Source organism: Aedes aegypti, chromosome 1 (genome assembly GCF_002204515.2).
Source record: "Aedes aegypti strain LVP_AGWG chromosome 1, AaegL5.0 Primary Assembly, whole genome shotgun sequence".
Lineage (NCBI taxonomy): Eukaryota > Metazoa > Arthropoda > Insecta > Diptera > Culicidae > Aedes > Aedes aegypti.
In genome coordinates, this window is record NC_035107.1 from 158,132,722 (window position 1) to 158,276,900 (window position 144,179).

General features: G+C 37.9%; 3 protein-coding genes across 9 annotated transcripts in view; all 3 read right to left on the reverse strand.

Annotated features, from left to right (window-relative positions):
- Nucleotides 1-21,667: 21,667 nt before the first annotated feature.
- On the reverse strand, nt 21,668-95,944 carry LOC110678773. Of its 2 annotated transcripts, XM_021852112.1 has the most exons (9): nt 95,332-95,944; nt 66,100-66,463; nt 65,892-66,033; nt 50,432-50,489; nt 39,581-39,716; nt 37,647-38,245; nt 32,121-32,411; nt 31,870-32,060; nt 21,668-23,538 (listed from the first exon to the last, which is right to left on the reverse strand). In XM_021852112.1, the coding sequence occupies exons 1-9, from the start codon at nt 95,342-95,344 to the stop codon at nt 21,847-21,849; spliced, it is 3,486 nt and encodes a 1,161-aa protein (XP_021707804.1). In that variant the 5' UTR covers nt 95,345-95,944; the 3' UTR covers nt 21,668-21,846. The 2 variants fall into 2 exon arrangements, with proteins under 2 accessions (XP_021707804.1, XP_021707812.1); XM_021852120.1 differs by lacking the exons at nt 50,432-50,489; nt 65,892-66,033; nt 66,100-66,463; nt 95,332-95,944 and adding an exon at nt 46,518-46,731.
- Nucleotides 95,945-111,730: 15,786 nt separating this feature from the next.
- Nucleotides 111,731-133,378, reverse strand: LOC5578712 (methylthioribose-1-phosphate isomerase). 4 transcript variants are annotated; one of them, XM_021852177.1, is made up of 8 exons: nt 133,359-133,378; nt 125,793-125,911; nt 123,273-123,327; nt 116,590-116,825; nt 116,357-116,512; nt 112,618-112,670; nt 112,005-112,370; nt 111,731-111,945 (listed from the first exon to the last, which is right to left on the reverse strand). In XM_021852177.1, exons 2-8 carry the CDS (start codon nt 125,867-125,869, stop codon nt 111,806-111,808), a joined length of 1,083 nt encoding a protein of 360 aa, XP_021707869.1. In that variant the 5' UTR covers nt 125,870-125,911; nt 133,359-133,378; the 3' UTR covers nt 111,731-111,805. The 4 variants fall into 4 exon arrangements, with proteins under 4 accessions (XP_021707869.1, XP_021707861.1, XP_001664017.2 ...); XM_021852169.1 differs by lacking the exon at nt 133,359-133,378 and adding an exon at nt 127,543-127,686; XM_001663967.2 differs by lacking the exon at nt 133,359-133,378 and adding an exon at nt 127,479-127,686.
- Nucleotides 133,379-141,897: 8,519 nt separating this feature from the next.
- The window catches only part of LOC5578713 (beta-1,3-galactosyltransferase 5), a 19,864-nt gene continuing 17,582 nt past the window's right edge, over nt 141,898-144,179 (reverse strand). For all 3 annotated transcript variants that reach the window (XM_021852142.1, XM_021852131.1, XM_021852140.1), the window contains exon 3: nt 141,898-142,213. In XM_021852142.1, the coding sequence (XP_021707834.1) occupies nt 141,942-142,213 (272 nt within the window). In that variant the 3' untranslated portion in view covers nt 141,898-141,941. The remainder of the gene's footprint in view (nt 142,214-144,179) is intronic.

A 144,179-nucleotide genomic window follows, 5' to 3' on the forward strand; every position in this document is an offset into this window, starting at 1 on the left:
CTAAACCAAGCATGCAAGCATATGACATAAGCTTTAAATTTAGATTAGATCATATGGCAAAATACAAAACTTTTCGGAAACGTCAAAACATAACTTTTTAGCATAGGAAGCATTATGAACTTTGTTGATAATAATTGTTATACACAGCTGGCAAACATGCATTCAAGTTGACTGAAATAGTCAAATACCCGTCAAATAGGCGATTACTTTTCTGTTGAAGTGCATACTTCGCTTAAAGCTAAGTATGCACTTCAACAAAAAAGTAATCGCCTATCTCGATGCGTGGGAAATTTCTTGCAAGAAATGCTCAAGAAAAGGATTTTTCTTTGATCGCAGTACGCAGTTGAAAAGAAATGTCAATTCAAATGGAACTCACTATAGGAAATTTCTTGACCATTTCTTGGGCAGAAATTTTTACTTTTCTTGAGCGGAACAGCATACTTAGCTTAACAGGGTAACAAATTGAGTTTTAGAAGTTCTCCAGGTAAAAAAATGTAAACTAAAAGCTTTATTTCTGCTCTAACGCGTTGACTAGACTTCAACAATCAATGCATTGTCGAAAAAATACTTATAATTACCATGAATTTTGATTTACAGACAAAGAGTTTAAAAAAAGATTTTAAGTTGTTTTTGGAGAAAATAAATTTTGAGTGTTTTCCATAAAATATATTTCTGGTCAAACATATTTCCTAGAGTTCTAGAATGAAATTTATGTCGAAAAAATTTGAATGTCATCGCTTCAAGTTTAGATTTACAAGCAAATTGTATAAACAATGAGGGTTTTCTAAAATTTTTAGCAAAACAAATTTTGAGTGTAATCTGAAATTTTCATTTTACCCCAAACATGTTAACTTCTATAAGCTAATAAATACAGAAAAATATATATGTAATCGCTGTGCATTTTGATTTATAGACTAATGAGTTCAAAATTTAGGTTTCTTGTAGTTTTTTTAAGGCATATTTTTTTTCAGTGTGATCAAAAATTTCTCTTTCTGCTCAAATATAATCACTGTGCTTGTACAATGATATTTATCACTGAGAACTACATGTCATTGCTTCGAAACTCAATTGTTAAGCATACAGTTATACAAATAAGTTTTTTCAATGTTTATTTTTGGTAAAATAAATTTTGAATGTTTTCATAATTTACTATTCCTTTCCAAAGATGGTCACTGAATTTCAACAAGAATGTTCATGACAAAAAAAGATATGTCATTGCTTTATATATTGATTTTTAGACAAAAAGGTTGTGAATCTATGATTTCTCGTAAATTTTTGGTAAAACATGTTTTATGTGTAATTTAAAACAACTATTTCTGCTCAAATATTTTCATTAGGCATGAACAAGCAAATTAATAGCCAAAAAGCTCGATATCATTGCTATGAATTTTGATTTACATGCAAACAGATTGGAAACCTATAGTGTCTCGTAGTTTTCAGAGTAAAACAAATTTTGAGTGTAATCTATAATTTAAATTTTTAAGCGAAGTATGCACTTCAACAGAAAAGTAATCGCCTATCTCGATGCGTGGGAAATTTCTTCCAAGAAATGCTCAAGAAAAGCATTTTTCTTTGATCGCAGTACGCAGTTGAAAAGAAATGTCAATTCAAATGGAGCTCACTGTAGAAAATTTCTTGACCATTTTTTGCGCAGAAATTTCTACTTTTCTTGAGCTGAACAGCATACCTAGCTTTACCTAAAAATGTTCACTGGACTACTTCAGTCAAATTATTGTCAATAAATTCACATGTCATCGTTTTGAATTTTGTTTTATAAGCAAACAGTTTCAAATAAACAGTATTTATTATTGTTTTTCAGTAACATAAATTTTGAGTGTAATCAAAAAATTCTATTTCTGCGAAAACGATTTAATTGCACTTCCACAAAAACTTTTATGTCGAAAAAACTATATAGCCTGATTTGCTGCTGAACAGGAATCGCTAAAGAAATTTCTCGCCGATTTCTTGCAGAAATGTTCTACAGCGACTCCCGTTTGAACTGTCAGTTCTTTTCAACTGCGTACTGCGATCAGAAAAAAGCGCTTCCTTGCAGGAATTTCCCATGCATCAAGATAGGCCAAGAAATTACTTGTCAGCAGCGAATCAGGCTTATGTCATCGCTTTGAATTACGTTTCAATGTTAAATGTAGTTTCCAAAATGCTAGAAGGTGTCTATTGCTAAATAACTTAGGGTAGACGCATTTATTAAGAACCAATAAAAATGGGCGTTGATCTTGCATGATGCCTGGTTCCATTGATGAAAGAATTTTTGAAATCGCTTCGAAAACAAGATATGCTTTGTCAAAGTTGGATATCTGATTTTTTCAGGAGGTTGGATGTGCACAAGTAAGGTACATTTGATCATGCTGAAAAACACGTGGAAAAATTAATTTTACAATTCGACGGAGAAGGCCTAAAAGAATTACTCGAGAAATGTCTGGATGTATTCTTGCAATAATTTTTCAAGTCATTCTTGAAAAAAATGATAGAGTTGAGGAAATTTGTTGCAACATTTATATGTTATTTTAGAATGATTCACTGAACAAATGTATGAGAATTTCCTTGCAGAACCTTGAAAATATGCTCTGTAAATATTCCTGGAGGAATTTAAAATGATAATAGTATGTAAGAGTCTTCGAAAAAAAGTATTGATAGAACTCTGGAACAATTCTGAGAAAAATTCAAGAAAAATGTTCAAAAAATATTAGCACTTTCTACAGAAAGCCCCATAAGAAATGACATTTATTTTCAACAGCGTACTGCGAAATGTGAATTTATTGACCATTTATTGAAAGACATTTTCCACGCATTGAGTTAGGCGATTACTTTTCTTGTCACCAGCAAACCATGGGAAGTATGCACTTCAACAGAAAAGTGAAATCCTAGGGTGTTTTATGTATTTTGGACAGTGCGTTACGCGTTTATAATTTAACCACTTCCATTTGATTTTGCCGTTAATGGCCAAATTATATACGCGTAACGGGTTGTCCAAAATACTGTGATCACCCTATCTCGATGCGTGGGAAATTTCTGTCAAGAAAAGCATTTTTCTTTGATCGCAGTACGCAGTTGAAAAGAAATGTCAATTCAAATGGCGCTTGACACCATTTCTTTCCGTAGAAATTTTCAATTTTCTTGAGCTGAACAGCATACCTAGCTTTATACTGGATAATGCTACTTCTCTCAGAATGCCACTTCCAGAATAAACCGTTTCTCTTGACAGGGACGCAATATGACGGGACAACGAGGACCATCTGCTGACATAAACGGATAATTCGAAAATAGTCCGCATAGGTACCACAATATATATTTTTTAACTGTGACGTTCTGGAGACTTGGCATGTTGAGCAAATTTGTTTATTTTGATTTACAAAGCAATTCTCTCGGAAACGTCAACATTCCACACCCTACTGTTTTTGAGTTATTACCAGTGCTGTTAAATATCACGAATATCACGTGACCTTGACAATTGAATATTGCAAATATCTTCCTTCCCCGTGGAAAAAGTCATCGGAAAATGTTTTTCCCGGTGACCTTTTCCGAATTGCTATCGGCTGGCAAAACATAAACATAAGCATTTTAAATTTTCCAAAATTTTGATATTTAACAGCACTGGTTATTACCAAATAAGACCAAATTAGTGAAAATCCGTTTTTTCTTCACCGAGTTTGGCATTTTCCTTAACAATCATATCAGATTTTTTATTTTATGTTAAATACATAACAAACACAAACTCTAGTAGAGAAAACTAAATAATGTGACGCATAGAAATTAAGAAATAACAAAAAAGAACTTGAAAAACAGTGCAATTGTTTAACTTTAATTTCAAAAGTGCAAAAAATTGCACGCTTTATTTTCCAGGCAACATAAAACAATACTAGATGAAACAGATTTAAAAAATTCAGAGAGATTTATTTTGGTGGTTTTGAGATTTTTCTTTTTGTTACTGTAGTTAATTGAAAGGCGATGTTATCTTGCCAATGGTTCACTTCATAACGGTTGTCGTTTTGTCATTTTGTCTTGTCAAAGCCTACTTAATTATGGAAACATTCACCACAGCCTACTACAACTCGGCCATCCTGACATTCTAGATGTCCTCATCGAGACAATCACCATTTGAGCTATCATCATCAATCCATTTCCTCAAATTTTGTGGGTAACATACCGTGGGTAAAGGAACACTTGAAATCTGAAACCCTTCAATATCAATTACAGGGTATCGATCGTTTGGCAAAATTTTGGAAACTTTATAAGGACCTTCAAATTTTGGAAACAAATTTTTGAGAGTCAATAGTTTTTATTACATTAAAACTCTCCTCTTTATAACTTGTTGTATTTGTTCTCTTTCATTCAGTTATTTTTATGTTATAAATTACACAGATAAAAATATTTAAATTTCAATGTAGCGTAAACACAAGAGTGTAGTAAAAGTAAATCAAATTCAGCTATTATTACAGCATCACGTTTAATTTTCAACTAAAGATGCCTGAATTTTACATGATCGTGTAAATTTAAAGTGCATTCGATTGAAAAATAAGCGATTTGTCGTTGACATTTCAGTTTATTTTGAAGCTCCAAATATGTGCATGAAAATGAATTGAAATTCACAACATATTTTTAGCTGTGTTGTATTTTTGAATTGTTTACCGTATTTCTAAAATATGTTCGTATTCACTCGATGTTTTTCGATTGTAAACAAAATATTCTAAATTGCATGATTCTAAATTAAAATTATCATTAGAGTAAAGCGGGGCAAAAGTTCGACCTTAGTGAAGTAATCAATATTTTCAGAAAAGCTAAAAAATTTGAAACAAATGAAAACCACTCAGTGAATTTTGACGTACAAACAAGACGTTTCTCGCATGATCAAGCATATTTTAATATATGACTCGAACTTTTGTCCCACTATGGGCCAAAGTAGGTTTACAAGTATTTATGCAAAAATTGACACATCTAAAAGCATCTTTATGATAGGCCTACCAACGCCCTTGTTTTGTTCCATGCGATGAAAGTTCGACCGAAAATTACCAATTTCACGTCTGAAAACGACAAATGGTCATAACTTTACCACATCTCAATCGATTTCTATAATATTTTTTGTAAAAGACTCTTACTTGAATAGCATACCAACCACCATGACATTTATAACATTTGTTCTGAATTGAGCTCGATTTTTTTAATAATTTAATAATTCTATTTTGTAATTGACCAAACAATTAAATACTAGGTGTCGAATGCTCAGTGGTTGTGACACGAAATTTAACGGCTTTTTCACCTTCCCACACAGGTAAGTTCTTCAGGTAAGTTCTTCTCACACAATTAAGAAATTTCCGTTTAGGTTAACTAATTCACTAATTTATTGTTATCTACTCGCACTACTCTAATTCAACTTTATTACTTAATTCTACTATTTACAGTTCATAATTGGGTAATTCACACTAATTCAAATAATAATTCAATAACTTGAGCACTAGATGTCCAAATTTAGGAGTTACAATCCACTCGCCGAAACTGATTTGGACTCCACCTGTCGGTTCGATCGATGACACAGAAAAAGAGAATTACATACGCTATGGAGGTCCCTTTTATACTTGTCAGTTGACGGAAGAAGGAACAAGCGGAAATCAGAAAACGTCAAAAAACGCAAGCTGTCTCTCTGTCGTCGAATCGGTAATCGTTGAACGAGGGAATGACCGCTGGATATCGATGATCTGCGCTGACTCATAGGTGTCGCTTCTCGCATATGCGAACATCCTGGCCCCTTCGAGGATCGGATTCTGACAGTTGCGTCGATGTTCAACGTGATGATGTTATTCTCTGCTCGATGGTTGATTATCTCGATGTTATGGTGAAAACGTCAATTGATATTACTCGACGAATGAATTGCGAAAACTGGAATCAAAACATAAGACCCGGTAGCGAGTTCAAGGGCGGCATAACTAATAGGACAGGTTCTTACCTTGTCCTTTTGGTTAAAAGGACCTTGTATTTCTTTATTTTTAGGTGTTCTTTGCTGGAAACATTGAAGAGATGCCAAGGCTGATGATATTCTGTGGACCGGCTTACTGGTTGTTTTCATCGGATGCTGCAACTGGAAGAATGCAGATTTTCGAAACCGGTCGCTTGTATTCTCCTGTTGATGTTTTTATTGTGACGACACGAGTGATGCCATCGGTTCCTGGATGCAAATCCACTACCCGTGCTGTAGGCCAATGCAGCGGTGGTGCGTTCTCCTCCTTCAATACGACGAGCTGGCCCCGTTGGATATTTACGGGATGGTTGATCCATTTGGTTCGAGACTGAAGCGTACATAAGTACTCGGTGTGCCACCTCTGCCAAATATGTTGAAGTAGCTTCTGGATTTGCTGATAATTGCTCAGTCGATTCATTGGACTAGTGGTGACATTTACGTCAGGAACAGCCTTCAAGGACGAACCTGTCAAGAAGTGTCCTGGACTGAGAGGCTCGAAGTCGGAAGGGTCGTCACTTAGCGGAACGATCGGCCTGGAGTTCAGGCAACATTCGATCTGGGTGAGAAGTGTCTGCATATCTTCTATGCACAATGTTTGAGTCCCCAGAGCTCGAACAAAGTGTTTTTGGGCAGATTGGATTGCGGCTTCCCATAGTCCTCCAAAATGAGAGGCCTTAGGAGGATTAAAGCGCCAACGTATGCCATTTGACGCACATTCTTCGATGATTGCTTGCTGATGCTGATTACTTTGGATCATTTGTCGAAGTTCGTTTGCAGCACCAATGAAGTTTCTGCCATTGTCGCTGAAAATTTCCGCGCACAACCCTCGGCGAGCGACGAAACGTCGTAGAGCCTGAATGAATTTGGCAGTGCTCAGGTCTCCAACCAACTCGAGATGTACAGCTTTCGTTGTGAAGCAAACGAAAACTGCTACATAAGCCTTACCGGGTGCTGCTCGACGATGGATTGGTTTGAGGGAAATGGGACCCCAATAATCGATCCCAGTTATTGTGAATGGACGAGTCGCTGTTACTCTTTCGACTGGGAGTTCGGCCATAAACTGCTGGACGAGTTTGGGTCGGGCTCTTACGCAGACTACACAGTGTTGGGTGATCTTTCTAGCCAAACTTCTGGCTCCGGTAATCCAATACTTCAGACGAAGAATGTTGAGCAGCAATTGAGGTGCGGCATGTAAATGGGTTTCATGTAGAGAGCGAATGAGGAGTGTGGAGATTGAGTGGGTGGATGGCAGAAGAATTTGGTGCTTAGTCTCGAAGGGTTGTTGTGTTTGCTTTAGCCTTCCACCAATGCGAATCAGTTGATCGGATGAAAGGAAAGGATGAAACCAACGAATGCGTGATTTAGACGAGACTGGCATAGATTGATGCAGCTGTTTCCATTCAGCGGCGAATGTTTGTTGTTGAACTAGGCGGATTAGTGTCGTTTCTGCTCCTGTCATTTCTTCGCTGGTAATGATTGTTGTGCTTGGCCGTGAATTGCGCTGACAGTGTAGAATGAAACGGCGACAGTAGGCAGTAATTCGCAACATTTTGTTGTAGCTGGAGTATTTGCTGACAAACAAATCAATGAATGATGGTTCTGCGGTAGCCGTTATTGCTGTTGTGGGTGGTTTTCGTGCTTCTGGGATGCTGTTGTACTCGGAGTCGTTCATAGGTTGCTGGAGAGGCCAAAATTCCTTGTCAAGTGACAACCATGGTGGACCCTTCCACCAGAGATCGTTGTTGAGGAGATTTTCTGCAGGCAGTCCTCGGGAAATATGGTCAGCTGGGTTTTGATGTCCCGAAACATGGTTCCAAAGGCAATTTTGGGTAGACAATTGTATTTTGGAAACGCGGTTTGCCACGAAGGTGGTCCATGCTGATGGTGTAGAGCTGAGCCAGCAAATGACTATGGTTGAGTCTACCCAGAAATAAGTTTCGGTAGTGATTTTCAGGGAAGCTGCTACCTTTTCATACAGTTCAGCTGCGAGTAGAGCTCCACAGAGCTCGAGTCGTGGGATGCTTTGTTGCTTCAGGGGGGCGATTTTTGACTTTGCAGTCAGCAGAGCAGTTTTAGTTTCCCCAACGCTATTGCATGACCTTATATAGCAACAGGCCCCATATGCATTTTCCGATGCATCGGAGAAAAAGTGGAGTTGGATTGAAATAGGATTTGAACAGAGGATGCAACGTTCGATACGTAAATCGTTCAAAAGTGGTAGCTCAGAGGTGTAGGCTAGCCAACGTTCCTTGTAGGATGAAGGAAGCTCTTGATCCCAACCCCATGTGTGCCCTTCGTTGGATTTTAGTGTCCACAGGGCTTGCATAAATAGTTTGGCCGATGTTATGACGGGTCCTACTAGACCAAGTGGGTCAAATAGGCGAGCAATTTGGGAGAGAGCAATGCGTTTTGTTAGTGGGGTGTCGTTGATCGGTGGTAGGCCAATTTTGTAGCGAAGATGATCGGTTGCTGGTTCCCAGTGAAGACCAAGACTTTTGATGCATTGATCTCGATCTAAGTCCACTGAAGTTTTGAGAGCTTTATTGTCCAAGGGTACGTCTTCTAAGACAGCATCGACGTTAGAAGCCCACTTTCGTAGTTCGAAACCCCCAGCAGAGAGTAAGGAATCCAGTTGCCTTCGGAGTGCGATGGTTTCCTCTACGGTGTTTCCTCCAGAGAACAAATCGTCCACGTAGAAGTCCATTCGTAGTACTTCAGCGGCTTCCGGGAATCGGTCTTGCTCGTCTTCGGAGAGTTGGCGTAGTACCCTTGTAGCCAGAAAAGGTGCACTTGCTGTTCCATAGGTGACGGTTTTTAATTCGTAGGTACTCATTGGCGCGTCCGACGATGGTCGCCAAACGATTCGCTGCAATGGTGCATCTTGTTCGTCAACTCGGATCTGACGGAACATTTGCTTGATATCGGCGATCAGCATTATGGGGTGAGTTCTGGATCGCATGATTATGGACCGAAGGTCTTCTTGAACAATCGGTCCGACCATTAGGGCGTCGTTTAGGGATGATCCTTCGGGAGTACGACAGGATGCGTCGAAGACCACACGCACTTTGGTGGTCGTGCTGTCTTCACGGATGACTGCGTGATGCGGCAGATGATAGCAACGAGACGGGGGATTTTCGTAGTTATGTACTTGCTGCATGTGCCCCAATTCTTCATATTCTCGCATGAATTCTCGATATTGGGTACCTAGCTCTGGGTTGCGTGACAGGCGATTTTCAACGAGGTGGAAACGGCGAAGCGCAGAACGGCGATTGTCACCGAGGTTCATTAGAGCATCTTGTTTCAAGGGAAGTCGTACAATGTAGCGGCCTTCTGGCGAGCGAGAAACCGTGCGACGGAAGTGAGCTTCACAAGCAGCTTCTTCGACGGAGTAGTGATTTTTGTCGTTGCCTTCTTCGATGGACCAGAAGTTCTCCATTAGACGATGGAGATCAGCGGTTGTGGCTACGTTAGCAGTGACGGATGTTCTCGATTGACAGTTCGACGTAACCCCAGATACGACCCAACCTAGAACGGAATTGACTAGGTTTGGCAGAGACTCTCCGAGTTGAATTCGACCAGAAACCTTGAAGAGGTCGAAAAAGATTTCTGCTCCCAATACAAGTTGGACAGGTCTTGTATCGTAAAATGACGGATCAGCAAGCTGGATTCCGTCCGGAATTTCCCAGGATGAGACGTCTATCGATGTTGATGGTAGGTTAACAGTGACTTTTGGAAGCACCAAGAATTCAACGGCCGTAGAATATCCGCTGACTCGAGAGCGGATGGTGGATTGCAGCTTGTGACGAGCGTAGGTTGAGGACTGTCCGATACCAGTGATCGGAACCTGAATCATGGTGCGTTTAGCCTTTATTTGTTGAGCTAACGATTCAACCATGAAGCAGCATTCGCTGCCGGAGTCTAGGAGCGCCCTAGCAAAGTGTTCGGTTCCATTGTCATCGATCAGTGTGACCACGGCTGTGGCCAGTAGAACACTTTTCCGTTTCTGGCCGGAAGAAGCGCAGCTTACGGGTTCGGAGATGGCAGAAGCGGAGTTTCTTGGTGGATCTTCTACGATTGGGGCAGAAGTAGGTTTCGGTGGGGCAGATTCCACAGTTCTGGAGTTCGCAGAAGCTGGATGGGTTTCCCCGGGACAGAGTTGAGTATGGTGGCGACTTCTGCATTTACGACAGGTGCTTGACGAGGGGCATTCACGAGCTTGATGACCTTTCCGGAGACAGTTGCGGCATAATTGGTGACGTCGAACATCCTTCTCTTTGTCTTCAAGGGTCATTTTTGAAAAGACAACGCACTGGTACAAGGGATGATGGTCGGAGCAGACGAGACACTTGCGATAGTTGGGCTGACTGGCCCCATGGCTGGCGATTGAACGAGAAACTGACTTCTTTGGGGCACCTTGGGACAAAACTTCGGTTGACTTGTTGATTGTTTGCAGAACGTTGACTCTGCGCTGGATGAACGTTGTTAGGTCGTTGAAGCTAACGTTGTCCTTCGATGTTGCATACTCCTCCCAATCACGTCTGGTTGTCGGGTCAAGCCTGCTGCTCAGCATTTTGATCAGGAGTATGCCCCAGAACTCGGTCTTCTCTCCTAGCTGTTTAAGGACTCGGACATTCGCTTCGAATTTTTCAACTAGAGAGTTCCCTTTTAAGCGAAGGGAACTCGAAAAGCGAGTCTACGTAAGACTGCTTCAAAATAGCAGGGTTTTGGTAGTGATCTACCAGTAAGTTCCACGCCACCTGGTAATTGTTGGCACTGATAGCAATGGTTTGGATCAGCTTGAGGGCATCTCCGGAAAGGGAAGACCGCAAATAAAAGAATTTTTGGATGCTCGAAAGTTCATGCGACGAGTGGACGAGCGAGACGAACAAATCATGGAAGTTTAGCCATCCATCAAGATGGCCGGAGAATACGGGCAGCTTAACGTCGGGTAGTCGTACTGACGATGTTGGAGGGACTTGTGCGGTAGTTCGAGAAGCAGACGGTGAGTCTGGGACAGCAGATTTATTAACGGAAAGTAGGAAACCCTTTACGTGGAAAAAGCTGGACTCAAAGTCTGTGCGGACCTTCAGATATTGATCCAGGCTCTCTTCGTCCAGCGTTTCGAGTTCGACTTGAGTGGTGTTCACGTCCTTCCAGAGGGCTACTAGGTGCTCCAGACGAACCGAGACTTGGTGAGCATCCCGGTCTTCCTGGTATTCTTCCACGAATGACTTGATGAGATTGAATGAAGTCAACAAGCTCTTTAGGCGCGTCTTATGGCCTTTGATGCGTCGCTCCGTTGACATCGTGGGGAGATGACGAAGATGACCAGGAAATGAAAGGATCTGGAAGGCGGAAGACCGCGCAGCTCAAACGAGTAGGGATAGGAGGTGTTGGAAAGATAATTACCTTCTCAAGGCAATTCGGATGCCTTGTATTGCAGATTGTTCCAGACGGCTAACCTCTTCAGCACGTGGCGGCGAATATCTGGCGGGTTCGGCGTAGATTCCGGGCTGGCGGACTAGCGGAGTTCACGCTATCCGGTTCGAAGGACCAATGTCGAATGCTCAGTGGTTGTGACACGAAATTTAACGGCTTTTTCACCTTCCCACACAGGTAAGTTCTTCAGGTAAGTTCTTCTCACACAATTAAGAAATTTCCGTTTAGGTTAACTAATTCACTAATTTATTGTTATCTACTCGCACTACTCTAATTCAACTTTATTACTTAATTCTACTATTTACAGTTCATAATTGGGTAATTCACACTAATTCAAATAATAATTCAATAACTTGAGCACTAGATGTCCAAATTTAGGAGTTACAATCCACTCGCCGAAACTGATTTGGACTCCACCTGTCGGTTCGATCGATGACACAGAAAAAGAGAATTACATACGCTATGGAGGTCCCTTTTATACTTGTCAGTTGACGGAAGAAGGAACAAGCGGAAATCAGAAAACGTCAAAAAACGCAAGCTGTCTCTCTGTCGTCGAATCGGTAATCGTTGAACGAGGGAATGACCGCTGGATATCGATGATCTGCGCTGACTCATAGGTGTCGCTTCTCGCATATGCGAACACTAGGATAATTGCAAATTGTTTCTTTTCAATGTGTTATTGAATTTAAATTCTTTTCTAACAGTAGTACGCCTCAACTAATATTAGTTTCATAACTAAGTTTGGCCAACATTGCGCACTGGGAGTGCATTTGGGTTTGCATCTCAAGATTACGCTTTAGGAGTGCATTTTTTCGGGTTGGTGTCTTCGGAGACTTATCTTGGATTTATTTGTTCATTAATTTGATGATAAAAGTTAGTTGGAAATTTCACCGTATAGGTGGCGCAGCGATACAATTATTTTTTATTTCGCGTACTAGAGCTTTCATGTCTTCGGCAAAGTTTTGGAACGTGGAAAAATACGACAAGTTGTGAAGTTCTAGGACTTCAAATAACAAAATTATGATAAAAATTATCATCATAATAGTAGTAAATAAAAATTTAAAAAATAATGACCTAGTGAAAACATATACCGTAAAACGGGGTAACTTTGATAATGCGGGTAACTTTGATAGTGCGAGACATATTAAACAAAATAACGAAGTTTCTGTCAATCAGTTAAGAAAAACAAATGCAAAAGTAAAGAGTATTAGTATGACACTTCATGCCAAAGCTATTTTCGTTGGAATCAAGTGCATTTGAGGATTTTTATGCAAATATTAAAAATTTACATGATTTTAGCATTTTTGCGACGCTTACAAACAATCTGGTCTACGATCACTTTTTGATAAAGTCATAATGAGTTCGTCACTTATCCATGACAGCCTAGTTATAGTAGAACATGAATTCGGTCTCAAATCTCTTAGCGAAAACCATTTTTACAAATTGGGACCATTTTTGTAATCAAAGTCAGAAATTTCCATATAGAGTTAAACGCCTAGAGGTATGCAACGCCCTACAAATGTTACGTAAGTCATTCAAGTTTGTTCGATTTATACTCCATTATCAAAGTTACCCCAAAACAGAAAACCGACTTTAGATTATATGAAAAATAATATATCCATTCAGAATAAATATGTTGGCAATCTATCAAGTGCAATCGATAGCTAGGATGTCAGTACTTGTTTTAAAAATATGAATTGTAATTCTTTGAAACAGAATGCATAAATATTGAAGTTTTCTTCGAAAAAACTATCAAAGTTACCCCGTTTTACGGTACTGAAAAAATCATAAACCAGCATTGCCCTCAAACATTGATATTTTTGCTTGCCACAGAGGTTAATAGTATGTCCCTGAGGCGCATATTTTTTTTTATTTATTTTTTTTTTTTTCAAACGAAACGAACCCAACCACTGTTTTAATTATTTTGGGGATCTCTAGTTTTTATCATTCCCTGTAACTGTTTCAATCTGCAACATTCTGAATTATAATATGAACAGAAAGCAACCGAAAAAGAGTAAAACATTGTGAATGCAACAACGCGTGACCCAAACGCGACGCTTCTCATGCGAACTATCCAAGCGTTTTCAGTTTTTTTTCAGCTGCTCTTCCAGCATAATAAGGTGAAGTAAACGAGGGAAGCACCTTCGGGTAAGGCACGTCTGAATTTCGCCACTGCATTAAACGAAATAGTTTCATACTATCTCGTCGACCCATATGTTCTGGATTGGGAAAAATAATTTCGTGCAATAGTAAAAGGAAAGTCATCACTTGCTTATCAATATAATTTTATAAAAAGCAATTATGTCCAAGAGCTTTTATTGACAACTTTTTGATTTTTTAATGCTTAGTTTTGTTTTCCATTGTGGTTATTTAGAGCTACTTATCATTTTTTGCTAGGAATATTTTAAATTTTCCCAGTGCAAATTTTCAATGTATTATTGCTTTAGGAATAATACAAAGCTCATTTTTATTTTTCCGATCGAAAATGTTCCAAATATTGCTTTTGCTCATTATTTTATTGGCCACTTTTCGATAAAACAGAGAGTTCCCCCCTTCTTTAAATATTTGTTAATTTGGCTGCCGTTCTGAGTTCTATCCTACTTTGCGTGATGCCGCACAACACGTGTGCAACTATTCCACGCCCGTGAGCATGCTTTTTTATCTAGCGACGCATATGGTGCTGCAGACCAGGATAATACACTGGTAGACCATCATCAACTGGAGAAAAGCATATCAGCTACACATTCTTGCTGGTTCAATGGAACGTACCGAAACATAAGGTTTGATATTACTCCAACCTATATCAATGGAGTTGGTGCAGTACCTTTGATTGTGTGTTTTGTTGTAACGAATTATAAAATCAGCAAATTGAATGAAGTACAGTGACCCCACGCAGTTGAATCACCAACAATTTATGAATCAGCTGATTTCAAAAGACAAAATTATTAACAAACGTGTCACAAAACATCACAGAATTATTTTACACATAGTTTCTTATCAGTAAAAATAATTCTGTGATGTTTTGTGACAAGTTTGATAATAATTTTGTCTTTTGAAGTCAGCTGATTCATAAATTGTGGGTGATTCAACTGCGTGGGGTCACTGTACTTAAGTATAATTTGTGGACTTCGTGGCCGTGTGGTTAGTGTTACGAAGCATATAGCCGCATCGAGTCAAGGAGTGTGGGTTCGATTCCCGCTTCAGGCCGAAAAACTTTTCGTCAGGAACGTATTTCGACTGTGCCACTGGGCGTTGCATGCTAGTCCGTTGTCTAGTGTGATGCTTCCTTCAAAGGGCAAATCATCCACTGGAAGCATTACCGTGTCGGTGTCTGTATGTAATGGTGACGTATATGAGATTTCAGGGATAAACCAGCCTCGGGCGTAATTTCCCCATAATAAAGAGTCAATCAACTAAGAGAGTAATTAAAAGCTCACCTAAAAATTCTAGAGATTCTCGATTTTACCACACATAGAGATCGTCGAAAACCGGATGTTGTCGAAAAATGATGAAATAGATAAGCTAAAAGCACCGATTTTGGCCAGCCTATATCAATAAAAATTATATAAGAAGCCGTAGTTATACAACAAATATGTCAAAGGCAAGCTTTCAATCTATATAACATATGTAAAATATTGAAACTGAGGTAAAACCATTATTTCGCTTTGAAAATCTTTTTGGTCAATATAGGCCACCAGAACCAGTTTCGGCCAGAGATTTAACTTCGGTTGCTAAATTGGCCAATCACATTGATTTCTTATGAGAGTGGCCAAATTAGGCGTATGGAAGTTAAAATTATAAGGAAAATTAACTGTTTTTCTTATGTTGTGAATAAATTCGGACGAGTAAATGAATAAGATCTATTAAACACAAAATGTTTCATGCTGATTGACTAAATATCAGGTATCAGAAGGCCGGCTCCAAAGGCACGTTCCCCACCAGTTGGGTGATTTGTGCCATCGCCATATTTAAGCTTGTGGCGCACTCTGCCAACACTGCGTGCACCCCTGAATACCATCCTGGCGTACAAAATCATGTCTGGAATTCTGTTCAACAGATTGAGACCGTATGAGGAGTAGGGCAATTCAAATTTTAAAAATGTTTGAAAATCCAATCCCTCCCTTGGGCTGAAAATGTCCTCCTTTTCCAAAGTAAGCAAATATAATATTTGAAATCCGTCTATGTGTGTTCAATTAATTCAACATTTTTGTTTCAAGCTGTAAAAAAATAGGTATTTAAACATTTTTGTTGTCAAAATATTGTTCAAATAGCTGTTTTTCATAAATTTAATTAATATATTTTCGGCTTTTTATTTATATTTTGATTGATAACAATAGTTTTAAAATATTTTTTTAAGTATTTTAGATATGATTCTATTATTTTACTTCGAACTCTTGCACACCTAACATCATAACCCCTAATGCAATAATCCCCTATACCCTAAAAAATGTCCTTCTTTTTCACAGCCAGTTACACGAAATGTCCTCCTTTCCAAAATTTTCATCTGGTAAGCCTAACCTTACGTGAAATTTATTTCAAACTTAGTTTTATCCAGTTTTATGGTATGGACGCAGACAGACGTTTAAGCAGCAACAAATTTATTCAAAATTCCTGTGTAAATTCTACCGTGGTGCCACCTAGGGAGCAAATTGCTGCAGTACAGTGACAGTTCGTAAAGGCACGTGGCTTCATCTTCTCGCTTACCACCCAGTTCACCACCCACTGAACAAAAATATCAAAACAATCACTTTAAAAATAATTCACACAATTGTGATACTTTCACGCCAATTTCTTTTACATGAGTAACGATCATTCAAGGGTATTATTCTAGCATGAATCTGTGAATAAATTGAATGCCAACTTGTGGTAAAAATTTCAAAGGATTTAGTTAACTTTTACATGAGAAATAAGATGCAAAAGGGAACATCACCCACCCAGCGCAAAAAAGAGGTGCATAGTTTTTAGCGTTGAGCACGTCGGCTGTGGGAGCGGTTGTGTGTCATGCTGTCAACGAAATGTGATCGGGGTGGTGGCGGGACGCATACGCCACTAACGCCATCTGTTAGCTTATTGCCACTTGGCGATTTGTGGCGGCCATGTTTTTACACAAGTGGCTGAGTCTAACTTGAACGTCTGTCTGCGGTATGGATATTCTCTTCATTAATAATGTAATTATACTATGATAAACTACTTGTTTCAAGTCCAGATTCCTTGAAAATTAATTAAATAGGGATACAACATGAAGCAAACTTCATTACAATTTTTTGCTTGTTTCTTTTCTCAGTGAGAACTACAATTTTCCCAGTATTGCAGTGAATGATGCTGATACAAACCGATGCCAAACAATTATTTCTCAAAACGGCTTTAGCATTGTACAATAAGATTTTGATAAATCTTGATCTCTTTTTCAAAGGATTCAAAGAAAATGCATCTTGCCGTATTCTCAATCCGTCGTATCGTTAGGTTTCCAGATTCGTCTCACCACTTACGGCTCACTGTGATATATTGAGTGGTTAAAACACAACATATCAACGCTACAATAAAATGTTTTACTAGAGACAAATTCCATCCAGAATGCGTCGAAAATAGTAAAAATCGTGCTCGATAGTCTTCGATTTCGATTAAATTTTGCACATGTTTTTGGTATGGTAGAATAAGTGTTTTCCATAGAAAAATTGATCTTTTTGACTCAAGTGTAACTTTTGAAAATGGCCTATAAATTTTTGCATGCAACTTATTTGAAAAATTCTAACTCCGAAACTGTTGATTTTAGAGAAAAATGTTCTATGAAGAAGTTGTAGTGAACCTCTTGGACTATAAGAAAAAAATATACACTGAAAAAATATTTTATATATTTTCATAAAAAAAATTCAAAAATAATGGGATTTGAACCCAGGAATCTTTTATGCTAGACGAGCGCTTTACCAACTAAGCTACCGAGCCACCCAATAACTGAGTTGGTTACAAGTTTAGAATTCAACATGAGGAACATGAGATGGATGTAGAGTTTTCAATCCCGGGAACATTTCCCGGGAAATGAGATTTCCCGGGATTCCCGTTTCCCGGGAAATTATTTTCTATTGCCCGGGATTCCCGTATTTCCCGGGAAGCTATGTCTCAATGAAGAATTGAGCATATATATTCAAGTAAACTATCGCACAATTTACTTTTCACATCATACCAACAAATGTCCTCACTAGATTACTAATTATATTTTGATGTTTATTGTTTTTTTTTCGTAATCAAATGGTTATAAATAAATGCATATATTTTTGACGATATGTTTTTCCAAGAAAGTTCATATGCAATACAATATAAAGGAACTTTCGAGGGATTTATTCTATGATTTGAGTAGGTTTATATACTTTTTATGATTTCTATATTTTTGTTGCTTTCTATACGAGCTCGGACCTCGTTGATCCATCTCGCTTACGGTTTCTATCATATGTAACAGTCACAATTTTTAGCGAAAGGCTCTAGTTGGTTTTTATTATAGTGTTTGAAATGATTGATTAGGGGTCTATTTTATAAGTCGAGTCGATCAAAAACGACTTGACTGGAGTCACTGTCGACCAAAAAATTTCACTCAACACGACTCTGTCTCTCGAATTATTCGACAGCTGTCCACTCTATGTGACAGGATTAATATGGTAGTCGATGAGTGACTTCTGAAATATGCATGCCTACTGTGTTCGACAGTTACTGCAGACGAGTCACATAAAATGGTTCGATTTACAAAAATAGACTCCTAAATGTTGGCAAGTATTATTTGAATTTTAGATGATTTGTCTAGCATGACCTGATGAAGGCTTCAACTATCAAAAAACGAAGCCAATAGTTTTTTTGTAGAAACATAGATAAACATAGATAAACAAAGTAAATAGTCGTACTTATTTACTGTTCTAAAATATAGGGGTCTATTTAAAAAATCGAGCAATCTCAAGTGACTCATCTGTAGTCATTGTCGATCAAAGTAAGCATGCATATTTCAGATGTCACACGTCGACTGCCATAGTGATCCGGTCACATAGAATGACAACTGCCAAAAAACTCGAGTGACAGAGCCGTGTCGAGCGAATTTTTTGGTCGGGTCATTTCGATCGACTCGACTTATAAAATAGGGCCCATAATATACATTAAATGTAAAAAAAATCAAAGAACTGCATCAAATTAGCTTAATTTACAGGTTTTGAGGATTTCCCGGGATCCCGGGAATTCCCGGGAAATGACAATTTTATTTCCCGTTTCCCGGGAAGTCAAATCCCGGGAAAATTGAAAACTCTAGATGGATGGATATGGGTTATGAAAGGGGTCCGCGTGGTCTGTAGGGATTTGAATTCTAAACTATTATTAAGATATTAGAGATATTAGAGTATTATTAGAGATATTAGAGTATTAAGATCTACGGGCATCTCCCTCCATTCCTTCAGCATGATGAATTATACTAATTTCCTTTAAAATTCATTGTTCGTCGTCAAAATTCGACACAAACATATGAACACAATTGCTTTTGACCGTACAATTATGGCATTTCCTCACAGTGCAACGTAAGCAACACAATCAAAGGAACCGTATTTTTACGTCGAGCATCGCGCACACATTGATGCGCACAAGCTTTTTTTTTTCTTAGTACGACGGATTGAATTTTGTTTACTTTCTCAATTATATGCGGTGGTTGAAGAAATTTCGTAAAATTTGGTGATTTTTTGAAGTTTTACGGCGTGTGATTGGTATGAAATCCTTCAGTGAAGAATTACGAAGGTTTTCCATAGTGAAAATAAGTGCCCGGCGAAGTAAGTCACCCACGGGGGCGGGAAGAAACTTGTGTTGGAAAGTGGTGTGGCTCAGTCGATCGCTAAACATTTCTCTCAAATCGTGTTCGTCCATGCGATTTCGGTGAAAAAGTGCAAAGTGGATAATTGAACTGGAGTTTAGTTTTGGGAACTTGAGATCAGAAGACACAGTGTGTTTGTTTGACAAATTGAGACATGAATTTGCGAAAAAATACGCGTTCTAGTGAGACTCGAACTCACGACTCCGTGTACGCTAGACCGGCGCTTTAACCAACTAAGCTACAGAAAGCGCTAAGCGGTTAAAGCGCCGGTCTAGCGTACACGGAGTCGTGAGTTCGAGTCTCACTAGAACGCGTATTTTTTCGCAAATTCATGTCTCAATTTGTCAAACAAACACACTGTGTCTTCTGATCTCAAGTTCCCAAAACTATGTTTCGGACATACTAGCAAATCTGGTATATGCCAGTAAAGGGCAAACATTCATTGATGTGAACTGGAGTTATTAAATGAAATAAAGTAATTTTATTGCATTTTTGGTGTACAAGTGCACAAACCATGACAGCTTTCACAAAAATACACTTGGAAAATGAATCTATGTTGCAGGTAAGTTCCGCTGTAGTGGAACATTTTATATTTGATACGACGAATAATAGCGCTTACGACGAAGTAGAACGAAACCCTACACGCTGTGAACTAGACTATCGAAATTCATACATTTTGCCTTATGAAAGGTGGAACGATTATAGCAATACGAACGCTTTCTGTATCTTTTTAGCATCACCTCACATCAAGGCGTCGATAGGCGCGTATATGTACGTATGGTGTACGTATCGATCGCAAGGTCCTTGCTTCGATTCCAGGTTGCCGCGAAAACGTTTTTTGTTTCCAAATTTTGGTTTCATAAGGCAAAGCTATGAATTCCCACCCGATTTATTGTATTGTATTGTATTTATTTTTTAATATGTACTCAAATCTGCAGAACACGACTTCACGTTCAATCTAGTGGCCGTGTGTTTGATCAACGAACTGAACACGAACACGAGAGCAAACAAAGGATCATTTGCGAACGGTCACAGAACATGAGCGTTCAGAATCTCGGGTTTAAAATGATTCTAATAATGGAATTAAAAAAAAGGTTTCCATTAACTGCATTAACCATATAGACCAATCCAGTTACCTGCGTAGTAGTGCAATGTTGACAAAATTTTCTTTGTTTGCTGTGAGAACTGTCACAACATTGCTTTTGTTTGCTGTGAGAATCCAAATATAAACAGAGTTGCTGCAAAACAACCACTTCCTTGTTGGCCTGCCGTTGACCGAAAGCTCAATAACGTCAAACAAACATCGATACATTTTCATTCTGGGGAAATCGACTTGTGTAAGATTGATTGTGCGTTGGTGCTCGTGGCAGTTTGCTTGGGGACCTCTATATAGGAGTAATTGCGCTAATAGTGGACAAACGGGGTTGCGACCAAAATAAAATTGCCGCCATTGTTTTCAGATGAAAGCTAAATTTTACCATCATACGATGTCACTAAGTTTCCTATGTGTTCAGAGAGTAGTATGATACTCATAACGTGAGGAAATACCCATGATTTCTCGAAGACTTATTCAAACAGACTCAAGTCAGAAATGTTAACAAACTTACTTTATTAATCCTACGTGTTTTTCAGACGAAATTCTACATGTTCCGCTCTAAACCAACTCGATTTTTCACTTTTGGAACGTTTAATTTCCGGATTTACAAAACGACAAAAGTAAGATTCTCCACTTTCGCAACCTAACCGCTACTTTCGCCGCTCCGTTGTATGGGAGACAAAATGACTTAACCACGAATCAAAACAAAACACTACTTGAGTCGATTTTACACTGGTACAAAAACGTCGTAAGTAACTGATTGAAACGGCTTATCATTTTGTCATACAATTTTTGTGGGAAGTGATAGGAACTACCTTGAGTTTTAACGCGAGCTGATTGCATGCAAAATTTAAGCTATGTACACGGTAAAAAAATGTTAAAAAGGGGATTCATTTTTAAACAGTTTTAGAAGAAAGGTTGTGATTCTTCTTAATAAATTTTCTCAAAACCGTATGAAACTTACTTACGTCGATTTGAAAAAGTAATCGAGATTTATTAAAAATTGAATTTTTCGCGAACTGTTCAGGGATCGTTCAAATATTACAAAGGGAGGGAGGGAGTCTTACGTAGTGTTACGGTCCATACACAAATTTAAAATTTTCCATACAAAAGCTGTTACATGGGGGAGGTAGGGGTCTGAAATTGGCAAATTTTGCGTTACGTAATATTTGAATGAACTCTCAGCATGCTGGCTCCCTCAAGTTAATCCAAAACGCTACTCCTCTAGTGTTGAGTTACCTGTACTAACTGTACCTGTGCAACCTGAGTAGTAAAAAACACGGAATGTGTAAAAGTTTTTGGATTCTTCAACATCAATTGCGACAAATTACGGAATAAATAATTTTAATGTATTTTACCAGTTTCACTTGTCCAAAAGTAATATTTAGAATGAGTATGAGTATCGAGCACATGTCCTTAAATGAGTATATATACAGACGAGTAATACAACATTAATTCAAACAATACACTAATATAGAGGAATATGATTAAAAACGTAAATCATAGTTATACGTCTTCGATATTAGAAGATTGTTGCTCGTCCGTAGACGCCCTAAACGAACTCAGTGTTGGTCTCGCGTTTTCCAACTGCGAATAGATAATTTCGTGTCGCTGAATCTTGATGTGTTGTACTTGCGTTTCTGATTCTTTGGTTTCATCGATGGGATTCAACGTCGGAGAACACGGAGTATTTACGTAATCATTGTACGGTTCTTGGAACACCGGTATGTTGGAGGGAAATATGGTATAATGCTCGTTGGCCATCGCAGATCCGAAACAAGGACGTTCTTTTTCTTCAACTGGCGTCGGTGTGCCTGCAGGTGTGATCACTGGTCTAGGAGCTGGAGGGATCATATAGTTCTCCATCAAACTTCCTCGATTGTGCTCCTTGTTTCCAAAACCAAATTTACGTTCATCTGAGTCGGAATGTGTTCCGCTATCGCCAACACTAGCACCACTTAGGGTACTCATTCGGCCGGAAGACCCACTGGATATGCTCTGAAGGCTGGTCGAACTGATTGGCCGATGGGAATGAGACGACGGTGCTAGCATGGAAAATTTGATGTCATCACACACATCCGACGGTGTGGTTGCACTGGGATTGACTTTCTTCGATGGTGTATGCTTATTCTTCGAAAACATTTTCTTCATTCTCTCAAACGGTGTTGGTCTCTTTAGTTTTTCTTTCATTTGTTGTTGAATTCGTTCGTATTCCTCTCGCATTCTTTGTAGCTGCTCAGCTTTGTCTTTGAAGCTTTTTTGAACATCGTTTCGTGATTTCCATGAATCAACTAATTGTTCTACTTCCTGAATGGTGAATACATTGTTCTTGAAATCTGTTATTATTTCCAACAGTTCGTCATCGACAGATTTTTTGGAGGTGTTGCTTTCTTGCCTCTTCAAAGTGGCGTTCTTTGGTTTGTAATCGGTTTCTTGGTCTTTCTTTTTAAAACTCAATCTTAGGTGTGAGGTCTCTCTACCAGCCTCTTGATTTACATTTATCTGCTTATTACTAGGATTATTTTGATATTCATTACCAAAATCAAAGTTGCTATACTCGTGAATTGGAATATTCGATGGCTGTACCAAATAATCACTCTCAGACTCTGAGGTTTTCACCGGTAGGTTGGATGGCTGAATCAAATAATCAAAGTCGTTGTTGCAATACACGTTACAGTTTTCTAACAAATTAGAACATTCTTGACTAAAAGCGTCACTTTTGTTAATGTCACTGGACTCAAAATATTCCGGTTCAGTAATACGAAGTTCATTGAACAGAATTTCATGCTCTCTTCCAACACTTTCATCGTGACTACTGTTGAGATTGTTCAAAATTTCCTTATCCTTTTCTGCCTGTTTTTGTGGATCAAATGCTACAAAGTCCACTTCGTCTTGGCCACTTCCACCCGAAGCTTCCACATTTAGATAATTCAAATTGGAAACAGAATTGAAACCTTCGCACTGACTAGATTCAATATCACTGCCGCTGCCATTCATTTCCATATAGCCTTCACTTTGGTGGTGTTGATGACGAGGGGCTCTTCCAGCATGCGGAGATGATTTCACCATTGGCGACCTTTCTTTTGTGTTGTGTGCTGGCGTAGATGATGACGATTTCGGCTCAATCACTACTTTATTTGGGGATGCTTCGCTGATCCCTTTGAAATAGTGATACATGGTGGTGAACTCATGCATTTGCTGCGGAAAGAAAAATTAAGTTGGCTTTATTTTGTATCCATAACGCTAAACCACACAGTGCTTTATTTACAGTTATTATCAAAAACAGTTTATTTTAATTGTTCTGAATCTCTGGACCGATTTGAAAAAAAAAATCGTTAGACAAAATTTTATGATACGCCCTTAAATCCTTTTCAAACGTCGAGATCTATGATTTTAAGTACATTAATAGTGTGTTTCAACACTGAAAATCATTTCTAAATAGTATCAATTACATACAGTAATTAAAACTTGTAAATGCTTACTATAATTAATTGTTCATTTACAAGCTAATACAAGACAATACGGAGCTAATTGAATAGTGGAATTATACATATATGAATACTATTTTAACACATAACCATCCTAATAGATTTAAGAACAAACAGTACTGGACAGAATAAGTATATTTTGAACTTCCTAGACCATTTTCCTGCAAATTTCCCAGTTTAAATCGGAAGACAAACTCAATTCGCATGCCATTTGGAAAGATAGGACTAAGAAAATGTGTTTATTTTATCTGAAATTAATTTAATTTAATCGGTTCATCCATGCAACCGTTACAACACGTTACACAGAGATTGAAGCCGTCAGACATTTTTCAAATCGGTGAACAAAAACTTTTTTCAAATTTCTGGACTAAAAGCGTAGAATTTCTTCGGCTTTCCATTTTCAATCGATTGATTAGACTATGGGCAAGCATATTATACAACCAGTGTTATGGACTTTGTCGCCAAACGTTAAAAAATGCCGGGGGTGCAAACCTGGGAGGGAGAAACCAATACAAAATTTCTGTACGTCATAGTGAGCCGGAATTCCGCTGTCACGAACTGTCACTGTGAGCCCAGATCTCAAACATTGGACTAACATGGAAAAAACGCGTAACTGATTAAAACACATTTTCGCATTTCATCAAAAGTGACAAAAATCGAATGAAAATCAATTCATGCACACAATGCAAGTAATGTCACGTGAGCACCTTTTAATCTGATTGAATATAAAGCATTGAAAAACGCATCGTTTTACTTTTTCCAATGAAAATGAATATTTAGTGCATAGAAAACTGTGGCCCTTTTTCCATGTTTGTCAGGAAAGATCGAAAGTACACAATTAAAGAAAACTAGCGATTTTCCCCAAGCCTGCCTTGATTGTTGTTGGCAAGCTGGAATTATCTTGCAGTTCAAACAAAAGTTGTTCTATATTTCGTGTGTAGTATCTATGCCTCCCTCCCAGGTCCAAACTATATACTTTGAGGGTCCAAAATGTATTGGTGTGTCCAAACCGTTTGGGCATTTTTATTTCGTATAGGAAGTTTTTCCCTACATTTTGACATGTTCTTTGACTTGGTTTTCGTATAACGTGTGGCAGGTACGATGATACTCTATGCCCAGGGAAATCAAGAAAATTTCCACTACGAAAACATCCTGGACCGACCGGGAATCGAACCCAGACACCTTCAGCATAGCTTTGCTTTGTAGCCGCGGACTCTAACCACTCGGCTAAGGAAGGCACCCCCGGCGGTCATTCCTGGGTTATTTCAATGGCCACCAAGAAACAGAAAAAACTAGGAAGATTGAGCCACCAATTGGTGGAAGGCGGAAGCAGCACTTGGACAATGAAGATCGGGACAACGGAGGAAATACCTTCATCAGTACTGCCGACGATGGAAACCAACCAGCCATCAGCCATGTTCTGTTTTCTAGATTGTGCCTATCAGCCGGTGCAGACAAATGGACAGCCTCTCCGGGCCTCTCCATCTTTATGAATGGCATCCTTAAGGTGAATATGCATCGAAGCCTAACCTCAAATTTTCAAGAGCGGAAATCTAGAGAACCAGAGAACCAGAGAACACGCTGGTGGTGACCAATCGATTAAGTTTTCAGCTTGAACGGATGTATTTGTGCTCTTGAAAATTTGAGGTTTGGCTTCGATGCATCTTCACCTTAAGGATGCCATTCATAAAGATGGAGAGGCCCGGAGAGGCTGTCGATTTGTCTGCACCGGCTGATAGGCACAATCTAGAAAACAGAACAGCTACCGAAGGAGCGGAAGGAAGGGGTAATATACCCCATCTACAAGAAAGGCGACAAGTTAGATTGTGAGAACTTTCGAGCGATCACCATTCAAAATGCGGTCTACAAAGTATTATCCCAGATCATCTTCCGTTGTCTGTCACCTGTAGTAAACGAGTGCGAGCCTGCTTCGTTGACGGCCGATCGACAACCAGATCCAACGCATAACCTTTTCATCGATTTCAAGGCGGCATACGATATTATCGACCGCGTGGAGCTATGGAAAATCATGGACGAGAACAGCCTTTCCGGGAAGTTCACGAGACTGATAAAAGCAACGATGGAAAGTGTGCAAAATTGTGTGAAGGTTTCAGGCGAACATTCGTTTGGGTCCCGCCGGGAACATGGTGATGGACTTTTGTACCTGTTGTTCAATATTGCGAAGAACTGGGCTTAACAGCCGGGGTATGATTTTTACGAGATTCAGTCAATTTGTTTGCATCGCGGATGATATGGACATTATCAGTCGAACATTTGAAAAGGTGACAGACTTGTATACCCGCCTGAAACGCGAGGCTGCGAAAGTTGGTGGTGAATGCGGCCAAGACAAAGTATTGCTGTTTGCATTTGAGATGCAAATCTTTACTAAACGTCCTCCAAATGCGGTAACACAAAACAATCAATGGACGCCTGGCAATGATTATATAAATCACCGCCGCCCTAGTAAGAAAAATCCATCTTTGGCGGCACAAATTACGTAACGCTCGAAGGGGGGAGGGGGTAAGCTCAAGCGTTACGACTCATACACAATTTTTAAAATTTCCATACGAAAAGCGTGACGGAGAGGGGAGAGGGGTCGAAAATTTACAATTTTAGCGTTACGTAATAAATGGATGCCACCTTTGACACCGCATTTCTTGTGAAAAATCTTACCGCGTATTCCTTGCGACCCACTTATGGGAAGTGTGCACTTCAACAGAAAAGTAATCGCCTATCTCGATGCGTGGAAAATTTCTTGCAAGAAATGGTCAAGAAAAGCATTTTTCTTTGATCGCAGTCCGCAGTTGAAAAGAAATGTCATTTCAAATGGAGCTCACTGTAGAAAATTTCTTGACCATTTCTTCCACAGAAATTTTTACTTTTCTTGAGCGGAACAGCATACTTAGCTTTAGGAAAAAAAACTGAGGTCACTTATTACTTTGTTGGGAATGGGATTTGATCATAAGACAAAATTGATATTGACATGCACTATGCTTGATTAGAAAAATATTCATTTTTTTTAACTCGCAACTGTTTGTTACAATATGAAAATATTAACATATAAAACTCTCATATCCACACTAAGAATTGTTTAAATGTCTCGACAGCTATCAAAATTCAATATAGAACTAATTACATTCTTGAAAAACATTCCGATTAACCCTTTAATACCCAACCCCGCCTTTAGACGGGGTACACTTTGGAATTTTGTGTATTTTTTCGTAGCTTGGAAATCAAAATGATTTTACTTTTGGCTTAAACCTTGACTCATTACACGCATATAAGAAAAGTTTTTTATGACTTTTGAAACTTTTTTGTATTTTTGAAAATTGTTTGAAAAATTGTATTCTTATGTAGCCTACAAATGCATGGGGTTTATTTAACGTGTAATATAATAATCGTACCTTTTATATTTTTCTACTATCAACCTATCATAGAAAAACAGCTTGGTGGTATTAAAATAATTTCAAATCTGTTTTTTCGTTAATTACACGGGAAATAAAAATATTTCCAGAAAAATATTAAAAATTTAATATTTTTTAAAGTACCGAAAAAACTTGAATTTTTATCATTGTCAAAAATCAGTAACTAGAAGGGGCTTCAAGAAAAATTGAAAAAGGATAGGGATGTTCAAAAATAAAAATTTTAAAAATCCAAAACCAAAATTCATAGATTTGAGAATGAAAATAAATTATTGCCCAAAACGTGTTTAAAACGATTTTAGGTAACTAAAAATGATAGTTAGATCGAAAATAAAAATTTGGGTATTAGAGGGTTAAGTCAAAACTCCATGAATCGATATTCCATTAATCAATATTGACACACGGAACCACACAAGATAAATATTTCGATTATAATCGAAGTTACATGTACCTCAGATATTTTTCGACCCAGAAAGTTTGAAAATATTCTGTCGGAGAAAACTGAATATATTCAGATTTAAGCTAGGTATGCTGTTCTGCTCAAGAAAAGTAAAAAATTCTGCCCAAGAAATGGTCAAGAAATCTTCTACAGTGAGCTCTATTTGAATTGACGTTTCTTTTCAACTGCGTACTTGCGATCAAAGAAAAAATGCTTTTCTTGAACATTTCTTGCAAGAAATTTCCCACGCATCGAGATAGGCGATTACTTTTCTGTTGAATTGCATACTTTCCTTTAAAGGTTGTTTTACATATTTAGTCCAAGAAAAGCCAATTTTGCAACTAAACTGTGTCATACAAAATGTTTAGGAACTTTTCTCCGACAGAATATTGTTTATCCTTTTAACCGTAAAATCTTTTAACACAAATGCTTAAAGTTTTCGCTGAAATATCGTTCAAAATCACACTAAAATTCATAATCCCACGATAATCCTTTCATCTCATGAAAAGTTCGAACAACGACGAACAAAAGATCTCCATGTTCCTTGCAGTTGCCTAAAATTTTATGGCACATAAGATAGTAGAGTATAATCTAGAATGCCATAAAAAGTGTACTGCGATCTGTCAAACTGGAGTACCATTTTGTCTCAATTTCCGAACATGACTCATATTCCGAACACTAGACTTTTTATAGTCGTTTTTCAAGAAAAACACTCACATTTTTCACAGGATGATCAATTCTTCTATGATGCTTGTCCTTTGCATTTAAAAAATGTTAAATTATCAATTTTTATCTATGAGATCACCACTGTTCGGAATATGAATCATGTTCGGAATTTGAGACAAAATGGTACCTTTTGCAGTACCAAGAGACCACTACTAGTATCCATTTTAAACCCGACTACTACGTCTCTATTCGCTATGATTCGACTGTGGAATGAGTATGGTTTATTTAGAAGGAACGATTAAAGAAGGCTTTTAGTGGTTCTATTGTTGATGACCCTTTCTTTAATAATTATTTAAATATTTTAGCCTTAGATCTTAGGCTTGGAATAGTATTGATAGAGCCAACTGACCCAATGCCTGATCACTGGAAAAAAAATCGTTTAAGTGGTTAAGTAAGAGTATGATGAATAAGTTCCAACCAGTGGCCAAAGTTTTAGGAAACATAAACATTGGAAAATTAATTCATATTTAAGATTTTTCACGACCCACCAAAGACTGTCTCACGACCCCCCAGGGGGTCGCGACCCACAGTTTGGGAAATTATGCCATACAGTATCGTTCAATATTTACACTACCCACCATATGTATGGAACCGCAACACATAGTATTGCAACACTTCATTTGAATATTGCAGCATCTACAGAGTTGAGGTCTTCGGCAAAGTTGTTCACAAGCTAGAAAGCAATCTGAGGCAGCATTGTTTGGTTAGCAATTTTGCCGCTTCGTGGCGCTAGTTTTCATGTATTCATGCCACCCACCGTAAATATCTAATCGCTCCATAAAGTATTGCAACACTTCAATTGAATATTTTGAATACTATTAACACTGAAGCATCACCAGGAAGATTGTTTACGATGAAATATTTCAAAACCTTTATATTTTGCAAAGTTCTGTTTTTCAACAAACTTAACTAGAAATGTTCAATGGATCAAAAAGTATCATGTATAATTTTGCCGCTTTTCAAGCTGTTTCATTTTATGATCCTTACCATCTAGATCTAGAAGTAAGCAAACCAAAGCTGCGCTATTGGGTTTAAAATTATAGTACTAGCAAGAATGAAGTTAACTTTATTTGATTTTTATACAGAATGGTCAAGTTTGGAGACCTGCATCACAGCTTCCTGATTAATAATTTGAGCTGCTTGTCAGAAATAATTTGAAGTTTAACGTATGAAATACTATTGCCGAGCTTGTTGCTACTTCTTTTGACATGTTCTCCCGAGCAGACGGGTGCGGACTTACTCACACCTAGCCAGTTCCCGAGTCTGTGATGTTTGTTATGCGTTGTTATGCACTCGTGAGCTGCTTCGTGATGCGAACTTTTCCAGCACTGCACGCAGCGAACTGAACTATCGAATTTCATACATTTTGCCTTATGAAAGGTGGAACGATTACACTGCGGAACACGTTTTTGTCTCCAGCACCAAAATACCGCTATTCACTTAATTAAGGGTTGCTGAATCCATTGCCGTTTTCAGAAATATCATAGCACGTCCAGTTTTTGAGATATTGACTGTTGAAAATGCAAAAAATGACTATTTCAGCCAACTTGCATGCAAGTTTGCCAGCTTGTAAGGTAACATATTGGCTTAATTTGCCACTGAATTCAAACTTTATGTGTATAACAATACTTATCATCAAAGTTTGTATTATTTTCGATACGGAAAAATTATTTTTTGATGGTTTAGAGAATTGTTGTATTTTGCCATATAGAAGAAACGAAGAATTTTGTATGGAGACTGCAAGCATGTTGAAAAAATAGGTTTAATCGAAATTTAATCGCGCAATTTCAATCAAATTATGTCTGAAATGAAAGTTCATGTTCTATTTTGCATGTTTGGTGGATTTGATTACAAAAAAGTATGATAAATTGTACTTTAAATTTCATGTAAACATTAATAAAAGCAGTGTTTTGTACAATTTTGGCGACCTGTAGCTAAAAATTGTGACGTGCTGGAACATTTCTGAGAACGGCATCAGATTCAGCAGCCCCAAATCTACTAGAGACACATAATTTGGTTCTTGAGACACGCAAACATGTCATTTTTGTTACGCTGTGTTATTGCAATACGAGCGCTTTATGTATCGTTTTAGCATCACTCCACATCAAGGCGTCGATAGGCGCGTTGTGTACGCTCGGGCCTATCGATCGCAAGGTTCTTGGTTCGATTCCAGATTGCCGCGTAAACGTTTTTTGTTTTCAAATTCTGGTTTCATAAGGCAAATTTATGAATTTCAACCCGATTTCTTGTGGCGAATTTTCATAAGGGGTTCCTATGTTTATCGATAGTCCATTTGCCTGAGTGTATGAACCCTACTAGTTTAACAATGGCCACAATACATTTTGCAATAATTTCTCTGAAGATAAACACTATTGCCTAGTTCTTCACACATGCATGATAAAAGTGTTTATATTGACAGTGAGTGCAGAAGAATGGATCGAAGTGATTTTTTTTATTGTAACTTTCTTGATCTTAGTGCTAAATCGTAGTTTGAATAGTAATGACTCTACAGCAACAAAATAATGAAAAATTTAAGTTGAATATCTTTTAATTACTTAGTAATGGTAACAGATGGTAAATGTTAATAACAGTGAATTTATATGAAAATAATGTGATGTATTTTTGATGAAAATTTGTAGCTGTGATAGTGAAAAGTGATATAATGGAAAATATTTCTGAAGTATATTACGAAAGTTGATGAGTGATAATCGGTGATATACGTGATAGTGATAGTGATAGTGGGTGATGAAATGAAATGGGGAATGAGGACCTTTTAATAAAACTATTTCGTTCTTCACTTTAACCACTCTAGTAGCATTTCAGGCCTTATCATAGTTTGATAGTAGTCTGAACTACTAGACTGCAAAACTACGGCAAGGGCTGGTTGCTGCTAGCGTACACAGTGACCATTTGAGCAACATTGCTTAGGAAAGTCTGTGTGATGAACGCAATAGAGGCTTATAAAAGCAAATGCTGGGAAGGAGCTTAGGGCAGTTTAAGAGTGCTAGTACTACCCCTATCGCTACTGACAAAAAAAAAAAAAAGAAATACTATTGAAATTATATTCTACAATTTTAAAATTGTTAAAATATATCATTTTGATAGAAACAAAATATTCGAAGTGAAATATTTTAGAGTACAAATATATAGAAGAAGGTATTTTTTTACAAGTGTCAGATTATTAGTTCGAAGAACGTTGTGCAGAATTGCTTTAGGCCGAAGTATGTTGAGCCGAATGGGTTATTAGGCCGAAATACGTTTGGACGAATGTGTCATAAGGCCGAAACTAATAAAAATTAAGGGAAAAACAATGTTTAATGATTTTTACGGTTACGTCCTCAAAATGCCATGCCTCAAAAATCGGCTGGCGTTTAAAGCTTTACAACTTTTTTGATAACAGTAAATGAAGCACCGTGTAGCGTCCCCCCCCCTTTATTTAATAATTATTTCATACCGAGAAATTCTTGAAGTTGTTTGCTAATTTGAAGTGGCCTCCTATTTCAGCCAAATCGGCAGGCGTGCGTCCTGAAATATTTCTCATCTCGCAAGCAACGTCTCCTCCGGGGCAATCCATGAGCTGCAGGCATAACTTCTCAAGCCCCCAATAAGCGGCAAAGTGTAGCAAAGTAGGATATTCCTCTGGATCTGAAGGATAAGTCTATGGTTTAGATGGTTAGAAATATTTAACACAATTAAACGACTCACTTGTTTCCCGATGCGTTTTAAGGCCATCACCAGTGGCTTCGGCGTTCAGCAGGTGGAAATTGGGTGGGATATTGCGCTGGAACGAGTGCAACAGGTATGTGTCTAGTTTATCGCGATCCGATACGGCGATGCCAATCGACTGGCACAGAAAGTCCATCGGGGCGTCCTGGGATTTCAGTATCTGCTCCAGCTCTCGTAATCGGCTTTCACATTTAAGCGGCCGGCATCCCAAGTCTACATTGTTTTTCTCCAGCCGAATTCCAATCATCATGGAAATTTCCATACAGGTCTCTGTGAATGGAATGAATGGAGTGATTTCTATTTATTTAATTTATAGAATTTCAGTAGAAATTTTTATGCTTTCTTAGGCTTAAATATTTTGGATATTGGATTTGGGATATGGAATTTGTGATTTTGGATTTTGTAATTTGAATTTAATATTTGGGATATAGGATATCTTCTTCTTCATTACGTCCTCACTGGGACAAAGCCTGCTTCTCAGCTTAGAGCAGTTATTAATTGAGAGCTTCCTTTGACAAAGTTGCGATTTTCGCATTCGTATACCGTGTGGTAAGTACGATGATACTCTATGCATGGCTTTGCTTTGTAACCGCGTACTCTAACCACTTGGCGAAGGAAGGCCGAAATCCAAAATCCAAAATAAATACCAACTCCCAAATCCAAATCCCATATCTAAAATCCAATGAATTTTGAATTTTGAATTTTGAATTTTGAATTTTGAATTTTGAATTTTGAATTTTGAATTTATTTTGAATTTTGAATTTTGAATTTTGAATTTGATTGAATTTAATTTTGAATTTTGAATTTTGAATTTTGAATTTGATTTGAATTTTGAATTTTGAATTTTGAATTTTGAATTTTGAATTTTGAATTTTGAATTTTGAATTTTGAATTTTGAATTTTGAATTTGAATTTGAATTTTGAATTTTGAATTTTGAATTTTGAATTTTGAATTTTGAATTTTGAATTTGATTTGAATTTTGAATTTTGAATTTTGAATTTGAATTTTGAATTTTGAATTTTGAATTTTGAATTTTGAATTTTGAATTTTGAATTTTGAATTTTGAATTTTGAATTTTGAATTTGAATTTTGAATTTTGAATTTTGAATTTTGAATTTGAATTTTGAATTTTGAATTTGAATTTTGAATTTTGAATTTTGAATTTTGAATTTTGAATTTTGAATTTTGAATTTTGAATTTTGAATTTTGAATTTTGAATTTGAATTTTTGAATTTTGAATTTTGAATTTTGAATTTTATTTTGAATTTTGAATTTTGAATTTTGAATTTTGAATTTTGAATTTTGAATTTTGAATTTTGAATTTTGAATTTTGAATTTTGAATTTTGAATTTTGAATTTTGAATTTTGAATTTTGAATTTTGAATTTTGAATTTTGAATTTTGAATTTTGAATTTTGAATTTTGAATTTTGAATTTTGAATTTTGAATTTGAATTTTGAATTTTGAATTTTGAATTTTGAATTTTGAATTTTGAATTTTGAATTTTGAATTTTGAATTTTGAATTTTGAATTTTGAATTTTGAATTTTGAATTTGAATTTTGAATTTTGAATTTTGAATTTTTGAATTTTGAATTTTGAATTTTGAATTTGAATTTTGAATTTTGAATTTTGAATTTTGAATTTTGAATTTTGAATTTTGAATTTTGAATTTTGAATTTTGAATTTTGAATTTTGAATTTTGAATTTTGAATTTTGAATTTTGAATTTGAATTTTGAATTTTGAATTTTGAATTTGAATTTTGAATTTTGAATTTTGAATTTTGAATTTTGAATTTTGAATTTTGAATTTTGAATTTTGAATTTTGAATTTTGAATTTTGAATTTTGAATTTTGAATTTTGAATTTTGAATTTTGAATTTTGAATTTTGAATTTGAATTTTGAATTTTGAATTTTGAATTTTGAATTTTGAATTTTGAATTTTGAATTTTGAATTTTGAATTTGAATTTTGAATTTTGAATTTTGAATTTTGAATTTTGAATTTTGAATTTTGAATTTTGAATTTTGAATTTTGAATTTTGAATTTTGAATTTTGAATTTTGAATTTTGAATTTGAATTTTGAATTTTGAATTTTGAATTTTGAATTTTGAATTTTGAATTTTGAATTTTGAATTTTGAATTTTGAATTTTGAATTTTGAATTTTGAATTTTGAATTTTGAATTTTGAATTTTGAATTTTGAATTTGAATTTTGAATTTGAATTTTGAATTTTGAATTTTGAATTTTGAATTTTGAATTTTGAATTTTGAATTTTGAATTTTGAATTTTGAATTTTGAATTTTGAATTTTGAATTTTGAATTTTTGAATTTTGAATTTTGAATTTTGAATTTTGAATTTTGAATTTTGAATTTTGAATTTTGAATTTTGAATTTTGAATTTTGAATTTTGAATTTGAATTTTGAATTTTGAATTTTGAATTTTGAATTTTGAATTTGAATTTTGAATTTTGGAATTTTGAATTTTGAATTTTGAATTTGAATTTTGAATTTTGAATTTTGAATTTTGAATTTTGAATTTTGAATTTTGAATTTTGAATTTTGAATTTTGAATTTTGAATTTTGAATTTTGAATTTTGAATTTGAATTTGAATTTTGAATTTTGAATTTTGAATTTTGAATTTTGAATTTTGAATTTTGAATTTTGAATTTTGAATTTTGAATTTTGAATTTTGAATTTTGAATTTTGAATTTTGAATTTTGAATTTTGAATTTTGAATTTTGAATTTTGAATTTTGAATTTGAATTTTGAATTTTGAATTTTGAATTTTGAATTTTGAATTTTGAATTTTGAATTTTGAATTTTGAATTTTGAATTTTGAATTTTTTGAATTTTGAATTTTTGATTTTGAATTTTGAATTTGAATTTGAATTTTGAATTTTGAATTTTGAATTTTGAATTTTGAATTTTTGAATTTTGAATTTTGAATTTTGAATTTTGAATTTTGAATTTTGAATTTTGAATTTGAATTTTGAATTTTGAATTTTTGAATTTTGAATTTGAATTTTGAATTTTGAATTTTGAATTTTGAATTTTGAATTTTGAATTTTGAATTTTGAATTTTGAATTTTGAATTTTGAATTTTGAATTTTGAATTTTGAATTTTTGAATTTTGAATTTTGAATTTTGAATTTGAATTTTGAATTTTGAATTTTTGAATTTGAATTTTGAATTTTGAATTTTTTGAATTTTGAATTTTGAATTTTGGAATTTTGAATTTTGAATTTTGAATTTTTGAATTTTGAATTTTGAATTTTGAATTTTGAATTTTGAATTTTGAATTTTGAATTTTGAATTTTGAATTTTGAATTTTGAATTTTGAATTTTGAATTTTGAATTTGAATTTTGAATTTTGAATTTTGGATTTTGGATTTTGGATTTTGGATTTTGGATTTTGGATTTTGGATTTTGGATTTTGGATTTTGGATTTTGGATTTTGGATTTTGGATTTTGGATTTTGGATTTTGGATTTTGGATTTTGGATTTTGGATTTTGGATTTTGGATTTTGGATTTTGGATTTTGGATTTTGGATTTTGGATTTTGGATTTTGGATTTTGGATTTTGGATTTTGGATTTTGGATTTTAGATTTTAGATTTTAGATTTTAGATTTTAGATTTTAGATTTTAGATTTTAGATTTTAGATTTTAGATTTTAGATTTTAGATTTTAGATTTTAGATTTTAGATTTAGATTTTAGATTTTAGATTTTAGATTTTAGATATTAGATTTTAGATTTTGGGTTTTGGGTGTTATATTTTGGATTTTAAATTTTGGGTTTTGGATTTTGGATTTTGAGTTTTGGATTTTGGATTTTAAATTTTGGGTTTTGGATTTTGGATTTTAAATTTTGGGTTTTGGATTTTGGATTTTGGATTTTGGATTTTGGATTTTGGATTTTGGATTTTGGATTTTGGATTTTGGATTTTGGATTTTGGATTTTGGATTTTGGATTTTGGATTTTGGATTTTGGATTTTGGATTTTGGATTTTGGATTTTGGATTTTGGATTTTGGATTTTGGATTTTGGATTTTGGATTTTGGATTTTGGATTTTGGATTTTGGATTTTGGATTTTGGATTTTGGATTTTGGATTTTGGATTTTGGATTTTGGATTTTGGATTTTGGATTTTAGATTTTGGATTTTGGATTCTGGATCCTGGATTCTGGATCCTGGATTCTGGATTTTAAATTTTGTATTTGGTTTTTGGATTTTGAATTTCTGATTTTGGGTTTTGAATTTTGTATTTCACACATTTTGACATTTTTGAAGGAAAGTGCAAACTTTTGAGCTTTTAATGTAGTTGATTCTGTAATTCACAAAATACATTTCTATAGTTTACAACAAGTTGTAAGATTTTTGAAACTTATTTCAGATTCAGTGACCCGATTTTTTTTCTAAACAACAACCTAAAATTAAAGCCACCGAGAGGATAAGTCACTTTTTCGCAAATTTCAGTTCAATTTTTCTATTTATTCCAATTACAAACTACATGTAATGACTAGATTTTCGGTACTGGTTAAAACTTTTATTCGGCTGCTTAGTAATCATATTTAACAGGTCGGACTCGATTATCCGGTGACACGATTATCCGAGATTCGATTATCCGGAATTTTAGACTCGATTATCCGGAATTTGTTTTTCGACTCGTATGCATAAATCTGAGATAATTTGGTATTGCAATACACAATATGAATGGTTTTGCAATTTTGAACGTATTTAAGAAAAGGGGGGTTTGAAAAAGTGTTTTTTTTTTCTTGTAGAGACCCCTATTGATCCTGAAAATAATTTCTGGCTATGCCACCGCATCATATGAATAAAACAACGAAAATAGATAATATTTAAGTTCTTTTATCGAAGATTTCAATTTTTTAATAGTGATTCGATTATCCGGAGGATTCGATTATCCGGAGTGAAAAAAAAATCGATACTCCGGATAATCCAGTCCGACCTGTATTCTAAGCATGAACTTTGATAAGTATATGAACACACTGTGGTTGAAATGTGTGAAAAAAGTTTCAATTTTGTCTTCCAGTGTAATCCTAGCCACCGCAATGCCAATGCCAATACCAAAACATTTTAACACTTCGAAATATTCAAGCTTTCCTTGTCCCTCTATCTGTAAATGTGAGACAAATCGAATCAGATGAAAAGTATGCAAAAACTGATTTCGAACAATTCAGCCCATTTACAACATTGTTTGTTAAAGCATTTTATAAAACTTTTTTTTATTTGTAAAAAAATAGGCGATCAAATTCGTGGGAAAGAAAGGGTTAAATAAATGCATTTCAACTATTTGAAACATCATGACTTATATGTCGCCGACTAATTGTACACCCAAACGAATTCTATACTTTACTCTATTGCTATTATCACTTGTTGCAAGCCTTTTATGAATAGCCTAATATTTCATCCTTTTCTCTAATTCATTTTAACGTGCTTTTATTTTCTACTACATCCAATTGAACAACTCGAAACAGCACTTACCAGGTATGTTGAACTGAATAGTGTACGGGTTCCTCCTCTTGATATTAGTAATTTCGATTATCTCGTTAGCCTTTTCAATTTTGATCTTAATCCAATCGTCCTTTATCAATGGCTCGTTGAGAATGGCAATAATTTTACTTTGTCCTACTTTCACCTTTCTGGGAAACAAAGTAAATGCCTCTTGATGTCCTGCCGTTGAATGGGAGGCTGCCGTTGTCGTTTTTGGCGATGAAACCACGTTGGTTACTTCTGTATTTAGCATCGGTTGCTGTCGCAAGGCGCGTCCCAGAATATCCGTCGCGATACCGAGTAGTTCACTAACGAAGGATTGTTCATGATCGCCCACGACACACGTTCGCCATTTATTATAGGCTGGGAATGTGGCCTTGTGGATTTCCCACACACGTGTTTCGGTTACATCCAACAGCATGCCTAAAACCCTCTCCGGTTTCAGTAGCAGCTTCATATTGGACTGTAAAAACTGGGACGACAGCGAGAGCAGCGTTGGGCATACAATCACAATCTGCAGCTTTGTGTACTGGCAGCGGTGGGTTAATTGCTGGGTTATTTGATCCTCGTCAATTTTTACGTGGAGGAAACTGAAAAAGAACGTCATCAGATTATTTTCGTAAACATAAAAGACTTAAAACCAATATTAAGAATAATAACCCGTATTAATTAGTGTGTCTTCATGAGCAATGTGAACTCAACAGTTATATGAGACATTATTATTAACTTTAAAAACAAAACTGCGCTGTTCAAACATTAATGATTGTCTACTAAACAAAAGCTAACAATTCCCAATCATTATGTTCATGAGGTAATTGTAATTATAGCATAAATGTTATGCGTATTAAGTTTGTTATAAATGGGATGTAAACGAATAGCAAATGAGTTTTAAATCGGTTGGAAATGGATTGTAAATCTGTTTCAAATGGGTTGTAAATGATTTAATAATATTTCTGACCAGGATAGATAAAATAGTTAGAAGGATATCCGTATCTTGTGTCAAAATATCGAAATCTATTAACCTATTTTTTATTATTATTACAGTAATACCCCATGCTGCATTTACGGTTGAAAAAATCGGGAAAGAGCTAAAATCGGTTAAAAAATTTTAGACTGGTTTCAGTTTTATTTTAACTTAAGGACTTATGATTTTGTTAATATAAACAAGGTAATAATTAACTTTATGCACCCAATATTGCCAGTATAGACGTGCTTAAAATATATATACAGTGAAACTCATGGAAATATCGAGTCATGGAACAGCAATCCTTTGGAAACCAGCTTCTAGGGGTCATCATAGTAACCATGAAATTTCGTGTTTAGTGTGGTTCCATGAGTCCATATCGAGTCATGGAACATCGACTCATGGAGGTATCACTGTATGTATATTAATTTAGGGCTGACAAAATCGGGCAAAAAAGGATCGGGGTAGACAAAATCGGGTCAAAAAGCGTGCCAAAATCGGGGGCTGACAAAATCGAGTCATATCTGTACTACAAAAAAATTATCTTAGGATGTTGTTCAATTATTAAAAAAATCGCTCAGAGGTAAGGAATGTCTACTCAAAAAAAAACTTTGAACCAAGCTTTGATGCTGTAACTCATTTTATAATGACTGTTAATGAAACATCATTTGAATGTGTTAACTTATACCATCAAAAGGGCGTAACTTCAATTTAACGAATTGTTTTTCAAGTTTTGTCATGTTTTATCCTTATGGAATCAAGTATGTAATGAAAACATTCATGTTCGATTCAAGTTTATAATAGCGGAGGAGTGCCTACAATTTGAACTGCTACCGAAAAACCACACAGTACAGAGAAACCTTTCCTGATGAAATAATTAATCTGCCCCTGCTTATCCTATTATACTGAACTTCCGTTTTACCGAACGCCTACACCTTCTTGCCCTACTCATCATACTCACTTGAATGGCAATCGGCCACGCTGTTTTGTTATTTTATCGAAGCACGTCTTCAAATGATTCACCCACATCATGGCTTGCTCATTGTGCCGCGATGTGACAAACAGGATATCATCCACAGCGCTCATAGGACTTTCACCTGGATGAATGAGAGAGAGAGAGTAAAAGAACAATAATCAAGTTAATTATCTTACTCATCTTATGAGTTGCGTTGAAGGTGCGAACAAATCTATTTGTACTTGTGTATCTCCGTATACAGGAATGTATGACAATTGCAGTGCTAACGTTTTCCCCTCTGGAGTTCAACTGACAGTGTTTTTTTCATTTCTTGATTCTGTTCAAACGCACCATATGGTCACAAGATCTTATCTGTCTTATGTTTATTCACGAAAGAAAAATCAACATAAGAAATTATCCTTTCGTTGTTATTGTAAAGGATGAGATGTCAAAAAGGTGTCAATAAATTATACTAATCAGCAGTTTATCATGCTCTTCGATTCAATGTGTTAACTGTAGAAGAAAATTTGTTAAACTACCAGACTTTTGTTTACAGAAAACAATAATTAAAAATAAGCATTAAATTTACCCCAGGGGTGTGCCAGATGTAATGGCATGCGAGAAACACTATTTTATTAATGGTTTCACACACTGCCTATATTCACATAGTCGACGTATGCGCCAATATAATCAAAATGCAATTTTTCATTGCCATGCATTCTTTACCTGATAATACACTCGTTGGACATGCGAACGGCGCTTATTTGTTTAAAAATATTTTAGTTATAAGAAGAAATCAGATTGACGTGAGCTCATACACCAACTTATTCAAACAAAAAAAATCGTTTTGTTCGAATAGTTTAGCGTATAAACCAGGTTGCTATGAGAGTGACCAAGTGTTTACGTCAATTAATCCATATAATCGTTCATCAAACACACTGTTTCTACAGATAAAATTATTTATGCGTTTTCAGTTGACAAAAGTATGGCATGACACCAAAAATCTTCCAAAGCCAAATTTTGAATTTCAATCTTTAATCAATGCACAGATTATTTGATTGAAATTGATAACACATGCAAAAATGTAGCTGGGAACACAAAACACATTTTTCCAGCAATGATAGTGCTGGTGGTTACGTCAAACATGGGAACATGGTCAGCATAACAGTGAACATTGTTTTTTTTGTGACATTACACGTTTTTACAATTGCTCTAAGAGTGAGGATTATGCATATGTTGTGATCTATCTATCTTCTCTATAATTAAAAATAATGTGATGTTTGTATGTCACGAAATGGCTTGAGAACGTGATAGTGCGATGAAAATGTTTGGGAAAGTCTCCGAAATAATTGGGAAAACGCGAGAAGAAAATGTGTCATTTTGTATGGGGGATTACATGACGTTTTACAATGGCCTACTTAATGGCAATGCGAAGTTTGCTGGGGCCACTAGTCTTCTACCTTCTATCTTCTACATAATTAAAAATGGAGTGGTGTTTGTATGTCCTGAAATGGCTTGAGAATGGATGAACGGATTGACGTAGGTTTTTCAAACAAGGGATGCGACGTGATAGTGCGAAGAAAAAGTTTGGGCAAATTTCCGGAATCATCGGGGATACGGGAGAAACCTCATGTGTCATTTTGTATTAGGGAGGACAAGTCGTTTTACTACAGCCTACTTGATGGCAAGACGAAGTTTTCTGGGCCCACTACTGCCCATAACTGCATATTTGTCACATTCGACATTTTTGACTATTTCGAGTTAACACCGGGAAGATTAATCAAATGATAAATACTTTCGATCAACTTACTGAAATATGTGAGATTGTTCTAGAAAATTCGAAAAAAAAAAAATACCAAGTTGTTTTGTCACATTGGCAATTGTAACCGCATAACAGTCACATTGAGATTGTATATGAGCTCCATAATGTAATAGCAATGAAATTTCTATCAGAATTATTTTCTATTCACCCGATATGCGATATGAGTTGTACAAAATTTCAGCCTCAAATAAGCACTTTTGAGTTCTTAGTGATTTTTATAAATTTTAGTTTCCTCCCATACTGCAATAAAAAGCATATATGGTATCCCATTTACTCAATGCCTATTTTTGTCCAATGTTACAAATATGCAGTTATCGGCAGACTAGTCTATATATAAAAATTGACGCCCAACTTTTACTGCATAACTGCATTATGTAGGAAGGAGGCCTTTCCATGAAAGATATGCGTGATGGACAACAACCTATTTCGATGAGAAATTGCAAAAAAAGTTGTTTACGCAACAAGTTGCAGAATGATGAAGTTACACAAGTCGTACATTTGTCCAACGATGCTTGCGTACAACATTTTTTTGCAATTTCGTAGAAGACCAGTTCAGAGCCTCAGACATCATATCGGGATACATTCATTATTATCTTGCACTTTCTGAAAATTGTTGTGTAAGAATTCATTACATATCTCAAAATTGTAAAAGCGAAACGTAATAGTCATTATGATAACTGATTTCATTTGTGTAATGACTATTACGACTATTTTAAAATTTCAAAAAGTATCTATCAAATATGTCAGAGCAGAAATGCAGTTCACTGGCGACTCAACTATTACATCAAAGACAAATTAAAGACCTCCATGTCCTTTGCAGTTGCTCAAAATTTTATGGCTCATAAGGTAATCTAGAATGCCGAAATAAAAGTTCAAGTCGTATTTTACATGCTTGGTGGGTAAGATCACTAAAAAGTTCGATAAATCATACTCTGAAATTCATGTAAACATCAATGAAACCAGTGCTTACACAACCTTGGCGACAAAATTGTGACACACTGGAATATTTCTGAAAATGGCATCAGATTCAGCAGCCCTAAATCTATTAAGGCCTGTACCCGAAAAAAATGCACAACTTTTATTCGTGTGTAGCTTTTTCGTCCGTGGGTGAAAATTGTTGAAAAACTGGGTATAACTAGATTGGAGTGTATTGTTTCCATGTGCAAAATTTCATAACAATCGGTTCAGTAATTAATGAAATGGTATCGAAACAAGAAGAGAATCGCCGGAGAATTTTGTGCACCGTCATGGAAAATCCGACTGCGAGCATGAGATGGATCGGAAGTAGAGTGTCCATCCCGGGACATCCCGGTATAAAAATCCCGGGATTGGACAATTTTCGGGATTTCCCGTTTCCCGGGATATAGGTTCTGACATCCCGGGAATCCCGGGATTCCCGAAATGTATGTAAAATTTGATAAAAACCACTAAATTTCAATAAAAATAAATGATTTTTTTCCTCATCATCAAGCATCATTTGATAAAAAAGAAAAGCATAATGAAAAAGAGAATAATCGAGTAATTATTTTCATGAAAAGACCAATTTACCAATTAGGAAACACATATTTTTATTTGTCTAATGGCAAAATTTTAATGCTCCTCTCCTCCACATTAAACTAAATATGCTGTTTCGCTCAAGAAAAGTAAAGAAATTCCTTGACTGAATGGGTCAAGAAATTTCCTACAGAGAGCCCCATTTGAAATGACATTTCTTCTCAACTGCGTACTGCGATCAGAAAAATGCGATTTTCTTTGGGATTTTTGGGAAGAAATGTTCCACGCTGAGAGAGACTAGCGAAGAGGAAAAATATCAACGTCATATGCAGCCCGATTCCGCTGTCACAAAACGTCAAATGCAGCCCGTCGTTTTTACGGCTGAAAAAGTGAAAAGTATTGTATTCTAAATAAACTATTATTAAAAATCTCAGCCAGCGGAGCAGTTTTTCCGAGGATGTTGATGAATCTAAACACAAGACAAGTTATTTATAATGTCTGCTACGTTTGCTGACATGAAATTTCACTCAAAATGCCGTTTATGCTTCGGTGTGATGCAAACGCAATAGTTTTTTGATAAGTTGGCCATGTGAGAGCTTGAATGGCTTGCGCAAGATTGGTGTAAACACTGAATGGAATAAGAAAAAAAACTCAGCAATCGCAGAAAAAGAAGACTGTCTCCGCGAGTCTCGTCTCAGGTTCCACGCATCGAGATAGGCGATTCCTTTTCTTGTCAGAAGCAGCCTTTAGCCGTTTTTATAAGCCTAGGCTAAGAAAAAAAAATTGAAAGTACACCTGAACTTTTCAGTAATTAACTTTTAGCATGATATTCTACAATACTTTTAATGATCTTTAATCGTTTCTTTTGTTCTCTAAAGTTTTGATGACTTTTCAAATGTCTTAAGCAATTGCTTTAATATTATGACTTAATTTTTTGCCATTCTTCCATTCATATGTGTTATAGAGAATTTGAAAAAAAATCCTAGCAAACTTGTAATCAATCAAACTATGTTTTGATTATTATCTAAGTTACTTCATCAGACTAAGAAAGTCATATATGAAATGTTATATGTTATAAGTAACATATTATAATAGAAACATACATTATCTGTATATTTAAAAAAAAAAACATTAACAACTATCGAAAAACTAAACATTACATACCTATATTTTGCAGTTGGATTAAATTGACAAATTGATGTGAAATTTGCGAATGCGATTCTCAGTGAGAATCGAACTCACGACTCCCTGTTCCCCGAGTTTGATTCTCACTGAAAAGACGTGAAACTTTTTCGCAAATTTCACAGCAATTTATCCATTTAATCCAATTGCAAAATATTGGTATGTAATGTTTAGTTTTTCGGTAGTTGTTAAACTTCCGGTTAGCCGTAAACCACGAGTCATAGTTAATTAAACAAGTATCATTGTATTGTTGAATTTGTACTTCCATTTCAAACAAAACAGTAGTTTTACTAAAAAAATTTAGAAATCCCGGGACAAGCTTAGATTTTTGTCCCGAATCCCGGGACGACCAAAACGTCCGGGAAATGGACACTCTAATCGGAAGACAACTAGGAATCACCTATACAACTGTCTCTCGGATGGTATAATCTTTTAAGGAATCCCAAACGACTGAGCGGCGGGCTTGAAGTAGAAGAAAATCGGTCAGCTGACCCTGTGAAGGCCCGGCAGGTGTTGGATTGTTTCAAGCGTAATTCGAACCTTTCGATTCGTGACGCGGCTCTGAAGGCCAAGTGTTCCGCCTGGTTCGTTTAGCAAACCATGAAACGAGCTTGGTTTCGTGTTTTCACGGTCCAGAAGGCACCGAACCGGCGTGATCAACAAAACACGGCGGCCGAATTCCGCGCAAGTAAGCTGTATCGAGAGTGGTTAACGAAACCGAAATGTGTGGTTATGGATGACGAAACCTACATCAAGGCCCAGGGACGAAAATACTCAATCGAAACCCTCGCCTATATTGACACTTGCTGGATAGAACCTTCGTTGATTTTTATTTATTTTTATCCTCATCTTGACAACACAACAGAGATTGGCAAAGCGCTTGCCGCAAGATTGTCTGTTTCTTTTTAACCTGCTGATACTCAATCGCTTAGTGATCATCACTGCATATTTTTTTAAATTAATTTGAATTTCATTGATCTTTAATTTTCTAAAACTGACACTCTTATGCTTCTGATGATCAAAAACACCAACGACAAACGGGCATCGTTGTATGTTTTCTTTATCATCTTTTGTGCCTTCTTCATTGGTACAATCATATTGGTGGCGGTGTGGTTACTTTGATGGTGGCATAAATGTCAATGAATCGAGTATAGTGAGCATGTTTTTTTTCGTACGGAGTCATGCACAAATTACGTCACGCTCCGAGGGGGGAGGTCGAACCAAGTGTGACAAGCCTTACAAATATTTCGGAAGACTCATACAAAAAACGTGACAAAGGGGGGGGGGTCAAAAAAGTTGAAATTTAGCTAGACATAATTTGTGTACCATCCCTACCTTGAATCAAGGCAGACGCACAGCAAATACCGGGGCTGGAGATTTTAGCCGGATCTGGCACCATGGCTTTACGCGCGATCGACGTTGGATTTGTACAGAGAAAATGTGTTTGAAAACGAGCTGGAATTGAAGAAAGCATGGATGAAAGTGACCAAAAAGGTTGGCTCCACCATTGCACAAAATGCAATAAGGGGTGCGGGCTTTCAGCGAAGGAAGGGACATTTAATAAAGTAATTATGCCGAAACATAATCCATATGTATCAATCAGTTCATTCCCTGAAATTTTCAAAAAAATCCGGCTTGAAATAAATTTTTGGCGAACACTTTTGTCTGGTGCATTTTTTTTCTAGTGCAGGCCTTAAGACACATAATTTGATTCTAGAGACACGCAAAAATGTCATTTTTGTTACGCTGTGAAATCTATCGCGGGTCATTTTCCGCAATGAATTTTCTGTAAAATTAACCCAAAAATAGATAATACTCTGAAATAAGCTCTAGAAACATAATAAAATCGAAGTTGTACCTAACCCTTTGGTAAAACATTTTCGTTTAAGCATCGTATGAAATCGGAAAGCTGTTTGTTGGTGAGTGTTTTAGACATACTTTTTTTTAGGAAATATCTTCCATAGAAACCGTGTGAATATATTGTATTATTCAATGCTATTTAAAATTCATTCATGTGATTTCTCCAATTAATTTTATGTTTGTTCACTAATTACTGTTTTCAACTAAAATACTTTTCTCGGTTAAATAAATAACATTGCATTCTCACAAAAAAAGGTCTTTTATAATCACCAACTTCCTAAACAAGTAAACAGTTTTCCAACGATGAAATCGCTAAAATTAACTCAATTTAAATGAAACAAAATAAAATACAAGCGCACAGTTCCATTTATCATGTAACGATTCAGACATGAGCAAGCTAAGCTTGACAACATGTTTTTTACGATCACAAAGAATCCCCCACTATCAGCTTTACTAATTGACACATCCGGTATATTACTTCACCACAATAACTTCACAATCCAACGCCGGTGTACGATTAAAACACAAAATATCCTTCGAACAAGATGCACTTCTGTGCTATAATTAGCTTCATCACCCAATCACCTGTAAGATCAAGATGATCGCTCTCCATCATGCACTTTGGGCGACCACACGTAACAGAAGGCGCGACTAAACTATCGGATCTACTTAGACGATATCGCGCGATCGCGACCGAGATTATGCGAAAGAACAATACAAGTATCAACCAAGCAGGCGATGCTTCTTAACGTTGCAGCGATCGGAAGCAAAATAGAAACGTTCAATTTTCACCAACATTTCAAACGATAGATTTCTTTTTACTGGACAGTTCCTGCCTTGCCCGTCGCCATCGAAGTAGGCGTCGTTAACGAGAATGTCGATGTGCAAGGCTTGCTGAGAAGTAAAAAAAACGCAATAATAATATTCTTCTTCGCGCCATACAAGCAAAACGTTGGAGACATAAATGGCCGTTGAAGTTTATTCTTTCTTCCTGTTGTCTGTTTTGAAACGGTGCAATCAAAATCCAAAATGCTAAGCGAACCATTGATGGCAGCATTGAATAATTGATTAATCGGACGTATGTACAAGGCTCTAATTTATTCTACGCACGTTGTCTTATGAAAGTAAGGATAATCTATTATGTGTTTTGTACTGGAGTGTATTCAAATCTTTTTCCATGGATCACCCTTTCGTTATATAAATACCAAGCAGACAAACAACAAGCACTGTACAAACTTCCGTAGAAGCCAAAGCTTGCACAAAACAAAATCAAAAAGATTTTATTTTCCTTCGTCGAAAAATGACACAAAGTGCATTATCTCGTAACTCGAAGGCCGGCTAATCTTATCCCATTCAGACAGATCCACATTCGGTGGCTGTCCACAATTTTCTACTTATCTCAATTGGTGACATCAAAGTAGGCAATGAAACAAACGATTATGCCTTCTACCTACTTGTCCCTAGTGGTTCTGAAATTATGGTTTATGCAATAAACTGTGCCTTGCTTGATATTGAAGGGACCTTCGTAAGAGATTAATATCTAGTGCAAGTGTGGTAAGATCGGAATATCAATCATTAAATTTTACAAACAGAGATGAAGTAAATGGACAACAATATTACAGAAAAATATTGATTAGTTTGAATTTACTTATTTTAAGCAGCTGGTACCTATAGATACCTATACATTACTTTGAAATGTTTATCATAATGTAATGACCAACACAAAAAAAAGATTACATTTTTGCCGTGAAGAGAATAATCTCTTGCCAGCAAGATAAAAGACAAATGCGATTGACCAATCGATCAAGTTTTCAGTTTAAAAGGATGTCTAGTTCTCCAGATTCGTGCTGCTGAAAATGATGCTAAGGCTTTGATTTATCCCTACTTTAAAAGTTCCTTGTGAACTTTCAGAACACATTTCAAGAGATTTGAACTATAAGGATTCCTTATTCTTGAGAAACTCCCAGTTTTCTCTAACATTTCTCTCCTTTCCAGAATGTTGACAAAAAATCCTTAACATAATTTTAATTTACCATGTTATTTAAACAGTAACCAAAAATTATTTATGAGTTGAAGAACAATTGCTTGCCATTTTCCTTGCAATAAATTTTCCACTGGTGCGGCAAGTGTTCGATTCTAGTGTGGGACAAAAGCTCGCTGGATTTTTCCCCGCTAATTGCCACCCTGTGGGTCAAACATGATTTACAAACATTTATGCAAAAAATATAACACCTCAAACTATCATTATGATAGGTCTAAAAACGCGCTTATGAAAAAATCGAATAAAGTTTTATTTTTATTTTGTTCCATGATATTACAATTTTCACGTCCACTTTTCTAAATATCATTCGATTTCTATAATATTTGGAGTGAAAGTCTCTCTTTTGAATAGCATTCAAACCACCATGAGATGTATCACATTTGTTTAAAGAAATCTTCAAACGAAACTCTTGCCGCACTCGAACTTTTGCCCCACTTTACTCTAATTGACAATTCAACAACAACATTTCAAAGGAGCACACCAAGGTACTTTCGTGACTAATAGTAGTTTACGGAACAAGTTGCAGAATGATGATTTTTACAGCACGAGTCGTAATTTATCCTACGAGGCTTGCCGAGTAGGATAATTACGACGAGTGCTGTAAAAATCGAGTTCTGCAACGAGTTACGTACAACATTTTTTGCAATTTCGTAGAAGACCACTTGAGGGTATGAGAAATTATGTCGGAATGCATTCACCACTATATTACAATTTCTTAAACATTGTTGTGTGATGATTCATTACGCAACTCAAAACAGTTGCGTAATGAGAAAGCGTTGCGTAATGAATCATTACAGCACTGGTTTCAGTTAGGTAATGACTATTACCGCACTGCATACTTCAGTGCAGGAAAGTAGGCCGTTTCATGACAGATTGGCGTGATAAGCACACCAAGGTACTTTCGTGACTAATAGTAGTTTACGGAACAAGTTGCAGAATGATGATTTTTACAGCACAAGTCGTAAATTTATCCTACGAGGCTTGCCGAGTTCCGCAACGAGTTGCGTATAATATTATTTGCAATTTCGTAGAAGACCACTTGAGGGTATCAGAAATTATATCCGAATGCATTCACCATCATTTCACAATTTCTGAAAAATTGTTGTGTAATGATTCATAACGAAATTCAAAACAGTTGCGTAATGAGAAAGCGTTGCGTAATGAATTATTACAGCACTGATTTCAGTAGCGTAATTACTATTCCCGCACTGCATACTTCAGTGCAGGAGAGTAGGCCGTTTCATGACAGATTGACGTGATGAAAAACAGCCTATTACGATGAGAAATTGCAAAAAATCTGTTAAAGCTGCTCTGGAGCGTATTCATGTCTACTTATAAATACTCTTTACGATAGTAGCATTGGGTTTTATGGAAGAAGGAACGCACAAATTCAAAGTAAAGTGCTGCTTTTTAAAGCAGTTTCGTAATTTTTAAATGTAATTATCGAATTTGTAGCTACAGTTATAACCTTTATAAATCGATTTTTTTATTGACAGAGCTTCACATTAACGTATGTGAAGTTGACTAGCGGAGAACAAACAAAACTAATTACTTACTACGAACAAAAGAAAACAAGCTATCGTTTGAGCACTAGTTTGCAGTTGGTCTATAACGGAATTGATTTCCAAACCGGAAGACGGTGAGAGACCGTAAAAGAAATAAACTTTAGCACCAAACACTCGAGGCATCATGCTGGAAGAGAATTTGAATAAATAACTGATCGACATGACCGGATGCGTTTCATTTTAGCTGCTGCTCCTAAATATGGCACGGAGCTCTTGGATCAAGACAGCGTCCCGCGCTAACCGTAGTCGATAAATGAATAGCATAACGGTTTACCATTAGCCTAGTATTTTGATTACATGTTGGTGATAAGGCGAACTAAATTTGGAAAAGGCAAAGTCTTATAAATTTATTGACTGTTCATTTTCATAGCTTGAAATGTATATTAGTATTAGTGTAAGATTAGCGAACATTACTCGCACATATTTTAGTATTCTTGCAGAAACAATCGGCGAGTGATCCACATTAATTTCTTTGATAGTTTTTCGTTCATGTCTTGGAGAAAATCAGTCCCGAGTTGACGAATTGACATACACTACTCTGGAATAGTACTGAATTCGGTTTTCATTTATTTATAGGTATTAATCAACGGAATAGCTCCACCAAGTATTGGAATACCCAATTATAATATTTCAACATCCCAAACAGTAAAATCTACGGTAAGCATTAGTTGCTGTTGTGTTGTAACAATTGGTCACGCTATTCCATACTTTTGGCAGGCAGTGTATGTCAGTTGAGAATTTTTAATTTCTTCCACACGCTACACATCCCCAGATGTTTGAACGAAGCATCTGCGGATGAATAGTTTTATCAAGTATAGCAACACGAATTCAGCTTCACAATTCACGAAACATGAATCTGCTAGAAATTCAAAAATCATGAAATCACTACTTACCATGTCTTTGGATGCTTTTAGAAGCGGTAGGAGCCTTGGGAGCCAGCATTTTAGGAACCTGTAAGTAATATATAAAAAAAAATATTATTAAATATAACAAGGGAGCAACGTGGCGTAGTTGATAACATATTAGCTTTAAGAGCGGAGTTTCAATAAAAAAAACATTTTCGCTACTTTAACACTTCAGTCGTCGCGCTGTTGTATTTTGTACAACACTGTTGAAAAAACCTCGCTTTTTGTTCACAACAGCAGCGCGGTGACTAGAAGGTTAAACATATCTAAGGCCATTTCAAACAGTGATTTAATTTCAATCGCGATAATTTGATTTCAAAATTGAACTGTCAGAAAATGGTACCAAAAATGTGCGTTTCACAGATTCCTGAACAGTCATTACTCTAAAACTTGTCATTCGCTTTTCAGTTTTCTTTTAGCAACTTACTTACAAAGCTCAACTAATAATATTCCCACATAAACCAATAGCTCTTTATTTGAAACCTTCAAGTTTTCACGATGATAGGGGTACCAATAAATTGGTTAGATGAAGTTAAGTATCCAAGGCTCATGCTAGATAAAAAAATAACTTTCAAAATCACATTGAAGGCATTAAAGCCAAATGTAACAAAAATGTAAAATGTCTCTATCCCCTGATTATTTGTGGGCTTCATGGCCGTGCGATTAGTGTTACCAAGCATTCAGCTGCATCGAGTCTAGGAGTGTGGGTTCGATTCCCGCTTGAGTCCGGAAAATGTTTCGCCAGGAATGTATTTCGACTGTGCCACTGGGCGATGCATACTAGTTCGTTGTCTAGTGTGGTGCTTCCTTCAAAGGAAAATCATCCACTGGAAGCATTAATGTGTCGTGTCTTTTAATCAATAGAAAATCAAAACTTTATCTTAAGAACAAACTTTCGATATTCAAACAAATTGTCAGGCCAGCCATGTTGTATGCTGTACCAATATGGACTAGCTGTTGTAATACCAGGAAGAAAGCTCTGCAGAGGATTCAAAATAAAATTTTGAAAATGATCCTGAAGCTCCCTTCCTGATAAAGTACTAAATGAGTTACAAAGAATATCAAATACTGAAACATTAGAATGAATGTCGAATCAAATTATTAATAATGTTTGACAAAACTCGTTGCAATCTTCTATTGCCACGATGAATGCGTTATACATCTAGGTTAAGTTAGGTTAAGTCATTTGCGGGGCTGTTATAACTGTCGGGGCTGTTATAACTGTCGGGGCTGTAAAATGGTGAGTCGACAACTAGGAAGGTGCGTCAACACAGCTTTGGTCCTCACAAGTTCCTACCTCACGCTTCCTTATTGTTGGCGTAGGCCCAATAAGCCACCCGTAAACAACCTTATTGCGAATAACATAGGAGATAATACGACCCGGAACAATCGGCAAAGACCCACGCGACGAAACAAGGATTACGGTTGGAAACTTGGAACATGGAACTGCAAGTACCTTGGTTTCGCAGGTTGCGACAGGATAATCTATGACGAACTACATCCCCGTAACTTCGATATCGTAGCGCTGCAGGAACTTTGTTGGACTGGACAGAAGGTGTGGAAAAGCGGGCATCGAGCGGCTACCTTCTACAAAAGCTGTGACACCACAAATGAGCTAGGAACTGGCTTCATAGTGTTGGGCAAGATGAGACAACGCGTTATCGAGTGGCAGCCGATCAACGCAAGGATGTGCAAGATGAGGATAAAAGGCCGTTTCTTCAACTACAGCATCATCAACGTACACTGCCCACACGAAGGGAGACCCGACGACGAGAAGGAGACGTTTTACGCGCAGCTGGAGCAGATTTATGACGGATGCTCGCCGCGTGACGTGAAAATCGTTGTTGGCGACATGAACACACAGGTAGGACGAGAGGAGATATACAGACCGGTGATCGGGCGGAACCGTCTGCACGCCATATCTGACGACAACGGCCAACGCTGCGTCAACTTTGCAGCCTCTCGTGCCCGAAGCACCTTCACCTTCTTCCCCCGCAAAGATATCCTTATGGATAAGACCACCTGGAGATCACCCGATAACCTAACCGAGAACCAAATCGACCACGTTCTAGATCGAGAACAGCTATGGCAGATTATGCACGAATACGGTTTCCCGGACAAACTGATTAGATTGATCAAGGCGACGATGGAGCGAGTGATGTGCGTAGTCCGAGTATCAGTGACACTCTCGAGTCCCTTCGAATCTCGCAGAGGATTACGGCACGGTGATGGCCTTTCGTGTTACTGTTCAACATTGCTTTAGAGGGTGTGATAAGAAGAGCGGGGATAAACACGAGTGGCACGATCTTCAGAAAGTCCGTTCAGTTACTTGGTTTTGCCGACGACATTGATATTGTTGCACGCAACTTTGAGACGATGGCGGATACGTACATCCGACTAAGGGCTGAAGCTAGGCGAATCGGACTGAACATCAATTTGTCGAAGACGAAGTACATGATAGCGAGGGGCTCAAGAGAAGACACGGCACGCCCCCCACCTCGAGTTCATATTGATGGTGATGAAATCGAGGTTTTCGAAGAATTCGTGTACTTGGGCTCACATGTGACCGCCGACAACACCAGCAGAGAAATCCAGAGACGCATCGTTGCTGGAAATCGTGCCTACTTTGGACTCCGCATAAAGTTTCGATCGAGCAAAGTTCGCCATCGCACGAAGTCGACCATCTACAATACGCTGATTAGACCGGTACTCCTCTATGGGCACGAAACATGGACCTTACGTGCAGAGGATCAACGCGCCCTTGGTGTTTTCGAACGGAAGGTGTTGCGAACCATCTACGGCGGAGTGCAGATGGAATACGGCACGTGAAGAAGGCGGATGAACCATGAATTGCACCAGCTGCTGGGAGAACCAACCATTGTCCACCTCGCAAAAATTGGGAGGCTGCGGTGGGCCGGGCATGTCACCAGAATGTCGGAAACCAACCCGGTGAAAATGGTTCTCGAAAACAATCCGACCGGCACAAGACGACGTGGTGCGCAGCGAGCAAGATGGGTCGATCAAGTTGAGGACGATATGTGGACCCTTCGCAGAATGCGTGGCAACTGGCAGCCATGGACCGAGTCGAATGGAGACGTCTCCTACGTACAGCAGAGGCCACCCAGGCCTCAGCCTGACTGGTAAATAAGCCTCTTCATGTGGATCAACATGTTTACCAATCTGGAAAGTACACTGTGACTCTTTTACACAAAGTTGTATATGATATCGAGAAAGTATCGCTCAGAAGCAATCCTGCTTGGGTGTTTTCTTGGATATTGAGGGTGCTTTTGATAACGTGTCTCTCGATGCCATATTGGAAGCCGCACAAAACCATGGGCTACCTACAATGATAACCTTGGATTCATCAAATGCTCAAAAACCGAAATCTCTTCTCGACATTGCGGCAAGCAGCGATTCGAAAATTCAAGGGGGAGTCTTGTCACCACTTTTGTGGAATCTCGTAGCAGAAACGCTATTGAGGCAACTCAATAATAGCGGTTTTCCAACTTATGGATTTGCCGACGACTATCTAGCTTTGATAGTTGGTATCTGCATAAGCACCCTATTCGACCTGATGCAAAGCGCTCTTAAGGTAGTCGAGAGTTGGTGTCGCCAATATGGTCTTTCGGTTAACCCGAATAAGACATCTATTGTTCTTTTTACGGAAAGACGAAACCGCGATGGAATTCGACTTTTATGTCTTTTTGGCACTGAGATTAATGTAACTGATCAGGTAAAGTGTGTCGGAGTCGTTCTAGATTCCAGACTTTCTTGGACACCTCACATTGATTTCAGAGTCAAAAAAGCTTGCATGGCCTTCGGTCAATGTCGGCGAACCTTTGGTAAAATTTGGGGCCTCAAACCCAAGTATATCAAATGGATTTACACAACAGTTGTTCGACCAATATTGGCATATGGATGTCTTGTGTGGTGGCAAAAGGGCGAAGTGAGAGTATCTACACACACTTCGTTGTTTCCACTTTTGGTGAATTGGGACAAAATTGTCCTTGCTCCAAGTGATCTCACAAATGCTTGTCACTTTCCTTACAGGACATTTACCACACAATTCCCTTCACGGGAAGAGTGGACGTCTGGCTATTTGGAAAGAAGTATATCAAACAATATAGTATGTTACACTGATGGCTCCCTTCTTGAAAGTAGAGCTAGTTCTAGTGTATAATCTCGTGAGTTGAGGCTGAATCAGTTTTACTCACTTGGTAGAAACTGCACCGTTTTTCAGGTGGAAATATTTGCTCTTATGTGTGGAATGCACTTCAACAGCGCGTAATGGGTTAAGTCATATACTTCTGTTCAGATAGTCAGGCTGCCATAGAAGCTCTTGCTTCGGCCAAGCTTGTAATCGCATGTAGAACTCAAATTGAGGAACTGAATTCAGTCAACTCTTTATTTCTTTTCTATTATTATTTTCTATTATTATTTTCTATTTCTATTTTCTGCGAAAAAAAAACATTATGCTCAAATGAAAATTAAATTTTAGGGTCGTGGCCGTGCGGCCTTCCTTAGCCGAGTGGTTAGAGTCCGCGGCTACAAAACAAAGCCATGCTGAAGGTGTTTGGGTTCGAATCCCGGTCAGTCCAGGATCTTTTCGTAATGGAAATTTCCTTGAGTTCCCTGGACATAAAGTACTCATTGTACCTGCCACACGATATACGAATGCGAAAATGGTTTTTTTTATCAAAGAAAGCTCTCAGTTAATAACTGTGGAAGTGCTCATTGAACATTAAGCTGAGAAGCAGGCTTTGTCCCAGCGAGGACGTAATGCCAAAAAGAAGAAGAAGAAGATGTAAATTGTATTTTTTTTTAATAAAATGAGTTTCGGAATACTATTAACTACCCAGGTAACAATTTGAAGCTGCTCAAACGCTTTTATAGCTTATTCAATTCAGCCTTTGTTTGAACAAAAGCTGTTCGTAGCCTGCATTCACTGTTGTTCAGCTGTTAAACATCTAATTCTGGCGATTTTATTCAGCCTTAAGCTTAATTGAAGCTATATAGAAGGCTGAATAAAGGTCTAGCATGCGCTTATTCAGGCCTCTTTCAATAATCATAATTCTATTTTTAGAACAGATGGCAAGCTTCGAAAGCATAACAATCGCTTATTCATCCATTATTCAACAATTAACCAAAAAAAATAAAGAGTATTTACAGGTTTATAGTTTTGGGTTTTATGAACGCAACTAACAATTCCAAACACATAGTGTGGAAAAGTGCTGGAATTTAAAGATGAAGATTAGTAAATATGTGCCATTGAGATTTGAACTGGGATTCGCTGATTTATAACCACTTACCTTGACATCTGCTCCACATGAGACTGTGTGAACATCATCAACAGCAAGGGACTAACATATTGTTTAGTCTGAATAAGGGCTATTTTAAAGGCTGCCTTGAGGCTGAAGAAGTGATAAAAGCGCTATGCAAAAACACTTGAGTTAGCTGTCAAAGTGTGTTGTGATTTTTGTTTCAAAATAGAATCATCGGTAATTTTTAATTTATGCTATTCAATTGTTGTCAACGCAAGTTGGTAATGATTTCGATTTCATACAGTTAATTAAACATGTTACGAAGAAATCTGCGTCATCGAGTGTAGTGTTCTATCTTGTTGTTACACAAAGTCATCGATGCCGGATTCAGGATTTTTTCCGACAAATGATTGGCCCGTGTGCGTTTGTCTGTCTGTTTCGGGATGTGAAAAAATTGTTGTTCGATGAAACAGTTTTATAATAATTAATTTAGTGTTCGACCCAATGTAGGTATATATTTCGGTATGTATATTTTTATCAACATACAGGTGAACAATTTTTCGACAATGGTTGTTGATTTGATTAGAGCTTTAAATAACCTTAAATCAATATCATTCAGGTTGGCTGAACAAAAGCTAAAACTCCAGGATCTCGAATACGAATTTTATAATGAGTATTTTTATTTGGAAAACTTCTTTGAAGTAGTTACCAAGGAATCCTAAAAAAATCGATGAATCCACTAAGCATTTTTCTAGCAATTCCACTACTCACACATCTAACAATTTATGAGCAGATCTCTTCATTCCTTCCAATGATTTTTCACCAATCCATACAAGATTGTTTTCCAAACTTCATCGCGCTATCCTCAGATATTTCTCCATACGTTACTCATGGTAATTTTTCTAGGACTCTACCATATATTCCATGAATTCTAACCAAGACTTCTCCATTGCATTGCTCTATTTTCTGTGATATTTCTTTAGAGATTAGTTATGAAATGCACCTAAACATTTCTCAAAAGTTCTTTACGAGATATCTAAAAAAACCCCAAAAATTCCTCAATAATTTTCTTCACAAATCCTTTTGGGTATATCTTCTGAGAGGCCAAGAATTTCTCTTAGGTCACCAAAAATTCTACGGTGATTCATATTAAAATATCTCCAGAGATTTCTTTAGAAACTCCAAAAAATGGCATTATTCTTGCATTATTCCTCTGGAGCTCTTCTTTTTTCGAAGAACTCTCGACACTCATTCAAAATATCTTTTTATTCATGTTCCTGAAAATTCTTTGAAAATTCATCCTGAAGCTTTTGACTACAATTCCAGGAAAAATGTATTGACTTTTTTACCTCATAAACGTCATTTACATAAAAGTTAAGCGTGTGGAGCAGTAGGGCGGTTCGAAATTTAAATATGTTTGAAAAATCAGTCTTCCATATCTTGCTTATAATCCTTACTATAAAAAATGTATCAAAATTAACACTCGAAGGAATGGGGCCCAGATAGCCGTAGCGGTAAACGCGCAGCTATTCAGCATAACCATGCTGAAGGTCGTGGGTTCGAATCCCACTAGTCGAGGATCTTTTCGTAAAGGAAATTTTCTCGATTCCCAGGGCATAGAGTATCTTCGTACCTGCCACACGATATACACATACAAAAATGGTCAATCGGCAAAGAAAGCTCTCAGTTAATAACTGTGGAAGTGCTCATAAGGACACTAATCTGAGAAGCAGGCTTTGTCCCAGTTGGGACGTAACGCCAGAAAGAAGAAGAAGGAATGCCTGAAAAAACACTTCTGGTTAATTTCCTGGATTATATTCCAAGATATTTCTTATGAACTTTGAAAGACGTCCTCAAAAGTACGCAAGGGAGAATTCGTAGACTAAATTTCAGGAAAAATCTCCATTGCAATCTCATAGAATTGCCCAAAGATATTCCTGCAGCTATCGCTGTAGGACTAGTCAGATAATGTCTGGAAAAATTCACTTTTCATAAATAATTTTGAAGAGAATTATGCTAAATACTTTTTTTTAGAAAATAACAAAGTTATGAAGTTATTTACTGAAGTTCATATTTTATAATCTGAAAATTCACCTTTGACAAACTTTGAGGATTCTTTTTTTTGTGATTTGAACTCAGAAAGCACACGAATTTTTGTTCTGCCTAATATTCATAGTGAAATTCCATGTCGAATTCTTAAAAACCTCGTGAGATTATTCCTGTACGAATCTTTCCATAAACTTAGCAATGTTGTAAGGATTCCATGAGGGAAACTAGAAGAATTTCTGAAGCAATCTCTATAAACGTTCTTGGAGGAGTTCGCAGTGGAATCGAAACAATGATTTTTTGAGTCCTACCCAAGTAACAATGAAAGCTGAAAAGCAAGTGTATTTGCTTAATATTGGCTGATCAGTGGTGTACAAGGCTGAACACCGTGACTGCTGAACAATAATTTGAAGAAAAGCTTATTAAACACTCTTATTCAGCAGTATACTCAAAGCTGAATATTGAGTTGAACAAACTATTTTTCATCTACAGTTTTAACTTTTGTTCAGCCAACCTGAATGATATTGATTTAAGGTTATTTAAAGCTCTAATCAAATCAACAACCATTGTCGAAAAATTGTTCACCTGTATGTTGATAAAAATATACATACCGAAATATATACCTACATTGGGTCGAACACTAAATTAATTATTATAAAACTGTTTCATCGAACAACAATTTTTTCACATCCCGAAACAGACAGACAAACGCACACGGGCCAATCATTTGTCGAAAAAAATCCTGAATCCGGCATCGATGACTTTGTGTAACAACAAGATAGAACACTACACTCGATGACGCAGATTTCTTCGTAACATGTTTAATTAACTGTATGAAATCGAAATCATTACCAACTTGCGTTGACAACAATTGAATAGCATAAATTAAAAATTACCGATGATTCTATTTTGAAACAAAAATCACAACACACTTAGACAGCTAACTCAAGTGTTTTTGCATAGCGCTATTATCACTTCTTCAGCCTCAAGGCAGCCTTTAAAATAGCCCTTATTCAGACTAAACAATATGTTAGTCCCTTGCTGTTGATGATGTTCACACAGTCTCATGTGGAGCAGATGTCAAGGTAAGTGGTTATAAATCAGCGAATCCCAGTTCAAATCTCAATGGCACATATTTACTAATCTTCATCTTTAAATTCCAGCACTTTTCCACACTATGTGTTTGGAATTGTTAGTTGCGTTCATAAAACCCAAAACTATAAACCTGTAAATACTCTTTATTTTTTTTGGTTAATTGTTGAATAATGGATGAATAAGCGATTGTTATGCTTTCGAAGCTTGCCATCTGTTCTAAAAATAGAATTATGGTTATTGAAAGAGGCCTGAATAAGCGCATGCTAGACCTTTATTCAGCCTTCTATATAGCTTCAATTAAGCTTAAGGCTGAATAAAATCGCCAGAATTAGATGTTTAACAGCTGAACAACAGTGAATGCAGGCTACGAACAGCTTTTGTTCAAACAAAGGCTGAATTGAATAAGCTATAAAAGCGTTTGAGCAGCTTCAAATTGTTACCTGGGTAGTCCCAGTCCAGGCATTTCTTCAAAAAAATTCTGAGAAAATTCGAAGAGATTTTACGAAGCATCCTTTGAAAAGTTTAAGTTATTCATGGCAGAGTCCCAGAAGAAGACCAATTTCAAAAGAAATATTTTGAGAAATTACCAGCCCTGTCGTCCTCTTTAGTCGCGCTTAGTCGACGACTAAGAAGCTTTTCTCAGATTTTTCTCTTAACGCCCTTTGGGACATCAGTTGAAAATTCAAGCTGTATCGTCGATCTGAATTTATTTAACTTTGTTGCATGTAGACCAGGTGCAACTAAACGCCCTGTGTAAAATCAATCGAAATTGTCAAGCTGTATCAACGCCCTGGAATAATTTGACCCTGTCTTATTTAGATCAGTTGCATTTAATGCCCTGTAGGATATCATTTAATAATTACAAGCTATATTAACGCCCTGGAGTAGTTTGACTTAATTCTATGTAGATCAGATGCATTTTATCGGTCTGAAGACATCAATTCCTAGTTGTATCAACGCCCTGGAGTATTTTGACTTTGCTCTATGTAGATCAGGTGCAACTCAACGCCCTGTATGACATCAATCGATCAAGCTGTATCAACGCCCTGGAATAGTTTGACGTTATTCCACACAGATCTTTGCGAGGTTGAAAGCATCTTTAAGCCCTGTAGAAAATCAATCGCAATTTCTTATCTGTATCAACGCCCTGTAGTTATTTGACCTTAATATGTATATCCGGCGCATCTTGACGCTCTGTAGGACATCAATCGAAATTTTCAAATTGTTTCAACGCCCGTATGGCTTCATTCCATACAAATTTTCACGAGATCTAGAGCATCTGGATGCTCTGTAGAAAATCAAACGAAACCTATGTGCTCCAGGGCGTTGATAGCAACCTTGGAGCAATTTGAGCTTATTCCATGTATATCAGATACAACTTAACGCCCTGTAAGACATTTATTGTAAACTCTAAGCTGGATCAACGCCCTGCATTAATTTGACCTTTTTTCATGTATATCAGCCCTTTAGGACTTAATTTGATAATTCCAAGCTATATCAACGCCCTGGAGTAAGAATCCACAAAGATCTTGACGAGATCTGAAGCATCTTTACGCCTTATATCAAATCAATCGATTTTTTCTTGCTGTATCAAACGGTTACACAGCGTAACAAAAATGACATTTTTGCGTGTCTCAAGGATCAAATTATGTGTCTCTAGTAGATTTGGGGTTGCTTAATCTGGTGCCATTCTCAGAAATGTTCCAGCACGTCACAATTTTTAGCTACAGGTCGCCAAAGTTGTATAAAACACTGGTTTTATTAATGTTTACATGAAATTTAAAGTACAATTTATCAAACTTTTTTATAATCTAATCCACCAAACATGCAAAATAGAACTTGAACTTTCATTTCAGACACAATTTGATTGAAATTGCGCGATTAAATTTCGATTAAACCGATTGTTTCAACATGCTTGCAGTCTCCATACAAAATACTTCGTTTCTTCTATATGGCAAAATATAACAATTCTCTAAACCATCAAAAAATAACTTTTCCGCGTCGAAAGTATTACAAACTTTGATGATAAGTATTGTTATACATATAAAGTTTGAATTCTGTGGCAAATTAAGCCAATATATTACCTTACAAGCTGGCAAACTTGCATGCAAGTTGGCTGAACTAGTCATTTTTTGCATTTTCAACAGTCAATATCTCAAAAACTAGACGTGCTATGATATTTCTGAAAACGGCAATGGATTCAGCAACCCTTAATTAAGTGAATAGCGGTATTTTGGTGCTGGAGACAAAAACGTGTTCCGCAGTGATTATTTGACTTTATCCTATACAGATCATGCGCACCAAATAGCCCTGTATAAAATCAATCGAGATTGTCAAGTTGTATCAAGGCTCTGGAGTAATTTGATTTTGCCTCAAATAGATGAGCTGTATCTTAACGCACTGTAGGACATCATTTAAAATTTATTGCTGTATCAACGCCCTGGAGTAATTTGTCCTTATCCTTTGTCGATTAGGTACATCTTAATGCCCTGTAGAACGTCAATTGTAAATTACAGGATGTATCAACACCCAGGAGAAATTTGACAGTATTCCAAATAGATCAGGTGAACGTCCTGTATCAAATTAAAATTGGTCATACATCAATTACAATTGGTAAGCTATATCAACGCCCTGGAGTAATTTGACTTTATTTCACCTATATCTTTGCAAGATCTGGAGGATCTTTGGAAAATCAATCGAAATTTCCATGCTGCTTCAACACACTGATTTTTTTTAACCTTGTGTTATGTGGATCAGCTGAATCTTAACGCCCTGATTAAGATCAATTGCAAATTCTAAGAAGTACCTACGACAAATTTAACCTTATCCTATGTAGATAAAGTGCGCTTTAACGCTCTAAATCAATTAAAAATTCCAAGTTGTATCGGCGCCCTGGAGTAATTTGACCTTATTTCAAGAAGATTGGATTGCACTTCTAAAGCGCATTAGAGAAGTCTGATATTGTCTTATGTAGACATTTGCATCTTAACACTCTGTATGATTTGAAAATTTGAAGCTGAATCGAAGCCCTGGAGTAATGTGACTTTATCCTACATAGCTCAGCTGCATATTAACGCCCTTTATGGCATCAATCAAAATTGTTAAGCTTCATTAACGTCAAGAAGTTTGAACATGTCTCATTTAGGTCAGACCTGTAGGACATCAGCTGAAAATTCCGAGCAGTACCACCGTTCTGGAGTAATATGACTTTATTATTGTGTTCAGAATAATAGTAGTGAAAGCCGGTTTTCATACAAAATGCTCAACTTTGGCATGCTGTAACTTTGTCTCCATATGAGCAATCGGCATGAAATTTTGGCAGTGAACTACAAATATACTCAATTTTATTATCACAAGATTTGAAAATTTTCACACTACCGGCTAAAAAGTTAAGCAGCAGGTGAAATCGCTCAAAATAATAGAAGTTTTAATAATTTAAATATCTGCTGTTTTTTAATTTTTCTTTATTCATCGTTTCAACCATTTCCACCCAAGCCATAAATGTATGAACTAGCCATTTATTTATAAAATTGTTGCTGAACAAAATTCACAAAAGAAAAACTACTATTATTTTGAGCGATTTCACCTGGTGCTTAAATTTTTAGCCGGTGTGAAATTTTTCAAATTTTGTGATAATGAAATTGAGTATATTTGTAGTTCACTGCCAAAATTTTATGCGGATTGCTCATATGGAAACAAAGTTACAGCATGCTAAAGTTGCGCATTTTGTATGAAAATCAGCTTCCCTACTATTATTCTGAACACAACTGTAGATCGGCTGCATCTCATCGTCCTAAGAAGCGGTTGGTGGTCTAATGGCTACCGCTTCTGCTTCATAAGCAGAAGATCATGGGTTCAATCCCAGGCCCGTCCCTTTCCTCGTACTTTTTAGTTGTATCTTTCACTTGCTTCTATCTCTCACTCTTAATATATCTATCACAGTTTATAGCATTTGCTAGAACCCGAGACGGACAGAAAAAACCGTTTCCCTACGATTCCATTCTTAGCTAGCAGTTTGAAGAGAAGCTCATTTTTTGATACATTTAAGGTATTCCTTCACGTATCTTTTTTTTTCATATATCCTAAAACACAAATTAAACTGAGTATGTAGCTTTCATATGCAATAATTTTGGTCATCTTGAATTTTATCAGAAAAAAAATCACCATAAGTGCACCATTCGTTTTTAATTTTGTGGTCACCATCAAAAAGCTAACTAAGGGGTCACCCAAAAATGACATCCATCATTTGAGGGAAGATAGTGGTCTACGAAAGTGTGACAGTGCATGTATTAGGTATTGGAAAAAGCGTTACAGAGGGGGATGGGAGGTCCAGAAATCCCGAAAATTGATGGACGTCATATTTGAAACTTCCCTAAGAAAAAACTGAGTTTGAACAGCTGTAAATACTAGGTGAGCAATGGTATTAGCCGTTTGAAATGAACGATTTTCTAAATTTATGAAAACAACATATTTTGTACTGGTTGCCATATTGTATTATGACGCCATCTTAATTTTAAGCAAAAGTATGAATTATTTAGAATGATGATACTTATCATGTAGAAATGAAATAAAAATTGAGTTGAAAAAAAGGCTCTCAATTTTGAGAATCTGTGTGAAAACGCCTGGGAGTACAACCGCCCTCTGGGCTATAGCAACGCCCTCCTCAAAAGGGGATGACTAAGAAGCTCAAATTTTACGACGACAGGGCTGGAAATTACTAAACAGAACTCTAGATGAACTCAACAAGGTATAAGAGAAGACAGCTATGAAAGAAATTCCTTAAGAAGAAATTCTCGAAGCAGTTTGTAGTATGTGATGGAACTTTTGGAATAATTCTTATAGGCAATCCCAAAACACCTTAAATCATATCATATATAAACACTGAGCTCATATTTGCCCACAAAATGTGTCATATTAAAGTGCTTCTTACTGCAAAATTTCAGGCAATCGTGTCGAGAAAAACCCACAATGCCAAAGTGAACCACGGAAGTGCCAAAGTAGCTCTACAACCTTTGTAGTTCTGTGAAGAAAATCTTAGCTCGATTGCTTAAAAGGTAAAAATCCTTTTCATTTGCATAACAGATTTGTGGCAAATGCCTCTCATAATCCAATGTGGACTATTGATAAAACATTCGCATAATTGCTCATAATTTTTTTTTAGAAGCCTGCGTTTTGTTTTTGGACTCTAATATGTCTCCTATACATCTGAGATCGCAGCAAGCCATGCGCGCGGGCGGCTGCGTTTTGAACTTTGTGTCACGTTTACCTTGTTCAGCGTTAATTTTTTGGTCAATTCGGCAGGTGAAAATTATATTCGGCGGATGGTGTTACCAAAGACACATTAAAGACCTCCATGTCTCTTGCAGTTGCCCAAAATTGTTTGGCTCATAAGGTAATCTAGAATGCTGTGCAAAGTGTACTGCGAGTGTCAAACTTGGGTACCTTTTGCACTACCGAGGGACCAAATGCAGTACTAGAAGTGGTACTAAATCTGAGCCCGAGTTTCACGTTTACCTCAATCAGCGTTTTTTTTTTTTTTTTCAATTCGGCTGGTGAAAATTATATTCGGCGGATGGTGTTACGGCACGTGCAAATGTTCTGTGAGAACATGTTTTTCAAAATGATAAGTGCTTCTTTTTTTCAGAGATTGTACCTGAAGCTGATTTGTAGTATTTTGTTTTACTTTTCGATTGACTTGCATTTTGCTCGAGAGTGCTCTGTGATGGCTTCAGCAATGGAATTATGGTTCGTGGATGCTTTTCGGTCTGGATCATGCACAACAGTTTTTTGTCGATTTATCGTGCGGTGTGTGTATTTTAAGGCCCAAGTAAAAATGGAGCAAATGTCAAAAGTGAAAAAGCAGTTTTCGTCGGTAAAATCGACAAATCGAAAAAAAAAAATAAAAACACACAGCTGTTTTATTTGCAAAATAAAAAGGCTGTGTGATTCTATTTTATTCGATTTGTTGATTTCAAGGCCGAAAACTGCTTTTTCATTTTTGGCATTTGCTTCATTTTTTCTTGCACCTTAAAGGGCAGTTCTAAGTTATGGATCACGCTATTTAGGAGCGACGGATTGCAGAAGAGTTTCAAAAAAGAAATTTGGTTAGTTTGTTCTAATCAGCAGGGCATCATCACAATGTGTAAATATTTTGTCGGCCAGAACGTCTACCAAGCGTATCCTATGGCACTACCCTTTCCATCAACATTCCACAACATCCCGTAACACCTATGAGAGGTCGTAGAGTTCTCTGCATCTTTCTTAAGTAGGTGTTCAATCAATCATCCTTTCCCATTCCCCAGCAAAGACGTGGCCCGGACAGCTCTCGACTATTGGAAGATGCGTCAATCTTGTCTAAGAGTAAGAGGTTAGTCCCAAATTTCTGACTTTGGTAACGGACGGGAAGGAGGCAACCCTCATACAATGGTCTAGGACGGTACCGGAATCCAAAGATGGTCGTCACAATGGCCGACTTGTACCCCTACTCACGTTTTCAAAGGCACTAAACTGGAGAAATTGTTGGCAGACGTATTTGATCTTTTTATTTTAAGCTTTCTGGTAGAGCACAAAGCCAAAAAAAAAGTTAACTGTCGTTGGATGCTTTCTTCGCGAGATTTGTGCCTTTGAAGTTTCAGTGCAATCTTAGAAGTTGATTCCAAACTGTGTCACCTTGATGCTAATGGCCATATTTCTCCTATACATCTATCACGACGCATTTGTTTTATATGTACATATGAGTGCTGAAGACAATGATTGATAAATTTGAATACAAGATCAATTACGATTGTAAAATTATTTCCATCGTACAGGGCTAAAAATGCAAGTTTCCTATTATGGTTGCTTTCTGGACAACATTTTGTTTAACTGTATATAAAATTCAAATTATTAAACGATTGGACCGTCGAAATCGTTTACATTAGAATTTATGTTGTTGACAATCAACTTATCTGTACCCCCATCGCCATTCGGTGTCACCACCTATTCGACAACGGTATGCTTTGCTACCTTTTATCCATTTACCCTGATTCAATTATCATGTTACATACCTCATCAGAAATTGATCCGGTTCGCATGTGCTCTTTCATCATGAACGTTCCGATAGAATGACGCCTTGTTTCACTGGATGTTGCTTCCTCGCTACGAAGATGCTCTCTCCGCCCTTGTAATAAACTGCTGCACTTGGAGTCACTGAAGAGAAAATAATATATTGTAAACAATAGGTAATTTTAGCGCATCCAGAGGTAAATGACTCACATGGAATTCGAATAGAACACATCATCATTGGCACTGTTTTCCGAAAATGAATCATTATAGGAATCCCAACGGTCACGGATGCTGTCGGCTCCATGGTTCCGGTAATCTAGCGTGTTATGCTTCCTGGTATTCGTATCTGCTGTTCTCACCGGAGGCGATGTTGTACTATTGCTACGGGAGCGTAATAATCCTTTTAAACTTCCACGACGTTTTTGTGCTCCCGGGTTAAGATCAATGTTTATGGAAACGGGCTTTGATGTTACCAGTTTACCCGAGGAATGCCGTTTTTTGAACAGAAAGAAACTTTTGCTGTTTGTTTCGTTGCTCTTGGTGGCCACCTCTTCGTCGAAGTAGTTCGGGTTGTCTGTAATTGAAAAGATAATCTGGTAATTGAAAACGCCAAAGCACAAATAAATTCTTAGGGGAAAGGGTGATAAAATGAACACCTTAAGGATATTATTTTGTTTCTGATAGAAAAACGAGAAATTTGTATAGTTATATCGCACAGCATCAAAAATAGGGATGTTATGTATAGCAGCAACACGAATTCAGAATGAAATACAGTGAAACCTACATGAGTCGATGTTCCTTAACTCGATATCGACTCATGGAACTATACTAAAAGCAAAATTTCATGGTTACTATGATGGTCCCCCCAAACAGCTTTCCTAGGCATTTGTTTCCACGACTCGATATTTCCATGAGTCGATGGTCCCTTCAGATATCGACTCATGGAGGTTTGACTGTAGCTAAATTTTCACATAGTTTTATCACTAACAAAAAACGATGTAAATGTTCGTTTTACCTCCACTATGTGGGTAAAATGAACAGCTGTTAACCAATTAGTGGTAAAATGAACATCGTGCAAAAAACGTGAGAAAAACAAATATTTTTGAAAATTTTCATTGCGCTCCCGAAAATATATCCATGAATGATTGTAACCCATTTTAAAATAAATCTAAAGGTATCAGATTTGACATCATATCATAACGATATTCACCTCACTGAAAAGCCTCAAGACTCCCGAGCTAAAAATTACGTCAGTTCTAATTTTCGAACATGGTTTTCTAAAATCTTAGTTTTCGTTGATATTTTCACTTCAATTGATCTCCGTATCAACTTGAACTCTCCGATTTATGCTCTAAATCGACCGTGCGTGATAAAAATTCAATTAAATTTGTTTTTTCTCGGTAAAAGGTACGCTGTTCATTTTTCCACCACATCCCTACATCCTCTTTCGACATATTATCGGCATATTCACTGTGTTTCGCTTGTAGAATAGAATTCAGTGAACAGATTTTCTTTTGAACTTTCATGATTTTAAACGAAAAAAAAAACGCTTTTGAAAATTCTCAAATTGATGACGGATTCTGCCCCCTTAACCCCTCTACCACCCAAGTAACATTGGTAGTTGAATAACAGCTTGTTCGGGTAAAATGCTGTTTATACAGCTTCTTTTCAGCTGAATAAACTCAGAGGATTCAAAATAACATTTTGAAAATGATTCTGAAGCTCCCTCCCTGATATACAGTCGACTCTCCACAACTCGATATTCTATAACTCGATATACTCTATAACTCGATGGATTTTTCGGTCCCTTCAAATTTCCATACATCGTGCTCTCCATAAGTCGATATTTCTATAACTCGATATCTCCACTAGTCGATGTCACGTGAGTGGTAAATTTCTCTCCATAACTCGATATCTATTTTAAAATCTTTCTTTTATGGGGAAACGAGGTCTGAATTATGCTTGGAGGTGAATAAATACTTGCAAGTTGTAATAAAAGTTGAAACACATGCAAATAATAAAAAATATTGTCAGTGTAAATAATGTGGTTTTTCGAGCATTTTGGAAAAAGTTGTCAAATAATAGTTTGTAAAATACTATCAACAAAATATTAATGCTTTCTTACAGGAGTGATCATATATGTATTGGAAATGAAGAAATTTGTTCTTTCGATTTTGTGATTTTTTGTGTCGGTATATTCTATAACTCGATAATTCTATAAGTCGATGGTCCCTTGGATATCGAGTTATGGAGAGTCGACTGTAGTACATATGCTTCATATAACTTATTTTTTATACATATTTAAATTAAATCAACGTGCCATATATTAATATGATACATGATAAATGAAATGGCCTGTATTAGGTTTTTGACAAAATCATATATTTCATGCAAAAAGTGCACAATGGCAGATTTACAAGTTACTCTTCGTACAGATTTTTAAAATTATTCACAGTTTTCAGGAAGAAAAAAATAAATAATTGTAATGATAATTCGATCCTTGTAAATCTTCTAATATGTTGTACCAAACGTGTAATGAAATTAGGGGTCATCCATATACCACGTGGTCATTCATGGGGGGAGGTGGGGGTGTCTGACCAAAGACCACGGTTCAAACAAATTTTGAAATTATTGTATGGACAAATGACCACGATGGGGGAAAAAACTGTTCACGTGGTTAATGGACAGCCCCTTATTAGGATATAACATTTTTAACATAATTGTATCAGCTTTGTTCTTTCATGGCTTTTTGATAATAAACGACAAGAAAAGTTACAAAGTTGGATTTTGTTTAGTGTGTGAAATTGGCAAATCTTCTATCTGGTGCTTTTGTGCACTATTAAATACTGTAACTAATAGCAAATACCTCGAATGATATATTTTTACCATTTTTGTGGCATCAAGCACGATTTTCGGTCTTGATTTTATGCGATCAAACGTGTGATATGATTTTCACTTCCAGCAAACTGATAAAAAAAACAAACTTAAATTCTAGCCAAAATCTTCTGTTTTATACATAAAGTCTATACCGGTGTAATAAATTGAAAGAAGTTTACTCAATGCTACAGAGAACGTCAAATCGGTTGCATGTCAAAGTGTTGCAAGTTCCACCCCTGTTCCAAGCTACCCCGTTTGACAGTACTTAAAAATTATCAAAGATTTGTATCAAAATTCCCTAAGAATTCTGCATGAAAATTTCCTAAAACATACAGCGAGAAAGCTGATGTCCATGGTGCTGTTGTGGATTTTGTTTTCCAAATATATTAAATATCTGCTCTGATGACACCCTGATGCTATGAAAATGTTTTTTAAATATATATTTTTCTGTTTCTATAGCTAGAAGACAATATGCTATGAGTATATTCACAAGCACTTCCTCAACGACAAATTTAAGTTTGATTTGAAACATATATTACATTAGACTGGCTCTTAAACAAAAAAGTTGTAAAACTCAACGGAGCACCCCCTAGATATGAGCCTTAGGGTGAGAAAAACGCTACTGAACAACTTTGCCGAAGACGCCATCTTTCTAAGTGGTCAGGATCCTGAGCTATCCGGAAAACAAAAATTCTATGCTCACTAGCGCCGCCAGGTGGCAAAATCTCGAATCTCTTGGCTAGAATAATGATAGTCCTTGAGGTACTAAACAACTTTGCCGAAGACGCCATCTTTCTAAGTGGTCAGGATCCTGAGATATCCGCAAAACAATAGTTGCATGCACACTTGTACTGCCTGGTGGCGCAATTTCACTTAAGCAGTGTTGCCAACTACGAAAAAAAATTGAACCCTTCATGAAAAACTGGATTACAGTTGAAGGGTATTGCTATGTTGCTAAACATTATATATTTCTGTTCCGCTCAAGTTTGATGGTTTTGATCTTTACTTTATTCTACTTAAACAGTGTTGCCAGTAACATGAACATTTGTGATTCGGCCAACTGTATGGCACGCAACACTGCCTTCAACCTTGGCGAACATTCGGTATCGTTATCTTTAAAAATTTTTGGTATTTGCATATCACACCCCCATAAAATTGGCTCTTTTGATAACAATCGAGCAGTGTTGCCATCTATTATCAAAATATGAAAACTTGAACGGCCATTTTGGAAAGTTCTCAACCCATGCTTCAACTTTGCCGAATATGTCGAATCAGTATTTCCGCATCTAGACGTTGCATTTTTCAAAAACCTAATTATAACCCTGATTTTTTTTACGACCGATTTTTTTTACGACCCCCCGATAACGGTCGTAAAAAGAGGTTGGGGTGTATCAAGGAGCGGCTTATTTTTTGAAAGTTTTCGAAACTAAAAATTCGTGTACTCATCTGAGTTTAAATCACATCAATAAAGAGAAACCTCAAAGTTTGAGCCAAAAATATCTAGCTTTACAGGTGGCGTAAGCGACTTGAAAGTAGGCTTACCAAAAGGATATTCCAGAAAGGAGGACATTTTGCATTATGGGTTTTGAAAAAGGAGTACATTTCAAAATTTTGCAATACCAGAAAAAAATTAAAAGATAGAAAAAAAACACTGAAAAGAATAAACTGACATTGGAATCATTTGCTCAAAAAAAATCAACTAAAAACTATAACCGCACTAAACAAACCTGGACAGACGTATAACCCACGTCAATATCTCAGGCTACAGATTTTTTTCTTGTTTGGTTATTCGCTTATCAAAACAACACTTTGATAAAAAGCGAATTGGTACAACTTTTTTTAAGATATGAGTATAAAGGACTAGAAAAACATTTCTAATAAATTGAATTTAAAAATTTTATATAAGAAATATCGGTCTCCCAAGAAACATTGGAATATCTCCAAAACCAGGTGATCAATGATAAATGATCAAAATTGAAACAGATTCTAAAACTAGTAAAGTTTTTAGGAGCCTGTGAAAAAATGGTGCGAAAATATCAAAAAACAACAAAGTTGCGGCGACTAGAATATTTTTTGTGGTAAAAATTACGCTGTTGGTTGAGGGGTTAATGGAGATAACGATGATAATCGAACAAACCTGCATTTTCTACTTTCTTTGACAAAAAGTTAAGAGCAACCTTAGACGCCAGAGGTCATTTTCGTAGTGAACATTAGGAAAAATAGTAGTTGCTCTGAGAAAGGCAAAGAGCTTCGATCTGTGAGTTTTGGATTGAATGGAACTTTCACTCAATAAGGTAGTTTTTAAACTTATTTTTTAAACAAGTTGAAAGTTTGAACATTTTATAATATCAATTGTTCTAAGATAAAATGGAGGGTACACGTTTGATTGAGACATTTGTCTTAAGGTGACACAGTTTGGAATTAACTTTTAAGTTTGCACTGAAACTTCAAAGGCACAAATCTCGCGAAGAAAGCATCCAACAACAGTGAACTTTTTATTTTGGCTTTTTGCACTAGCAAAAAGCTTAAAATAAGAAGATCATAAACGTTTGCCAACTATTTCTCCAGTTTAGTGCCTTTGGAAACGTGAGTAAGGGCACAAGTCGGCCATTGTGACGGCCATCTTTGGATTCTGAGATGTTTCACCTTAATGTAGGTGAAATAAATATTAAAAAACTTAAGCGTTTTAACCCTCCAATGGTCCCCAGACAGCACGTAAAAGTTTGCTGTGGACTGAACATGCTCAGTAGGATGACGAAACCTAGACAACGAATGTATCCTTTTATAGCTTACAATGCGGAACACTTTTTTGTCTCAAGCACCAAAATATAGCTATTTACCAAATTAAGGGTTGCTGAATTCATTGCCGTTTTCAGAAATATCATAACTTGGTTATTTTCTAACCAATTTCAAAGCTTTAACAACATCGAGTACTACAGAAAGCTCAAGCAAGACGGTTTGTTTTCGGCACGCCGAGAAGTTTCGCGGTTCGCGTTGTGTGAATGCGAAAAGATATTCGTGTTCTGTCGAGGATGGATTACCAACTGGTGAGCTCGTTTCATGCTCATGATTACACATTTTTTCATGACAGCATTACTTCTATGTAATATTATAACAAACTTTGTATGGTTCGTCACTACAAGTGTCGTGTCGACATTATGCCTGTCTTATACAATTTCAATATACGTATATTTTTCTCTTTTTGACATTACTAAAATATACTTTGAATGGTTCGACATTATGGATGTTGACGTATTTTTTAAAACATCTACTAAAAACTTCTCGAGACAAATATGTAAAACTAGCTTTAAGTATAACTCGTATTTTCCCTTCCTATCCATGGTTCGCAGCTCTGATCGAAGGTGACATCCAGATCTTTTCCTCCCTCACCAATAAACACCCTTCTCGTGGTGATTGTAGTGATGCAGAGGAATTCTTGTTCTCTAGAAGCAACTATCAGTACACCCTAACATTCCTTCCCCATCCCAAATAACTATAAGGGCTTGGCCGGCGCAATTATTGATCCATAATATCCATAACTTCGAGAGTAAGCGGAAATCCCCATCCCTTTTTCATTTGGATCGTGGTGTTGGTAAGAATTCCACTTCTGAACATTTACTGAGTAGCAACCATTGACATATACAGTCAGTCTATGCTACGCTATGCTATGCTAATTTCAAGCAATATAAAAATTGAAGGCATGAAAAGTTTGTAGAACATCAATTTTGTTGAAAATAAACACTAGTCAACGTTAAAAGTAGTTTTTCCTCATTTTTTTCATTAGATTAATAGGTCTTCTTGACGTTAGTACACGTGATTTGTGAATATGAGGGGTATTGCTGTTTGCGTTTGACGTGCAAATCAGTTCTAACTGGGCTTCAAATGCGGTAACACAAAGTAATCAAAGGACACTTAGCAACCATAGTCCATATCACCGCCAACCTAGCAATGAAAATCAATCTTTGACTTCGCATAACTTGTTGAAAATCTTACCGCATTTGGTGCTCCCGCATTTGATATTTGCAGTTCAAACGCACACAGCAATATATTTTGTAAATCGAGCAGATGCATATGACTCGGCTGAAGTCACAGTCGATCAAAGTAAGCATAAACATTTCAGATGGCATCCGTCGACTCCCTAGTAATCATAGAGTGACGACTGTCGGAAAACTCGAGTGACAGAGCCGTGTTGAGCGATTTTTTCGGTCGACAGTGACTCTAGTTGATTCATTTTGATCAACTCGACTTATAAAATAGACCCCTTTGTTTTACCCCTCAATTCTTCCCTCTATGTGACTGGATTGATTCTATGACACTACCCCGAACGCCACTACCCCGAATGCCACTACCCCGAACGCCATTACCTCGAAAGCCATTACCCCGAATGGGTCATTACCCCGAACGCCACTACCCCGAATGGGTCACTACCCCGAACGTCATTACACCGAATGCATAACATTTTGAGACTTATTCAAGTTAGAGAGTGGGGAGATAATTGTACGATTCCTTATGAGTATTTAACGAGTTTGGCTCAACAATGTTTTTTTCAAATATTAGAAGACAAAATGCAGCTAGTCCTTCAACAAATAATTTTTGCATACTTAGTTTTGTTTGATCCTCTAACTTTGGTGAGATTCACATAGTCACATTGCAATGCTCTGAAAAACAGCCTATTTTGAAAAGAAGGTTGAATTTATTATGAAAAGTATAGCTATAATGTGCACAAAATTGGGATGCAGTAAATCTCTTATTGGACGTCAATACTCACTTCCTTTACTCATTTGACAATGTTTGATGATTGACAATGTTTGTAGAAAAGTAATTGTGATCGTATTGTATTTAATGACTTTGTTTATAATTGTTACTGACAGTGATTGTAATGTTTATGTAGAAAAGATATGAGGTTTTTACGCCTTTTTGAGCAAGTCGCGAGTTGTTGGTCTACTCAAATCGGCTTTTCCTCATCAAACGCTTCATTAAGCAAAAGCAGATGAAGCTAGAAACCAAATAAACAAACAAACAAATAAACAAACAAACAAATTTTTGTAGGACTACTAACATCAAGATCTTCTTAAAGATTTTGTATCGTAAACGATGGTAATGGAAGATCACCCTGAGATAGTCGCTGCAAGTGTTGTTCTATGGAACCCACTTAAAGACCAATCTGATAGCAAGGAAACGTTAATACACTTGTACATGTTGGAAAAACGGCAGCATCTGATTGCCGCTACAGTGAAAACTTTCGTTGATTTGTGGGATCATTAAATTGAATTTCGATGAGATAACTACAATTTTTTTTTTATTCAAGACAATGAAGAAATGGTGATGGCAGAAAAGTGGTGAGCAAATCCAAAAGAGACCTGTCTGTTTGAATACAAGAAGAAAAAAGTGAATGGGTTTAGGATATATTCCTTTTAAAAAAGCTGTTCTATATGGAAATATTAGTGACTAGCTTATCCAACGAAAACTTGAAAGGACAGCCTATTTAAGAAAGAAGGGCAAATTTCTGGTAAAATGTTTGCAGCTATGACGTAAATGATCACTGTAACAACGTAATGCTATGGCACAACCTATATTCATAAGAAAGTAAAATATTTGTTTAAAATCAAAATTTAAATATGAACACCACCGAGAAGGCCAAATACCGGTGATCACGCAGCTGTTCAGCAGGACCATTTTGAGGATAATGGGTTCGAATTCCTCTGGTATCGGATCTTATGCATTGAACATTTTAATGACGTCCATGAGCATACAGGCACATGTACAAGAATGATAAATTGACAAGGAAAGCTCTCAGTCAATAAATTGCTTATTTTATTAAAAGCCCATTAACAAATTTCGTAACGCTAAAGGGGACAAACAATATTGTGGGTTGTTGTCCTCAAAATGTTACAGCCCATACACAATATGTAGAATTTTAATACCAAAAATAGTACGAGGGTGTGGGTAGGTGTCAAAAATGGCAATTTTTGAATTTATGAAATTTATGATAAACCCTTGAACTGCGAGAGTGCCAACTGAGCTGATAAACAGGCACTGTCTCAGAAAGAATGAGAAGAAGATAGTTGCCAACAAGATATTTCGAAAGAATAGCTGACATATAAAAGAAGGGAAAATATAAGATGTACATTTTACCGACGAATTTTACGTGCCATTAATTACCTATTTTCATTAGAGACGCATTTTTGCCCGCAAAACAAGATACTACACTGTAACTCATATCATTCGGAGTAATGGCTCATTCGGGGTAGTGGCGTTCGGGGTAATGACCCATTCGGGGTAATGGCTTTCGGGGTAGTGACCCATTCGGGGTAGTGGCGTTCGGGGTAATGGCGTTCGGGGTAATGGGATGGAGCCGACTGGATTACTATGGTATTACCATCTGAAATATGCATGCTCACTTTGATCGACATTGACTACAGATTTTGCACAGTCATGCACTCCCTTGTAGTGTTTTATGTCTGAACATACTACAAATATTGTATGAGCTCCATTCGGACGTTAATTATACTTTCTGGGCACCCTCTTAATGATGGCACTTTTGGTAGAAATTAAAGTTTGACCTGATTTAACATAGGTATGAGCTTTTGTTAAATAGTAGTTTTAGGTTTAAATAATTTCATGCTAAGCTAATCCGTACACTTCATTCTGTTCTGACACATGGGAAACGTATTGTTTTTTGAAAAGCTTTCGATCCGAATTGAAAAAAAGGTTTACAAAATAATAATATTTCTGCACGAATAATAGACTTTGTCTGAAAAAGAGAGATTCAAAGTTAGCCACGCCGATTCACGCCGCTGCAAATGAATTCAGCGTGACGCCGGTCGCGCCGCCGCCGGTCGCGCCGCCGCCGATCAAATTTGATTCGGCCCACACCTCTAAATTTACACCGTCTTCAGTCAAAGGCTGCACAGACTGAACAATCACGAACATTAGGCAACGGACAACAAGGAACACTCAGTAGCCCAATGATGATTTTTTCGTTTGACGAAAAGTTTCCACCGACTGGAGCGGGAATCGAACCCACGTTTCGTGGCACTCACAATACGCCTAAACGACTGACGCCGCTAACCGCACGGCCACGAAGCTCACAAATATGCAAGCTTTTCCGAAAAATCTACTTAATTAAGCTGCTAATGTACGCTAAAAAACTGCTAACGAGATTGCTCGGGAATGGATGACATCATGAGTGGGGTACCTATATTGCCCAGAAATGAAAAGTTGTTGAAGAATGAATGTTTCAGTGAATTTCCACTCTTTTTGGTCATTCTATCTTACAATATTCGATCATTGATTCTAGCGTCGCCGTTTCACCATTGGGTGCTTTGATATTGTTGCTATTCGACTCAAGAAAATGCTTAAACAAACCGCGTGAAAAATTGACTCTATGACACTACCCCGAACGCCACTACCTCGAATACCACTACCCCGAACACCATTACCCCGAAAGCCAGTACCCCGAATGCCATTACCCCGAATGCATAACATTTTGAGACTTATTCTAGTTAGAGAGTGGGGAGATAATTGTTGGATTCCTTATAAGTATTTAACGAGTTTAGCTGAAGAATGTGTTTTTCAAGTATTGTATGATAAAAAAGCCGCTGGTTTTTTAACAAATAATTCCTAATACTTAGTTGTTTTTGGATTTGTTCTCTAATTTTGGTGAGATTCACACAGCCACATTGCAATGCTCTGAAGAACAGCCTATTTCGAAAAGAAGGGTGAATTTATTATTAAAAGTGTAGCTATAATATGCACAAAATTAGGATGTAGTAAAGTCTCTGATGATTGGACGTCGGTACTCACTTCCTTTACTCATTTTTGTAGGTGTCGGGCTACTAGCATTAAGATCTTCTTGAAGATTTTGTTTCCTAAACGATGGTAATGGAAGATCATCCTGAGATAGTCGCTGCAAGTGTTGTTCTATGGAACCTGCAAAGACCAATCTGATAGACAACCGTTCCGCTATAGCAAGGAAACGTTAATACAATTGTACATGTTACAAAACCGGCGGCCTTGGATTGATTTTACAGTAAACACTTTCGATGGTTGGTGGGATCATGAATTTGAATTTTAATGAGATAACCACAAAAAAAATGCTATTTATTCAAGACAATGAAGAAATGATGATAGCAGAAAAGTGATGAGCAAATCCATAATGTCTATTTTCATACAAGAATATAAAAGAAAGGGAAAATTTCTTATTTGAATTATTGCAGGATTCACTTGTGTAAATGCCTGTTCTATATGGAAATATTAGTGACTAGCTTAGCCAACGAAAACTTGAAAGAGCATTTTTAAGAAAGAAGGGAGGGCAAATTTCTGGTGAAATGTATGCAGCTATGACGTGAATGATCACTGTAACAACGTGATGCTATGGCACAACATATATTCATAAGAAAGTAAAATATTGATTTTAAAACAGAATTGAAATATGAACACCACCAAGAAGTCCAAATAGTGGTGATCACGCAGCTGTTCAGCAAGACCATATTTAGGGTTATGCATTCAAATTCCTCCGGTGGCGTATCTTATGCATTGAACACTTCCTTGACGTCCCTGGGCATAGAGGCACATGTACAATAATGGTAAATTGACAAGGAAAGCTCTCAGTCAATTAAAGGCTTATTTTATTAAAGGCCCACTCACAAATTTCGTAACGCTGAAGGAGGCAAAAAATGTTGTGGGTGGTTGTCCTCAAAATGTTACAGCCCATACACAACAAGTCGAATTTCCATGCAACAAATGATACGAGCGAGTGGGTAGGTGTCAGAAATGGCAATTTTTGGCGTTATGAAATTTATGAATGAACCCTTGAACTGCGAAAGTGTCCACTGAGCTGATAAACAGGCATTGTCTCAGAAAGAATGAGAAGAAGATAGTTGCCAACAAGATATTTCGAAAGAATGGCTGACATATAAAAGAAGGGAAAACATATGATGAACATTTTACCGACGAATTATACGTGTCATTGATTACCAGTTTTCATTAGAGACGCTTTTTTGCTTGCAAAACAAGATACTGCACTGTATCTCAAACTATTCGGGGTAATGGCTCATTGGGGGTAGTGGCGTTCGGGGTAACATTTGATACTTTGCATTCTCTCTGTTTTGCTGCTCGCTACAACTGTCAAATTTTTATAGTGAGACCGTCTCATGATGAGATATTTATGTTGATATAGACAACGAGCATGCCACTCTGCACCTCTTTAAGGTGACATCTTTATGTTGCGCCTCTCTCTGTTGTAGGTCTTTAGCAACAGCAGCATCATTGCGCATCACGCGCCAAAAGCAAAAGTGAAAGTGAATTCGTAGAGTTAACATCGTTGTTGAATAAAGTTCCGTTTATTTCGTAAATTAATTAAACTCGGCATTTCATTCCGCTGTAACCTCAACTCCAATAGGTTATTGGCCCAGTTAGCGTTGGAAGTGCTTGAGTTTTGAGGACATTTGTAGCGTGGTAGTGGATTTTCGGATCGTTCTTTTCGGATCGGAAGTGTCGTGGTGTGCTTGTGAAAAACAAGATGGCGGACACAAAAGCGACGGTCGAAAGGTTGAACGACGGAAATTACGCGGTGTGGAAATTTAAAATGCGTTTGCTTCTGACGAAGGAAAAGCTGCTGAGTGTGGTCATCGATCCGAAACCGGAAGCTGCTGATGCGACCTGGACCTCGGAAGACGAGAAGGCGCAAGCATTGATCGGTCTGGCTTTGGAGGACACGCAGCTAATCCACGTGATGACGAAGCAAACGGCAAAGGAGATGTGGGATGCGCTGAAGGATTACCACGAGCGCTCATCTCTGTCCAGCATAATCCACGTAGTGCGACAGTTGATTACCATCCGGATGGCAGAAGATGGTAACATGGCGGAACATCTCAAGCAGATGACGGCGTTACGGCTCCGCTTGTCTGCTCTGGGTGAGGAAGTGAAGGACAACTGGTTCGTCGCGTTGATGCTGTCCAGTCTTCCGCGATCGTACGACGGTTTGATTGTGGCACTTGAGAGTCGACCGGATGCAGATCTTACAGTGGACTTTGTGAAGGGTAAGCTGCTTGACGAAGGTCGACGTCGTGTCGAAAGTGACTCAAGTGTTGATAATAAGGCTCTGGTGATAAGTTCGGCTAAAACTAAAAGTATGAGTAAGCCGAAAGTGAATAGGGAGTTGTTGTGCCATTATTGCAAGAAGTCGGGCCATTTCCGGCGTGATTGCCAGAAGCTGGCACAGGACAAGCGTGGGAAGGAGAAGTCCGATGGCCCGAAGGCAAACGTCGCAATCAATTCAGATTCCAGTTTCGAGGTGTGTTTAGCAGCGGGTAGAGTCGGCGGATCCGGTTTCTGGTACCTGGATTCTGGTGCAACGTCTCACATGACCAGTGATGCATCGTTGTTGGTGGATGTGGATAAGTCCAAGGCAACGGCGGTTTGCCTGGCGGACGGAAAATCCATTAAATCATCGGGAAGCGGTACAGGTAAGCTCGTCTCTTACAACGGAGATGGTGCAAAAATGAATGTGCGGCTCGACAACGTTTTTGCACGTCCCGTCTCTTGCTGGTAACCTGCTGTCGGTGAGTAGAATCACAGATTTGGGGTTTCGGGTTCTGTTCGAGCAGAAGGAGTGCCGTATCCTGAAAGGAGAAAAATCAGTTCTAGTTGGACAACGTAAAGGAGGGTTGTACCACTTGAAGCAAGCTCCGGAGAAGGCGTTTCTAGCGAATCCGAAGCATTCCGATTCGTGTAAGCATCTGTGGCACCGGCGTCTCGGGCATCGCGATATGCATGCTGTGGACAAAATAGTGCGAAACAATCTGGGTTACGGGTTGAAGCTTGATCCATGCGAAGTGCGGTCGGTTTGTGGTCCGTGTTGTGAGGGGAAAATGGTTCGTGAATCGTTTCCAAAAGTATCGGACAGTAAATCTTGCGCGGTGGGAGATCTTGTGCACACCGACTTGGGTGGACCGATGGAAGAGGAAACGCCCAGTGGAAATCGGTTTTATATCGTGTTGGTAGACGATTACTCGCGTTACAGTGCAGTGTACCTGTTGCGGCGTAAATCGGACGCTGATGAACGCATTCGGGAATTTTGCAATCTGGTGAAGAATCAGTTTGGGCATTTTCCGAAGAAGATTCGATCCGACGGTGGTGGCGAATATTTGAACGATTCGTTGCGGAAGTATTTCGCGGATTGTGGTATTGTGCACGAAGTGACGGCGCCGTATTCTCCACAGCAGAACGGTGTCGCGGAACGGAAGAATCGTTATCTTGTCGAGATGCTTCGGTGTATGCTTGCGGAGTCGAAGTTGCCTAAACGGTTTTGGGGCGAGACGATTTGCACTGCAAACTATTTGCAGAATCGTCTGCCGTCGTCTGTCGTGACCAAGACACCGTACGAGCTCTGGCATGGGAAGAAGCCCTCGTATGGACATCTGCGGATCTTCGGTTCGGAAGCGTATGTGCATATTCCCAAGGAAAAGCGACGCAAGTTGGACCACAAGGCAGAAAAGATGGTGTTCGTGGGCTACGCTGAAGGTCGGAAAGCGTATCGTTTCTTGAACCCTGAAACGGATATGATTAAGATTAGTAGGGATGCCATATTTCTGGAATTGTGTGACACAGAAGAAACTGTTCGGTGCCGGAATCAGGAAAAAGGAGGAGTACTGGAAGTACCGCTGACGTGGCCATCTAAGGATGAGCGGCGGTGTGAGCCGGAACCGGCTGAGGTAGAGCAATTTGAAGATGCTCAGGAACTTAACGAGACGTTCAACGAAAGTGTTTCGGAAGGCGATGGATCATTCCATGGATTCTCTTCGGACGAAATAGCACGGCGTTCGAATCGAGCTACGAAAGGGGTTGCGCCGCGTCGCTTGATCGAGGAGATTTTCGCTGCGGAATCGCTAGATCCGGACGAGGTTGAACCGAAGACCTTGAAGGAAGCAGTGACCTGTGAAAAACAGGAATTGTGGAAAGCGGCGATGGTTGATGAGCTGAAATCCCACCAGCAAAACGGAACGTGGGAGCTCGTTGACTTACCTGCCGGACGGAAAACAGTTGGTTGTCGCTGGGTGTACAAGCTGAAGAGGAATGCATCCGGCGAGATTACCAAATACAAGGCACGTCTGGTGGCTCAGGGATACTCCCAGAAATACGGTGTCGATTACGACGAAGTTTTCGCACCGGTAACTAGCCACACTACTCTGCGGGTGCTGTTAGCCGTGGCAAGCAAGAGGAAAATGACGTTGAAACATTTTGATGTGAAAACGGCCTACTTGTACGGTGATTTGAACGAGGAAATCTTCATGAGGCAGCCGCCTGGATACGCAGTGAAGGGGCGGGAAAATATGGTGTGTCGCTTGAAAAAGAGCATCTATGGACTCAAACAGTCAGCACGGTGCTGGAATCAGCGACTTCATAGTGTTCTCGTGGAAATGGGTTTCGAACAAAGTGAGGCCGATCCGTGTCTCTATACGAAAGTAGTAGACGGGAAGCGTGTTTACCTACTGGTATATGTGGACGATATTATGATTGGCTGTGAAGATGGGGCTCGAATTGACTCGGTGTACAAAGTGTTAAAGCGGTATTTCGAAGTGACGAATCTCGGAGAACCGAGTGACTTTCTTGGACTGAAGATTGAGAGAATCGACGGGAAATACAGTGTTTCGGTGGAAGGTTACATCGATCGTGTTGCGGATAGATTCGGTCTCCGTGATGCAAAGCGGGCTAAAACGCCAATGGACGAAGGTTTCACTAGTTCTGAGGACAAAAGTGCAAAACTGCCGGATGAGAACGAATATCGTAGTCTCGTCGGCGCGCTGCTCTACATTTCTGTCTGTACTAGGCCAGATGTAGCAGCTAGCGTAGCGATATTGGGCCGGAAAGTGTGTTCGCCGACTGAAGCGGATTGGGTGGCGGCAAAACGTGTTGTCCGTTACCTGAAGGCAACGAAAAAGTGGAAACTGGTGTACGGTGACGAAGGCGGAAAACTGATCGGCTATTCGGATGCTGATTGGGCCGGCGACGCAGGTACAAGAAAGTCCACAACAGGTTTTGTCTTCTACTATGCCGGTGGAGCTGTATCGTGGGTTAGTCGGAGGCAAAGTTGCGTCACTCTGTCTTCGATGGAGTCCGAATATGTGGCGCTGAGTGAAGCTAGTCAGGAGTTGATCTGGCTGCGGAAGCTGTTGGCAGATATGGGCGAGAAGCTTGAAGGTCCTGTCACGGTAATGGAGGACAATCAAAGCTGCATCCAATTCGTAAGCTCGGATCGCAGAAGTCGTCGGTCAAAGCACATTGAAGTGAAGCAGCATTTTGTGAGACAACTGTGTGAGGAAGGAACCATGAAGCTGCAGTACTGTCCAACGGAGGATATGGTGGCTGATGTACTCACTAAACCGGTGGGTGCAGTAAAGATGCAGAAGTTTGCAAGCATGATGGGTTTGTCATAGGCTGGCAATGCTCGTTGAGGAGGAGTGTTGATATAGACAACGAGCATGCCACTCTGCACCTCTTTAAGGTGACATCTTTATGTTGCGCCTCTCTCTGTTGTAGGTCTTTAGCAACAGCAGCATCATTGCGCATCACGCGCCAAAAGCAAAAGTGAAAGTGAATTCGTAGAGTTAACATCGTTGTTGAATAAAGTTCCGTTTATTTCGTAAATTAATTAAACTCGGCATTTCATTCCGCTGTAACCTCAACTCCAATAATTTAATGTCATATATTAATAACATAATAATAGTTAAACTAGATATGATTGCAAAATTTGTTCTTATTTTATCATTAATTTGTTATTCACCTCTATCCGGGTAATAGTTATTATTGTGTTATCAATATCAAAATAAGAACATATTTTGTTATTTACTTTTGACTATATTTTAGTTATTTTTTTGTTTTTACAATGGCAAAATATGATATTATTTAGTTTTTATACCATACAAACTTAGTTAATAATTTTGTTATTTTAACTGGTTTTTTTAAACAAAAAAAAATAACAAATTTTGACATTCAAAAATTCTATTTGAATGGTAAATTTTGTTATTCATTTGCAATTCTCATCTACCCGGGTTTAGTGCTTTATGCAACGTTTTGCAGGGAGCTGTCAAATCAGCACCTTCTCCAGCACCAAATTTTTGGCTTGTACGTGGATGACAGCCGTTTTAGTCTTCTGGCAAATATTTGATAAAACTTTTATGTCGAATGCTAGAAACACTATTGTCATTATTGATACAAAGACAAGGCTTTTTAAATGTTTCTAATACATAGCAATTATTAAAAAAGTCAACGCCTCATTATTGACCATAAACCAAAATTTATAAATTAAAGAAAGGATATGTTTGCTACAACAATCAACTGTTGTCCGCCAGTAATTAAACAATATCAAGTATTGAAATAAATTATAAAATTCTGAAAAAATCAGCTATGCTGGCATTGATGCCTATATACCTATTAAATCCACCAAATTCTCATCACATGCGCTAGATTCTGGCCGCTTGTGAAATTGAGTAAAATGGCTCAGCTCGTTTTCAATCAAACTTATCCGTATCGGTGTAATATGGTCCGACAACCATTCAAACAATGTGAACAATAAAACACGTAACAATCAGTGATCGAATTTCTGTTCCGACCGGATAAGTACCTGCACATAGCCGACTGCAATATAACACCATTACGGACGCTTTTGTAGCTATTTTCGTTCGTCGCAAATGCGGGCGTGCTCTGTAAGAGATCGAAGATTCGACAAGAAAGCGAAGTGGCAATATTTCAAATATTCTCACGTTTTTTGAGAAACAAACTAGAGGCCGACTGCTCGCTAGGTCGCCGTGAAGTGTTTCTTTTCTTCACGCTGCAAGTAGCAAACAAGGGTGCACCGAAGATGTTGCTGTAGGTTGAACAAAATATACCTATCTACATGCAGTATATAGAGGGAACATGATGAAAATCTTTCGAGTGCATTTTATTATGCAGCACATCTGTTTTTTTTATTATTCGTCATGAGGAACCGGAAGCTAGGATTTAGATGCAGCAAGTCAGCAGGGAAGGGTGGAGTACTCATGTTTATTTTCATTCAGAGTGTGCTTCGAATGCTCATAAGGCTTAGTCTCGTGAATGCACCAAGCAGGGAATTATTATGGACAATGAATACATACAATCGTTGTTATGAAACGTTTTATTATTTCCCAATATAGCACAAAAACATTACACTACTGATGCTTTCTATTGTGGTACGCCCAATTGAGCACAGTGAGATTCAATTTTTTCACAAATATTCCAATGCAATGCATTGCAATATGGATTGTTTTAAAATGAAAGAGAAAAAAAATATGACTACTTTTAAAACCTACCAATAAAATTTAAAATAATGTACCACTAGGGCGGTTCAAAATTTAAAAATGTTTGAAAACCCAATCTCTCATATATTCCTTACCATCCTTACCATAAAAATAGTGTTCTGTGAAATTTTCAGCTTTCTAGGTGGCGATTTAAAGGTGGCCCAAAGACAATGTAGGTTTATATGGAAATTACTATGGAGAAATTTTGAGAAATGTTCCAAACACGCTAGTACTGGAATGTAAGTACAAACTTATTATCACATAGTAAAAACTCATTCTTTAAATCATAATAAAGAAATTTGCTGAAGAGATAAATTCAATCCGACAGATAGCAAAGGAGATATTCATGAGATTGTTTGCTACTATTTAGCTTAATATAGGATTATAGCCCAGCAAACATCTACAAAAATCCCAAACAAAATTGACTTAAAAGGGATTTGCAGTAGCGTAGCTAGAAGGGTGCGGTAGGTGCGGTCCGCACCGGACCCCGAGTTCATAGGGGCCACGAAATCGTGGTAGGAGTTTCATTTAGTATTATGAGTTTGATTTCTAGAACACGTTAAAAAGCAAATAAAAATTCAGTTTGAAGGTGACCTTGATCGGCAATGTGTAGGGGCCCCTTGATAAATGGTATTAGTAATTAAGGTAGCATAAATATATCCCCTGTATTTATGCTGATCTCAAAATGATTGAGATAGGCAAAATTTTGCCCTAATTCAAATGCTCATAACTTTTTGAAAAATTGATGAAATTGGATGCATCTGGAAGCATTTGACGGCAAATTTGGTCTAGTTTCAATTGGCCAAGAGTTGGCCTGGCCATGCATATTGGCAACCGGACACCTTAAAAAATATTGAAGTTCGATACCCATATTAATATAATTACGTACAGGTTCGAAATTGGCCACATCCCCCGGGGTACCTCGAACCTACTATAGAGTGGCCATAGAAGATGGTTGTTCTAAGAATGCTTTTGGAAGTATCAGCGTCTAAAATCTTGAGGTTTGTTGCCCACACTGATAAATTTCTGGACATTTTTTGAATTGGCCACATCCCCCAGGGTACTTAGAAACTACTATAGAGTGGTCAGGACAGCCAGTGGTTCTGTATGTGCTTTTGAAAGCATTACGTTCAAAAATCTTAAAATTTGACACCCACATTTATATTGCACCACACATGTTCCTACTTGGCCACTTCCCCCAGGGCACCTAGAACCCACTATAAATTGGTCAAAGCATCTAATGGTTCTGAATACTTTCCCGGAAGCATCATCTCAAAATTTGATGCCCACTTGGATATAGTTCCGGTTGATATATGCATGATTGGAAATACAAACGTGACTGGTCATGTTTTCCGGAACAAGTTTTACGGAAATGGTCATATCTCGGAAGATTTCCAACGAATCTTATTGCGTCCAACTGCATTCAATCTTCGATTAGATCTAGTTTCTTGGAAAAATGTTAACATCCATAGAACGTCACATCGCACAAAATTACAAGCGACAGAAAAAAGGTGTTTTGGACATGACCTCGGAAAATCCGGAACATCTCCGGTGTCCGGTAGCCAATGTGCTTGGCCTTGCAAATTTCTAAAAATAGACCAAATTTGCCATCGAATGGAAGCATCCAATTTCGTCCATTTTTCGAAAAGTTATAAGCATTTGAATTCAAAATTCATTCTCGGTAAGTTGGGGCCCAAATAGCCGTAGCGGTAAACACGCAGCTATTTAGCAAGTTTATTTCAATTGAGGGGGTAGAAGCAAAGGGGTGTAATCGTTAAAAACCTAGTTTCGAGAAAATCGACTTTAAAGTTTTGCAGCACTGTTTCATGCCATACAAAATGTATGGGAGCCAGAAAACAAGCCGATGTACGAATTATGTTATTTTTTCTATTGGTAAGAAAAACCACCTAAAAATATCACTGACATGCCTTGGAATTGTAATATGTTTTGCTATCAATTACATTCCCCCTCCCCTTCAATTATAATTGAAAAAACAATCAGTTACCATCTTCGGGACATGGTTTGTAGCAGACATGGTTGTAGATCTTTTTTAAGAAGCTTAGTCTCTGTTTCAATGCAAGTCTCTATTTTTTAACAGATGGTCTCGAAAATATCTATTTTAAGCAAATAGTCTTAAAAGTCAAATTTCTCGGTTTGCAAGGAAATCCTCCCTCAAGGGGTTCCAGACAGACCTTCAACGACTATTTTTTCAGAGGTTCTTTTCAGATTCTTTAAGGGTAAATTTCAGGAATTCTTCTAGAGATTTCAACAGGTACACTTCTGGGATATCCTTCAGATATTCCTTTATTGATTCTAGCACCATGTCTCTTAAAAAAAAATGACGGTAGTGTTTCAAGGTATGGTTAGAGGAATTTCTTCGCAAATTGCTCCAGGCAATTCATTGCTATTATTCACTATTTGGATTTTCCCAGTTGTATTCCAAAGTTTCCTACATGATTTCTTTTAAGAAAACAGAAATCATTCTACAGTTCTTAAAGTAAAATCGTTTGGGGATTTTTCTCGGAAGATCTACAGAAAAATTCCTTCACAAGTTTCTCCAGTTTGCATTTCAGGAGTTTTTATATGTATCCTTTAAGGATTCATCCACATTTACCCTAGGAATGTCTCTGAAAATCCTCCAGGGATTATCCGAGGAAATAAATTTAATACTCTTTCAGGAATTCCTTTCCAAATTTGATCTGGGATTCCTCATGAAGCTTTTTCAGAAATATCACTTAAGATTTCTCCAACATTTCATGCAAAATAACTTGTTTTGCTGAAATTACTTATTTCTTCCAAACAATTTCTCGTGTATATTTCAAGTGAAATCTTCATGGCTTCTTCAAAAGTTCATCTAATGTTTCACGCCAGCTAATACTACAGTAAATATTCTAGTGATTCCAATCATCTAAGAAATTTACCTTAGAAATCCTGCAAGACTTCCTGAAGAGCCAGAAGTTCTTTCAGAGAACTTTGTAGGAGTTTATCATGAGTTGTTTTCAAACTTCATCAAGTTTCATCAGATATTACTTTAGGATTTCCTTCTGAAATATCTCTCGATTTTTTGAAAAATGTCACCAATAATTTAAGAAACAAAATATTTTCTGGAGATATTTCAGCGAAATGGCTGGGGAAATTCTTTGAAGACATCTCTGCGAAACTTCTAAGGAATTTTAGGAACAATTTCTGGAGTATCCTGAATGAATTCTCTTGTTGAAATTGTGTTTTTACTTAATAACACAAAAGAGCATGTTACTGCAACTACTTTAGCAATTTTTCCCGCTCAAATAACGGCTATATCATGTTTAAGCTTTAATTTAAAAATTGGGTCCATAAATGAACCTTGACACATTCGATCATGTTTGACGTTCGTTTAGTCGACAAAAACACCACAGGGGTTTTAGTTTTTACACTGGGGTTGTTCCAATCTGACATTTCGGAAGAGACACGGAAAATAAAATACACCCAAAATTTGAGTTTAAGCCAAAAGGTGTAACAAAATTTAAAAAAAAACTTAAAAAATGTTTTTTGGACTTAAACCATTGGAAAACATTAGAAAATTGAGTAAACATATTTTTTTGACCTAAACTTAAGCGTTTAGCACTAAAATTGGGATATTGGGCCCTTTATGACCCTATTGTAGAAAAACGTTTGAGAAAATATTATTTGAAATTTTAAAGATGTTGTGTACGGGAATCATAGTGGAAGTTTTGAGGAACGATGGTAAAGATAATCATTGGATACATTCCTGAAGCACATATGATTTTCTTGAAAAAAATCTGAAAGGATCTTTGAAGAAATTCATGCCGGAATCTCTGAGGTTACTTTTATGGTTATCTTAGAAAACTCTACGTTAAATTTTTGAAGGTATCTGAAACAGAAACCTTAGGAAGTAAGCGAAAACCGCAAAATAAACTCCTGAAGAAATTTCTGGAGTTTATTTTGTAATTAATTTGAAGCAAACTGTGGGCAAATTTATTGATTTTTAAGGTATATCTTCATCAATAATTTAGAAAACAATCCCCACTCAAAAATATCAAAATTGCTCTTGAATACTCAATTAAAGCTGTATATGAATCATTGCTTTCCACTTCAATGACAATTCACTGAATGTCCTCTCGATAATTTCAAGTAAACTAATGTATTTCCGAACAAGAATTTAAAAAAACAAGGACTGTAGGCTCATTAATTGACATATTTGCCATTAAATGAATACAACAACAAATCAACATAAGTTCCATCACTTCAGTCATAATTTAACAAAGGCTATTTGGCCATCGTTTATTTCAACAATTGATTTCACATTGACGCCTTCCATTTGAGATGGAGCAGTTGTATCGTTCTCAAGAAACACGTAAGTTCTACAAGAAACTAAATGCATCCCGCAAAGGCTTTGTGCCGCGAGCCGAAATGTGCCGGGATAAGGATGGTGGTATCTTGACGGACGAACGTGAGGTGATTGAAAGGTGGAAGCAGCACTACGATGAACACCTAAACGGCGCAGAGGAGGAAGATCAAGACAGCAGGAGGAATGGCTTCATCAGTACGGCGGATGAGGGAGACGTGCCAACTCCCACAATAGGTGAAGTTAAGGATGCTATCAAACAGCTCAAGAACAACAAAGCAGCTGGAAAGGATGGTATTGGAGCGGAACTTATTAAAATGGGCCCGGACAGGTTGGCCACTTGTCTGCACCGATTGATAGCCAGGATCTGGGATACAGAACAGCTACCGGAGGAGTGGAAGGAGGGAATAATATACCCAATATACAAAAAGGGTGACAAGTTAGAATGTGAGAACTATCGAGCGATCACCATTCTTAATGCAGCCTATAAAGTGCTTTCCCAGATCATCTTCCGCCGTCTATCGCCACTGGCAAGCAGATTTGTTGGAAATTATCAAGCCGGATTTGTGGACGGGCGATCGACGACAGACCAAATCTTCATGTTGCGGCAGATCCTTCAAAAGTGTCGCGAATATCAAGTCCCTACGCATCACCTATTCATCGATTTCAAAGCGGCCTATGATACCATCGACCGCGAAGAGCTATGGAAGATTATGGACGAGAACGGTTTTCCCGGGAAACTGACTAGACTGATCAAAGCTACGATGGATAGTGTACAGTGCTGTGTGAAGATATCGGGTGCTTTATCGGACCCGTTTGAAACACGCAAAGGACTTCGACAAGGCGATGGTCTTTCCTGCCTCCTGTTCAATATTGCGCTAGAAGGTGTTATGAAACGGGCGGGCTTCAACATGCGGGGCACGATCTTCAATAAATCCAGCCAGTTCATTTGTTTCGCTGACGACGTGGACATTGTCGGAAGAACGTTCCAGGTGGTTGCTGAACAGTATACCAGGCTGAAACGTGAAGCAGATCGGGTTGGATTGAAGGTAAATACGTCGAAGACGAAATATCTGCTGGCTGGAGGAACCGAGCGCGATAGAGCTCGCATAGGCAGACGCGTGACGATCGACGGGGATGAGTTCGAGGTGGTGGACGAATTCGTCTATCTCGGATCATTGATAACGTCGGATAACAACTGCAGCAGAGAAATTCGAAGACGTATCATCGCCGGAAGTCGTGCTTACTATGGACTCCACAAGACCTTGCGGTCTGGTAAACTTCACTTCCGTACTAAGTGTACCATGTACAAGACGCTAATAAGACCGGTAGTCCTCTACGGGCATGAGACGTGGACAATGCTTGAAGAGGACCTGCAAGCGCTAGGAGTTTTTGAACGACGTGTGCTTAGGACGATCTTCGGCGGAGTATGTGAGAACGGCGTATGGAGGAGAAGAATGAACCACGAGCTTGCGCAACTCTACGGTGAACCCAGTATCACGAAAGTCGCCAAAGCTGGAAGGGTACGATGGGCGGGACACGTTGTGAGAATGCCGGACAACAATCCCGCAAAAATGGTGTTCAACTCAAATCCGGCCGGTACAAGACGAAGGGGAGCGCAACGAGCTAGGTGGTTTGACCAAGTGGAGCAGGATCTTGGAAGTGTGGGGCGATCGAGGAATTGGAGGTTAGCAGCCATGGACCGAGTTAGTTGGCGTAACATTGTGGCGCAGGTCATGTCTTGAAGGACGTAGCGCCAGCAAAAGTAAAGTAAGTAAGCCTTCCATTTTCACCATAATTTTGAGGGCCTATAAATGGAACTCCGCACCGGGCCTCAAAAACTCTAGCTACGCCACTGGGGTTTTGTTTCTTCAGCACCATCCTTCATTAAGCTTTGAAGAATGAGTTTTCAATATGGAATGATAAGTTTCTACTTACATATATTAAAGTATTATCGTGTTTGGAACATTTCTCAAAATTTATCCATAGTAATTTCCATATAAACCTACATTGACTTTGGGACACCTTTAAATCGCCATCTTACTAACTTACTTATTTGGCTTTACATCAATTATCTTGATAAAGCCTCGCCAACAATATTTCGCCAATTCACTCGGTTCATGGCCGCTTCTCTCCATCCTCGACTGTGAGCCACGCTCTCCAGGTCCTGGTGCACCTGGTCAATCCACCTAGCTCGCTGCGCCCCACGCCTTCTTGTTCCGACGGGATTCGTAGCGAACACCATCTTTACAGGGTTGTTGTCCGGCATTCTTGCAACATGCCCTGCCCAGCGTATCCTTCCAGCTTTAGCTACCTTCACGATACTGGGTTCGCCGTAGAGTTGAGCGAGCTCGTGGTTCATCCTTCGCCGCCACACGCCGTTTTCCTGCACGTCGCCGAAGATCGTCCTTAGCACTCGGCGTTCTAAAACCCCAAAAGCTTACAAGTCCTCCTCGAGCATAGTCCACGCCTCATGCCTGTAGAGGACTACCGGTCTTATGAGCCTTTTGTACATCGTGCATTTGGTGCGGGGGTTGCTGGGTGAATCTTTCTTGACCGCAGTTTTTTCTGGAGCCCATAGTAGGCACGACTTCCACTGATGATACGCCTTCGTATTTTCCGACTAACATTGTTGTCAGCCGTCAGCAAGGATCCGAGGTACACGAACTCGTCCAACACCTGGAAGGTATCTATCGTGACACTACTTCCAGGGCGGGCCCTGTCGCGCTCAGTTTCACCTACCACCATGTACTTTGTTTACGACGCATTCACCATTCGCCTACTCTTGTTGCTTCGCGTTTAAGACGGGTAAACAAATCTGCCACCGTTTCAAATTTTCTCCCAATAATATCCATGTCGTCCGCGAAGCAAAGAAATTGTCCGGATCTCGTGAAAATCGTGCCTCGACTGTTAAGTCCGGCTCTCCTCATGACACCTTCAAGCGCAATATTGAACAACAGGTACGAAAGTCCATCGCCCTGTCGTAGTCCCACTGAGACTCGAACAAACTGGAGTGTTCGCCCGAGATATTCATGCAGTTTTTCACACCGTTCATCGTTGCTCTAATCAATCTTGTGAGCTTCCCGAGAAAGCTGTTCTCGTCCATGATCTTCAATAGCTCTACACGGTCAATACTGTCATATGCCGCCTTGAAATCTATGAACAAATGGTGCGTAGGGACCTGGTACTCACGACATTTCTGGAGGATTTGCCGCACGGAAAAGATCTGGGCCGTTGTCGAGCGGCCATCGATGAAACCTGCTTGATAACTTCCCACGAACTCATTTACTATAGGTGATAGACGACGCCTTCCTTAGCCGAGTGGTTAGAGTCCACGGCTACAAAGCAAAGCCATGCTGAAGGTGTCTGGGTTCGATTCCCGGTCGGTCCAGCATCTTTTCGTAATGGAAGTTTCCTTGACTTCCCTGGGCATAGAGTATCATCGTACCTGCCACACGATATACGAATGCGAAAATGGTAACTTTGGCAAAGAAAGCTCTCAGTTAATAACTGTGGAAGTGCTCATAAGCACACTAAGCTGAGAAGCAGGCTCTGTCCCAGTGAGGACGTTAATGCCAATAAGAAGAAGAAGATAGCCGACCGAAGAGAATATTCATTGTAATACTCAATTGAATTCTTTAATCTTTTATGAGCAGGTATGGATTTAAAAGTTCTACGATAGATAAAAAATATGCTCTTAGATTTTAAGAATCATATCTCACTAATTTCTATGCTGATCCTCCATTGAATTCAATTCCTTCATGAAGTAAACTTCTTTGAATTTCAAAGAGCATGTACTGCATTAATAATTCATCAATATGTCACTTATTACGCACACAGATCTTATGACCAATATTCCAGGAAATCATTGGATGAAAAACAGCGCCCTTTGAACTCAACAAAACACGTCCAGTACACTCAGGACGTGTAACACTTATCAAACAATCAGTTAATACGCTAGTAGATCTTGTAGATCTTATAGGCTGTCTCTCCGGAAGTTCTTGGATGACTTAGAACTTCACTAAGATTTGTAGATAATTTTTTCAAACATTTCTGAGCATGCACCAAATTCAATTTTTTTCAATATGTAACAAATCATGCCCGTTAATTTGAAAAACTTTATTTCAGGAAGTTCTCGAATGATCGTAATTGTTGCCGAACATTTTTTAAAGGAACTCTATTTAGATTTCATGAATTTTACTGCATTGAATCACTAATAGCACATACTGCATCCATAATCGTCCACTATGATGCTTATTACGTATGTAGTTTCTAAGGGTTCCATGTCATTTGGCCGAACGCCATCTGCCTGAAAGGGTCATTCGACCGAATGCCATTTGGCCGGAAATGAAAACAATAGTGAACTACAGTTAACATGCATTTGTAATGAATTTCCAACCTTAACTCCAAAGAACAGCTTCTTTTTATATAAGGAAAAATCATCATTGATTTACAAATAATTAGCTCTTCAGTGGGAAAGTGGTGACCAAAAATCGAAAAATTGACTTGCACTGAATGACGTATCTAGTATCATTTGATAGCCAGCTAGTTCAACCTAGATTCCCAAAATTTCAGCCCTCTGTGATGAAAACTCAGACATCAGACTTGTGAAAATTTATTGTCGCGCGCCCACCAAATCGGAACGCGCGTGTGGGACACGCGACGTGTGACTCGTTCCCGGCATAACTGTCATAATGACATGTGTGGCGCTGCAGTCTTACGATGTTTATAAACACAGCGCACTATTCAATTATTAAGCCCCAAGCACAATGTTAGCGGCAGCACGGTACAACCGCAAAAAGGCAAGCCCATCTTGTGCTACACTCTACTTGTCAAGTCAATGTTGAAAAGGATTTAGTCAACATGGGATTGATAAGTAAAGTGTAGATCAAGATGGGCATGCCGTTTTGCCGTTGTACCGCGTTGCCGTTCACATTGTGCTTGGGGCTTTAGTCGCGACGCTTGAAGATTGAGAAAAAATATATTTAAAAAACAATGTTTGTCGTTATTTCTGTCGGATCCATGATAAAAAAAAAATGTATTTCAAACATATACGATTTTCTCAGCGGATAACGGTCCAATTTTGGGATTTGATACACTATTGGAAAGATAACTGTCTAAACTTTAAAATAGGTATGTTGTTGAGGTTACATGGTTAATTAAAATTAGTAAAAAATGGATAATTATTGAAAAAAAAATGTTTTTTTTGCCCAAGTTGGACTATATCTAACGAGCAGGGCCGAGCAGTCTCAAGAGACCACCCCCACAAATTAGTTTGGAGTCTATACTAGCTACGTAACGAGAATCCAGCTGCGGATGAGCGTCATTTTGGCACAAGGTTGAAAAAAATAGATCTTCTTGTTTTGTGGGGGATTAACCCTCTAATACCCAACTCCGCCTTTAGACGGGGTACACTTTGGAATTTTGTGTATTTTTTCGTAGCTCGGAAATTAAAATTATTTTATTTTTGGCTTAAACCTTGACTCATAACACGCATATAAGAAAAGTTTTTTATGATTTTTGAAACTTTTTTGTATTATTGAAAATTGTTTGAAAAATTGTATTCTTATACAACCTACAAATGCCTGGGATTCATTTAACGTGTATTGTAAAAAATCGTACCTTTTATATTTTTCTACGATCAACCTATCACAGAAGAGGAGCCTGATGATATTGAAATGATTCCAAATCTGTTTTTCCGTTAGTTACACGGAAAATAAAAAATGTTCCAGAAAAAAATTAAAAAAATCATATTTTCAAAAGTATAGTAAAAACTCAAATTTTTATTATTGTCAAAGATCAGTAACCAGAAGAGGCTTCAAGAAAAAATTTGAAAGGATAGGGATGTTCAAAAATAAAAATAATAAAAATCAAAAAGCAAAATTCATAAATTTGCGAAGAAAAATAAATCATTGCCAAAACCGTGTTTAGAATGATTTTAGATAACGAAAAATAATATTTAGATCGAAAACAAAAATTTGGGTATTAGAGGGTTAAGTTTGGTAGACAAATAATTCTCTATAAAAGCAACTGTTCATTTGTCAGTTCCAAATTTTACAAAGGAAACCCACAACTAAACTAATTTTGAAGCATTTCATTTTTATTTTTAAACACGACATCCCTTACACTTTTTTCAATACGATACCAATCAGTTGTAGTGCTGCATTCACTACTGCTCTCCTGAAACACGACGAGATGATTTTACCTAATTTAAGCACAATGTAAATACCAACATGTGTGCAGCATCTTTGCCATGGATCAAATATAGGAAGGCAAGAGACATTACGAATCTACGGGGCTGGGCAAGGCAAAACAATAAAAACGCAAACCTTTTAGTGTATAGATCAATATTTGAACGCAACAATCGGTTCAATTTGAAAACAAACCTTTGCATAAAAATATACACAATTTCTATGAGACAAATTTCAGATACTTAATTAGGAAATATCAAATACCAAATCTAAACTGTGCGGTTTGGTTTTTATTGTAAGCATGTGAATAATTTAGAACATAGTTAAAAACGAATGACAAATAAATGAAATGAAATAATGCTTTGAGCTATGAAATCTACGAGATAATAGAATTCAAAACCTATGAACGCTTCAATGGTTCTTGAGAAACGGCGAAGTACAATCTGACAATGTTATATATGTAACAATGTATCTCGCTCCGACGTAGAAAACTACAAAACTGCTAGAAATTGAACTTTTTTTTTATTTTAAAAATGTAAGGTGTAATTCAGTCTTCTAATAATCTTTCGATTCTCCTATGCAATGCAAATTTATAATGAATCACACATTATTTTGTCAGTTTGTGTAATAAAATGAAAATACGTTTTATCTATTCAAACTCTATAAAATATAATGAATATTTGAACATAAATTTGAATGCAAAACATACCTGAATACATCATGAAAAGCAGCACTCGAAACGTAGATTAAATTGGTAAACAACGATTGAGCAGTACATTAATTATGGCACGCACGACTATTCCTCACACATGAAAACAGTAGCCTTCACTTAATTTTCATCATCCGGATATATGACACACTTTTAATCACTTTGCTCATCGTAAACGATTGCCGTTTCACTAATTCTGCAACTGGCTTGCGCATAACACATTTTGAAAAAGTAGTAGGTTGCGTCATGACGCCATGCGAAACATTCTTATTCACTTGCAGGAATCAACCATATTAACGTGACATTAAATCGTTAAATTGCTGTGTCACTAGTTGAATAAAGAAGCACATTTTAACGCATTATCTCTAAATTGTTCCGACCGTCTTATCCCGCATGGTTCCGACCAACGAATACACTCAATTCTGGATATCGTTAGAACAAACCATACATCGACCGAACCGCCTTAGCAATCTCTCGAGACCGTGTCGTCTCTTTGTATTGCGGTTGCATATGTTCAACACCCGATCGGATCGGGTCTCTTTTTAACTTTGGATAGGGAACTCTGCCAGCAGCACACGTTCGCTGTGTATTACCAGACTTTGAATAATCGGAATTGAGTAGTAGGCTGCGCCGGCGGGATGTACACTGTAGTTAGTTTCCACAACAACCGCACACTACCAGGCATTGCCGCGAGAGAACCAAGCAAGCGTCGTGAATTTTATGTTTTGATTGGTTTCCTTCGTTCTCGGCTCCTTCGTGCGGCACGCGGTGCGGTATGGTTCTCTCTCCAGCGCCTGCTGAGCTCTCAGGCGTATTTGTGGATTTTAGGAAATCGTTATGAATGGACGACATGTGAATGGGGAAAACGACGCGTCACGCTGAAAACACTTCCATAAGCTTGGGCGGAAAATGTTCCAACTCTGCTTCGTTGTCGCTAGATTAGTTTCGTTTAGTATAACCGGCAGTACGAAATATACCGAACAAACGAAACACATACGTGGCTACATATTGGGATCCACGAAAAATTCTACTTTGACTTGAAATGCCACTAAATTTATGTAGCAAAGTTCCTCGTTTCATTCAAATAAAAAAGAATATCAAACACCGCACTGCCCATTTTGCATGGTCAAAGTAACCACCAACACAATCTTTGCTGAGAAAATGCGTTTTTGTGTTCCCAGCTGCATTTTAAAATTTTTCAAAAATTTCGATCGAATATTCTGTGCATTTGCTAGTTTGAAATTCAAAAGGGGGACTTGGGAGAGACTTTTGGACTAATTTCCTACTTTTGTCATCTGCAAACGCATACGTCGTTTTGTCCGTCCAATCAGTGAGTTTGATGAACGATTATATGGGTGAATTGACGTAAACACTAGGTCACTGTCATAGCAATCTGGTTTATACGCTAAACTATCCGAATAAACACTCTGCAAACCGAGTGTTTTTTCGAATAAGTTGGATTATGTGCGCATATCAATCCGTTTTTCCTGTTATATTTCATACACTTCAGAACAAATAAGCGCTGCTCGCATGTCCATCTAGTGTATTAATAATTAAGTAATGAATGCATATCAATGAAAATATGCATTTTGGTCATATTGATTACGTCGACTGGTGGGCCGTTTTATTTCATAGTTTCAAAATATTAAGCTTATAAATAAAATTTTAGCTACTTGATGATAAATTTTAATCATTATTTTAAATGCCTGATTTATCACTGTTTTGAATAACCATCAATCACGATTTCGAATCAATTTTAAATACGTGGAAAAGGCACGAAAGGTCCGTACAGCACTGCGATAAACACCTACATACATCTGTAATCATAGGATAAGTCAATCGGGAGCACCAGAGAGGCTCCCTATCTCAATAATCTCAGGGTCAGCACGTTACCAATACAACTCGCGGTCAGTGAATTCGTGCATTTAAATTAGTTAACAACAGCACTTCATTCTCCAAAATTTATTTGGATGACTATCTTAACTCCCACTTTCACAAACTAATCTAACCTCATGCGGTTCCCCACCTTACTCCTTCAGGAACCCTACAACGACGGCTGTAATTCAGGCGCATTTCATCTTTTCACTTCGCGGGAAGCGTCATTATCACATGTCACAGGTTTCTAAGACAAACAATCTTTTCAACAACTTCAAACATATCGCCATCAACCACTACATCAGAACTAACACCATCAAGCCAAACTCTATCTTCACCTGCAACCATGTATTTTGTGTTGGTAGAATTAATGGTCAAGCCTATCCTCGCTATCTCCTTCTTCAAAAGCTCGAAGGCCTCCTCCATTGACCTGCTATCGACTCCAATAAGGACGATATCGTCCGCAAAGCCAGATAGTATATGCGATCGTGTGATGATAGTACCATTTCTCTGCACACCAGATCTCCTAATAGCAAGTGCAATGTTGAACAGTAAATTAGAAAAAGCGTCTCCCTGCATCAATCCGTCTAACGTCACAAACGACCGCCTAACGTCACCGGAAAACCATGTTCGTGCATTATATACCACACCTCATTTCTTTTCATTGAATCGTGGACCACCTTGAAATCAACAAACATATGATGAGTCTGCAAGTTATACTCCCGGAATTTATCTAGGATCATTCGCAAAACAAACATCTGACCCGTTGTCGAGCGGCCTCACGAAAACCAGCTTGGTATTCGCCGATAAAAGACTCCTCGAGCGGTCCCATTCTGTTAATGTGAAGATGAATCGAAGCCAATCCTCAATATTTGAAGTGCACAAATCTGGAGAACCGAACATCCGTTTAAGCTGAAAACTTAATCGATTGGTCACCACCACCAGCTAGTGACCAATCGATTAAGTTTTCAGCTTAAACGGATGTTCGGTTCTCCAGATTTGTGCACTTCAAAAATTGAGGATTGGCTTCGATTCATCTTCACCTTAAAAAGGCCGATTACTTCTGAAGGTCGAAGAAATGCTCACCGGCTGGTTGGATGGCCTCATACGCCCAATCTTCAAAAAAGGGCACAGATTGGAGTGTACCAATTACCCTGCTGAATTCGGCTGAAAATACTGCGCGCTTTAAGGTGAAGATACATCGAAGCCAAACCTCAAATTTTCAAGAGCACAAATCTGGAGAACCAAACATCCGTTTAATCTGAAAACTTAATCGATTGGTCACTAGCTGGTGGTGACCAATCGATTAAGTTTTCAGTTTAAACGGATGTTCGGTTCTCCAGATTTGTGCACTTAAAAATTTTACGATTAGCTTCGATTCATCTTCACCTTAACGTCTCCTATGGTTTGTGGCTCGCTATTCTCACTACATTTCCATTTAATTTAACCGTTTGACAACTGCTGAAAGTTCTCTTACCACCTCTTACCTCAGCCCCCGCTGTTTTATCGGTCAGCAAATTCCCTTCTCGATCATTGGACATGGCGAGCACTGAGCGGTACAGTAAAGCGCCGCGTGCCATTGACCGTTGCATAAAATCTCCGCATATCGTTCCGATTCATTTCTTCGAGTTGCCTTTTCCTTCTGCGGTGCATTCGCTTTTCTTCGGCTCTCGTTGCTCTGTACCGCTCTCTGTTCTGTCGGGTACCGGCCACAAACATATTTCTTTTGACGACATTCTTCACGTCTGTCACTCTCTCGCACTCTTTATCGAACACGTCGTTTCGTCTTCGCCGTTGACCAGTGCTAATCACTTCCCGCGCCGTTGTGGTCACAGCATCGCGGATAGAGTCCCACAGGCTGTTAACTGATGGCAGATTCCAACTTGGGACAGTGCAATACCTTAAAGTAGACAATGATTTTTATCATGATTTGTTCTAAGTTGTACTTCTGTTTGTCTGTGTGTTGCCCATTAACCAGTACGTGGTCTATTTTGGGAGCATTGCTACTCGGGTGTCACCTCCGCTATAGTAGATGTAACACTTGAATGAAGTGTTGGCGATGGTATTTACCGCTCGGAATTCAAGTTCTCCGGTTTTGGGCCAACGTATTTCCTAGATGCTGCCACGTTCACACCGACATTCTGCAGTTCACGAGCCAGGAGCCCAAAACGCGCGGGATCATTCAAAGTTCTCACGTTCCAAAATCCGACTTTCTAATCGTTGTCCTCTATTCGATTATGGGTCTGTTGTCGTAAAATCAATCCGTTTGCTCTACTTTTGCCTTTCTTGGTTGATGGAAGGTCTTCAGTAGGCCACCTATCCAGGGTTGCGCTACCTACTTCGTACTAGAAAGGATGTCCCTTCGGTGCTGACAGGCGCTACGGTCACAGATATCACAACCATCCACCTTTATCAGGGCTTTGGACCTGTAGCTCCGGTTCTCTAAAGTTTCAAGTTCTCTCGTACATGCGGACCCATCATGCGTTAACGGTGATAACCTGTTGAAATCATAAGTTACACCTAACAACTAACCCCCTTTTTCCTTTGGACCCCTCGAAGCTACTGTGAAAGTTGGAGCGATATCCATCAATTCTAAGGGAAGAGCTAAATAAGATTGAAGTTTGTATGGAAACAATCGAATATATGGACTGCAACAAACCGGAAGACTGTTTGTTAAGAAACAAAAATGTTATACTTAGCGATACTGAAATATTGCTTTTCTAGGGGGTGGGACAACCATAAAAAATCAGTTTTTTTACCACCCCTAACGAAATAAGGACACCTTTTAGCATAAAACGAGTCTATCACTTTTAAATAATGATTCGACTCTGAATGAAATCAGTGCACTTTGTTGAGAATAATGCCAAAAGATTCGAATGGCCCCAACAAAAATAACAAATCTATAACATGGAATCACCTTCATGGCGGCACTTCAAAATCTTAATATTTTGGGTCAAACTTTTAAAACTCTTTTTTATGTAATTTGAATTCAAAACAAAACACAAACTTTTGGCCTTTTTCCTACTGTGTGAGCATTTACATTCGATAAGATTAGCATAGGATAGCACATATTTGAATAAAATAACAAAATAGAAAATTGCTGTATTTTTGTAATTAGAAATTCCTGACTGAAATCTGCTACTATACAAACAAATGTTGGTTCATAATTATTTTATAACATCCCCATATTTTCAACGCTCAAAACTTCCCAGATATGACATGAGAAAATTAAGCGGTGCTGCACATGTGTTGGCGTCCCAGTGTACTAGCTTAAAATAGTTAATTAAATTGTATATACAGAAAATGCGTTGCGAGCATACCAATGAATGGTTGACGTGAGAGAGAGGCGCATCTGTACATATGTCGCGTAGCTACCGAGAACGCTTATTCTAACATACTTGAACAATTTTGAGCAGATTTCAGCGACTTCATCATAACGACGACGACGCGACGAAAAAAAAGACACTTAAAATGCGTCAATACATAAGAGTCGCCGAGAGTAAACAGTTTACATTATTCACTTATTTGTTTCGCAGCTGAAAGCAACGATTTAGACCCAACAGGATGGACCAGAGGAAGGGTTGATGCTACTGAAATGCTCACAATGGTAGGTACATAAAGAAATGATCTGTTTATTACAATGTTTCAGACTCAGATGTGATAAAGGACCTGACCAAATGAAAATAAATATATTGAATAAATGATGCATAATGAGATCTCACAATTTACCATTGGGGAACGTCCATTAATTACATCACGCAATATTTGTTCATTTTATTATTTTTAATTTTTAAAAGCCGTTTTGCATAAAAATGCTATAGCAATTCAGAAAATATTCAAGACATGTCCATCAAGAATTGTTTTCAGTATTTTTAAGTATTGCTACACTGCCCATAACTGCATAACAGTCACATTCGACATTTTTCACAAAATGGAGTTAATACCATGGAGAGTCATCTAATGATAAATACTTTCGATCAACTTAATGAAATCTGTAAGACTGTTCTAGAAAATTCGAAAAAAATACCAAGTTGTTTTGTCACATTGGTAATTATAACCGCATAACAGTCACATTGAGATTATACATGAGCCTCGCAATGTAATAGCAATGAAACTTCCATCAGAATTATTTTCTGACTATTCAGCTAGTATGTGATATATGAGTTATACAAAATATCAGCCTCAAATAAGCACTTTTTAAATTTTATTTTCCTCCCATACTGCAATGAAATGCATACTTGGTATTCCATTTACTCAGTGCCTACTTTTGTCGAATGTTACAAATATGCAGTTATGGGCAGTACAGTAATCCTCGAAAGATTTGACATGAAATTTCACAATGAAATTCTCTAAACAGAGATAAAACAACAGAGATTTATATTTCAAAAGTTTATTTTGTTAAATTTTGTCCAGGGTTTTTTTGAAAAGCAATCCCGTATTTTTCTCAGTAGGGTAGGTGTAACAGTTATGGACATAATGGTTACCTATTTCGCCATACGTGATAATTTGACTATATTCAAATTTTTAATCATTCTGTGTGTTTTAATAGTTTGATATCAAATGAATCTTAGTGTTGAAACATTCAAAAATATTCAAAATGTGAAAGTTTTCGAGAAATCACTTATGGCCAAATAGGGAACCACTATAGCCATAACTGGTACACTTTCCCTAGTTCATTTTCGGCATTTCTTCAAGAACTTTTGTCTTGATTTCTACCAGGGTTTATACCAAAATGATTCCAACACATAATTCAGGGATGTGCTCTTCAGGAACTAGTCAAGCGATTAACATCTTCTTCTAGGCATTAACATCCTCACTGGTACAGAGCCTGTTTCTCAGCTTAGTGTTCTTATGAGCACTTCCACAGTTATTAACTGAGAGCTTTCTTTGCCATTTTTGCATTCGTATTTCGTGTGGCAGTTACAATTATACTCTATGCCCAAGGAAGTCAAGGAAATTTCCATTACGAAAAGATCCTGGACCGACCGGGAATCGAACCCGAACACCTTCAGCATGGCTTTGCTTTGTAGCCGCGGACTCTAACCACTCGGCTAAGGAAGGTCCCCAAGCATTTAACATAATAAATTTAATTGAATGAACTTCTGATAAATTTCTGGAAATAAAGAAATCACAACAGGAGCTTCTGAGTAAGCGACGGAAACAAGATCAATCGTGTTCGGTTCGAGTTTTCCGATTGCGAAAAAAGAATCGCGTCAGTAGTGTGTGGTTTTTGTTTCCTTTGTGTCCGGTTTGCGTTGTGCGAAAAGATATTCATGCTCAATCAAGGATGGATTACCAACTAGTGAGCTCATTTCATGCTTATGATAACACATTTTCGTCGTACAACGTTAAGTTTATGTAATGTTCAAAGAAACTATGTGAGGTTCGTCACTACAAGTGTCGACATAAATTCTTATACCTGTTTCCTATAATTTTAATAAACACATACCTTGATATTTTCGACATTACTAAAAATAACCTTCTCTCGAGCTCGTCAATATGTATGTCGACGAACCTTCTACCAAAATCTACCAATATTTATTCACCAAGAAACAAAAATGTAAAACTAGTTTTAAGTAAGAGTAAGAGTCGTATTTTCTTCCTTATCCATGGAACGCATCACCGACCGAAGGTGACTCCCAGATCTTTTTCCTCCCCCAACACCCTTACCGTGGTGATTGTGAAGATGCAAATGCATTCTCGGTCTCTAGCAGCAACAATCATTACACACTTACATTCTTTCCCAATCCTAATCGCTTGTAAAAACATAGCCGGCGCCGTTATAGATCAAGAATATGAGAACTGCTAAAATGTGCACTTCGAAAGTAAGTGCAAGTCCCATCCCTTTGACATGGGCGTAAATAGCCATCAGACTTGAGGGGGGCCACGGCCCTTTCTCATGAGAGATAAAAATCGTGAAAGATTTAGATAACTTTACAATGTTTGTTTCGATTATATTTGTGAATCGATTATCCAGGTTTTTAAAACCGCTTATGGCTTATCGTTTGATCCCTACCAGAAAGCGAGGCCATTTGCGGCAGCCATTAGCGCTCGTAAAAAGCTGGATAGTGACGCACTTTCATACAGAGCTAGATCAAAACCTAAAAATCAACCAAAATCGATTGATCAACTTTCTTTGACACCAAATGTCACTTTTATGGGACAATAGTAAACGTATTTAAAAATCTATTTTTTTTTTTGTTTTATATTGCCAAGATGACGTATTCAACCCAATCACATATATCTGGAATGAAATACAAAGAGATAAAACCATACTCTAATCACGAAACAAATTTACCTTTCCAATTCGATTTGAACTCGAGTTTAAGCAGAGTCATAAAGCAAGATAAAGTTTTAAATGTATGTGTTCAATTGAGGTTCCAAAACAAATTGAAAATCTAACCTCTTGAAGCCAAAAAGGCAAAAAAACAAGCCTTTGAAGAAAAAAACGCTTGCTAATTTGAAAATTTGAATTATTGTTGCTCTGTAGCGAGCGATTCATTTCTCTAAACCTCTCGAAACCAAAATTTGAATATAGGATTAAATTAAATTACCTTTTTTGTTAGAGTTAAAGACTTCACACCCTAAAACTTCTTTGCTATCACCATATTAAAGGATTGAAAGTTTTTTTTTCTGAAAAAAGCTGTCGTCATCAAATTTGTATGAAAACATTTGTTTGAAGAAAGCAAGATGGAAAGCATTTTGATCAAGGATTTAATAATATCCAACTAGAGTAAGGTAGGACAAAAGCTCGACCTTAGAGGTTTAATCAAAATTTTTATAATTATAATTGCAGTTGAAAATAAATAAATACCACACAGTGAGCCTTCATAATATTTGCTACAATTTTGCCGAACAAACTTGTATCAACATATTTACCCATTTTTATTTATTACAGTTTCAAAATTGATTGTCTTAAACGAGTTTTTGCCCCACCGGGCAAGAGTTCGAATCTAGTATGGGGTAAAAGTTCGCTGGCCGATACACAAAATATCGACACTTTTGCGACAGTTATACTTTATATCAGCCATAAACTAATGTTTACAGAAAAATACACACTACCCCAGTAACACACATGTTATAATTGTGTATTATCAACTGATATATGACCAAAGTTGGTAATGTATAAGTTGATTATACACAATTACAACACGTGTGTTGCTCGGGTAAGTTGTCATCATAAAATTTCCCAAATCAGAGTTAATTGTAATATACCCAAAGAATTTTTTCACAAAATTAAGTAAAAATGTGAAATCTTGGTAACTTTTTTAGTACGATCAGGAAAAATTCGCTAAACTTGAAGATAATATGTGGATTTTGGGCTATTTGTATATTTTTCCGCGAGTTTATGTATTGGTCGAAATTTTGCCACGCTGATCCGAACTTTTGCACCCCTTTGGGCCCAAAATTGATTCCAAGCTTTCATGAAGTAATTAATAGGCCTAAGAACGCCCTTACAAAATAAATAGGAAAAGATTTTATCCTTATTTGTTTGACCAAAAATACAAATTTTCACATCAGAAAGCAACAAATAGTCATATTTTTCCAAATTTTAAACGATTTCTATGATATTCGTAGTGAAAGTATCTTACTTGAATAACATTAAAATCACTATGGTATTTATATGCTTTGATTTGAATTGAGCTAGAAATCTTAAAAAGAATCTCCTGTCTCACTCAAACTTTTGCCCCACTGTACTCAACTGTTCAATTATGGGCTACTAAAAAACGAAAAAGAAATCGTACCATTTTCAAAATATAAATGTAAGACTGAGAAATACATATTTATCGAAAAATACATGAGCTCATTCAATCAGTTTTTATACAGGAGACTAACATAGATGTAAGAAAAGGTCGCCTAACAAACGGTCAAGAGAAATTAAGGAATTTTGTGATTTTACATGCATAAAATTCTAATGTTAGTGTTACATACAGAAAACTGTTTGCAATTAGATTGGTTCAAAATTGCAATAAAAACATAAAAAAGCATTACTCATCACTATCTCGTCATCAATCTAGAAGCAAATATTATCTATTTTTCTTACGCCCAACGTCTTCCAATTACAGAAATTTTACATGAAAAACACATCCGAACAGAATTGATTTGGGGATTAGAACACACGCCGAGAACTTGGGATCGAATCCCATATCACGCCAAAAAAATGTTGCGTAATTAAAATAAATAAAAACTAAAGTCATATTATAAGCGCTTCTAGAAGAGTTATAATCATGTCTAAAAAAATCTTCAGTATGAACAAGGTTTTAGGTTTGATTTACAGAAACAATCAATCTAAAAACTTCAGACAATTGGTGTCAATACAACATTGCAAAAAAAAAAAAAATGTTGCTACATCTACGACTCTACACGATTCGATGTTTTTTACGAATCCACCACTATCTTACTATACGTAAAGGGATTTCAATGTTCACAGTTTTGCTGTCATTTAACTTGCATGTCTAATTAACAATACAACTACAAATGGATCAAACCAGTACTGCTAATTCTAAAACATGCTTCAACAATTTAACTTTTCTTCTCCTTTTTTTTTCGGGGGGCCAAGCTCATGATTCGGGGGGGCCAGGCCCCCCCTGGCCCCTCCCTATTTACGCCAATGCCCTTTGATTAGGATCGAAGCGCATTTCTTACCAGTTCCGATCAATCACGGAATAGCAACATTGACATCTGCAGTCAGTCTATATGCTGCGCTATGCTTAAAATTCCGCCCTTAATTTTTATATTTTGACTAAAAAGAAATTTAAAAAAAAATCCATAAGTAGATGTAAGATTTAATCCTAACAATTTCGTCAGAAATGCTTTCTTTCTTATGTCTTTTGGTTAACCTATGGAGGAATCTTTTAAGTTATGCTTAAAGGAATCCAAAGATGAGCTTACTTACTTTACTTTTGATGGCGCTACGTTCTTCAGGACATGATACCGGGTTCACCGTAGAGTTGCGCAAACTCGTGGTTTACTCTTCTCCTCCATACGCCGTTCTCACATACTCCACCAAAGATCGTCCTAAGCATACATCGTTCAAAAGTTCCTAGGGCTTCCAGGTCCTCTTCGGGCATTGTCCACGACTACCGGTCTTATCAGCGGCTAGTACATGGTACACTTAGTACGGAGGTGAAGTTTATCAGACCGCAAAAGTGTTGTGAACCACTGTTTTGTGTGACATGTATGGTTTTTCGTCGCGATAGTAATTGCTCATAATTCGTGTTAATGATACTATTTCGATTGATGAGGCATACCGTCGGGATCGTTTTAGTTCGCTGCATACGAATATAGTCGAGTTTTACTGTATCTCGGTCATTGGACAATATTAGAGTCGTTTATATTTTCGTGGATTTTACCGCCGCAATAATGACGTCGGTACTGTGCAGTGTTTGCTCACTCCGCATCGCTTCTGAGCACGATCGCGTTTACTGTGCACAAATTTATCATGCTAAATGCTCAGATATGACTTCAGCTGGAATCACCGCTTCGAAGGAAAATATTTCGCTCAAATTACTGTGTTTTGAGTGCCGCAAAAATCAGTTCAGTCTTAACGACTTGCAGAAAAAGTGCTCTGAAATGCTAATGAAAATCACTCAGCTATCTGATTTAATGAATGCCACTGAAGAACGAATGAAGCAAATTATTGCTGATCAACTCGACAATTTGCGGAAATCTCTCCCGCCGCAGTACCTGCCTAACATTTGCGCAAAATCTTATGACCCAGCAACTCAGAATATGTCCGTGCCTGAAAATCCTTCCGTTACTTCCCAAGAAGCTTCCAAAACTAGTGGGACTAGGGAGTCTTACGCTGCTGTTACCCGTACTCGCCTCAGCAAATCGCGAAATCTGGCGCACTCTGTTACTCCTACTGATACCGGCGTACTCAGATCAGGGAAGAGACGTTTTATGCCAACCCCGGAGTTAGTCTATCAGGATCAAGCTGTGACGACCGAAATACCAACCACACCAAAAACCAGTGCAATAAAACGACTTGAAGAAACCGTGCTTTTCAAACCAAAGATTGGACAAAGTGCCGAAGCAACGAAAAAAGATATTCGAGCAAAGCTGAACCCATCGCAGTTTGCTGTAAAAGATATTCGATGCCGCGAAAACGGTGAAGTTGAAGTCCGCTGTGAAAATAGTGCTAATGCATTAAAAATGCAACGGGCCGCTAGCGATAAACTTGCAACCGCATACGACATTAGTCTGCAGGAAGCTCTAAGGCCTAGAGTAAAAATTTCTGGTTTCTCCGAAGACCTCGCGGATACAGAGTTGCTCGATATGTTGAGAAGACAGAATAGAATCCCCAAATCTGCGAAACTAAAAGTGATTCGGTTGAGTAAAAGTGAAAGAGGGAAGATCAGCACAATGTACGCAGTTCTTGAAGTTGACGTAAGTACATTTGACTTGCTTGTGAGGATGCGACGCGTTATTATCGATTGGGACAAATGTCAAGTGACGGAGGCAATCAATGTGAACAGACGCTTTCACTGCTCTGAATACGGTCACATAGCTTCCACCTGCAGTAAACCCGTATGCTGTCCTAAGTGCGCTGAACCGCATGAAGCACACGAATGCATGTCCGACTTTTTGAAATGTGTCAACTGTGATCTGAGAAACCGGGAACTAAAGGTGTCACCTGAGGAACAATTGGATGTATGTCATTCGGCATGGGGTATAAATTGTCCAATATATCAGAAACGATTGCAACGTCTGCGTCAATGGATCGATTATTCTATATAGCAATCAGGTGTACAAGCCGTGGCAGATCATCCATCGTTGGAAAATAGTTTATCAATAGCAGTGGTGAACCCTGCTTTGTCAGGTAAAATAATAAATAGTATATGTCCTGCCGAGGTAGTTGATACTACATAGGACTTAAGTGGATCTGCATTCCAGTACTCCTTAAATCCCGTCGATGAGATGTCAGCCTACTGTTCCAGCTTCGATATGGATCAAGAAACAGTTGGGAACCCTGTTTCGCCAGGTAAAATTAAGAGTATATGCTCTGCCGAAGCGCTCGATATTGCACCGCACTCAAATGAGACCTTCCCCCAGGACCACGTGAACGTTGACGGTATCAGCATTTACTATCAGAATGTACGGGGGCTACGTACAAAGATCGACCATTTCTACACATCTGTCTGCGATTCTGAACAAGACGTCGTGATCCTCACCGAGACATGGCTGAACGACCATTTCCATTCCTTTCAACTGTTTGGGAGCGAATACAGTGTTTATCGTCTTGATCGTGATCCTGTTGCTACGGGCAAGATGCGTGGTGGTGGAGTACTTATAGCAGTCTCTAACCGCTTCAGCTCTTCAGAATTCATTGCCGAGGATAACTGCGGATTGGAACAGCTCTGGGTTAGCCTTAATGGTGGCTCAAGGAAAATTGTTTTTGGCGTTGTATACATTCCTCCAGATGAATCCTGCTCCGTTTCACTCATTGAACACCATGTGAACTGTGTCTGTGAAATTTCAGAGAAACTGCAGCCTCAAGATTTTCTCCTTATGTTCGGCGATTATAATCAACCGGGTTTGCTTTGGAAGACTTCGGATTCCGGTACGGTTTATGTAGATTCCGATGCCTCTACATTCAGTGTGGCAAATACTGCACTTATTGATGGTATGGCGATACTCGATATGACCCGAATGAATAACTTACCTAACCGAATGAATCGTACCTTGGATTTGTGGTTTGTCAATAGTAGCGCACTAAATCAGTGCGACGTTATGCTGGCTGCTGACATGCTAGTCGATGCTGACGAGTTCCATCCTCCTGTTTCGGTCAGTTTGAAATGTCCTCCACTTGTTCGCTTCACAGAAATAGTGGATGTTGAGAAACTTGATTTTCGTCGTACTGATTATGCTGGTCTCAATGAGGCCTTGATTGCTGTCGACTGGTCTTTCTTGGAATTACCCAATGTTAATAGAACTGTGGAACTTTTCAATCAGTGCGTGAATGATCTGCTAGTCCAGTTTGTACCTAAGATTCAAAAGAAACAGAGGCCAGTTTGGTAAAACTCTCGACTGCGATAGCTAAAACGTACAAGGGCTGCAGCTTTAAAAAGATATTGCCACGACCGAAATGAATTGACGAAACGAAATTTTTCAAGAGCCAGCAATCGCTACAGGAATTATAACCGATACCTCTATTCAGAATACGTACGTCGAAAACAGAACGATTTGAAAAGCAATCCGAAACGGTTCTGGTCATTCGTTAACGAGAAACGCAAAGAATCTGGCCTACCTGCTCAAATGGTGTATGGTGAAACGACGTCGTCATCTCTTAGTGAAACATGCAATTTGTTTGCGAAACACTTTTCCAGCGTCTTTACGACTAGCAACCTCAATGATCAGCAGATCGATGAAGCTCTCAAGTGTGTTCCAGTTGGTGTTTGTGACATCAACATTACCAGCTTTTCGCAACAAGAAGTCCAATTAGCTATTAATCAACTTAAACCGTCCAACTCCCCTGGGCCCGATGGAATACCTTCTAGTGTACTTCGAAACTGCGCCAGCTCGTTAGTGAAGCCGTTGCAGACAATCATCAAACAGTCCCTCTTTCAAGGCGTTTTTCCGGAGGGATGGAAACGGTCTGTTATTCTCCCGTATTCAAAAAACCGCAAGTCTTGTTACCAACTATCGTGGAATCACCTCGCTCTGCGCGGGGTCGAAACTTTTTGAGATTCTCATTGGCCAGTCTATGCAGCGTTCAGTTGCGCATTATATTTCAACAGATCAGCACGGATTTTATCCTGGTCGTTCGATCAACACCAACTTAATTGAGTTTAGCTCCTTCTGCTTGCGCCACATGGAGAACGGAGCACAGATCGACACAGATTATACTGACATCAAAGCTGCATTTGATCGCGTCAACCATGCTTTACTATTGGCTAAGCTCAGCCGTTTAGGTGCCTCCGACAAATTTGTGCAATGGTTGGAATCTTACCTTTCCAATCGTTCACTGTCTGTGAAACTTGGGAATGCTGAGTCGTGGAGCTTTTACAGTACCTCTGGACTTCCACAGGGTAGCAACGTTGGACCGCTTCTTTTTTCGATCTTCTTCAATGATGTGTACTTAGTACTTCCTAAAGGATGCAAAATTGTTTATGCTGATAACGTCAAAATCTATTCAGAAGTCCGTACAGCTGATGACTGCAGATACCTACAACAACTTATCGATATTTTCTCCGACTGGTGTACTGCAAACCGACTTGGTGTTAGTGTTTTAAAATGCTCTGTAATCAGTTTCACTAGAAAGAAGTCACCATTAATCTACAGTTACACGTAGTAAGCACGACTTCCGGTATTGATACGTCTTCGAATTTCTCTGCTGCAGTTGTTATCCGACGTTACCAATGATCCGAGGTAGACAAAGTCATCCACCACCTCGAACTCATCTCCGTCGATCATGACGCACCTGCAAATTCGAGCCCTATCGCGCTGTCCCTTCAGCCAGCAGATATTTCGTCTTCGACGTATTTACCTTCAATCCAACCCGATCTGCTTCACGTTTCAGCCTGGTATACTGTTCAGCAACCACCTGGAACGTTCTTCCGGCAATGTCCACGTCGTCAGCGAAACAGATGAACTAGTTGGATTTATTGAAGATCGCCCATTTCATAACACCTTCTAGCGCAATATTAAACAGGAAGCAGGGAAGACCATCGCCTTCGACAAGGTCTTCGACAAGTCCTTTGCGTGTTTCAAACAGGTCCGATAACGCACCCGATATTTTCACAAAACACTGTACACTATCCATCGTTGCCTTGATCAGTCTAGTAAGTTTCCCGGGAAAACCTTTCTCGTCCATAATTTTCATAATTCTTCGCAGTCGATGGTATCATAGGCCGCTTTAAAATCGATGAATAGATGGTGCGTAGGGACATGATATTCGCGATACTTTTGGAGGATCTGCGGCAACAACAAAATTTGGTCTGTTATCGATCACCCGGCCACGTAAGGGATCGTTCAAATATTACGTAACGCAACAGGGGGAGGGAAGGGAAGTGTTATGGTCCATACAAAAATTCAGAATTTTCCATACAAAAGCTGTTATGTGGGGGAGGAAGGGGATCTAAAATTGGCAAATTTTGCGTTACGTAAGATTTGAATGAACCCCAACCGGCTTGATAACTTACCACAAATCTGCTTGCCAGCCGCTATAGATGGCGGAAGATGATCTGGAAAGCACTTTATAACCTGCGTTAAGAATGATGATCGCTCGATAGTTCTCACATTCTAGCTTGTCACCCTTTTTGTATATTGGGTACATCAAATTTTGGTTGAATTGCTCAAGTGGTATACAGAGAGCACAGACATTACCCTTGGCCTCAGACCCTTATCTCCCCGGAACCACCTCACGGTATTTCTTCGGGGAGAGGCCAGTACAGAGGCTCATAGTGTCCCCCAGGTTTAGAGCTTATTTGGAGGGGTTGTACCGTGAACTGCTAAACCCTCCCAAATTTCCAGATAATAAAGGTACTGTCATATTATACTACAAGGATTAGACTTACATGTCTAATATTATGAAATGCTCATGAGCAACAAAATAAACAGTTTATTTCGATAAACATAATAATCTAAATTATAGTTTTCATAGTTTTTGGTTCGTCGATATAATTTGTTCTACCTTCTCCTTTAGTTCAGCTGGCTTGAACACTCCCTTCTCCGTGATGATACCGGTGATTAAATCAGCTGTAGTAACATCGAATGCTGGGTTCCAACATGCAATTCCTACGAGTACAGATGAAACGATATTATGTCAGAATGGCTACTAAATGACAAATACTGACCAGGCGCGGCAATTCTGTGTTCTCCTACATGAGTCATTTCACGATCGGGCCGTTCTTCAATTACAATACGATCGCCGGATGGAATTTTCAAGTCAATCGATGTGAACGGTGCCGCCACATAGAATGGTACATCGTGATACTTGGCAACAACTCCAATCTGGTACGTCCCGATCTTATTGGCCGTATCGCCATTGGCAGCGACTCTATCTGCTCCAACAACTACTGCCGCTACTCGGCGAGACTTGAACAGTGATGCAACCATGTTGTCCAGAATCAACGTTGCGGGTAACTTGTCGTGAACCAGCTCATAGGCCGTCAGCCTAGCACCTTGATTATATGGCCTCGTCTCGGTGCAATAGACATGTTCTGGGAGTTGAAATTTGAAGGGTGTTCGAAAATTATTCTCTAATTCAAAATTACACAAAACAGGGCTGTTTATTGTATAGACCAAGCAATTGCTATAGGTGACCAAAAATTGAGTCGATTTATAGACATTTATCAATTTACCCCAAATATTCATGATTGTCAATTTACCCCAAACATTCAGATTGTCAAACCTTCCGTTCTGGATGCTAGGAGACTCGAAAAAGTCAAGCTCTTAAGGTACACTTACCTAATCGATTCATTTCGTGTAATTTTCTAATTACTCCAAGTGCAGTTCCGTAGCTAAAAATATAAGAGAAAATATGACGATAATCAATAAATGTCTAAATTCTCAGAGACACATAAGTATGAGTCATTTACTTTAACGTTGTTTATAGAGTTGTAAGAAAGTGTTGGATTATTTTATCAATAACTGTAGGCATTCAGACCGAACGACAAACGTAGCAGGCTAGATTTGAATTTGAACAAAAGTTTCCCTCTTCTGTTTCTACCACTGCCAAGAGTAGTTCGTTTTTCTGGCTACTTCTATAGGTTATTGACCCGAATTTTTTTTCAAAAGAAGAATCTCGAAGCAGAAAATGTCTCTCGCGGCGGTGCTGGTTGTTGCCAAGCGGAACAGATTCCGCAAATCTCGTAGCAGGTTTCAAAACCATTCAATCTGGAAAATTCTGGCATCCCCTTCACCGGCAACAGCAACACGAAGCTGCTCCATGAAGTGCAAATCTCATCGGATAAAACGAAGTTCGTTGAAAAAAAAAACAATTCCTCCGAAAACGCAGCCTGCGTAGCCCAAAGGTCCGAGATGCAAGTGTTGCCATAGGTACGGGCATATTGCTAGGGAATGCCAGGTAAAACGCGAGGCGAGGAAGGGGTCAGCATTTATTTATTTATTTATTTATTTATTAGTTGCCATAGTAACGACAATTGGGTTTTCGATTCTGGCGCATCGGACCACTTCACCATGAATAGCACACAGTCATGACAGCCGATAATGGTGTGATGGAAATAGCTGCGACCGGGACCGTCAAACTTTTTCCAAAGTATTGCCCGAAAAATCCACCGATAGTTTTGAACAACATCAGGTTCATTCCAACGATTTCCAGCAATCTGCTCTCGGTAAGTCAAATCGTGCGACGAGGTCATGAGGTAATTGATGAAGGTGATTGATTCGAATGGTGACGTCATTGCAAGCGGTACCCACGATGTGTCGTTCCATTCCCGAGTCTGAGGAACAGAAGGCTCTATCACTCGCAGCAAAGCTAGTCAACTTGGACGTCTGGCATAAGAAAATGGGTCACCTCAACGTACGCAGCTTGAAGCTTCTAAGAACGGCCTTGCTACCGGGGTCGAATTCAAGGAAATAGCGATCGACAACTATTTGGTTTAAGCCATGGATAAGCAAACTCGTCTCCCATTTCCAAGCAACAGGCTTGTTGGAGCTTGTCCATACGGACATTTGCGGATCAATGGAAGAAACCTCGTTAACAACGTATCATTCATGGACAATTGGACGCGGCGTATATTCGTCTACTTTCTGGAGACGAAATCCGAAGCTGAGGTGCTGAACGCATTCGATCAGTTTCGTTCTTTAACGGAGAAGCAAACAGGTGCCAAATTGAAAGCTATCAGGAGCAATAACGGTAAGAAGTATTGTAATAAATCGTTTCAGAAACGCCTTGCCGAAGCCGGAATCATCCACCAAAAATCCACCGAATACACACCGGAGCAAAACGGGTTGGCCGAGTGTGTTAATCGAATTGTTGTCCAACGTGCAAGATGCATGCTCCATGAGGTGAAACTACCGAAGCCTTTCTGGGCGGAAGCGGTAGCAGCTGCAACGCACATGATCAATCGGTCCCCCACCATAGGTCACAATTTAACACCAGATGAGGCATGGTCCGGTCGGAAACCCGATCTTTCCCATGTGCGAATTTTTGGTGCGAAGACGATGGTCCACATTCCCAATACAAAATCGACGGAACTCATCCTGGTCGGTTTCGACGGGCTGACCAAAGCTTACCGGATATACGATCCGGTAAAGAAGAACGTGATCAGGAGCCGAGACGTAGTTTTCCTGAACGAGCTGCCACAAGCCGAGGTGAAGGCTAAACCAGCCATTACGAAGAGCAAGCCAACGTGAGTGCGAACGTTCGATACTTTGGACTTTGATGCCAGTCCGATAGAACCGATTCCGCGAGATGAACCAGTCCGGCCTACACGTGGAGAAGAATCATCCGATGAAGGTGCGTCTGGATCTGACGATCTTTTTTCGCAAGCTGAAACCAGCGGCGGCGAATACTCAGAAGGTGCTGATGGTGACGTGACAATTTCAGCGTCCCCACCGTGACAATCTTCAAATCCACCGGAGTCACAGGTGTTGAGGCGCAGCGGTCGGGAGCGCGCAATTCCGGGCAAGTCTTGAGGCATGTACAATGATTTTGTATTTTCGAAAAAAAAAAAAAGCAGCTCGAACTAGCCAGCCAGAACAAACGGCAACAAGGACTGCAGGCAAGCAAATGTCCGGCGAGCAAGTCAAGACGATCTGCAAACGCGAATGGAGTCGTTGAAACGACGACGCGTCGCAATGGCAATCCACCATGGACGAAATGTTCCGAGCACTGATCGAAACGACACGTGAGAGTTGGTGCAGCTTCCGGGCGACCAGAAGGACATCGACTGCCATTTGCCTCTCAAAACTAAGCAGGACGAGAAGGACAACGTGATTCGCCACAAAGCAAGATTCGTCTCTCAAGGCTTTTCGCAGCGGTCCGACTATGATGAGGTCTTTGCGTCGGTGGCAAAACAAACGACATTCCGGATGTTGTTGACTGTTGCCGGAGAGGTTCCATCGTAAAGCAAATCGACGTAAAACGGCGTACTTGAATGGTGTACTTGAAGAAACCGTCTACAAGCGTCAACCAGAGGGGTACCATGTCGGCGACGAAACGACGGTCTGCCGATTAAGTAGTAGTCTGTACGGCCTGAAGCAGTCAACGCACGAATAAAATCGTAAAGTGGATGCGGTTTTCAAATCCATGGGGTTCAAGCTGACCGAAGCGGATCCTTGTTTGTACGCACGACGTACGAATGGTTTGGTTACGTATTATCTGATATACGTCGATGACATGGTCATCGTAACGCAAACAACGAAGGAGTTCCTGTCCATTCTGAAGGCGCTTCGGGAACAGTTTTTCGTGGCTGACCTTGGAAACGTTAGCCATTTTTTTGGTATGCAAGTTGAGATAAGCGCATCAGGGTACAAACTCAAACAAGCAAATATACTACGGGTTTAAGCTTAATTACAATAATATCCACACCCGCGAAGCAAACAAACTGACCTGATCTCGTGAAAATCCTACCTTAATCGTTAAGCCCAGCTCTCCGCATGCCACCTTTAGGAGCAATTTTGAACAGCAGGCACAAAAGTCCATCATACTGTCGTAGTCCTCAGAAAGATTCGGACAAACTGCAGTGTAAACCCAGTTTGTAGACGCAGTGTAAACGCAGTTTTATAAACCGTTCATCGTTGATTTAATTAATCGTCTGCGCTTCCCGGAAGATTTCATCGGTATCAAGGCCGCCTCACTCCATCCTCGACTGCGACTCAATCGCATCAAACATTGTCAAAATTAATTAAAAATAGCGTATATAGGTGTAGAGTACTTAAATCTGGCGCATCTTTGACGATCTCCGCCTTCAAAACATCCCTAAGTTGGATACACGCGCTACGTAAATCGACCAAGAGAAGCAATATATTAGAAACGTGGGTCTTAAGAGGAACTAGAGACACACAGACCTAAACCGAGTTAAATGGCGCGAATAAGTTCTCTTACCCTACGTTGTACTGTCCTATATTGGTCATTTTTTCAATTCATCAATCGCATAATTGCGCAAGTCCATCCAATATTTTACTTTTTTATGAATCATGAAAAGCTTATATGAAATATATTTTCTTCCAAACAACATACCCTGCAGTCGCCAGTGATCCAGTATTGCAATGCGTCAATATCCTGACCGACCCTCCATTGGGAATATGGGATAGAATTATGTCGGCACCATTTTTACCGATCACCATGTTATCGGCAATATCCTTATCAAGCATGTCTTCAATCGCCTTCAGAAACCTGTTGAAACAAGAGAAAGCTTTATGAACCAGCAGAGAAGTCTACAGAACTACGATCAAACCCAGTCACACCAGTACCTTTCTTTCATAGTATCTACCGAAATAGATTCGTCTTGTGCCAGCGCGTTCGCCAGAGATATCAAATCCTCAGCTGCCAGCTTCATGTTGACTGCCGTTGGTCGGGCGGAAACCAAATAATTCAGTTTGCCTTCCACCTCCTGCTTGAAAGTTTGTTTGGTGTCGAACTTTTCACCGAAAATTTCAACCGCCAGCGATAGGCAGCCAACAATCGCTATCGCAGGGGCGCCTCGTACCTGAAATGTGAGAAGTTCAATATCTTAGGTATGGTATTATAATAGGAGTAGGTACAGATAACGTCGGCGCCAGCACTTTGAGGAAAGCTAAGAAGTGAATATGATAACAACGCAGACCTGATCTAGGTGTGACGGAGAAACTACTGGCGATTTAACTGCCTCTCTGACCCTCAGTCGTCATCTGTCAGCTATAGGAAATGAGTTCGTAACTGGCCGCTCGATAAAGGACAGTACGACAAATCCTCCGAAATCGAATATTGACTGGTGCGGATATGATACACCGCGCGGCTGTTGTAAAATTTCCAAAAACGAGCATTTGCCCAAAATTCCACGCGTCCAATGGTCCAGGCAGGCGAGCATTCTACCACTGAACCACCGATGCCGTGTAGTGTCGGTAGTGGTTGTCTCAACTGGCTAAGAATAACACTACGGATTGCCTGATCCTGTAGTAAAAATCTACTAATCAGGTAACCCCAATCCCAAGGTGTGATGCGACCCGTGCTGATGGATGAATGGTTGAGGGGGTTTAAAATATGCTCAATCGCTAACGGAGCCTGGAGAGCACCAGGGCGAACTCTCCAGCATGTAGCTCTTACTGCATTATGGCGGGGCAATGATGCAGCGGACCGTTATTCCCCAGCGACTCGTGGGAACAAATATGAGTACAAATCAAAACAACAACAATCTTGAAGGTGTCGACTGCCTCTCTCAGTCGGAGCCAATGGTAGTGGAGGACGTGCAGAGCAATACTGAGCTAACCGAAGAGCAGTTACTCGCAAGTTCACAGGAGGATATGCTTACCGATGCAACCGAAGTAAGCAACAAAAAATCAACAAACCATCCGTATCCGGACACCCAACTGGACATGGACGACGATAATAACGATGGTATAAATGTTATCATCAACATCCCAGAATCTCAACCATCAGGATCTGAATCCAAAACGGATCCTTCATGTCATCCGAACAACGCGAATGACCAACAGACGACAAAAATAAACCTCACGAGAGGACAAAGGAAGAAGTTTAAAGCACTGATGCAGAGCGGCGTGAGTCGATCTGAAGCCCTCATTCAACTTGGGAAGGGCAAAGATGAGCTAGCTTCCTCTAAACGTGGCAGGACGGACCTAGACAACTCGGCTACCAGTGAGGACGTCCCCAAGCAGAAACGAACCAAGAAACGCCTGGATCCCAGAGATCGAGCTGAGCAATCCAACCACGATGGCCCAATGGCTCAGCAGTCAAGTGACGGTCACCAAAATAGTGGAGAAAACCAAACGGCTGGTCATAGCTACAGTGACATGACCAATCGTAGGAAGGTCGGAGTTGTTCCGAAACACTTTCCCACATCCCATCTTTCCACGACTCAGCTTGATGCTCTTCAGGAGGCCCTGCTGCTAAAAGTGGAGAAACAGCGTAATGAGCCGATGAAACCAAAATTCTGCAACCTGCTCTACAAGTCTGGATACATGGTTCTTGTCTGCAAGGATCTCGAGACTGCAGACTGGGTAAAAGAAATAACTCCTTCACTCATCCCTTGGGAAGGTGCCGAGTTGGAAGCAATGGACGAGGAGAAAATTCAGCGTCCAGAACCAATTCGTGCGTTCTTTCCACAAAGTGCAAAATACTGTGATGAGCGCATAAAAACGCTCATCGAGAGTCAAAACAAGATCACAACCTCTAGTTGGCGTATTCTCCAAAGAAGCACACCAAACGATATCCATGTCGAGTGGATATTTACGGTTGATGGGCCGTCTATGGCGAACCTAACAAAATCCAACTTTATCCTCAACTATCGCTTTGGCGAAATACAGCTGAGAAAAATAAAGGGCAAAACCACTCAGTCGAACGAAAATTCAACTAATAGGGTGCCCCAAGAGAAATCTAAGGCAGCCTCTAGCAAAAACCCACAATCAAACCCCATTAAAAAGGCCAGTCTGCCTGTCTCTAAAGATTCAAGCTCCAACCAAACTCCTAGCTCTAGCGGTGGCAGATTGGTGCCATCTAAGAGCAGTGGATCTGGTAAAAGATTGAATTCGACTACAGAGACAAAAAAGGCTGGTCTAGGGAAGAAGATTGACAAACACGAACACCCGAAACATCATCCAAAACAAATACAAGATGATCCGCAGCATCCAAAGAAGGACGACCTCCGTCCTGGAAACTGCGGCACACCTAAAAATGACTAAGATCATTCAAGTGAATCTCCATCATGCTCGAAGCGCAACGGATGTGCTTTGCCGGAGATTCACAAAAGAACTGTTCACTGTGGCTCTTATCCAGGAGCCATGGGTCAACCAATCTCGAATACAGGGTATTCATGTAAACTCATGCAAGTTGGTATATGATGACAGCCAGCTCTCTCCAAGAGCAGCTATTCTAATACGCAATGACACTAAATGCTTTCCAATTACAGAATTCATTAAACGCGACATCGTAGCAGTCAGGGTGGAGGTTCCTACCGCTAGAGGGAAGGCTGATATCGTCATGGTCTCGGCTTATTTTCCAGGCGACGCGGAAGATGTTCCTCCTCCAGAGATTGCTGCGCTAACCTCTTACTGTGAAACAAAAAACATTCCCCTTGTCATCGGATGTGACGCGAATGCGCATCACACTGTATGGGGAAGTACAAATATAAATCCTCGAGGTGAGTACCTTTTACAGTTTCTATCCTCAAACAACATAGACATATGTAACACAGGTGACAAGCCTACATATGAAAACGCCATACGACAGGAAGTGCTGGATCTGACTTTATGTAGTCAGTCCATCTCCCACAAAATAACAAACTGGCATGTTTCTGATGAAATATCTATGTCAGACCACAAACACATAGTCTTTGAATGGGAAGGGGGTCTAACTATTGCAAAATCGTTTAAAGATCCTAAGAAGACTGATTGGGAAACCTATTCAGCCACTCTCCGATCCGAAGACTACATCATAAATCCTAATATCAAAACAGTACTAGAGTTAGAAATGGCTTCTGACTCTATAAAAACCAAAATTCTTAATGCATATCAAGAAAGCTGTCCGACTAAAACTGTTAGGTCGAGCAGAGATGTTCCTTGGTGGAACAACCATCTTGAAAAGCTTAGGAAAACTGCACGGAGGGAGTTAAACCGTGCCAAACGCTCTACTGATTGGAGCCTATACCGAAAGGCTCTGACAGACTACAATAAGGAAATAAGGCTAGCTAAGCGGAAATCATGGGTCCTCATGTGTGAAAGCATTGAGAAGACTCCCGTAGCTGCCAGACTTCAAAAAACTCTATCGAAAGACCACTCCAATGGTCTGGGAACTCTCCGAAAGACTGACGGTTCGCTCACTGTGGATCCCACAGAAACACTGAGTGAAATGCTGAGGACTCACTTCCCTGATTCAATCCCTGACGCGATCGTGAACGCTAATGGCAACAGACATGGCGTCTCTGGTCAACAAGAGCTCCTGTCATGGGACTCAAGTACCAAAAGAGACGCATTGAAGGTTGCCAAAGAAGCCTTTACGCGAGAAAGGGTGGAAAGGGCAGTGAGATCCTTTGAGCCATTCAAATCTGCTGGCATGGATGGAATTTTCCCAGCGCTTATCCAGAAAGAGGAGCAAACGCTTATTCCTCCCATGATAGAGATTTTTAAGGCCAGTTTAGTCTTAGGACATATTCCAGATGACTGGCGTCAAGTTCGAGTTGTCTTTATCCCGAAGCCGGGAAAAAAAGACAAAACCAATCCCAAAGCATACAGACCGATAAGTCTGTCGTCAGTGATGCTTAAAATAATGAAAAAGGTCTTAGGAGAGTTCATAAATTCAAAATTTATGGAAGCAATGCCTCTTTCCAAATACCAATTCGCTTACCAAAGTGGAAAATCTACGATCTCAGCACTACACATGCTAGTCAACAAGATCGAGAAAACTTTTCATGCAAAGGAAATCGCCATCGTGGCATTTCTTGACATTGAGGGTGCATTCGATAACGCTTCCTATTCGTCTATAGTGTCAGCAATGCATAGGAGGAAATTTGACCCATGCATTGCTACCTGGGTACATGCTATGCTAGCAAATCGCCGAATCTCATCCGAGTTGAGCGGATCGTGCGCCACTGTCATGGCCACAAAGGGGTGTCCTCAAGGAGGGGTACTTTCACCTTTGCTATGGTCTCTAGTGGTGGATGATCTACTTAATAGCCTGGAAAAAAGAGGATTCGAGGTTGTTGGCTACGCTGATGATGTTGTCATCATTGTACGCGGCAAATTTGAAAGCGTTGTCCTTGCAAGAATGCAATCAGCTCTCGATTACACGCTCTCCTGGTGTCTGAAAGAGAAACTGGGGATAAATCCTTCAAAAACTACGATTGTTCCTTTCACAAAGCGCAGAAAGGTACAGCTGCAACCTCTTTTCCTTAATCAAACACAATTGGTTTACTCAAATGAAGTCAAATACCTTGGCATTACGCTTGATGCTAAACTCAATTGGAACACACATCTTCAAAACATGGTAAATAAAGGTCTCAATTCTCTGTGGGTCTGCTCAAAGACCTGTGGAAAAAAGTGGGGCCTAAAACCTAATATGATCATGTGGATATATAAAACCATCGTTCGGCCTAGAATAGCCTACGCTTCCCTTGTTTGGTGGCCAAAAACAAGCGAGGTTACGGCTAGAGCCAAGCTGAACAAAATCCAACGCGCCGCGTGCGTCGCCATTACTGGTGCAGTTCGCAGCACCCCTTCATTCGCCCTAGATGCATTGCTTAATCTGCCCCGGCTAGATCAATTCATAAAGCTGGATGCTGAGAAAAGCGCTCTGAGGCTAAAACGATCAATAAACCTTCTGCCAGGTGATTTAACCGGTCACCTAAGCATACTAAACGAATTTTCTATAAATCCAATTGTAGAAAAATGCAGTGACTGGATGGAAATGGTTGTGAATTATGACATATCATATACGGTGTTCATTCCTTCTCGCCAAGAGTGGCAAGAAGGTGGACCGAGTATTCCTCCAGGTTCAATCAAATTCTACACTGATGGATCGAGAATGAACAATCTTTCTGGATCTGGAGTGCACGGACCAAGAACCAAAATCTCTGTCCCTCTCGGACAGTGGCCTACAGTTTTTCAGGCTGAAGTGTATGCTATCATTGAATGTGTGCAGAGGAATTACAGAAATGCCACAATCTGTATTTTCTCCGACAGCCAAGCAGCTCTTCATGCTCTGAAAGCTTACACTTTTAACTCAAAATTAGTGTGGGAATGTGCTCTTGCTCTAAAAACCCTAGCCATCCGCAATCGAGTTAAACTATATTGGATCCCCGGGCATACGGGTCTAGAGGGTAATGAAATTGCCGATGAGCTAGCCAGGAATGGATCGGCCAATACATTCATTGGTCCTGAGCCATTCTTTGGCATATCAAACTGCTCACTAAATATTGAACTGAACAGCTGGTTGTCCAGGCAAATTATATCCAATTGGAATACAGTTTCCAATGCGAATCAATCTAAAAGATTCGTCACAATTAATTCGAAACAAACACAAAAACTCATTGGTCTCAACAAAAGGGACCTCAGCACCTACACCGGTCTTATAACTGGACACTGTCCCAGCAGATACCATTTACAAAAGATCGGAGCCATCCAAAGCCCAAATTGCCGTTTCTGTAGTGAAACGTGCGAAACCTCACAACACCTTCTCTGCTCCTGCAGTGCACATATACAACGAAGATCCAAAATATTTGGCAAGCCCTTTTTGGAGCCGGCCGATATTTGGAACGCATCTCCCAGGGAAGTGGTCGGCTTTATCAGGCTGATCGTACCAGATTGGGGGATTCACAATGCTGCAACTTAGGACTTCTGCCCATCAATGGCAGATGGCCAAAAGTTCAGTCACCGCGCAAAGTATTCCGGTGGCGTTCCCGCCACTGAGGGTCTTTGTAAAAGCAAAAGGGTATATCACAATAGTTCTAAAAAAATGGACGCAGTGATCTCACACCCGACAGAAGGAGGAGGAGGAGGAATGGTCCAGGCAAGGAACAACCGTGTTTGATGAAACACCGCAATGTAATCTGCCATAAGAATGAAATAAAAAGGGAGCAAAACCGCGGCCGTTCCTTTCCTCAGGGGAACGCCACGTGTCCTTTTGAGCAAACGCGTCAATACCTACTTTCATTAGAACTTTTTCACGTTGACATCCCAAGTAATCACTAACCCGCTTATTCACCTTTTTGGACTTTTCAGCTAATATTGGGCAGGGCGAATCAGAAGATGTTCCGATAGCGACGCCAGTGGAAAATTACAAAATGGAGGATGCCGAAAATTGACATGAATAGCGAGTGGTATACCACAATAGATCAATTAATGGTCGCAGTGGTTCAAATCCCAACAAAAAAAAAAGTGGTATATGGCAGAGGTATTGCGGGAAAACTACGACAACGTTAGCTGCACGCAATGATGATTATATTTACCTGCATTTTGTTGATTGCTTTCCAGCCATCTTCGACTCCCTTAACATCTATGTACCTAAGTAAATGATAAAAAATGTACAGTTAGTAATCAGATGCTGTTTTCCCATCCAAAATGCCTAAGTTTAGGGGTCTGTTATCTTATTAGCTGAAACTTCCATGGCTGACGAACCGGTTCCGCTTCCCGTTGCCGTTTCGCTATCATTGCGATTGGGCCTTAAAGGTAGGCAATTTCATGGGAATGTCTACATTAGACTGATGCAAATTTTGAAGTTTTTGCTCCCTTATGCTTAAACGATGTCAATTATGATAAAAATAATCCTCCCAAAATTTGAAGAGATTCGGAAGAAATTTGGTTGTGCACACGCTATTTGAATTTTATATGGAAATTACTATGAAAAAGGCAAATCTTTTGTGTTCAGTCCTCTAACTGATCGTCATAATAATCTATCGAAAAGTGAACACACTCATCTTATGTGAAAACTTCCCAGCTACAACTTTGCCGAAGACCACATTTCGATGGGACTAAAGGATAATTTGTTATTACACTGTTCGCAAAAAATGTGACAATGTTGACTACTAAATTATTTGTTGCTATTTTATGTTATTCTGTAATTTTTCTAGGGATATTCTGATGAAAATGAATCTCACGATAAGTAAACTATACTTAATGAGTACCTATAGAAATAAATATTTAGAATTCGCAAATAACAATGTTATCACATTTTTTTACAGACATCGTCTCCTGATAAACCAGCTAGCGCATGTAAGATCACGTACATGTCAGTGTCCAACCTATATAAATTTTGTATTACTGCTAAGAGTTTATTAGACTAACCAGCCCATATAAACATAACAGACACATCAATTTTCCGTAGTCGTATCCTTGTTGAAATCAAATGTTACTGGATTACATTGCTCATTGCTTTATCTAATGGAGCAAATAATCAAATCCTAATCAAGCGTTTTCTTGAACCTATAATAATTATTATATAATGAACCAGATGTGTGAAATAGAAAAAAAGAAGTATTTATATGGTGCACATCCTCACATACTTGCTTAATGATCGTTAACATTCCAAATTCATATACAAAATTGATGCCAATATTCTTCTGAAATAGTGCACATTTCCCTGAAGTCATCCAGTGCCAAAAATATTGATTTGACAAATTCAATGGTTGAATAATTGAATTTCCAAAAATATTGATATTTTGCCTATTACACTTTTTGCGATTAAAAATGACAAATTTTCAAACTTTATCAAAAAATAATCCAAGGGTGCTGCAAATCATTTGAAAACGGCCTCTTTCTACACTTTTCTTGCACATCAAGACCCATATAAACGCGTCCCTGATCCATCCAAAAATTTGCATCACTCTAGTCTACATTCTTTATAGTAGTTCGTTGATGTTGCTCAATTGAATAAATTTATGAAAGATTTAACAACGGAATCATTTTCGACGATGCCATTTTTAGTTACAAGCGTATTTTCGTTGCTCATACCATTTGCAGAACTTATGTGAGACATGGATCTTAGGAAGTGTCATCCATAATGATAAAAATCATTGATTCAAAAAGTTGCCAAAATTACACATGAACTAAACGCAGTTTTTGCAAAGACCTCAAATTTGATGAGCTCTTGAATGTAAGAAAGAGATGCACTATTCATGCTTTGTTCCATCAATAAATGATAATTGGAACTTTTTACGAGAAGGGTCATACCGATCAATGTTACCCCCGGATCGGTTCTGTTTTTGTTGGTGAGAACGTAATGTTGTTCATTTTTTAATATAGTCTGTAGGCTAATAAACGGAATTGCAAAAAAATAGTTTTGTTTGAAACTTTTTACAAAGATTTTTGACATTTTTTTACGGCCTGTACACACTTTATTACGCATTTCATAGATATATTAAAACACGTGTTTTTGCTGAACGCTTCAAACAAATAAATTGGTCGAGTTACAAAACTCGACATACAGAACTGACAAGCATCCTTTTTTCTACGAGCATGTAACTTACTGAGAGGAAACCAGGCCCATGGCACGGGACGACTTTTAGCGTAGTCAACATCTCCATGTGTTTACCCATTTTCGGGTAATTTGAATCGAGAGTACAATTAGAATGCGAAGTTTTGTTTAATGTTTGTGATCCATAATCGAGCAAGATTCACAATCAAATCACTGATTGCTTGCTTGGAGGCTTGCAGGATGCCTTTTAATGTTTGCTCTCCTTCCAAAACCATCGAAATGTTGAATGTGCTTCAACTTTTTGGCACATTATTAGCTGATTTAACAATATCAAAAATTGATAATCAAACCATAGCAAACAATTAAACAAAACAATGGTCTTTATTTTCACAGTTCTTACAACTGACAGTGGGCGATATTCACTTATCGCCCGGGACATCCTGGCTACGAAGAACACTGTGTATCGATATATGGTTGTCATGGGCCTGGAGGAAACAGTAATCACCCTGTAAGAAGAAATTTGATAAACAAAACTGTTATTTATGGCAATACTTACTTGGATTGAGCTGGAAGCAAAAGTTGGTCCAAAATTTCGAGTTTTCCGTTACTGTACTTGATTGCTTTCAGGCTCATTGTTGACGTTTGTTTTACGCTCTAGTCTTGGTCGGAGAGAATCTGAAAGAAATGTGTAAAAATATAATCGAAATCTAGAAAACCTTCAACTTTAAAACCGACTAGATGCAAGGCATCTTAGGCCCTCTACCTATACAACAACCTTGAAGTTTTTAAATACATTCTTGGCAATTCGTTTTACAGAGATCGATGAGTAAATTAACAAAAACAATGGTACAGTCACCCCACAGTTATGGATAGCACACAGATATGGATCAAAGTTGGCTTAAACGGAGAATATCTCATCGAATACTGTTGCAATTACGCAAAACACATTTTATCTACTTGAACCATATGTCTGTACAGCATCGCAATCAATTATAATATGCATAAGCATGTGTTTTCCGTCCGTAGAAAAAAAAAATGTCAAACCTATTCCTAAAAGCGTTGATTCATAACTGTGGGGTATTGAAACCCATACCACAGTTATGAATCAACGATAAGACGATTCCGAAAGAAACGCCGAAACGTATGCTTTCACTATCACACCATTCGTTTACTTCACCGATAAATTGCTTTTATAGTGTTCTGATCCATAATATGAGTCGATTTGATCCATAATAAGGACCCTCCTGTTCCACTGATCCACATCTGTGGGATGGACAACGTTTGAAATTTCTATCGAAATCGACACTTTTTCGTAAATAACCGCGATTTTTTATGTGTGTTCTCTAAAACAACTATATTTGGCATTGCCAGGCGGGTAATTTTGTTTTGTACAAGGTCACCATGATTTATAATTATATTTTATTCTAAAAAATGACCCTTAGCTGATCCATAACTGTGGGGTGACTGTATCATTATTTCATTCATCAATAAATTTTAATGATTTGGATAATCGAAATGCTGAATTGCAATAAATCATTGCGATACTTTCCAAATTTTACACCATAGCGTTCTGGTGCGCTATAAATTGATTTACAACTAACTCGGATTTCAGCTTACAATCATGAAAAATCTTTACAAATTAATCGATCGCGATTTATTAATAAAGGATCTGATTTCTGAGTCATATTTTTTTCGAAAAAATTAGTGATAACAACGAAGAAGACTTTTTAATAACTTTTTGGTATGATCTTTTTGCTGCCCTAATCCAACTTTTTGAAAATCTCTCAAGCCTCTCATCGCTGTAATTATTGGCTGAGTTCATTTTTTACCGAGAATATCGGCTACCGAATTTCAATTACTTTCGCCGAGATCTCATTAAAGAATAGATTTACTGACATCTTGGTAAAGTAATTATCAAAATTCAGTATGTAAAATCCCCGAAGCTGATAGATTTTCAGCTATTCGTTATGTTTAATTCGTTGAAATTAACTGTGTATCTCACTATAGCCTACTTTCCCCTACAGCTATCTACTATAACAATGTCATGATAGATAAGGATTTTGAGCTGCAAACTACCGACTCATTCCTTCTTGGAATTCGACTTAAGGTTTCATTGACTGCGTCGTTTTATGATTACCGATAATAAGCGAACCACTCGTCACAATCACAACATAGATTATTTTGAACTTACGATCTACAACATCCAAAATTTATTAAACCAGAAGGCGACAACCACACATACCTCACAAATTAAATTCTTAAAATAAGATACGGTAATAGTAGAAATATGCCGCACGTGCACTCACTCTGCTATCAAATTTAACACGGAAAGTACTAAAATAACTACGTGATTATCAATAACCAAATGAAGTAACCGGCAAATCTGTACAGCTCTTAAACGTAAGTAAACAAAATTTGACAGATTTATAGAGTATATGTGTAACTTCCCATGAGCCTCTGTACGTGCCATAAATTCTTTTGTTCTCATGACTTTTACTGTGCGCCGTGTGTTGGTGCTGTCTCGCTCTCTCTCACGGGCAACTTGAAAACAGAGCGCACAGTAAAAGTCAAACGTTTTATAGCATTGCACAGGCTCATATTAGGCTGTGTATGGTGCTAAAATGCTTTAGTGTTTTTGACTTTTATTCTGAGTCTGTTTCGGTCTTACTATCTCACTCTTACAAGTAGCTTGAAAACAAAGCTAAAAGTAAGTCAAAAATCACAGATCGCACACAGCCTTATTAAATAGGACGTATGTACACCAGCAATTCTCAAGGGTTGTCATGTCACTATTAGTTTCCATCGCTCCTAAAACATTACGCATAATGAACGCAATGAGCTTAACTAATTAATTTTAAAATTCAAGATTATATTTGAAATTGAAATTTTTCGCTTGAAATCACAGCAACGGCCGTAAAAAAATATCACTGTTGCCCTCCTCGAAATTTAGGTCACAACGTAACCATTTTTATGTATCCATTTTATTTCATTTGAATAGAACAGGCTTTGATTAAATTTTGTGTTTTATTATTACAGAATAATAAATTCTAATTTCTTCACTTTTTCAAATGTTCCAAACATACTGTTGAATGTTGCTTTTGAATGCGAAACAAAATACATAAAGATGTCAAAGATAATTATTGAAATTTATTTTCTTAAATAAAAGTTAATGACAAATGGTTCGCGACCTGTAGTTTGTGAAATCCTAACAAATTCAATCTAATGTAACACACACATATTTGGAATGAGTTTTCTCGTTGCTTCAAATACACCTTTCGTGATGTTTTATGTTAGGGCACCTCCATCTCTCAGGATGTCTACTTGTTTACAGAAATGAAATTCCCTAAGATTTCCAGGTTTAAAAAAATCCAAATTCTGGAAATTTTCCAAAAAACATAAATGGTTGATGAATAGTTCATTTACATGACTAAAAACTTATTTAAAAAAAGTGTTTCAAAGCACTTAAACAAAAAATACTCAAATTTACATAGAACATAAAAGTATTTTTAGTATAGTATAGTCTATTCGAACATAAAAGAAAAAACCTTTCCCTTAAGATGGGATTTTGAATCATGGACATCAGCGATACACCCAATTTCTTTAGAGGGCATTTTGTATTTTTTTTCCAAGATGATATCTTGGGGAAATCAGGTCTGGCAGCGTTTAATAGTCTTAGAAATAAGAATTTTAGATACCTCTCGCATGAAAAAAAAACACAAAGAGAGATGAGACGATTAAGAATATAAAAAAAAAACAACATGAACCACGTCATGAAATTTTGGTTCCTCATTTGAACAGACATTTCTCTAAGAATAATTCTAAGACTTGTCGGAGTCGCTTGACATTATGACAAGTACAGGTCGGACTCGATTATCCGGAGTATCATTTTTTTTCACTCCGGGTAATCGAATCCTCCGGATAATCGAATCACTAAAAAAAACTTAAATCAGCGATTAAAGAACCTAAATATTATATTTTATCGTTGTTTTATTTATACATATGGTGCAGTGGCGTAGCCAAATTTTTTTCTAGGAATGTTAGGGGGCTTAAGAAAAAAAATTTTTTGACCGGCATACACAAAAAAAAAACCTTTTTAAGCCCTCTTTTTCTTACCTACGTCTAAAACTGCAAAACCATTTATATTGTATATTGCAATACCAAATTATCTCAAATTTATGCATAAAAACTGAAAAACATGAATACAGCCAAACCTCTTTTTACGCCCCTAACTGGGGGAGCGCAAAAAGAATCGGAGCGCAAAAAGAATCGGAGCGAAAAAGAAGGGAGAGTAAGTTGGAATTCGGAGCGTAAAAAGTATTAGAGGCGTAATAAAGCTTTTCGTTTTATCTCGACAAGTTTTGCGAAGAGATGGGGTTTATCCGTGGTACTTCTCAAGGGTATCAATAGGGATGACGTAAACCATAGTCTGACGTCATTTTAAAATCCAAGATGGCGACTTCCGGTTTGGGAAAATCACTTGAAACCCACGAAATATGGGTATTTTTGGAACGGGACCGATGGGTAGATGACGAAATTCGATGTCCGACGCCATTTTGAATCCAATATGGCGATTTCCGGTTTGAGAAAATCACTTGAAACCCACTAAATATGGGTATTTTTGGAACGGGACCGATAAGTACATGCCGGAAATCGATGTCTCACGCCATTCTGGAATCCGAGATGGTGACTTCCAGTTTGGTTTTGGAACGGGGAAAATTGATTGAAACCCAGGAAGTCGCCATCTTGGATTCCAAAATGGCGTTAGACATCGATTTCCGCCATCTATGCATCGGTCACGTACCAAAAATACCCATATTGCATGGGTTTTAAGTGATTTTCTCAAACCGGAAGTCGCCATCTTGGATTAAAAATGGCGTCGGACATCGATTTCCGTCATCTACCCATTGGTCCCGTTCCAAAAATACCCATATTTAGTGGGTTTCAAGTGATTTTCCCAAACCGGAAGTCACCATCTTGGATTCAAAATGGCGTCAAACATCGATTTCCGGCATCTACTCATCGGTCCCGTTCCAAAAATACGCTACTAAATTGGTTCTCGTGGGTCGTTATCAGGCAGGAGCGTAAATGGAATTTTTGGAGCGTAAAAAGTGGGAGCGTTATTTGGAATTCAAAGCGTAAAAAGAGGGAGCGTAAGTTGGAATTTGGAGCGTAAATGGAGGGGGCGCAAAAAGAGGGAGCGTAAAAAAAGTGAGCGCAAAAAGAGGTTTGTCTGTATCAAAATCCAAATTTCGGTAATCGAGTCTCCGGATAATTGAGTCCGACCTCTATTACTGCTCGTTTTACCGTGAATTTCTTCCACATATTACTCCGATCTCTTCAGGAGTTTGTTTTGTGATTTTTCAAGAACTTTATAAGAAATTCTTCCAAGGATTTAATGTTTGATACCTTCAAGAAATTCCTGTATTTTTTTCAAATTTTCCAAAGAAATCTAAAAAAAAATTCTAGTCGTTCCTCTAGAGATGTCTCCAGAGAAATGTCAAGGATTTAGAAGGAAATGTTGAGAAAAATCCGCGTGGAATATCTAAAGAAAATGTGTGTGTTAGTTCTAATATGCGTTGATGAATTCTTACGAGGATCTCTGAAATAACTCTTGCATTTTTGATGAAATTCTTTTTAGCTTAACTGAAAAAACCTCGAATCTCTGAATATTGTCCTACAAGACTTTTTAAAGAAATTCGATGAGACTTCCTGAAGAAATATAAGTATGAAAGAAAAACCTGTTAGAATAGCTAACTTATGTGGAAACTTGAATTACGTTTTGAAGAATCCACGGAGTTCGTAAATATTTTTTGGAAAATTATTAAATAAAAGTTTGAACCACCGCAATAACATTTTGATGAAATGCTGGAGATATTCTGAGATAAATTTCTGGAGAAACTTAATGAGGAATTCCAGGTCGAATTTTTTGAGGAATTCTTGGAAAAGTTCATATAAGATTTCATCGGGATAAGGCCTGAGGAAATTTTCGGAGCAATTTCTGAAAGTAATCGTGGGTGATTTTTTAAAGAATCCACGTGAAAAATGAAAAAAAAAAAACGACGTAAGAATTAGTGTAGGATTTCTTGCAAAAATATCGAAACTATGGAATGAAAGTTTGTGTAAAGAAGGAATATGTGGTGAATCTCCTATAACTAACAACTGGAAAAATCGGTGAATGAATCAGTGGAAAAACATTTGGAGGAAATCCTACGATAATCGCTGTCAAATATTTCTTTATATTGAAAACACTACCTCGTGAGCGGTTATTGGAACACTAGGGTCAGGTGGGGCAAGATGAGCACCCTAAGGATAAGCGCGATTTAAGCCTACTTAAACGTTATTATTTTGGTAAAATTGGTAACCATCCTTATCTTTTACATTATTACTTTGACCTCCAACCATTAAAAGTTTTAAAAAGTGATAAATAGTTTTCCAAATAACACTTTAAAAATAGCTTTTTTATCATCGGTCAAAAAAACTGCGGGGCAAGATGGGCACCCCCATAAAAAGATGCAATTTACTAAAGAAAACTATTATTTTTCAATGCTTGCAATATCCCAAGATATTATCTTTAATATCTGATAATATATATCTTCAACTAGCTTAGTTTTCAAAACTTTTATCAGAAAATAAATAACTTTTCATAAATTGCTAAGATTTTACTTAAAAAACGATTAAGTTTGTTGTTTGTTTGTATATTTTTTAGAAAAATTGTTTTGTGCAAAGAAAATACCGTAAGTCAAGCTCACAGCTAAATGTGGTTCTATAATTTCACACTTTTACTTAATTTTGACATGGTGCTCATCTTGCCCCAAGGGTGTAAATTTATTAATATAATCAAAACAATTGAAATATTTTTTAAATTTGATAAAAAGTTTTGCTCCTGATTATCTACAGAAGATTATTCTATAACTATACGGCCAAAAACGTATGAATTAATTTGTTTACGCAACAAAAATATCACTTTTAAATGAACAAATCTTATATGAAAAGGTAAATTTTTGGACTTTTATGTATTTTGGACAATATTTACGTTGTGCTGTTGATTTTTTAGCTGAAATTTATGGCCATCATATCAATTTAATGATATTCATCAGAACCCCAAAGAATGTATTGAAAACAAATCGGTAGGAACGACACAAACTAGGGGTGCCCATCTTGCCCCGGGTGCTCATCTTGCCCCACATTCCCCTATGTATTTTTGTGTGTTCCAATAACCGCTCATGCAAAAAAAATAAACAATATTTTAAATAAATGTCGATTTTAGTATACAGCCTTCTTTATTGCAGTATTAGCTATGGTTCGACCATAACAAAATATCAGGATAAATAACAAAATTTGAAATAATGCATTTTTTAGTAAGTACGTCACAAAATCAGTTTACCGTGAGTGGAAATAGGAACACTTAGATGCACACAAATGCAATTAAAAATTTTTTTATAAAAGTTTTTCAAATTCTTTTTATTTTGCCGCTGATTACCTATAGTTGGAGCTACATTGTGACATGAAAATAGTATTGATCGACACAATAGTTATTTTATAATAAACATTTGAACACATAACTTCCCTAAATGAGCGAAATCTGGTACACTGATGGTACATATATAGAATCATAGTGATACATTTTTCGCATCGAGGGAGTGGTTCTTGGGATTTGCTTCTTGAAATTAATAGGGTGATTATGATGACGTCCCGTGCGGCCTTAAGGAATAAATCAATGCAAAGGGTTAATTAGAAATGAGTATTACATCAACGAAATAGCTTTATGAGTGGATCGCTAGCAAATCTGTTGTAGATTATAGGAAAAATATAAACTAGACTGTACTGCCCATACTCGCAATACAGTCCCATTACGAAAATCATCATGTCGAGAAAAACGCGTCTAAACATAATTGTAAAATTTTTCGTTTCGCCACTGTTGGTAGTAGTCAATCCTGGTAGAATTACTCATCACATTATGATCGAAGTATGCACAAATCTTTAACTACTGAAATAAAGTTGAAGCGGTAGTTTTTTATGTCCAAATCCAAAATACTAGCAAATGGGACTCGATATCCAAGTATTTCGCTCGTCTAACACAAATATACCCGCATATCAGTCCCATTACTTAAGACTCGCTTACCTTGTTATCGTGCTCCTTAACACATTTATTTTCATGTTTACGATGGATTCCGAACCCAATTACTTTTGCAGTTGTTAGTATTCGCATATTTAAAGTGTAGTAATGTCCCTCAATGCTCAAAAAAATAGTGATGACAGTGATAGTGATGTACAATTTCTTGGCTAAGATTTGACTGTTGCACCGGCCAAAATTAAAAGTTCAATGCAATCACCTGCAGCATAACATTTGGATGTCGGTGTAGGATTTGAAACAGACCAAAGTAAAACTTAAAGCAAGGTTTGGCCTACAAGCTGATGGCGGTTCCATTGATTTGAACAATCCTGCTGTGTGTCTAAAACATTCTAATTTCTCGAAATTGCATGGCGCAAACACTCAGTTTTACCATGAAAACCTTGTCAATGATATCAGTGGCGATGTGTGCAGATCTGCGCTGGCCCAAAAAGCCTTCACTTTCCCTCTTTCAATGGAAGATGAGTCTACCGAAGATTAATCTGAAGGACAATAGTAGAACAACGTAAGCATTGGTTCAGGGAAGCGATTATATTCAATACTCTAAGAAGGCTTCATAAGGTTCTAAAACAATTCGCTACAGAAGGCATTCTGGGAAAACTATCATGTAAAATATCAAGTTTTTTTTTAAAGACACTGACTGACACGTTCATGCTTCCAGTGGACGATTTGCCCTTTGAAGGAAGCACCACACTAGACAACGGACTAGCATGCAACGCCCAGTGGCACAGTCGAAATACGTTCCTGACGAAAAGTTTTTCGGCCTGAAGCGGGAATCGAACCCACACTCCTTAACTCGATGCGGCTAAATGCTTGGTAACACTAACCGCACGGCCACGAAGCCCACAAGTCGACTTTTTTGACATTTTACTGTGCCGTTTTCTTTTTCATTAAGATGTGTTTATTCTTTCTAAATACAGCATCTCTGAAACATTAAACAAGTCTACTTGAGGATTACGTGCATTAAATAACAATGCAACGCATTTTGACAACTTCTCAAACCAGCAACTGTGTTTCGTGAGCAGCAACATCGAAAAATTTTGTCAATTTTTTTTTTTTGTTTCAATTATTTACCACTGTTTTCATATTATAGAAACATCTCACTGAAGTACAAATGAGTTGGATCGCTGAGATACCGGGATTATGACGTCAACATCTGCCTGAAATGTCATGATCGTGGAATGTCGCACCGAAATTTAACTATTTGCGAAGGTTTAAAATAATCACTGTTTCAGTACACCTTTGGGGAAACTGAATAGGCTTTATGGCAAGGGGGATGAGACTTTGAAGACAATTTGAGGAAAAAAACAAGAAAATTTATGTAAACTTAACGATAAATGTTGGGTTTACATATGTTTTCGCATAGATCTTGAATTTTTTGGTAGATTCGTTCTTTTAAGTTGGTTTATCATACTTGTGAAACATCTTAGATATTTTTTCATCTTGTTTGCATCGTGTTTCATCAATATTTTTCAGCTGACAATGGTTTTGCAATCATATTCTCAAAAACAAGTTATTTCAATTACAGTGACCCAATGTCACCCCCTCTATGGGGTGAGATTGGGTGAGTTTTCATTCACTAGTGGTGCCGTTGTGAATTAATATTTTTCTTTAATTTTTTGAACAGTTGTTAATGTACCATCAAAGTACATACACACCAAATTTGAAGTTTATCGGAGGTAAATTGCGAAAGTTATTCAATAAATAAATCGTACATATCCCTTTTTGACCCATTCTCACCCTCAACGACGTACAGTGGCCGCATCCCATACAAATGTTGGCCAAAAGTACAATTCTCACTCAAAACGTTCAAAAATGCTAATTACTTGACAAAACACGATTTTTAGACGTAATTTGATGGAAATAGTCGCTGAAACAGAAAATCGATATTTCCGGTACATTTGACAGAATTTGTTTCAAATAGCACATTTTTGTGATCCAATCAATGAAATCTGTATCCAGATCAAAATCAAATGAAACGTCATTATTTTGATGCTAATTTGAAGTTAAATATCGTGGGCAAGCTCGAGGTGGTTTTTGAATCTATTCGGGAGCTTATAAAGTTAAAAAATGCGATTTTTATATCAAGTATGATAGTCTAATTGACTGATTCGTAGTGTAACTAAAAATATTTTTTTCTTATCTTGGCGCAAAAAAGCGCAAGTGAAGCCATAGTACATCGAATACTATGGAATATTTGCCACACATTGAGGGGTAAATGATCATTTTAGAGCGTTTCCCAGATATCTTGCACTACCTTTGAAAAAATGCCTTATTTTTGAAGGAGCTCTATGTTATACACTTCTTGACATTCTCAAATGGTAAACATGTAAAATATGGTTTAAAATATCTTCAAAACAAAGCCTAAGGTATATTCTTTCGAATGAAACCGGTTGAGAAAGGTTTGAATGATGAATAAATCAAGAAAAAATATTCGAGAAAGAATTTGCAAACTTCAATTTTATGACTTTTGGCTAGCTTTGGGCCACTGTGCGACGGTATCACATGAAATAAAGATAAACATTTGTTATGATCTTTTCAATACCGCGGCATTGGTACGTGTGAATTTCGTATAGAGGAAAGCGGGGCAGCTTGGTCACTTCAAGGAAAAGTCGATAGAAGCGCAGAAAATAAATTGGAGTTTTCGGATCTTTACATGATTTTCAACAACTTTCAGATCAATACACTAGATCCGCACGATTTCCGTCATGAACTTTAAGGAATGAATAATTTTTCAAAATCAGTCATTTTTCGTGTCGGTTTTCTCTATCGCTGAGGTGATATGAGCGCCCTGTTTTAGGTTGTGAAATTATCTCATAGAATCTAAAAAAAAATAATTATTTTGTTCACTAAACAGGAAAGTTATTACATTCGACTCTTCACATCTCGATGTCCCTTCATTCTGCATACGACTTCCCTCTCCATATCTTGATGTGTTCCTGTTGATTTTTTGTTCCCAATTTTCTCTCCATATGTTGATATGAACATTATCAAAGGTGACTAGACCAGATTTTAGTGATTCAGAACAATCGGCTTGTTTAAGGGTATCCAGCTTGGTATCCAGTTTTTTACATATTCTGAATCTACGTTGAGAGTTGTGTTTGATCCTTCGACCTTGACGCTTGCTCCTGGGGGGGCTGGCGATGAGGGCAGGATCAAACATGTCGCGCATCGGTCGAGTAAAGTGAAAAAGTGCCGCGTTCGATTAGTTCTCTTTGATCTTTCGACGTTGACGCTTGCTCCTGGGCAGTGCGTCAAGAAAGCCTGAGCAGTCGTCAGTCGTTTTCCCTCTCGGGTCGCACGCTTATTATCTCTGAGTGCTTTTATATAGCCGAGCAAACGAGTAAAGCTGAAAGTGGTTTGTTGCTGCTCAAGGATGACGGATCAATTGGTGAGCTCGTTTCATGCTACTATTTCTAATCTATAAAATATGTATGACTGCAGCTTTAATCGTAACAACAGTGAGACGTAAATATGATTTGTCAACAAACTTTGAAAGGTTCGTCACTGTGAGTGTCGACATAAACTCCACTCAAAATAATCCAAACGTCATTGTTACGTGAAAACATACGTGATTTTTTTCCATCGCACTTTCCACGTAGCTCTTACGTTAATCATAGGTAGCCCAGAATGAACGCATGAACTTTTGAACTTCGTCCATTCCACCGTCGCTAAACGTAAGAGCTACGTGGATTTTTCGGTAGCCTTTACGAAGCGTTTCAATAGGACCTAGATGGTTTTGCATTAAATTTAACTGTAATAAAGACCAATCTTATTTCTAATAGGCTTTGGAAGAAAACTAATTCCCAATTGGAAAATGTAAACAAACTTAAAAGATTGTGGTATTTTTATTGTCAATATGAGCATTTTGAATTCTGTTTCCCCAATTTTGTGAGTTTGGTCTGTCTTGTTGTAGCCTTCGCGTGCTATAATTGATAGAGGTTATAAATCACGTATAAAATACGAAGTAATGCAGGGATTCTTCGGTATTCAAAGCATATTTACCTTGAAATCAATCTTACACAGTGTTTAAAGCAGCAGCAGCTTCTGAAGTTCTTCAAAAATCAAGCGGGCGCCATCTTAGGATTTGAGCTCAACACCGAATGTGCGTACACTATGCAGATGTCAAAATGAACTCAGGCACCTACATGAATTCCACGTAAGCGCGATGGGTAACCTCAGTAAACATTACCGAGTCACTATTTGGTGGTTATGAATGTTTTAGTGATCTTTATCTTAGTCAGGTAAAGTGGAGGTAAAATGAATTTGGAATGATCTACGTGATTTTTCACGTAGCAATGACGTTTGGATTTTTTTGAGTGTCTGATTCATAAATTATTTATGTCTAATTTTTTTTTCAAAACTCTTTTTTCTTTTTACCTTTATTTTTGTAATTAAAAAAACTTTGAATGGTTCGACACTACAAGTGTAGACTAGCGAAAGGTCTACTTTATTCAATAAACTTTGAAAGGTTCGTCACCTCAAGTGTCGGCATATTTTTTCTCTTCATAGATATAGTTCATATCAAATGAAAATATTATATTTACATCTAAGCATGTTTATATCTCACAAATAATTATTTATCATGGTCTAGTCGCTTATCAAAGTGAATCCTGTGACCCAACGATCCTCCCCATTAACAAACATCCCACCCAGTAACCTTTGTGGAGATGCAGAGGCAAACACGGTCTCCAAATAGCAAAGGTTACACACTAACATTCCTTCCCCCAATCCCACCTGACTGCAAGGACGTGGCCGGCGCTGTTATTGACCAGTGGCCGGCACTGAATTATGCACACTGAAGAAGATTATGGCCAATCCCAGCCGAACTTCTAGTTGATTCTTTGTGCATTTTCACTGCCTTCGGTCAATCACGGAATAGCAACCATTGATATGTGTAGTCAGTCTAAGCTAAGCTAAGCTAAGCTATTCTGAATCTACGTTGAAAATTGAACTAGAATCCAAAATTTTACAATTTTCCGTGACCTGGAACAATTTTTAAAACACGTTTGAAATTAGTATGGAAATCACTTTTGAATCACCCCTCGGCAAATTTTACTTCGTGACGAACTGACATTATGTAAATTGAAATGTCATTGAGTCGACGGATTTAAATCTTTTTTAACAATTTAAAATATCAACATTAAGATATTAAAGTGCAATAAAATCGTGTTATACTTAGAAAAATGTGCTCTTTCGATCAAGCTACAAAAAAATGTGAATTTTTATTCACTAAACAAGCGAATTTGGAAACTCGAAATAAAGTTTGTTTATTATTCTACTAGTAACGGAGTGATTTTCAATCTAGTGTTCTCGCATACTCTGAGATAACGCCCTAAAAGCCATTGGTAGCCACGTGTATAGCTCGTTATTTCTGAGCAAAAGAAAGAACAAACATCCAAACCAACATCACGGGCAGGTAGATAACGATCCTTTCTTCCCCATAGCGTTGTTAAATAGCATGAAAATCCATTCAAATGCTCAGAAACAACGAGCTACACACATGGTTACCAATGGTTTTTAGGGCGAGATCATAAGTTATGCGAGTGTTCATTTAAATTCTTTTCGATCTCTCCCTATCTCGATGGTCCCTTCGATATCGAGATGTGGTGAGGCGACTGTAGTATTTAGAACCAAACTGTTCAAAAATATTAAATTGTAAAGAACATTGTAACAGTCAAACATCAACATTCTAGAATGATTAAATTTGTTAAAGCCATCCGGGGAAATACGGGCAGTTTTTTTCGAACATAATTTATTCGTTTTTTATTGAGTTTAGAGCACTGACTTATAACATGGGTTACATGATATTTCAGATGAAATTTCAAGAATTTATGCAGTGCTCAAGGGGTGCTCATTCTTTCTCATTGGTGAAATCGCCCCGACTACCACTATATTTGTATTCTACACTGTTCATACAATGCAAGGAATTCTATTCGCATTAGCACGTGAATCACTCCCCGAAAGTGTCGTAATTTATAGAAGACCCTTATTTGTTATTTTCTCAATAAGATTACAAGGATTGTATAATATTAATAAGAGATGCAATCATTGGTTATGTTAATTGTGCTTCACAATGTGAAGTAAATTTTGTGTGCACAGATATATAAAACAATCCTTTCCATAAAACATGTGGTATATTTTCGGATTTTTTGAATTGTTCACACAACAATTGTTGAGTCTTTGGACAAACTTTTCCTCCCACTAGTTATTTTCTGGACGGCCGTTTCTAATTTCCCTGTAAGTGGGCTTTCCAGATATTCCGCTTTGTACCTGAAACGTATTTATGCATCAAGATACTTTTCATTTTCATTTTCATTTTCATTTTGCAGCGTTTGGTGGGGCAATGAGAGCGCAAGTCAGTCCAAAGCCGGGGTAAGGGATAGGTAATGGCCGTAATAGTCTATGCGGACCACTTGAACACCATCGGAAAGGATAAGAAGGGTTGGGGTAGGGTATAGGGAATGGAGAAGACTTGACACAGTAATGCGATTAATGCTGCAAAATGTAAATGTGCTGAAGGCAATTTAATTTGAGTTTTGAAGTTTGATTTGACTTATTAAAATTCCAAATAGATCGGCCATTGTACAAGTAAGAAAGAATATGCTGATCGCTTTCTAGAAATTTTATAAACAACAAAATAATAACAATATGAGAGTGATGCTAAGGGCTGCTGATGGCACAATGCGACGCTTTAGGAGATTTTGATACTGATTGAACATTACTATACAGAGCGCAATTTAATCGATGGTGATAACTTTACAAACTTTATCTGTTTTTACACTGATTGACGATGCTGATTTATATAAAAATATTTTAAAAATATTTGATATTAGTTCATTTGTTTGTGTGATCTGGAATAATAATTGTTAATAATGGAAAAATTTTACATACCCTTGATGAAATACTTCCCTGACCAGAAATATTATATTTTGAGCGCCTTTTTCGAAGCTATTCTATCCAGGTATCCATGTACTGCTTTCAATCCTGAAATTATTCTTATTGTGCATGCTCATGCATTATATTAGTGATGCTCATAGTCATGCAACAGATAAGAAGGAGAGAAAAAGAGAATATAGGAACAGTGATTAGTAATGAGTTAATTATGTAGTTTTGTTAGAATTATAAACAATTAAACAGCAGTAATGAATAACTTATAAAATTACTTTGCAGCATAGCTGAGCCTTTCGGAACGTAAGACCGATGTATAAAAATAATTTGTTTCGAAATTGTCCGCGTGGTCTTCTAGTGCCCCTATTAGATCAGAATCAGTCATAGACATACATATCGAATGCTCGCCATGACCCTATGACCAACATTTGTATATGTATAGACTTAGCTGATGTGGCTTTTCTAATAGGTAGTTCTTTCACTCATTGATTGTCTTCAAAACCTTGTCAAGTATAGAAAATTGATTTTATTTCATTTATTACTACATTGAAGCTACATTGTACTTATTAAGTATTAGGTATTATTTTATGTTTTTATCACTATTGATATTATCAAGGCCAGAATTCCCAGTGAGTGAAGAATTTTATAGTACTAGAACACCATAGAAGATCGCTTAACATTACCTAATCATGGAACGGCTTTTTGCTCTATTATTTTAGGTAGATGCTATTGATCTCCCTTTGCTCCTATCCGCAACCCGGTGCACGCGCCCTGTTGGTTTTCGAAAACCTCGTAGAAGATTACAAACCGTCAATGGCATTCCCAATTACTACCCCACATTGCACATTCAAGGGTCTGATTGTGCTCCTAACCCACCCTCAGTTCGTAATCTTCTCGCCATCTTGAAATTATATTTTCCCGAAGTGAAAGTAATTTTGATGAGTGATAGCCTAGTGCAGCCCAACTGCATAGTACAGTAGTTTAACCAGAATCTTAAGGTCAGAAGATAAAATCTAAATTTTGTAATAAAAAGGTTGCCATTGCTTTGAAATTTACCCAACATCTAATCAAAACTACTAACAACAGCGATCAATTATCAAAATTCATCGCTCCCTGGAAAATATAATCCCAAGCCCAGGGTATTTATGCATCAAGATACTTTTCAGAGAAATAGACAGATTTGAAGACGAATAAAGCATGTTTAACTTGTTTGTTGTTCAGCGAAGAACAGGGCTCAGAATTAGGGCATTATAAAAAAAAACCGTGTCCTAATTCCGCGCAATACTTTTTGGAATAAAACTCGATAAATATGCTAATATTTGATGAGATTTCATAGAAGCACCATGAAACATATCTGTAGCAAGTAGTTACATGGAATATTGTCCTACAGTCTTAGCACGGACGCTAAGGAAATTATAAAAATGGCTAATAGCTTTTATTTGTGATTTAAACTTATCCTAATATAAAGTAGCATCAAATGGCATAAAAAGTTGCTTCAATGTTAATGTGTGTTTCCATATATGAATAATTTTGTACGAAATGCGCGGAATTAGGCAATGCGCTAAATTAGGGCACTTTACGGTACACTTTCTTCCACGCGGTTCCTGAAAAAAAAACAGTTTAAACTCTAAAACACACGCTTTTTTATAAAATAATTGTTTATTATAAATTATAACTACAGTTTTATTTACATTGTACACTGTTATCAGATAGTTTTTTCCACAGATCATATTGTTCGTTTGTCTTTATCATGTGTATACTGATAGATTTTTTTATGTTACACTGATTAAAAGCAATGCGTCTATTTAAAAACTCTTTTATGTTTATTCTATGGATATTTAGCAATTGTGCTACTATTCCAGTTGTGTATACATCTTCCAGCTTGAGGTAAGTTTGCGATAACGATTTGTTGTATAACTCCACAATGATATCTGATGTCATTAGATAAGCTGGCCCTGGAAATAGAAAATAATAAGTATTAATGGCTTAAATTGTTGTTTCTTATATTTTGTTTTTTGTATGGTATTCAGTTGGAGCTGCCTGACAGCTTTACTTGTCAAGGCTGAACCCTCGGTCTGGCTTTTGCCAAGTTTCTCCTCTACCAGGACCAATACTCAGACGGACTAGGCTATGGTGCCCACATGAACACTATTTTTTTATTAATATTGTGATGTGGTAGTTTTTGAAAAATACCCTTATTCCCTTGCATCTGAGAAAAGGAAGCATTGTGAAAATCAGCAACTCCATTAGAATTTCTTTGAAATGTAGTGTCATTACCATACTTTCTAGTCGAAATGATTTTGAATAATTTGTCATTTAAGTGTCCTTTTCAGTCATGTTATTGTGATTGCTCCTGTCTTTTACGTAGATCTTAAATATTAATTATCGTCAAGTCTTCACAAAATTAGGTTGTTTAGTCTTAGTTTTAGTTCATTTCGTTATTCTTGTTGTTGAAAGTATGTATTGGACATTGCGTTCATATGTCATTGAGAAATGAGTCATTTTCCTTGTCTGTTCAACAATTTCACGCTTCGGTGTATAACGCCAAAAAAAATTAGATTCGTGATACAGTGGGATTCCGTTTTTGGCAACAAAGTCGAAATTTGCCAAAAACGGAACCGTGCCAAAATCGGAACCCATTTTTTTATTTTCAAAAAATATCATTTTGACGTTGTTCCATCATAATTATGGAACCAAATGATGGCCAGACTTCCGAACGGTCCATTTCGAAGTAGATTTCCGTAGGATAGGACTATGAAGAATGAAGAAGATCCGTCATATTTATTTTGATACGCGTTCTACACACTTTTTATAGCTGAAATATCTTCAATGATGTTTTGTAAACTTTATGTATACTATTTGTATACCTAGTTCATGTAAAAACAATAAGGTACCGTGGGGCAAGTGGGTAATGAAATTCGCATAGTTGAGATTCTTCAAGTTCTAGAGACTTCAAATTGAAACAAATGAGGTCGTGTATATTTTTTAGCTTGACTCCCACAAAATATAAGCAGTATGCTGAAATTGATTTATATGAAAAATTAAAGAAAAAAATAAAGAAAAAGTTTTTGAAATATGTCTCTTTACTTTTCACTTGTCCCAAAAGTGGGGCAAGTGAAAAGTTTACCGTTTTGAATAATTAATTCAAAAATAAACAGTTATATCCACGATTTCTATAAGCTTTAACATTTGTTAAGGCTTCCCAATGAACAATAACATAAGTAAAATGTAAACAAAGAAAATGTTATTCTTTTCACTTGAATTTTCTTCTGTTCAGTTATGTTAGTTGAAATGATTCGACAACATTATAACTGCAACATTTCCAATGTTAGTTCTTACATTATAGGACAGCAATTGCATTTCTGCTCTGTATAATTCCCACCGCTCGTTATTTGTTTTTGAGAAAATCGGATATGACGTCGGATAACTCTTCGGGAGAAATCAAACGGAATCCTTCAATAACGTATTTAGAATCTTTTTTATGTGGATAGACCTATATCCCATTTTTATGTTTTGAACTAGCTTTACATAGACATTCCACGAGATTTCCGTGTGTTCTCTAATATTGCAACTTTTCAGTCAACGTTTTCCTTTTAATTGGCTGCCCGAAGTAGACATATTAATATTGTAATGTTTGGCAACATCTTTTAGAGAAGTTCAATGATTTCTAACAGCTTTTAACGCTTGAGTATAGTGTTACTTGAATTATCAGCACGTTATGTTTTTCTATGATAATTGCGAACCATGTTTACTTATGGCAACCTAAAGAGAAAACACAAATTCAATCTCTAATGATAAACTTTTCACTTGCCCCACCTGATAAGAAAATTGACGGTGTTTTAATTTAGTTATTTTTAGGTCTACGTCGAATTAATTCTAAATTTTTTTTTTATTGCAGTTTGAAACTGTCACCGAGGACAG

What these genes read in the sequence shown, in the direction of transcription:
- LOC110678773 (XM_021852112.1), bottom strand. An exon ending in GTGTTCTATTCGAATTCCAT is followed by an intron (nt 66,034 to 66,099) that starts GTGAGTCATTTA and finishes TTTTCTCTTCAG; the next exon opens with TGACTCCAAGTGCAGCAGTT. An exon ending in CCGGATCAATTTCTGATGAG is followed by an intron (nt 50,490 to 65,891) that starts GTATGTAACATG and finishes TATTACTTACAG; the next exon opens with GTTCCTAAAATGCTGGCTCC.
- LOC5578712 (XM_021852177.1), bottom strand. Translation starts at nt 125,869, where the DNA reads ATGAGCCTGAAAGCAATCAAGTACAGTAACGGAAAACTCGAAATTTTG. An exon ending in AAGCAATCAACAAAATGCAG is followed by an intron (nt 116,826 to 123,272) that starts GTAAATATAATC and finishes CTCACATTTCAG; the next exon opens with GTACGAGGCGCCCCTGCGAT. An exon ending in ACACAGAATTGCCGCGCCTG is followed by an intron (nt 111,946 to 112,004) that starts GTCAGTATTTGT and finishes CTGTACTCGTAG; the next exon opens with GAATTGCATGTTGGAACCCA.